The sequence below is a fragment of the Lucilia sericata genome, unplaced genomic scaffold (genome assembly GCF_015586225.1).
Source record: "Lucilia sericata isolate MDLA Ls3-8-SP2 unplaced genomic scaffold, ASM1558622v1 Contig001253F_arrow, whole genome shotgun sequence".
Lineage (NCBI taxonomy): Eukaryota > Metazoa > Arthropoda > Insecta > Diptera > Calliphoridae > Lucilia > Lucilia sericata.
Window position 1 is genome coordinate 5,258 of NW_023995207.1, and position 144,179 is coordinate 149,436.

Here is a 144,179-nt window from a genome sequence, read left to right on the forward strand (position 1 = left end):
CAAAAACGAACGTAAAAGAACTTAGTCGCGTCCCTGTTGATTATAAAAAAAAGTTTCAAGCGATTTTGCGTGCATGATGGGTTTGAATAAACATAAAAAATTAAAAAAAAAAATAAAAATAATGTTAAAATGCAACCACGCGATACTGCCCACCACCAATATTATTAAAATAAAAGCAGCAACAAACAACAACAACAAAAACCTTATAACGCTTATAAAACACGCAAGAAATATCAACCAAAAAATATCGTAAAAACAAAGATACGTCAAAAAAAAACCTACACAAAAATCAATGAGTTAATTGCAGTAGCTGTTCGAGTTGTTACAATTACAGGGTTTGAGCTTAAAGGGAGTTATTTTTAGGCAGTAACAAAAAGTGGGTGCAAATTTTAAGTGTCAGACGACGAAAGTGATGGATGGATGTTGAAATTATCATTAAACAAAGTTAATTTTACACATACATAAGTATAGCAATACGACTTCGGTTATAGACTAAGTTACAAATTGAGTTTCGGAATTTGGAAACTTTTTAAGAATTTTAATCATAATTCAATAGAATATAGTCGAGACAAGACTTTAGTCGAAACTACAGACGAGCCTAAAATCAAGAAATGACTATATACCAGATTTATAAGAAATTATAGACAAGAATATCGTCAAGACAGTACATAAGACTAACCGAGACTATAGGATAGTTTCGACTAAATTGAAGACTAATGTCTAGGCTATAAAACATACTATAGACTATACTATAGACGAGACTGTAGAAAAGACAATATACGAGACCATACTTCTGAAACCATACTACTACCATACTACTTCTGACCATACTACTGAAAATAAAGGCTATAGATCATACTATTGTCGAGAGTATAGTCCAGACTATATTCGAGAGAATATTCCAGACTATAGTTGAGACTATAGACCAGACAATAGACAAGACAAGATAGTCGAGACAATAGACAAGACTATAGTCGTGGCAACAGACAAGACAATAGCTGAAACTATAGACTATAGTCAAGATTACTAATCAGACTATAATCGAAAGCAAATACTAAATAGATCATACTACAATCGAGAGTATAGTCTAGACTATATTCGAGATTATAGTTGAGAGTATAGAAGAGACTATAGACGATAGTATAGACAATAGTATAGTCGAGAGTATAGGCGATAGTATATACGTTAGTATAGTCGAGAGTACAGACGAGAGTATAGACGATACTATAGACGAGAGTATAGACGATACTATAGACGATAATATAGTCGAGAGTAGAGACGAGACTATAGTCGAGAGTATAGACGAGACTATAGTCGAGAGTATAGACGAAACTATAGTCTAGAATATAGACGAAACTATAATCGAGAGTATAGACGAGACTATAGTCGAGAGTATAGACGAGACTATAGTCGAGAGTTTAGACGAGACTATAGTCGAGAGAATAGACCAGACTATAGTTGAGAGTATAGACGAGACTATAGTCGAGAGTATAGACGAGACTATAGTCGAGAGAATGGACGAGACTATAGTCGAGAATATAGACGAGACTATAGTCGATAGTATAGTCGAGAGTATATACGAGACTAGACTATAGACCGGAAAAATGTCAAGGCTATAGACCAGAATACAGTCAAGATTACTAATCAGACTATAATCGAAAGCGAATACTATATAGATCATACTATACTATAGTCGAGAGTGTAGTCCAGATTATATTCGAGATTATAGTTGTCGAGAGTATAGACGAAAGTATAGTCGAGAGTATAGACGAGATAATAGTCGAGACTATAGTCGAGAGTATAGACGAGATAATAGTCGAGACTATAGTCGAGAGTATAGACGAGACTATAGTCGAGAGTATAGACGAGACTATAGTCGAGAGTATAGTCGAGATTATAGTCGAGACTATAGTCGGCAATATAGTCGAGAATATTGACCATACTATAGACCGGACTGTAGATAAGGTTATAGACTGTAGACAAGGTTATAGATCAAACTGTAGACAAGGTTATAGATCAAACTATAGTCAAGACTGCAGACAAGGCTAGATATCAAACTATAGTCGAAAGCAAAGACTGTAGTCAAGAATGTAGACCAGACTATATTCGTAACTATAGACGATACTATAAGCAGGACTGTCTGACAATTGGTTACAGTAGAGGCTATAGACCAGACTATAAACCAGATTATGTCGAGACTATAGACCAGACTGTAGTCAAAACTATAGGCCAGAAGATAGTAGATTTTTATACAGACTATAAACATGATCATAGACGATACTATAAATTGTCTGGCAATTGTTAAGACTATAGTCGAAACCAAAGACCATACCAAAAAATATTACATTTATAAACCAGACCATAATCGTGACTATAGACGAAACTGTAGACCAGATATTAGTCTGACTATTGAGTAGACTATAGTCGAGACTGTAAACCAGATCCATAAAATGGTCTATAGGCCGGACGAAAATCAAGGCGATACGTTTTTTTTTTTTTTTTGTAAAAATCTTAAATATTTATTTTTTTTGTAAAAAAACTCACCTTATGTTCATCGAATTTTAAAACAAATTCTAAAATCTCAGACTATAGTCGAAACCAAAGACCATACCAAAAAATATTCTATTTATAGAACAGACCATAATCGTGACTATAGACGAAACTGTAGACCAGATATTAGTCTGACTATTGAGTAGACTATAGTCGAGACTGTAAACCAGATCCATGGTCCAGACTATAGCCCAGACGAAAGTCAAGGCGATAAGTTTTTTTTTGTAAAAATCTTAAATATTAAATTTTTTTGTCAAAAACTCACCTTATGTTCATCGAATTTTAAAACAAATTCTAAAATCTCGGCCAACTGTTTAACCAGAGCCTGTTGTGTTTCTAAATGTTGTGTAGGATTTAATTTACCGCCCACCAACTGACCCAGCAGTTTTGGTACAATTTTCTCTAATTCCAGTGAATGTTCATAACAACGTTTTAATTTTATAACTAAAGGCAGGACGGCAGACCAGGCTTTTTCCTGTAGCGAGGGATCTGCAATGGCTTCGCGAATTTCTTTACCAGCACCCTGTAATTAAAGGAAGGAAAAAAGTACAATTTAATAAAAAGAGTTTAATTACAAAAAATATGTATACAGAGAAAAGCAATTTGATTTCATATATTTATGCTATAAAAAGGTATGTAACAGTTATTATTGCCCCACCAGCCGGTCGGCTGGTTTTATAAATTGTGGCATTAACTTGTGTTAAACTGTTACAGAAACTTTTTTGGCTGAAAGGGGGAAAAAATGTAATGTTTTTGAACTCATGCAAAGAATCAAACGGTGTTTTCCAAAAATATTATAACTATAAAAGAAATAAACAATAAAGGTACGAGTGATTTTAATAAATACCACCATCATAAATTTCATATGCATGAGCTCATATATGGACATTCAGTCAGGTTTTAGCTTCAATTGCAATACCATGCAACTGGTTAAAAAAAAAAAAAAACAGAAAAGAATAACGTGTGCAAGTTGCATGTCTATATGAGTGCCTACATAAAACATGTCTATATGTACGAGTACTAGAACAGTTGGCTAAAATTCAACAAAAAACAAAAAAAAATAAAAAAAGGCAATAAAAAACTGTTAACTCCAACTTACACATATTGGCCAACATGTAACAACTACCACATAATCTTACTACTCTTACCCACAAACTACAATAAAAGGCCATTGACCATTAGAACCAAATGAAAGAATAAATTAATGAATGTCCATGCAAGTGAAGTGCATGGACGCAAGTAACATTTGTTGTTGATTTGTTATGGTGATTGTAAAAAAAAAAAATTAAATTAAGTATAAAAACCATAGATTTTTTTCTATTATAAAAATTGCTGTTATTTATACACACACATAATAATAATAAAAATAACTAAAAGTTGTTGCAATAATTGTAAAACATTTTGGTGAACAACTAAAAATACAGCTAACATAATTAATGTTTTTTACGCCTAATTTTTTATTACCCTACAGCATGAGTAGTAAGTATATTAGGGGCTTTTGTTATAAATAATTTTTTCTTACTTTTTAGACATAACATTTTTGCATTACAAAACCTCACTAAAGATCAGATTGAACCTGAATATTCATATTTCAAGCATAACATTTGGACATTTTATACTTAATCTATTCTACAAAAGAGATACCGGGATCTGTACTCAAAACATTAGTAGGCTTTTAAGCATTCATCCCTGAAGTAGGCTACAATCAATTCGTCACCGCCAAATAACCTGTTTATTTATTATATTTTTAGCAAATGGCATGAAGAAAACTGCCTTTAAAAGGTGTTAAGATAAAATATTATTAAATAAAAATATGGAGGTTGGTTATCTGCAGATGCATTTAACAGTTAAAGCTGTGGCAACTGAATTTTTTTGGCGTTCACATACTCCATCAAGTAAGTAAATTGATTAAAATTAATAATTTGCAATAATTCATGAAAAAACTTTAAAAAATTTATTTTTGCAATCAAGACTAATGATCAGAAGAGACTATAAATAAGACTATATTTAAGACTGTTGATCAGACTATAGCAAAGGCTATACTTAAGATAAGAGGCCATAAACAAGACTGTTGTCAATATTATAGACTACATACCACATTATAGTGCAGGCTATAATAGTCGAGATTATAGACCAAACAATAGTCCAGATTATAGACTAAGCTGAGAGTATAGACTAGACTTAAGTCGAGACTATAGACCAAACAATAGTTAGTCAAAAGTATAGAAGAGCCGAGACTATAGAACTGACTATAGTCAAGACTATAGACCAGAATATAGTCCAGACTATAGACAAAACTAGAGATCAGACTATAGACTAGGCTAGACTATAGACTACACTAAGACTAGACTATAGACTAGGCTAGACTATAGACTACACTAAGACTAGACTATAGACTAGACTATAGACTAGACTACAGACTAGACTACAGACTAGACTATAGACTAGACTATAGACCAGACTATAGACTAGACTATAGACTAGACTATAGACTACACTATAGACTACACTATAGAATAGACTAGACTATAGAATAGACTATAGACTACACTACAGACTACACTACAGACTACACTATAGACTACACTATAGACTACACTGTAGACTAGACTATAGACGAGACTATAGACTAGACTATAGACGAGACTATAGACTAGACTATAGACGAGGCTATAGACTAGACTATAGACGATACTATAGACTAGACTATAGACAAGACTATAGACTAGACTATAGACGAGACTATAGACTAGACTATAGACGAGACTATAGACGAGACTATAGACTAGACTAGACTATAGACGATACTATAGACTAGACTACAGACTAGACTATAGACTAGACTATAGACTAGACTATAGACCAGGCTATAGACTAGACTATAGACTAGACTATAGACTAGACTATAGACTACACTATAGACTACACTATAGACTACACTATAGACTACACTATAGACTACACTATAGAATAGACTAGAGACTACACTATAGACTACACTATAGACTACACTATAGAATAGACTAGACTATATACTAGACTATAGACTAGACTATGGACTAGACTATAGACTACACTACAGACTACACTATAGACTAGACTGTAGACTAGACTATAGACTAGACTATAGTCGAGACTATAGACTAGACTATAGACGAGACTATAGACTAGACTATAGACGAGACTATAGACTAGACTATAGACGATACTATAGACTAGACTATAGACGAGACTATAGACTAGACTATAGACGAGACTATAGACGATACTATAGACTAGACTACAGACTAGACTACAGACTAGACTACAGACTAGACTATAGACTAGACTATAGACTGGACTATAGACTAGACTATAGACTAGACTATAGACTACACTATAGACTACACTATAGACTACACTATAGACTGCACTATAGACTACACTATAGACTACACTATAGACTACACTATAGACTACACTATAGACTACACTATAGACTACACTATAGACTAGACTATAGAATAGACTAGACTATAGACTAGACTATAGACTACACTATAGACTACACTACAGACTACACTACAGACTACACTACAGACTACATTATACACTACAGACTACATATAGACTATACTATAGACTCCACTATAGACTAGACTATAGACGAGACTATAGACGAGACTATAGACGAGACTATAGACGAGACTATAGACGAGACTATAGACGAGACTATAGACGAGACTATAGACTAGACTATAGACTACACTATAGACTAGACTATAGATTAGACTATAGACTAGACTATAGGCTAGACTATAGGCTAGACTATTGACTAGACAATAGACAAACTGTCGACAAAATTATGGACGAGACTAGGGACCAGTTTATAGATGAGATTTTGGACTAAACTATAGTCGAGACCATAGACGAGGCTATAGACGAGAATTTAGACAAGAATATAGAAGAGTTTATGAACCAGTCAATGTACGGGATTTTAGACCAGACTTACTATAGATCAAACTATAACCACGACTAGACCAAACTGTAGACAAGAATATAGACGAGACTAGGGACCGAGTCTACAGACTATTGTCGAGTGTTGATTGAACTTTAGGCAAACCTGAAGTCCAGACTATAGTATAGACCAGATTATTGGCAAAATTATAGTCATGACTACAGACCAGACTATAGTGAAGAATATAGACCAAACTATAGTCGAGGCTATAACTTAGAGTATAGCCAAGACTATAGATCAGATTGACCAGACTATAGGCAAGACTAAAGACCGGAATATAGTCTAGAATAAATAATAGTCAAGTTTACGGACCAGTCGAATTTATCATCGATTATCTATAGATAAGATTGCCGAGGCCACAGACAAGAGTTATAATTTGACTATAGAGCAGTCTAAATATAATTGATACATTCGTCAATACTAGACCAAACTGTTGTCGAAACTATAGGCCAGAGTATAACATATTTTTCAGTCCATATTATAGTTGATTATATACCCAAAACTGTTGTTTGAGACTATATTTTATTACCCATATATTTTCAAACTTTTCCAATCACTTTATTTTATTGTAGTTCATTCCTTTTATTTTGCATTTTAAATTTACATTTTAATTAAATTCTCATATTCTCAACAATACAACAACATTTTTTCAACAAATTATTACAAAACTTTGTCAATCATTTACAGCTACGTTTTCATATACATATTGTAACAATGTGTACAATTTTTATCAACAAGTTCATTCTTACAGTTTCAAGCCTTTTAGTAATTACAACAAGAATTAAAAGAACTTTTTTTTTCGAAATGTATGACCTTGTTCTAAAACTTATACCAGCTATATAGTACATGAGTGTGTATGTGAGACTAAAGTTCAAAGATATTAACTTTGACGAAATGTTTAAGGAGAAATCCTTGAGACAGGTTATAAACCCTCAGGGTAGTAAGTAACAATACTCTAGTTTGCAAATAGCAAAAGAGTATAAATACAACCAAAGGAGTAGAAAAGTAAAACATATGGATGCATAAATTATTCAAAAACAAAATCACCTGTCTGATGGGGAAAAACTTTGTAAATAATGTCGAAAAAGAAAAATAAAAACACATCTTGGAAAGAAAAACATTGTTGTAGAGTAAAAATAAATAAAATAAAAAAGCAAACTCTACCACTTGTTTATGCTGGTTAGGTTATTGTGTGCTGTTTTGTGTTGGTGACACTATCAGGATACTTGTATTCTGAAGCAGCGGCTGGAGCAGCATCAGCATCCGTTAGGACATAAACAAAAACTGTAGGACCACACATGTGTGTGTACGTGTCTTGTTTTATTTTTATTATATTCACTCTATACAATTCACTTGATACTGTAAACAGCATAATGGTGCATTACAGGACTTCTATGGTGGCAGAGTCTTGGTGTCATTGTGTTTATTGTCTCGTTATTTGTTTTTTATTATTTTTTGTTTGGATTACAAACACCATAAAATTGTTTAATTTACAACAAATATTATGCATCATTGCATTTGCTACATGATGCACAATATAAATTTCATATAAGCAGAGTTGTAAAATATTTACACAATTCTTCATGCCACATATGTTACACAAAAAGAAAAAAAATTACTCAAATTGAAAATAGCACAACTAATTTAACGAATGAATAATTGAAAATCAAATTAAACGTTTAATCGCTAAAAATAATATAAAAATAAATTGTAATTGAATTTATTGGGGAGAAACAAATCATTAGAAATTCAATGATTCATCAGAAATCTAGATTACTGCGGCGACAATAAGCAAGACCATAGACCATAATATAGTCGCTACAATAGACCAGACTATAGTTGAGACTAAAGACCAGGCTATAGAAGAGACTGTAGATGAAATTATAGTCGAGACAGTAGACGAGACTAAATATCAGACCAAAATCGCAAATTTAGACCAAACTATAAGTGACAGGAGACTATATAGTCAGTAATATAGATCAAACTACAGAGCTTAAGACTATAGACATAAAACATATCAGACTATAGTCGAGACAATAGGTCAGACTAGTCTACAGACCGGACTATAGTCGATACTATGGACCAGACCATAGTTCAGTCTGCACACGAGTCTAAAGACCAGTTAAGACTATAGATCAGACTACAGTCGAGACTATAGACCAGACTATAGTCGAGACTATAGATCAGACCAGTCTTTACCGATACTGTAGACGAGACTAGAGACCAGACCATAGTCAAAACTTTAGACCAAACTATAAACGACAGGAGACTATATTTGATGATATAGAGCTTAAGACTATATATCAGACTATAGTCGATATTATAGACCAGACCATAGTCGAAACTTTAGACCAAACTATAAACGACTGTAGACTATATTTGATGATATAGAGCTTAAGACTATAGATCAGACTATAGCTAAGACTATAGTCGATATTATAGATCAGAATATAGTGGAGACTATAAATCAGACTATAGTCGAGACTATAGATCAGACTATAGTCGATACTATAGATCAGACTATAGGCGATACTATAGATCAGACTATAGTCGATACTATAGATCTGTCGATAGTCGAGACTATAGACCAGACTATAGTCGATGGTATAGACCAAACTAGAGCTTAAGACTATAGAAAATACTACAGCTAAGACTATAGATCAGACTATAGTCCAGATTATAGTCTAGTCTTTAGACCGGACTATAGTCGATAGACTATAGACCAGACCATAGTTCAGACTGTACACGAGTCTAAAGACCAGTTAAGACTATAGATCAGTCTACAGTCGAGACTATAGGGCAGACTATAGTCGATATTTTAGACCAGACAATTGTCGAGACTATAGATCAACCGATAGGCGAGACTTTTTACCTGACTGTAGTCGAGACTGTAGATGAGACTAAAGGCCAGTCTATAACCGAGACTTTAGTCGAAACTGTAGACCAAACTATAGTTGAGACTATTAAAGAAACTTTAGATCAAGCTACAGTCAAATTTATAGACCACACTAGAGTTGAAACTATTGACTAGACGGGCTAGAGTATAGCCTCTGGTATAGACTAACTACAGGCTATAGTTTCTACTATAGACCTTACCAGATTATGTTCGAGATTAGATATTTCTTGTGTGCCAAAGATTGTTCCTAACCGCCTGCACAGGATAGAATGTGTTTATTAGTTTTAGTTTTAAAATGCTTCTATGCATCTAACAACAGGACAAAGGAGATGGGTGGAGATGGAAAGTTTAAAACCACAACTGAATGCACATGATTAAATGCAACGTTTTTTTTTTTTTGTTCTAAGACGTTTACTTTATTTTTCCCTTTTATTTACATTTTCCTTGATGTTGTGGCATTTAAAAAGGTGTTAATTATTTCAGATTTCTAAGAGGTTGCTACTTGCAAGTGTTGCAAATGTTTTAACTAATGGTGTGATTTATCTTGTATGTTTTGTTTTTTTTTTCTTGTAAAGTTTATTGAACTTTTAAGTAGTCTTCATAAAAGGCTTTAAAATGTCTAATAGAAAGAAAACAAGAATCAAGTAAGTACTTACATTGTAATACATGCGATGAAAATAATATTATTAATCACTGATAGTTCATTGAAAGTTATAGTTTTTTTAATGAATTAATGTTTTATACCGTTAAACAAGAAAATATTTATATAAGTGATTTCATATTTATATTTTTCATTTATTTTCTTTTTGTTCATTAACTAGAAATTAAGTTATTTTTATTTTATGGTTTAAAAACCACCGTGATCTCTTAATAAGACTTGATTGTGGCTTTTTTGCTAAAGAAAATTATTATAACAATATAATTAATTTTAACCTTCAAATGTTTTACTCAGAACAAAAAGATGGATTACTAAAGAGTGTCATGCAAGACATAATTACAAAGTGACAAAAACACCCAGTTATTAAAAATTATCCATCCTTTTTTAAATGAATGGGAAAAAATTAAGAAATTATTACAGAAATAACTAAACACGCAAGTTAAACAATGTCTAAATACATATATGAAAGGAAATACAAATTTTGAAGAGAAGCGCCTCATTAGAATAAAGTACATAATTAGCTAATCACACAAATATGTTAATTTTACTAATTCTTTAAATTATGGCAAAAAAAAAGACAGTAGAAGAACAGATTATATTCGAGACAATAGATCCATAATATAGTGTAAACCAAAGATCAGACTACAGTCGAAAATATTGCGGAGATTATGGACCAAATTTCTATAGACAAGACTATAAAGGGAAGTATACACCAGACTGAAGACCTTACTATAGACCAGACAATAGTCGAGACTAAAGGCCAGACTATAGAACAGACTACAGATCAGACCCGAATACAGTCGAGACTTTAATCGATGCTATAGATTCGACTATAGTCGACTTTATCATCACTTTAGGCCAAGATACAGTACTGACTATCCATATTATAATCGAGACTATAGATCAGTTCACAGTCGAGACTATAATCGACACTTTGCCACCACTATAAACCAATCTATAATATCGACTTTGATCCAGATTAAAAACTTTTTTAGTTTAGCTATAGTCCAGACTAAAGTCCAGGCTTTAGTACGGACTATAGTACAGACTATATACCAGACTAAAGTCCAGGCTTTAGTACGGACTATAGTACAGACTATAGTACAGAATATAGTACAGACTATAGTACAGGCTATAGTACAGACTACAGTACAGACTATAGGACAGACTATAGTAAAAAAGTACAGACTATAGGACAGACTATGGTACAAAAGTACATACTATAGTCCAGACTATAGTACAGACTATAGTACAGACAATAGTACAGACTATAGTACAGACTTTAGCCCAGAATATAGTCCAGACTATAGTACAGACTATAGTACAGACTATAGTCCATACTATAGTCAAGACTATAGGACATACTATGGTACAAAAGTACAGACTATAGTACAGACTATAGTCCAGACTATAGTACAGACTATAGTCCAGACTATAGTACAGACTATAGTCCAGACTATAGTACAGACTATAGTCCAGACTATAGTACAGACTATAGTCCAGACTATAGTACAGACTATAGTCCAGACCATAGTACAAACTATAGTACGGACAATAGTCCAGACTATAGTACAAACTATAGTCCAGACTATAGTCCAGACTATAGTACAGACCATAGTCCAGACTATAGTACAGACTATAGTCCAGACTATAGAACAGACTATAGTCCAAACTATAGTACAGACTATAGTCTAGACTATAGTACAGACTATAGTACAGACTATAGTCCAGACTATAGTACAGACTATAGTCCAGACTATAGAACAGACTATAGCCCAGACTATAGTACAGACTATAGTGCAGACTATAGTCCAGACTATAGTGCAGACTATAGTCCAGACTATAGTACAGACTATAGTCCAGACCATAATACAAACTATAGTACAGACTATAGTCCAGACTATAGTACAGACTATAGTCCAGACTATAGTACAGACTATAGTCCAGACTATAGTACAGACTATAGTCCAGACCATAGAACAGACAATAGTCCAAACTATAGTACATACTATAGAACAGACTATAGTCCAAACTATAGTACAGACTATAGTCCAGACTATAGAACAGACTATAGTCCAGACTATAGAACAGACTATAGTCCAAACTATAGTACAGACTATAGTCCAGACTATAGTACAGACTATAGTACAGACTATAGTCCAGACTATAATACAGACTATAGTCCAGACTATAGAACAGACTATAGTCCAAACTATAGTACAGACTATAGTCCAGACTATAGTCCAAACTATAGTCCAGACTATAGTCCAGACTATAGTACAGACTATAGTACAGACTATAGTACAGACTATAGTCCAGACTATAGTACAGACTATAGTCCAGACTATAGTAAAGACTATAGTCCAGACTATAGTACAGACTATAGTCCAGACTATAGTACAGACTATAGTCAAATTGAAAATAGCACAACTAATTTAACGAATGAATAATTGAAAATCAAATTAAACGTTTAATCGCTAAAAATAATATAAAAATAAATTGTAATTGAATTTATTGGGGAGAAACAAATCATTAGAAATTCAATGATTCATCAGAAATCTAGATTACTGCGGCGACAATAAGCAAGACCATAGACCATTATATAGTCGATACAATAGACCAGACTATAGTTGAGACTAAAGACCAGGCTATAGAAGAGACTGTAGATGAAATTATAGTCGAGACAGTAGACGAGACTAAATACCAGACCAAAATCGCAAATTTAGACCAAACTATAAGTGACAGGAGACTATATATAGTCGATTGGACTATCTCATAGACGAAACTATAGTCAGTACTATAGATCATATTATATTCGAGACTGTAGACTAAAATATTAGCCGAGGCTATAGACAGTATGATGGTATAAACCAAACTATAGAGCTTAAGACTATAGACATAAAACATATCAGACTATAGTCGAGACAATAGGTCAGACTAGTCTACATACCGGACTATAGTCGATACTATAGACCAGACCATAGTTCAGTCTGCACACGAGTCTAAAGACCAGTTAAGACAGTCGAGACCATAGACCAGACTATAGTTGAGTCCAGACTATAGGACAGACTATGATACAAAAGTACAGACTATAGTATAGACTATAGTACAGACTATAGTACAGACTATAGTCCAGACTATAGTACAGACTATAGTGCAGACTATAGTCCAGACTATAGTACAGACTATAGTACAGACTATAGTACAGACAATAGTCCAGACTATAGACTATAGTACAGACTATAGTCCAGACTATAGTACAGACTATAGTCCAGACTATAGTACAGACTATAGTCCAGACTATAGTACAGACTATAGTCCAGACTATAGTACAGACTATAGTCCAGACTATAGTACAGACTATAGTCCAGACTATAGTACAGACTATAGTCCAGACTATAGTACAGACTATAGTCCAGACTATAGTACAGACTATAGTCCAGACTATAGTACAGACTATAGTCCAGACTATAGTACAGACTATAGTCCAGACTATAGTACAGACTATAGTCCAGACTATAGTACAGACTATAGTCCAGACTATAGTACAGACTATAGTCCAGACTATAGTACAGACTATAGTCCAGACTATAGTACAGACTATAGTCCAGACTATAGTACAGACTATAGTCCAGACTATAGTACAGACTATAGTCCAGACTATAGTACAGACTATAGTCCAGACTATAGTACAGACTATAGTCCAGACTATAGTACAGACTATAGTCCAGACTATAGTACAGACTATAGTCCAGACTATAGTACAGACTATAGTCCAGACTATAGTACAGACTATATAGTCCAGACTATAGTACAGACTATAGTCCAGACTATAGTACAGACTATAGTCCAGACTATAGTACAGACTATAGTCCAGACTATAGTACAGACTATAGTCCAGACTATAGTACAGACTATAGTCCAGACTATAGTACAGACTATAGTCCAGACTATAGTACTGACTATAGTACAGACTATAGTACAGACTATAGTCCAGGCTATAGTACAGACTATAGTCCAGGCTATAGTACAGACTATAGTCCAGGCTATAGTACAGACTATAGTCCAGGCTATAGTACAGACTATAGTCCAGACCATAGTACAAACTATAGTACAGACAATAATCCAGATTATAGACCAGTCTATAAGCCAGACAATAGGTCAGACTATAGGTCAGATTGACACAATAGATGAGATTATAGACTAGACTATAGTCAATACTATAAACCAGAATATAGTCTATACAATAGTTTGGACTAAAGAAAAGACTCTAAATAAGTCTAAACTAATATCGATAGCATTATATAAGTTTGTAAATCGTAGCTAAACCTATAGGTTGAAAATTTCTTAAAATATAATATTCAAAACTATATTGAATACTTAAAAAAAACGAAACATGATATGCCCATCTAAATAAACATTATTTACTTATCAATTATTAATTCTACTACTGACCTGGTTTGTGCTAACAACACTTAAGAATTAAAAACAAAACTACAACAATAAAAAAATTGTTATAGACAATTTATTGCATTTCCGTTAAGAAAATAAATTACGACATTTAGAAATGCAAGGGGGGAATATATGAGGGAGCAAAACAATATGTTATTTGCATAAATACACTGAAAAAAAAAACTACAAACAAATATTTGCCTGTGTTGGATTATGTGATTTTATAACATGCTTAACTATTACAAGTCACGTTTTTGTTTTAATAATTTTTTGTATTCCTTCACTCTTCTAAACCAATTCGCTATTTCGAAAGATGAATAAACTTTAGTAACTGTATGAACAATAATCAAAAGTTAAGAAATGAACATATAAACAAAATGATTGAATGAATGAATGCATAATAATGTCATCATTTATATATACATACAAGCAATTCACAGATTTGTGGCAATATTGTCATAAGTCAAAAAACTAGATTTAAGTAAAAAATTTATTTTAAAGGACACAATAGGGAATTTCACTACTTATACATATTAAATTATTTTAGAAAGTGGTTATGAGGGTTATGCAATTTGCGACTCGAATAATTTTAAATTTCAGAATTTTATGCTATGACTTTTAAGTTTGCAAATGGACGATTGCACAACTTTCCAGTTTGATTCAATGATGACGTTCCTTTTTCCAAAATAATAAGCATTTAACAAAATGAAATGTCAAGACAAGAAATTAAAATAACAAATTATTGGAAGAAATCTATGAATGAATAGTAAAGGGTTAAATTATAGCAAATACTACTTATATAGACTATTTAGAACATACGCCAGATATATAGTCGAGACTAGAGACTGGACTATAGGTAAGAGACTATAGACTAGAATATAGTCGAGACTATAGACCAGAATATTGTCTAGACTATAGACCAGACTTTAGTCGAGACTATAGACCAGACTATAGTCGAGATTACAGACCAGACTATTGTCGAGACTATAGACCAAACTATAGTTGGCACTATAGACTAGGCTGTAGTCGATAATGTAATCCATATCAGAACATAGTCTAAATTACATTCGAGAGTACAGACTATAGTCGTCGGGTTTACAGTGGAGATTATAATAGCAGACTATAAACAAGACTATTATTTATACTATAGGCAAGACTATAAACTAGACTATAGTCGAGACTATTTACAAGCCTATAGCATATACTATAGACTAGACTGTAGATGAGATTACAGAACAGACTATAGTCTAGATTACAATCGAGAATATAGACCAGAATTATAGTCGTGCCTGTAAACAAATCTATAGTGGAGGTTATAGATCATACTATAGCCGAGATAATAGACCAAACTATAATATAGATTACAATCAAGTTTATAAACATATTTACAGCTTGGACTGATGATAAATCTATAGTCGATTGTAGATCAATCTACAGTCGAAACTATGTATGTATTCGACTATAAACCAGACGATATATTAGACTGTAGTCGAGACTAGATTAAAATCCAGCCTATAAAGCAGATTATAGCTTTAAAATCCTAAAAAAAACTGCTATTTTTTTAAACAATTCTATATGCATACAATAAACTATTAACACTACATAAGGTTTTTCTTAGAACAAAACGGAAGGGTGTTAAAATCAAAACAATAAAAATAATTATATGCAGTTGGTGCGTGGAGAGGAACGTTTTCGAAAAACTCACTTATTATTGTCATTCTTTTGTTTTGTGTTAATACAAAAATTTTTGAATAATAAAACAATGCATTATTTATAGTTCATTTACAGACATTTTGACGCCTCATATAATTCATATAAACGACTTTTAAAGAAAAGGTTAAAAAAACCCTAACCTTCAACAAGGTTTTTTATAAAAAAATTTGTCTGTGCTTTGTAAAATGAAATAAAAACAATTGTTCAGTGTAATATATAAGTTCTTATAAGCTTTAGTAATTTTAACAGAGAGAGTTACTATACACATTTCAAAAAATAAAATTCTTAGAAATAGTAATATAAATCCATAGATTTCGTATATGTCTGGTAATTATTGGAAATTTCGCAAAAATTCCAACGTTAAAGAACTACTAAGTTTGTATAAACAACTTAATATGATTAATTTAATAATTTTATTACATTAATAATACAAAATTAATGACGTCATATGACATGTTATAATATTAAACAGTCGTCCCTTTTATAACGTTACGAATGTATTCGTTAAGGGGATATTAAAAATACGAAATTGTGATCGTTTTCTGATATCTATGGTAAATTGATTTATAGTGAAGAGTATAGACTATTCTATAATCTAAAGTCCAGACTATAGACTGATCTATAGTCCAGACTATAGACTGATCTATAGTCCAGACTATAGACTGATTTATAGTCCAGACCATAGACTAATCTATAGTCCAGACTATAGACTGATCTATAGTCCAGACTATAGACTGATCTATAGTCCAGACTATAGACTGATCTATAGTCCAGACTATAGACTGATCTATAGTCCAGACTATAGACTAATCTATAAACCAGACTATAGACAGATCTATAGTCCAGACTATAGGCTTTTCTACAGTCCAAACTATAGACTAATCTAAAATCTATACTACAGACTAATCTATAGCACAGTCTATAGATTAATAAATAGTCTGCTCTATAGTCCAGAGTATAGACTGATTTATAGTCCAGACTATAGACTGATCTAAAGTCCAGACTATAGACTGATCTATAGTCCAGACTATAGACTGATCTATAGTCCAGACTATAGACTGCTCTATAGTTCAGACTATAGACAGATCTATAGACCAGACTATAGTCAGATCCATAGTCCAGACTACAGACTGATCTATAGTCCAGACTATAGACTGATCTATAGTCCAGACTATAGACTGATTCATAATCCAGACTATATACTGATCTATAGTCTAGACTACAGACTGATCCATAATCCAGACTATAGACTGATTTTTAGTCCAGACTATATACTGATCTATAGTCCAGACTATTGAATGATTTTTAATCCAGACTATATACTGATCTATAGTCCAGGCTATATACTGATCTATAGTCCAGACTATACACTGATCTATAGTCCAGACTATAGACAGATCTATACTCCAGACTATAGACAGATCTATAGTCCAGACTATAGACAGATCTATAGTCCAGACTATAGACAGATCTATAGTCCAGACTATAGACAGATCTATAGTCCAGACTATAGACAGATCTATAGTCCAGACTATAGACAGATCTATAGTCCAGACTATAGACAGATCTATAGTCCAGACTATAGACAGATCTATAGTCCAGTATAGACTGATCTATAGTCCAGACTATAGACTGATCTAAAGTCCAGACTATAGACTGATTTATAGTCCAGAGTATAGACTGATCTATAGTCCAGACTATAGACTGATCTATAGTCCAGACTATAGACTGATCTATAGTCCAGACTATAGACTGATCTATAGTCCAGACTATAGAATGGTCCAAACTGATCTGTCGTTTGCTTCATTTCCTCCCACATTATTAAAGAGTCTACTGTATATCTAATGAAATCTCAAATTATCTCTAAGAGAGCAAGATAATGAATGAGAGAACACTCGTTTAACAACAACAAAATTAATATTTTATAAATGTATGAATCATTAAACCAATGAGAAAATGTATTTCGCTAATATTGAGCAATTTTGTAAACAATTTTTTTTAAGGGGCAGCAATTTAAACAACTAAATCCAACATTAGCAAATTTATATTGTTTAATAACAATTAAAGCTTGTGTTTTTATATTTCTTAAACAAATATTACTGTGTGTTGTTTAATTTTTCTGCAATGACAATAAAAAGCTTTTACTAAATACCGTTTAGACATATGTTTTGTTTGCAAATAAAAAATATATCAGATTGTATTCATTTATTGATGATAAGATTTCCAGAGAAATATAGGAAATTTTGTGTGTGTGTCTATGCTTGTATCAGGGGTATTGGTTTTAATGTGTATTTAAATACTTATACAGACATAAGTACAAAAAATCGATTATAATGCCTGGTAGATACATTTTATTTTCTTTTTTCCTTTTTTTCACATAAATTTAGATTAAATTACCCAGAAAATGGGAAATACAAATTGTAATCACATGCAGTGGAAAATTGTCACGTTTGTGTTTAACACCTTTTTGAAGATTTTGGCATGAGACTGTGAAAAAAGTCTGCAATTAATGACAAATCATGCATGACTTTTAAGAAAACACTCACATATGTCAAAATAATAAAGTTGTGAAATATGGTTTGTATATTTATTTATAGATTGGAAATAATTTACTACATTAATTAAATGAATTATTAACAATTTGCCTTTAAATATTTAGCATGTAATTTATATGTACTTCTTTGTGACGCAGTAAAACTTAAATGTTTAAAATATTAAAAAAAAAAACTATTATTTTGTGGTTAATATTAAGTTTTATTGAAAATATATTTCTTATATTTCAAAGTAACCACAGATTAGACAAAACGATTATAGAATTACTTGTTTCTAAACAAATCGGCTGGTATTTTATATAAATTGCTTTTATATATCCGTTGCAACGTTAGAGAAAAAACCCCAATACATATACAAACCACAAATAAGAATTACATATCTTATCATCATTGATTACACAACTCAAAAGATACACATTTTCTTAAATTATTATAGTATCGACTATATATTAGTCTATAATCTCGACTATATGTATATCAGTCTGGATCAGTCTACAGTTGGGACTAATGATCAGTTTAAAATATAAAATATAGCTTCGTTTACAGTCTTAACTTTCGTTCGCTCTATAGTCTTTACAATAGATCAGTCAGGATCAATATGGACTATAGATGAGTCTATACTCCGGAGTATTTGTCAATTTTTAGTCTGGCCTATAGATCAGCCTATAGTCTGGCCTATAGATCAGCCTATAGTCTGGCCTATAGATCAGCCTACAGTCTGGCCTTTAGATCAGCCTATAGTCTGGACTATAGATCAGCCTATAGTCTGGACTATAGATCAGTCTATAGTCTGGACTATAGATCATTCTATAGTCTGGACTATAGATCATTCTATAGTCTGGACTATAGATCATTCTATAATCTGGACTATAGATCATTCTATAATCTGGACTATAGATCATTCTAAAGTCTGAACCATAGATCATTCTATAACCTGGACTATAGATCATACTATAGTCTGGACTATAGATTATTCTGTAGTCAGGACTAAAGATCATTCTATATTCTGGACTATAGATCATTCTATAGTCTGGACTATAGATCATTCTATATTCTGGACTGTGGAACATTCTATAGTCTGGACTATAGATCATTCTATAGTCTGGACTATAGATCATTCTATAGTCTGGGATATAGATCATTCTATAGTCTGGCCTATAGATCATTCTATAGTCTGGCCTATAGATCATTCTAAAATCTGGACTATAGATCATTCTATAGTCTGGACTACAGATCATTCTATAGTCTGGACTATAGATCATTCTATAGTCTGGGATATACATCATTCTATAGTCTGGACTATAGATCATTCTATAGTCTGGGCTATATATCATTCTATAGTCTGGACTATAGATCATTCTACAGTCTGGACTATAGATCAGTCTATAGTCAGGACTAAAGATCAGTCTATATCATTCTATAGTCTGGACTACAGATCATTCTATAGTCTAGACTATAGATCATTCTATAGTCTGGACTATAGATCATTCTATAGTCTGGACTATAGATCATTCTATAGTCTGGACTATAGATTACTCTATAGTCTGGACTAGAGATCATTAAATAGTCTGGACTATAGATCATTCTATAGTCTGGACTATAAATCATTCTATAGCCTGGACTATAGATCATTTTATAGTCTGGACTATAGATCATTCTATAGTCTGGACTATAGATCATTCTATAGTCTGGACTATAGATCATTCTATAGTCTGGACTATAGATCATTCTATAGTCTGGACTATAGATCATTCTATAGTCTGGACTATAGATTACTCTATAGTCTGGACTATAGATGATTCAATAGTCTGGACTATAGATCATTCTATAGTATGGACTATAGATCAGTCTATACTCTGGATCAGTCTATAGTCTGGACTATAGATCAGTTTATAATCTGGACTATAGGCCAGTTTCTTAAGCAAAAAGTTGTAATCTATGTGTTAAAGACATTTTAAAATAACATTTTTGTATAAATTATAAACTTCCCCCCTCAAATCGTTATTATGTGATAAGAAGTTTCAATTTACAAATCATTGTCAATTTCATATAAAACCATCTTGACCTTATATATTACTTTATTTCAAAAACTTTTCTATAAATTTTCATTATTTCTAATAAAATCATATTTACTGATAACAACTAAGTATTCTTATAAAAAGTTTTAATAAAGAAAAACTTATTTTATTTCAAATAAATATTATTGTATTTTATTAGCTAGAAAAAGAAAAATATGTAAAAAAGAATTCGAAAAGAAACTTGAGATTGAGCAGACGCTTAAAGTTGTTTTCTTTTACTTTTTCAAATGTTAAAATAAATATTATTATATTAAAAGAAAACAAAATTGGTTTAAAATAAGAAAACCAAGCAAACATATTTAATGTAAATAATAAGTTTTTTAACTTATATTTTCAATCCTTGGAAGTCATTTGTATGCTTAATAAGGTTAAAATCTAAAAAGACAACTTGGTTCAAAATATATTTCTAAGAAATTCCGGAGAGAATCATACTTTTTAAGATGGGGGTTGTGTTGGTTAATGCTAAAAGAACTTGCTGAGAAATTATATGGAAAATATGCACAGTGGGCTTGAATGAATAATATAAATGAGCAAATTCAAATTTATAAAAGGGAAAAATTAAAACTGCAAAGTTTTCAAAATATTGTTTTCGGAGACATCCTGATTATAAGTACTTTTATTAATATTAGACAAAATCTTCCAAACGACCTTTTAACCCCACTGTTCAAAACGTATTTATGAGCAAAAACAAAAAAAAAATAAATAGAAATATGTATGTAAATAAATAAAATAATGTAAACAAATATAATCAGTTTTTTTTTTTGTTATTGTTACAATTGTTTATTTATTTATTTTTTTGTAAATGTTTATATTATTTGTTGTATTCAGTGTCATATTAATTGTGATAAAAACAACAATAATAGCACAACTGCTCACAAAAACAGACACTTTCAAAAGAATACCCCTAGTCGTTTGTACCGATTTTGTTTGTTTATTTTAATTTGTTGCTTTTTTCGGGGGAATGCACAATTTCATTTGTTGATCTTTCTTTGTGTGATAAAAAAAAAGTACAAGGTGAAATTAATCTAAAGTACGAGTATGTCATACTCGTTTATTATTGTTATATTTTCTTTTAGTGTAAAAAAAATTGTTGAAGTTGGGGAGAAAAAAATCACACGCAAAAAAGGCTTTTCAAAAAATCTGCTTTAGAATTTTTAAATAAAAGAACTGAACTTTTTGTTGTCTTTGTTTTCAGAAATTTTAGGTTCAAGAACGTTTCAATCATGACACATTGAAATTAGTTTAACTTTTTTTATATCCTTTCTGATCTATAGTCCATACTATAGACTGATCTATAGTCCAGACTATAGACTGATCTATAGTCCAAACTATAGACTGATCTATAGTCCAGACTATAGAGTGATCTATAGTCCAGACTACAGAGTGATCTATAGTCCAGACTATAGACTGATCTATAGTCCAGACTATAGACTGATCTATAGTCCAGACTATAGACTGATATATAGTCCAGACTATAGACTGATCTATAGTCCAGACTATAGACTCATCTATAGTCCGCACTATAGGCTCATCTATAGTCCGCACTATAGGCTCATCTATAGTCCAGATTATAGACTTATCTCTAGTCCAGACTATCGACTGAACTATAGTCCAGACTATAGACTAAACTATAGTCCAGACTATAGACTAAACTATAGTCCAGACTATAGACTAAACTATAGTCCAGACTATAGACTAAACTATAGTCCAGACTATAGACTAAACTATAGTCCAGACTATAGACTAAACTATAGTCCAGACTATAGACTGATCTATAGTCCAGACTATAGACTGATCTATAGTCCAGACTATAGACTCATCTATAGTCCGCACTATAGGCTCATCTATAGTCCGCACTATAGGCTCATCTATAGTCCAGATTATAGACTTATCTCTAGTCCAGACTATCGACTGAACTATAGTCCAGACTATAGACTAAACTATAGTCCAGACTATAGACTAAACTATAGTCCAGACTATAGACTAAACTATAGTCCAGACTATAGACTAAACTATAGTTCAGACTATAGACTAAACTATAGTCCAGACTATAGACTGATCTATAGTCCAGACTATAGACTGATCTATAGTCCAGACTATAGACTGATCTATAGTCCAGACTATAGACTGATCTATAGTCCAGACGATAGACTGATCTATAGTCCAGACTATAGACTGATCTATAGCCCAGACTATAGACTGGTCTATAGTCCAGACTATAGACTGATCTATAGTCCAGACTATAAACTGATCTACAGTCCAGACTATAGACTGATCTATAGTCCAGACTATAGACTGATCTATAGTCCAGACTATAGACTGATCTATAGTCCAGACTATAGACTGATCTATAGTCAAGACTATAGACTGATCTATAGTCCAGACTATAGACTGATCTATAGTCCAGACTATAGACTGATCTATAGTCCAGACTATAGACTGATCTATAGTCCAGACTATAGACTGATCTATAGTCCAGACTATAGACTGATCTATAGTCCAGACTATAGACTGATCTATAGTCCAGACTATAGACTGATCTATAGTCCAGACTATAGACTGATCTATAGTCCAGACTATAGACTGATCTATAGTCCAGACTACAGAGTGATCTATAGTCCAGACTATAGACTGATCTATAGTCCAGACTATAGACTGATCTATAGTCCAGACTATAGACTGATCTATAGTCCAGACTATAGACTGATCTCTATCTATCAGATCAGTCTATAGTCTGAACTGTAGACTGATCTATAGTCCAGACAGTAGACTGATCAATAGTCCAGACCATAGACTGATCTATAGTCCAGACTATAGACTGATCTATAGTCCAGACTATAGACTGATCTATAGACTGATCTACAGTCCAGACTATAGACTGATCTACAGTCCAGACTATAGACTGATCTACAGTCCAGACTATAGACTGATCTATAGTCCACTGTAGACTGATCTATAGTCCACTGTAGACTGATCTTTTATTAAACTTATAGACTGACACAGATCAATAGCCTATACTTTAGATTGATCTGATTATAGACCAATCTACTGTGAAGATTGATCTATAGTCCAGGCTATAGACTGATCTAAAGGGTAAAATATAGACTGATATATAGTCCAAACTAATATATATAGAAGACTATATACTCAACTATACTCAAAAGAAAAAGCTAACATAACTTCTGCTCCACCTTTTACACTTGACAGTCTATTAAAAAAAAACCGAGAAAATTTACAAAGATCTTAAATAAATGTGTGTTCTAATTTTGTTTACCACATTTTTAGCTTTATTTTTTTCACTTATTTATTAATTTGTTTGAAGAATTTCTTTACAGACAAAAATACTTGTGCATGACATGGTATTTAACTGTCAAGTTAATTGCTTACACACGTGACAAGTTTTGTCAGATCCGAAGTAGAAAAAAGCTTCTACGAAAACCTAAAGAAAAACACGCATTTTGTAAAAAGACAAAGTTTAGCAGCGTTCTTCTGTACAACAACATAATCATCATAGTCACCATCGTCATCATCATCACCATATTCATGCGTTCACACATAATGGATATTTGTGCAACTCGTTTATAAAAAAAAACTTGAAAATTTTGTAATGTAAAAAAAACATTTACTCTAAAATTGGGTTAAGCATATTTTCTTTAAGTTTTCTGTAAAAAAGAAAACATTTATTTTCGTCTCTGTCAAGAATCAAAAGGAAATAAAAATGTTTTCTTTAAGAACAAAAAAGCACAATTACAATTGGCACAAAATTCTTTTAACGATTTTTAAAGATAGAAAATAATGTATTGGTAACAATTACCACATACTTATATATTGGACATATGTATGAATGTTTATTCACTTAAAAATACTTAATTATTTACACATTATTAATACTAAAGAAAAGATGTGAAAAAAAACAGTATTTAATGACTACGACGGACATCATTCTGTTGGACAACAACACTTTCTTGTACATGTCTGCCACTAATTGTTAAGTGACATTAATGAAAGTGCTGTTAAATACTTGTAGTCTACTATATAAGATGAAATAAAAAATCATTGGGGCCACAACCACACGACACAACAGATACCTAATGTAAAGCAAATTAGATCAATTTTAAATGCGTTTGTCTTTACACAAATTGGCAGAGAAAAACTGTGCCACAAATTAAAAATAAATTTCTTCATACATTTTTGTGTAAAATTGAACCAATCATTTTCGAATATATCAACAGTTAACAAATTTATAGACTATAAGCTAGTCTATTAGTCTATTGTCCCGTCTCTAGTCCTAGTCTATAGATCCCCCCCCCCCCCCCAGTCTATAGTTCGTCTATCGTCTAGTCTATAGTCTAGTTCTATAGTCTAGTCCTATAGTCTAGTCTATAGTCTAGTCTATAGTCTAGTCTATAGTTCTTTAGTCTATAGTCTAGTCTATAGTCTAGTCTATAGTCTAGTCTATCGTTCTTAGTCTATAGTCTAGTCTATAGTCTAGTCTATAGTCTAGTCTATAGTCTAGTCTATAGTCTAGTCTATAGTCTAGTCTATAGTCTAGTCTATAGTCTAGTCTATAGTCTAGTCTATAGTCTAGTCTATAGTCTAGTCTATAGTCTAGTCTATAGTCTAGTCTATAGTCTAGTCTATAGTCTAGTCTATAGTCTAGTCTATAGTCTAGTCTATAGTCTAGTCTATAGTCTAGTCTATAGTCTAGTCTAGTCTAGTCTATAGTCTAGTCTATAGTCTAGTCTATAGTCTAGTCTATAGTCTAGTCTATAGTCTAGTCTATAGTCTAGTCTATAGTCTAGTCTATAGTCTAGTCTATAGTCTAGTCTATAGTCTAGTCTATAGTCTAGTCTATAGTCTAGTCTATAGTCTAGTCTATAGTCTAGTCTATAGTCTAGTCTATAGTCTAGTCTATAGTCTAGTCTATAGTCTAGTCTATAGTCTAGTCTATAGTCTAGTCTATAGTCTAGTCTATAGTCTAGTCTATGGAAGAGAAAGGAGGTGTTTTTAGTCGGTAGAAATCCGACATAACCCAACCAACACCTGGGTATCTAATGCAAGATTTTCACCTACCTATCGAAAAAAAAAAAAAAAAGTCTAGTCTATAGTCTAGTCTATAGTCTAGTCTATAGTCTAGTCTATAGTTAGTCTATAGTCTAGTCTAAGTCTAGTCTATAGTCTAGTCTATAGTCTAGTCTATCGTCTAGTCTATAGTTAGTCTATAGTCGTCTCTAGTCTAGTCTATTAGTCTAGTCTATAGTCTAGTCTATAGTCTAGTCTATAGTCTAGTCTATAGTCTAGTCTATAGTCTCAGTCTATAGTCTAGTCTATAGTCTAGTCTATAGTCTAGTCTATAGTCTAGTCTATAGTCTAGTCTATAGTCTAGTCTATAGTCTAGTCTATAGTCTAGTCTATAGTCTGTCTATAGTCTAGTCTATAGTCTAGTCTATAGTCTAGTCTATAGTCTAGTCTATAGTCTAGTCTATAGTTAGTCTATAGTCTAGTCTATAGTCTAGTCTATAGTCTAGTCTATAGTCTAGTCTATAGTCTAGTCTAGTCTATGTCTAGTCTATTAGTCTAGTCTATAGTCTCGTCTATAGTCTAGTCTATAGTTATAGTCTATAGTCTAGTCTATAGTCTAGTCTATCGTCTAGGTCTATAGTCTAGTCTAGTTTCTTAGTCTAGTCTATAGTCTAGTCTATTAGTCTAGTCTATATAGTCTAGTCTATAGTCTAGTCTATAGTCTAGTCTATAGTCTAGTCTATAGTCTAGTCTATAGTCTAGTCTATAGTCTAGTCTATAGTCTAGTCTATAGTCTAGTCTATAGTCTAGTCTATAGTCTAGTCTATAGTCTAGTCTATAGTCTAGTCTATAGTCTAGTCTATAGTCTAGTCTATAGTCTAGTCTATAGTCTAGTCTATAGTCTAGTCTATATTCTAGTCTATAGTCTAGTCTTATAGTCTAGTCTATAGTCTAGTCTATAGTCTAGTCTATAGTCTAGTCTTATAGTCTAGTCTATAGTCTAGTCTATAGTCTAGTCTATAGTCTAGTCTATAGTCTAGTCTATAGTCTAGTCTATAGTCTAGTCTATAGTCTAGTCTTAGTCTAGTCTATAGTCTAGTCTATAGTCTAGCTATAGTCTAGTCTATAGTCTAGTCTATAGTCTAGTCTATAGTCTAGTCTATAGTCTAGTCTATAGTCTAGTCTATAGTCTAGTCTATAGTCTAGTCTATAGTCTAGTCTAGTCTAGTCTATAGTCTAGTCTAGTCTAGTCTATAGTCTATAGTCTATAGTCTAGTCTAGTCTAGTCTAGTCTAGTCTATAGTCTAGTCTATTCTATAGTCTAGTCTAGTCTAGTCTAGTCTATAGTCTAGTCTAGTCTATAGTCTAGTCTAGTCTATAGTCTATAGTCTATAGTCTAGTCTATAGTCTAGTCTAGTCTATAGTCTAGTCTAGTCTATAGTCTATAGTCTATAGTCTAGTCTAGTCTATAGTCTAGTCTAGTCTATAGTCTAGTCTAGTCTATAGTCTAGTCTAGTCTAGTCTATAGTCTAGTCTAGTCTATAGTCTAGTCTATAGTCTAGTCTATAGTCTAGTCTATAGTCTAGTCTATAGTCTAGTCTATAGTCTAGTCTATAGTCTAGTCTATAGTCTAGTCTATAGTCTAGTCTATAGTCTAGTCTATAGTCTAGTCTATAGTCTAGTCTATAGTCTAGTCTATAGTCTAGTCTATAGTCTAGTCTATAGTCTAGTCTATAGTCTAGTCTATAGTCTAGTCTATAGTCTAGTCTATAGTCTAGTCTATAGTCTAGTCTATAGTCTAGTCTATAGTCTAGTCTATAGTCTAGTCTATAGTCTAGTCTATAGTCTAGTCTATAGTCTAGTCTATAGTCTAGTCTATAGTCTAGTCTATAGTCTAGTCTATAGTCTAGTCTATAGTCTAGTCTATAGTCTAGTCTATAGTCTAGTCTATAGTCTAGTCTATAGTCTAGTCTATAGTCTAGTCTATAGTCTAGTCTATAGTCTAGTCTATAGTCTAGTCTATAGTCTAGTCTATAGTCTAGTCTATAGTCTAGTCTATAGTCTAGTCTATCTAGTCTAGTCTATAGTCTAGTCTATAGTCTAGTCTATAGTCTAGTCTATAGTCTAGTCTATAGTCTAGTCTATAGTCTAGTCTATATTCTAGTCATAGTCTAGTCTATAGTCTAGTCTATAGTCTAGTCTATAGTCTAGTCTATAGTCCTAGTCCCTAGTCCTAGTCCCTATGTCTAGTCTATAGTCTAGTCCCCTATAGTCTAGTCTATAGTCAGTCCTATAGTCAGTCTATAGTCTAGTCTATAGTCCTAGTCTATAGTCTATCTATAGTCTATCTTAAATAGTCTAGTCTATAGTCTAGTCTATAGTCTAGTCTATAGTCTAGTTCTGAAGTCCTAGTCTATAGTCTAGTCTATGTCTAGTCCTATAGTCTAGTCTCATAGTCCTAGGTCTATAGTCTAGTCTATGAGTGCTGGCGGAGGTCGGTAGTGTGGAGAGGGGGGGTGCTATGGTCGGAGTCTGGATAGGGTCAGTCTATAGTCTAGTCTAAGTCTAAGTCTATAATCTTGTCTAGACTTTAGACTAGTCGATGGACTAATCGATTGATTTGACCATTGACCAGTCGATGGACTAGTCGATTGATTAGAATAGTGACCCATCTATGGACTAATCTAGTGACATGTCTATGGCCTCGTATATTGGATAGTCTATGGACTAGTCAGTTAACTTAATTATAGACCTATGTCCTAGTATATTGATCAGTTTATGGACTAGTCTATTGACATGTATGTAGTCGAAATAATTTAACCCTGACATTATTTTAAAGAATGCAAAAGAAAATGTCTTTTTTAGGGCCTTTTTTATAAGTATTTACCGACGTTTAACATTCAAATTGGTTAAATTACAACATCGATTAATATCCGTTAATAAGACAAATATAATTGCTTAAAATCGTTGTAAAATAATTACACATAAACTATAAATGTCTCATTTAAAACATATTAAGAAAAATATAATAATGTTTTTGTTATAATTTTGAAACGTTTAAATTTCTTCAAATGGTGTTTAAGCGCAATTAAAACCATAAAAATAATAAATTAATAAAACTTAATAGATTAAAATAATGTAATAAAAGCATTAGCAACTCTATTTATGTATAAAAATATTTCTAAACTAACGGAAATAATTAAATTAATTTGTTTATTAATTTGTTAGCCTTTTGCAGTTTTTACAATGTAATATTGCAATATTAAGTAATTTACACAAAATATTTACAACAACAAAAATTTTGTAAAACTATTTTAAATAAATAACACAAAAAAGGGTTATAAATTACATAAATGGAAAATGGAAACAAATCAGCATATATGTAGATAAGTTTGTTTAAGCATTTGATGACACATATGGCTTGTAGAGGGTTTGGTATTTTGTCGTTATTTTTGGTCAAACATATAAAATAATAAAAATACATATTATTCAATTAGCATTTTTAAAAATAAATATTGCACATATTTATGATGAACATACATATATATGTACATATATTCATAATTCATATTCTAATGTCTGTCTAACTGTGTCTCGTTTGTCTACTACTGTGGCATGATTTAAGCCAATGACCATTTTTTTATGCCGGTTATACCATCATAGACTTGTGTTAAATAATTTTTAACACTTCTTCTTCTTCTATTTTCATATTTAATATTCGCTATATGTACATGACAGACACGATTCGTAGAGTTTAATAACCGGAAGTTGTACAAATACATACAAATTGAAAAAAACATAAATAAAATATTCGCACCATATTGGTAGTTTTTCCCTAGAACCAAAATAATAACAATTTAATTTCAATATGAAAAAATTTAATTTATTTCGAATAAGAAATACCAGGCGAATGCACAAAATTTTATAAAATTTGTTTTATTCATTTTTTTTTCAAATTTCAATTATAACATTTTGTTGAAAATTACTCAATTTAAAATGTATTTATTTGTTGACCTTACTGGTCATTTTAGTCTGCTTAAACAAATTTTTTAAAAGTTTTTTTTATGTTCAAGACCAACGGTTCCCAAATGGGGGTCCGCGGACCCCTAGTGGTCCGTAGTAAAATCCTAGGGGGTCCGCGAAGACGAACGAAAAAAACCATGAATAAACAATATTCTGCTTTTATATGTATGTATAAATATCTCCAATTTTTGTGCAATAATCCCAAATTTTTTGGTGACTTTTTGAATTTTATTTTTTCGGTTGTTTATCAGGAAGAAGCTAGGCCCTACAAATTTATTGTATAACTTTTATAAAGTACTGCGTGATTTGTAATTTTTATTTCCTGTATATGTATGTACTGAAATAATGGTTTTTATTTCAGACAAATAATACTCTGCCTTACAATTAAATTAGGGATACAGGTATTCCGGAGTATGGAGTTCAATTCAAAGACAAGCTTATTACAGATTTAAGTTTATCAAATTGTAAGCAAAAGTGTTCTCGTTTGAATGGACTAAATTATATATTTCCAAAACAGAGGTGACTCTTTATGCATCTCTTTATAAATATTCCAATCCGACGTGATACACAGATTTTAACTTGATTTTGTCGACCAATACATATTATTAAATTAACATCAGAAAATCCATAGCGTTTCGCGTAAATATGTAGCCAAAAACCATGAAGTAAAATAATTCGTTGGTATTTTAAAATTCAAATTTAAGTTCCAAATTCACAGTACTTTAACAAAGAGTTCAAATCATATATTATGCGGATAACGCATTCCGCAACAACATAGAAGAAGTGAAAACTTTCTTATATTATTTTCCCGAAAACTTAGCTCACTTACTCAGTTCACCCTTTGCAATCGCAACAAATTTTTGAAACGTGACTCCTTAAGCACATGTGACAATATTTGATAAAGAAACCTTTTCGCTACCTTGAAGAAAAATGAACATGAAAGATCTCACGATCATAAAATTAAACATCATGTTAACATATCAACAAAGAAGTCATTCTATCTTCAAAACATGCAATTGAAAACCTATCTGAAATATTATATATTCTCAACGTACGGGAATATTTTATAGATATGACATCTCTACATTTATTAGACCTAGGGATTAATGAACTAGGTCAATTTTCGGATGGACAATTATTTAGAACAATAAGATATCAAAATATGTATGGGGGTGCGCGAAATTAAATAAGTTCTTCAAGGGGTCCGCGAAGTAAAAATCTGTGGGAACCGCTGTTCAAGACGACAAATTATTTAATTAATCCATTAGTGAAACATTTATTTAATATTTTTGCTGATGCCCTATAATAAGAGTTATTATTGAAATTTTTTTGCGAGAAAGATGGAAAAAAAATTAATGAGTTTTTAATGGGCTGTTACACAGTGATTTTATCTTCAACATTTATTTTGTGTAAACACAGACAGTGTTTGCTAAAAGTAAGTACATGCATCTTAATTAATGACATTGCAATTGTAGTGTTTGTGACTTGAATGAGATTTAAAACAAGTAAAAATTAAAGTCGGTCGTGGCCGACCATTTAATACCCTATAACAATTATGAGAATAAAATGTGATTTACTTTTCATAATAAGGCATTTAAGTTGAATTTTATCTTGACTCCGATATTTTTGAGCAATGGTTGAAAAACTAATTTTCTGAAAAGGAGACTTGGGGGAATATAGACCGATCTTCATACAAAATTCATCATGCTCATCAAAGAGTATATTAAACGTAATTATTAGCACAAAAGCCATATTCTGGCGATTCAGTGGTATCGGGACTAGGTGAAATAATAGACCATGCCACAATACATGTATTAAATTTCTTTGAATTATCTTAAAAATTGTCGTTTGATTACAAGGTTTACATGGACAGACGGTCAGACGGACGTTCAAAGCTAAATCGACTATCCGCCTTTCACTTCGAAATCGAAATAATCTCCGTTTTGCAACTTTGGTATTGTGCATTTCAGTTCGAAGCTCCGTAATTAAAATAACAACTTACAAAAACGTAGTTACGATCGTAATCCAGAATACACACAATCGTAAAGCATTGAAATAAAATGAAAATGCTTCTTTTTTTTCTTACGATTCCGTTTTCTGTTGCAATACCTACTTTCGATCGTAGCATAACTGAATGCGGAAACGTAATCGAAATGCAGAATAGGGGTGATTATTCTATACCGATTATTATATATAAGACCAACATTATTGTGCCTTTCAAACATCAGCACAAACCCAATATACCCTCCTTATTAAAAAGATGTCGGGTATAAAAAGATTTAAAATCTTCATCAACTCTTAAAGGTCTAACCTAATGATCGATCGTTGATCAATGCAAAAGTTTTATAGAACTTGAGTTCTTCGTCCTAACCTGAAGCCATTGACCAACAGTTAATGTTTAACTGTTGATTCTTGACTTGATCAGTTTTCCTTTAACCTTTCCATGAAATCCATTTAAACTTGTGAATATTTCAGACTTTGCGAAAAGAAAAAGGAATTTTCACTATAAAACCTTTAAGCTCTAATTCGAGTTTTCTATAGAATATTTTTTGTTGGGAAGAGTTTTCTATAGAAAATTATTCGATGGGAAGAGTTTTCTATAGAAAATTATTCGATGGGAAAAGTTTTCTATAAAAAATTATTCGATGGGAAGAATTTTCTATAGATAATTATTCGATGGGAAGAGTTTTTTATAGAAAATTATTCGATGGGAAGAGTTTTTTATAGAAAATTATTCGATGGGATGAGTTTTCTATAGAAAATTATTCGATAGGAAGAGTTTTCTAAAAAAAAATTATTTAATGGAAAGAGTTTTCTATAGATAAATGTGCGATGGGAAGCGTTTTCTATAGAAAAATGTTCGATGGGAAGAGTTTTCTATAGAAAAATGTTCGATGGAAGAAAAAAATATAGAAAATTATTCGATGCGATGAGTTTTCTATAGAAAATTATTCGATAGGAAGAGTTTTCTAAAAAAATTATTTAATGGAAAGAGTTTTCTATAGAAAAATGTTCGATGGAAGAATTTTCTATAGAAAAATGTTCGATGGAAGAGTTTTCTATAGAAAAATGTTCGATGGAAGAGTTTTCTATAGAAAAATGTTCGATGGGAAGAGTTTTCTATAGAAAAATGTTCGATGGGAAGAGTTTTCTATAGAAAAATGTTCGACGGGAAGAGTTTTCTATAGAAAAATGTTCGATGGGAAGAGTTTTCTATAGAAAAATGTTCGATGGGAAGAGTTTTCTATAGAAAAATGTTCGATGGGAAGAGTTTTCTATAGAAAAATGTTCGATGGAAGAGTTTTCTATAGAAAAATGTTCGATGGAATAGTTTTCTATATAAAAATGTTCGATGGAATAGTTTTCTATAGAAAAATTTTCGATGGAATAGTTTTCTATAGAAACATTTTCGATGGAAGAGTTTTCAATAGAAACATTTTCGATAGGAAGAGTTTTCTATAGAAAATTTTTGATAAAAAGAGTTTTCTATGGAACATTTTTTGATGGGAAAAGTTTTCTATAGGCAATTTTTCGATGGGAAAAGTTTTCTATAGAAAATTTTTCAACAGGAAGAGCTTTCTATGCAAAATTTTTCAATTGGAAGAGTTTTCTATAGGAAAAAGTTTTCTACAGAAAAATTTTCGATGGGAAGAGTTTTCTATAGAAAAATTTTCGATGAAAATAGTTTTCAATAGAAATTTTTTTTCTTTGGAAAGAAAAGAAAAATAAAAGTTTTCGGTGGAGAAAAATTTTCTATCGAAAATTGTTTAGTAGAGAAAATGTTTCTATAGAAGAGTCTTCTATACAAAAAATGTGAAAAGTTGTATATCGACAATTTCTAGATGTTTTACATAAAAAATATTTTTCAAAAATTAATTTTGTAAATAAATGTTTTTTAGAGAAAAATGAAACAGGCAGAGAAATGAAGAAACTCTATCAAACTATCAGCTATTAATCAATCGATCTTATTCTCTTTGAGTCCTTTACAAAGAACTAGGTGTAACGATATCGGCGAAATTGGGTGGATATAAGATCCAACAGATATTTTTAGTAAATATGATTGGATCACATCTTAGAGAAGAAACTTCTAAAGAAATAACTTATTCAAAAACTTCCCACAAACTGAAGATGATCTGTTATTAATCATTCGACAAATTTCTTTATTGCAACCGATAAAGCAATGATCGGAAGACCTTTTTTACAAATTCTTACTCTAACTATTTAAATTAAATCCATTTGAGACCAATTTTAATTATCATATCTAGGCTTGACCTATGTGTCTTAGTCAAAGATTTTGATCAAACTAATTACGATTGGCTGCTGATCTATCGACATGTTTATCTTTTTCTTGACATCCATTGAAATATAAACGTTATATGATCAAACAGATCAGTTAGTAATACATCTTAAAGATCAGATTATGAAACAAACTTGTGCAAAGATATCTTATTAAAAAAAAAAGTTTCCCTTTTCTCAACTGATCAATATAACGACTAAAATCGGAAGCCCTTAGGACCATTACTAAAATTGTTTTGCGAAACCAATTTCTAACTAGTTGAATTAGATATGTTTATGATACTACACCTTTAAGGTCATGTATATGATTTCTGCAAACTAATGAAGATCAATTGCTGATCATTCGAATCACAGAATAAGGGAGAATAGGTGATAAACGTAAGTAAATGTTGATCGTTAAAGTCTCGAAATTTAATTAAAATTTCTGCTTAGCAATCCTTTTAGTTATTGTATAGTCATTGGGGACTAAGACAAAACATTAGACATATTCTCAAAGGTGATCGTCGAAACTGTATTCTGACTACAATTCAATGGCATAAGTTATTGACAGAAAACAATTCCAAAGGCATTTAAAAAATCGTTGCCCATTTCTCTTATTGACAAATCTATGACCATGTGACACCGAAACTTTACATTTCAATTGTATTTATTATAATTTACATAGATGCAGCAATTTTAAGACCTTTAAAAACTCTTATACATATCCTTCAAATATTAAGACATTCCCTTTAACATGTTATTGCCTTTTTAACTGCTTAACCTTTTACAAATATTTTTCATAAATGCAAATTCTTTTTCATAAATATATCATTCCTTTGCAAATCATTTTAAAAACAATAGACAAAATTCTTAGAATTAAAATTTCTCAGATTCTGTTATATATTGCTTTTAGTTTGTGTTTTGTTTTTAAAAAACATTAGAAAGACTTTTTAAGAATTTCCATATAAATGAAACATTTTATGAAGAAATGCGAATAAAAAAAATGTGAATGCCAAAATTTTCATATTAAGTACACTACATCAAATAATTAAAGGTACATCGGAAAAACAATAAGCCAAGGTATAGAAATAAACTGAAACTAAACTCTTTAATTCTAGGAAAATTTCATAAAAAAGAAATTATAAAAAATTTTCTTATGGAAAAATTTCTTTAAAATTTATCTTTTTTATAGAAAATTTTTAAAACTTCTTTATACAAAATTTTCGATGTTTCTATTTTTTATAGAAACACTTGCTATACCCAGTGTGCTTTGCTACCTTAAAGTTGTTCATGCAAAATTTGAGGATTTTAGCTTTAATAGTTTTACAAATATACAAATTTTTCTATTTAATTCATATGGGGGGGTTCCAAGTCCCCGTGATAAAAGTCCGCCCTTTTTCTCCAAAATGTTCAGATGAATATTAAAGTTCTTCGTGCAAAATTTTAAGAAGCTAGCTCTATAGTTTCCAGATAAACGAATTTTTTTATATTTTATTCATATGGGAGGAGCAACGCCCGCTCCCCATTGGTAGTCCGCCAATTTATTACACAAAATATTAACATGTATGCTAAAATTCTTCGTACAAAATTTGAAGGTTCTAACTCTAATAGTTTCCCAGATAAACGAATTTTTGTATTTAATTCATATGGGGGTGCCACGGCCTCTACTGCTAGTACGCCCCCTTTTTACTTAATTAATCATATTGACACTAAAGTGGTTCTGACAAAATTTCAGGACTTTGTTATATTTTCTCAGATATACTGATTTAAGATTTTCTTCATATGGAAGGTGCCACGCCCACTATAGCCATTCCGACCGTTTTATCCAAAAATATTCTTATGAATGTCAAAGATGTCTTTTCTACTTTTATACATTTTTGAAAAATTCTCTTTTTACAGTAATTTTTTTTTTTTAAAATTCTCCTTTTAGAAAATTGTTTAAAAATTCCCTTTTTTATAGAAAACTTTTAAAAATTATATTTTTAAAGAAAATTTTTTAAAAATTCTCTTCTTATAGAATTTTTTTTTTAAAACTCTGTTGTTATAGTAAATTTTTTTAAAAATTCTCTTTTCATAGAAAAAGTTTTTAAAAATTTTCTTTTTATAAAATAATATTTTAAAAATTCTCTTTTTTATAGATCATTTTTAAAAATTCAATTTTTATATCAATTTTTTTGAAAACTCTCTTTTTATAGAAAGTTTTTTAAAAATTATATTTTTAAAGAACATTTTGAAAAATTATATTTTTAAAGAAAATTTTGAAAAATTATATTTTTAAAGAAAATTTTTGAAAAATTCTCTTCTTACAGAAAATTTTTTAAAAACTCTGTTGTTATAGTAAATTTTTTTAAAAATTCTCTTTTCATAGAAAAATTTTTTAAAAATTCTCCTTTTATAAAATAATTTTTTAAAAATTCTCTTTTTTATAGAATATTTTTAAAAATTCTCTTTTTTATAGAAAATTTTTTAAAGAAATATAGAAAATTTTTAAATTTTTTAAAAATTCTCCTTTTATAAAATAATTTTTTAAAAATTCTCTTTTTATAAAACAATTTTTTAAAAATTCTCTTTTTATAAAACAATTTTTTAAAAATTCTCTTTTTATAAAACAATTTTTTAAAAATTCTCTTTTTATAGTAAATTTTTTAAAATATCTCTCTTTTTATAGGAAATATTTGAAAATGTCTCTCTCTTTATAGAAAACAATGTCTATTTTTATAGAAAAATTTCTAAAATGTTTATCTTTTTATCGGAAATTTTTTTAAAATTCTTTTTTTATGGAAAATTTTAAAAATTCCCTTTTTATAAAACAATTTTTTAAAAATTCTCTTTTTATAAAACAATTTTTTAAAAATTCTCTTTTTATAAAACATTTTTTTAAAAATTCTCTTTTTTATAGAAGCTTTTTTAAAAATTCTCTTTTTTATAGAAAATTTTATAAAAATTCTTTTTTTATAGAAAATTTTATAAAAATTATCTTTTTTTTATAGAAAATTTTATAAAAATTCTCTTTTTACAGAAAATTTTATGAAAATTCTCTTTTTATAGTAAATTTTTTAAAATATCTCTTTCTTTATAGAAAAAAATGTCTATTTTTAAAGAAAATTTTTTAAAATTATCTTTTTATCGAAAATTTTTTAAAAATTATTTTTTTATGGAAAATTTTTTAAAAATTCTCTTGTTTAAAAATTCCTTTTTTATAGAAAAGTTTTAAAAATTGTCTTTTTATAGTAAATTTTTTAAAATATCTCTTTTTATAGAAAATTTTTTAAAATATATTTCTTTTTATAGGAAATATTTGAAAATGTCTCTATTTTTATAGAAAAAAAATGCCTATTTTTATAGAAAAATTTCTAAAATGTTTTCTTTTTACAGAAAATTTACCTTTTTTATAGAAAATTTATCTTTTTTACAGAAAATTTTCGAAATTTTCTCTTATTTTTATACAAAATTTTTAAATTTTTCTCTTTTTTTATAGAAAATTTTCGAAATTTTCTCTTATTTTTATAGAAAATTTTCAAAATTTTCTCTTTTTTATAGAAATTTTTCGAAATTATCTCTTTTACTTAAAGCAAAAAAATCAGTTAAAAAGAAATTTTTTGAAAATTCTCTTTTTTTGTTGAAATTAAAAAATCTTATTTTTAAATAAAAAAGAGTTTAGTATGAGTTTCCTTTTATAGTTTATTTTCTATTCAAGTGTATTTTTAATTATTACCTTTACTATTCCAAATATAAATCCAAAAAAAAGGGAAAAATACACTCAAGTACTATCTACACTAATAAAAAATGAAAAAATATATAATAATAGAAAAAGTAAACAAATTCATTCAACAAACATGACCTCGGATAACCCTCGAAAGACAACCCCAATTGCAAACAAATTCAAAATACAAAAAACCAAAAATAATAATGAAACCAAATAAAAAAAACCTAAAAGAATTCTATAAAAAAATCAATGTTTAAGACCAAATATAAATAAAAATGTTTAAAAAAAGGGCGCCACTCACTACCTCAAAGTAAAACGTTTTAGACGTTTGTTAGTGGGTTGAAAAATATGGTTTCATTCAACATTTTAAGTTGGTTTGGTTTTTTTTTATATTTTCCTTGAGTGATGGCATTAAATGAAATGTTGCAAGTTAAAAGAAGTTGTAAAAAAAATATTGGTTAAATTTATATTTTATTCATTTCGTTTTGATTATAAGAATTTTCCTTTTTTTTAAATATGTTATATAAATATTTATGATTGTTTATTACAAAGTATCATATTTATTTTTGGCTGGCACATGCCACCACATCTACCGACAACCAACTATAGAGAGTTGAGTAAATGAATCAGAAAATGACTTCACACTGGTTTTTGTTTTTGACCTAAAAAACCAAATAATCGTATATATAACAAACGAAATGAAAAAAATGAAAACCTCTCCAGTAGCAACAAGAACAAACAATACGCTTGGTTGGTTTGTGGTTAAAAAATTTATAGTTGTACAACAAACCAACAAAAAAAAATATAAAAATAATATAAACCCTTTAAAAAAAATATGACGCACCCTTAAGTAAGTTGTCGACAGAAATAGTGTGATGCAGTCAGAGAAAATCGTCTTAAGTAATTTACATATAGAAAATTCTAAGAAATTTCAATTCTAGGAAATTGGTCTAATGTTTTGAAAGTATATGTCCAGGGTTTTAAAAAATTGTTTTTGTTTATGACAAAAATTTGGAAACATTTTATTTTTATAGAAATTTTTGGAAAAAAATCTCTTCTTAATGGAAAAACATTTGGAAAAATTCACTTTTTTATAGAACAATTTTGAAAGAAATCTCTTTTTTATACAATATTATTAAACATTTCTCTTATTATAAAAATTTTCGAAAATTTCCTATTTTTATAAAAAGTTTTAGTAAAAGTTCCTTTTATTAAAAAAAGAACTCTATTTAAGAGAGAATGTTCAAAAAATTCTCTTTTTAATAGAAAATGTTGAAAAAATATTATTTTTAGTAGAAAAATTTCTCTTGTTATAGAAAACTTCTGAAAAATTTCTCTCTTTTAGAAAATTTTGCAAAAACTCTCTTTTTGTAGGAAATTTTTCAAGATATTCTCGTTTTATAAAAAATTTGTGAAAAAAAAATTCTGAAGAAATTGTATTTTTTAAAGAAATGTTGAAGAAATTCTATTTTTTATAGAAAATTTTTGAAAAAATTCTTCTTTTTATAGAAAACTAGCGTGCTTTGCTACACTAAAAGCAATCTAAATAAAAAAACACTTTACGATTTTGAAGATTCCAACTATAATAGTTTTCCAGATATAAATTTTTTACATATTGGGGATGCTACGCAAATTATTGCAAGTTCTTCAATTTTTCCAAACGTTAATATAGATTTTAATGTAGCCTATGAAAAATTTAAATAATATAATAGTCTCCCATATATACGAAATTTTGTTTTTAATTCATATGGGAGATGCCTAGGTCCTATTGAAAGTCCGCCCATTTTTCTCTAAATGTTCACATGAATGTCAAAGTTTTTCAAAATTGTTGCATTTAATTCATATAGGAGGTTCCAATTTGCTAATCCGCCAATTTATTACCAAAATGTTCACATTGATGTCAAAGTATTTTTGCTCTACATAATAGTTTCCCAGACATTTAATTCTATTTAGTTCATATGGGAATTTCCAAACCACCCTCCCCCCTAATAAAAGTCCGTCCATTTTCCTCAAAATGTTCAAATAAATGTTAAATTTCTTCGTGCAAAATTTGAAGATTTTAGGTCTATTAGTTTCCCAGACAAACGACAACGCCAAATTATTACCCAAATGTTCACATGGATGTCAAAGTTGTTATTGCAAAATTTAAGGATTTTAGCTCTAATAGTTTCTTAGATATACGTTCCAAGCCCCCCTGAGGAAAGTCCGCCCTTTTTCCCCAAAATATTCATATGAATATTAAAGTTCTTTGTGCACAATTTTAAGAAGCTAGCTCTATTAGTTTCCCAGATAAACGAATTTTTGTATATTTTATTCATATGGGAGGAGCACTGTCCCCCATTTGTTGTCCGCCAATTTATTACCCAAAATGTTTACATGGATGTTAGAGTTCTTCATGCAAAATTTGAAGAATCTAACTCTAATAGTTTCCCAGATAAGCGATTTTTTGTATTTAATTCATATGGGAGGTGCCACGCCCCCTAATGCTAGTCCGCCCCTTTTTCCTTAAATAATAATATTGACACTATACTGGTTCCGACAAAATTTGAGGACTATATCTGTTATATTTTCTCAGGTATACTGATTTAATAATTTCTTCATATGGAAGGTGCCACGCCTACTATAGGCATTCCGCCCATTTTGTCCAAAAATATTCTTATGGATATGAAAGTTGCCCATACAAAATTTGAGGACTCCAACTATTGCAGTTTCTGAGATATGCGACTTTTAATACTAATTTTTAATGTGGGCGTAGCACGTCGCCCACTAGAAAGCTTGCAGCAAAAAGTAGCCTATAATTCCTTCCAGATATACAGAAAGACACTGTGAAAATTTCAGAAAAATTGGCCCAGTCTATAAAGTCAAAACAAACAAACACAGATTCATTTTTATATAAATAGATGGGGGTGACACGCCCCCTATTTCTAGTCCTCAAATTTTTCCATCAAATAATCATATGGATGTCAAAATTGTCCATAAAAAATTTTAGGACTCTAGTTGTGGGCGTGACACCCCTCCCACTTGCAATTTCATAATAAAAAGTAGTATATAGTTCCTTCCAGATATAGGGGAACATACACTGAAAATTTCAAGAAGATCGCTTCAGTGGTTTAGCCTCCTATAAGGTACAAACAAACAAATAAACAAACATACATTGATTTTTATATACATAGATTTAAAAAAATTTATGTTTTTTATAAAATTTTTTTACAAAAAATTCATTATAGAAATTTTTTTTAAAAATTCTCTTTATTACAGAACATTTTTGAAAAATTCTCTTTTTTATAGCAAACTTTTGAAAAAATTCTCTTTATTATAGAACATCTTTTTTATAGAAAACTTTTGAAAAAATCTCTTTTATAGAAAATTTTTGAAAAAATTCTCTTTATTAAAGAACATTTTTGAAAAAAATCTCATTATTATAGAACATTTTTAAAAAATAATTTTTTTATAGAAAACTTTTGAAAAAAATTCTTTTTTTTTATAGAAAATTTTTGAAAAAATCTTTTTATTATGGAAGATTTTTGACAAAATTAATTTTTTATAGAAAATTTTTTAAAAAATTATCTTTTTTATATAAAATATTTTAAAAAATTCTATTTTTTATAGAAAACTTTTGAAAAAATCTCTTTTTTTTATAGAAAATTTTAAAAAATACTATTTTTCATAAAAACCTTTTGTAAATTACCTTTTTTCGAAAAATTTTAAATTTTTTGTAGAAAATTTTCGAAAATTTCTCCTTCTTATAGAAAATTTTCGAGAAATTTCTCCTTCTTATAGAAAATTTTCGAGAAATTTCTCTTTTTTATAGAAAATTTTCGAGAAATTTCTCTTTCTTATAGAAAATTTTCGAGATATTATCTTTGTTAGTTCTTTGAAAAATTCGACTTATTTTATAAAAAATTTTCGACAAATGATATTTTGAAAAATTTAATTTTATAAGTGTAAATATTAATTCGAAAATGATTTGAATAATTTAAAAATAACCATACCACATAAATAAAACCAAAGCCAACCACAAAATGCTTACACCCTTTAAAGGTTTTTGTTCGCTCTTCAATACTTTTTTTTTCTGTAGAACATTTGTAAATGACTGATTGAAAAGGTTGTTTTTTCCAGCATGTTGTTGACTTTATGTAATCAGACTCTCAGTACTGGTGACATAGTTTTTACTTAAAATAAAACAACAACAACAACAGTTTATGAACACCTAAATAGGTTCTGTATATAAATATAAAACTCTAAAAAAATAAATCTTTAGTAGTTTTAGTTTAGTTTACAATTTATTTAATGCCAAACTAGAAGCTAGTACAAGAATAGTATTCATTAGTCAGTAAAGACTTTTTAAATCAAAGTTAATTTTCATTTCATTCATTACGTTTTTGGAGAAAAAAAACTTTATTTTCATTATAGACGATAGCAATTTAAGTCAACCAGCAGTGTGTAAGAGAGGAAGAGGGTAAAAAAGTCATTAAACAGAAAACATAGACACAGACAGACAGACAAATTCTTTTATTCATCATTAAAATGTTTTTCCCCTGCTGTACAACATGAGTTAGCCTGCTATTCAGTGAGCAATGAAGTTTGTTTAAAGCTGTTAGTTGCAGTGTAAAAACCTGGTTACTAGCTTGCAGACATGATACAAAGTTTATGTTTTTTTACAGATTTCCTTTTTTCCATTTATCCTGCATTTTATTTTCACTTGAATTGGAAGTGCGCCAAAAAATCAAATAACCGGGACAACAACAAACAGCAAGTAACTGAAATGTAACACAAAACTATAATTCCTCTATATAAATTGCAACATCAATTTCAGTCTTAAATTTTTTTTTTCTTTATACTTTTTGCATTTTGTTGAAAAAAAATATCATTCTGTTTAAATAAATGTTGGTTTAATTTAATGGCTTAAGGGGGTGACATATAAATTTGTAGAAATAAATAGCATCATATAATAAAGTTATACTGAATTTTTAACTAAGTATACTCATATTTTAGGAAATCACAAGAAAAGGGGACATGAAACATTTTGAATATAAAGTTACTTTGTAATATTGAAGGTAACATTGAGTTCCGATCTCTGAGAATTTGGCTTTTCACAACAGATCAGTATATGATACTTTTGAGCTTTATTTCTGAACTTTTTTACTTAACGTTGCTGAACAGTTTTGTGCTATTAAAATCCCAGGATATAAAGTTAGCAAACTGGTTAAATCATTTGACCTAAGGTCTAACCAAAGATCACAACCACGAGATTCATTGGCCCGCAGGTCATAGTTTCGGATTCTGTATTGTTGATACAACTGTCGCTGGGCCGAGTTTGATGGAAACAAATCCTGTGTATCGTAGTTTATACTAGTGTACTATTTGTGTACACTTATATGAACTATCTGCAGGAATTGCACACACGAGAGGTCAGCGTTCAGTTTTCGGATGCACTTAGGAATTGAACAGAACATCGGGACATTTCTGCCAATCAGAACTTTGAGATTTACTGCGATGTTGTAAAAACCGCATTTATCGGAACGGCCGAAGACGAAACAGGATATGCTAGAAAAACTCATAAACCCTGGATATCCGCCAAAACATGGCACATGATAGAATCCAGAAGGCAATGCAAGGTGCTGACACTAGACGGTCTAAACGCAGCATGAATATCAGACGATAAATCGAGAGATTAAGAAAAGTGCAAGGGTGGACAGGAGGATGTGGGCTAACAATTTCGCCAAAGAAGCCAGTGAAACAGGTCGATCCAAAGACATCTCCGATAGCCGGCCGTAACTACCATAACATAAAACCGCTGAGGAACGAGCAGGCCGAGTTGATATCTGCCAAAGATCAACAAACGAAGTTTTGGGGAGGACTATTAGATGAAAATGTTGTCTGTAAGTCCAACGGCAAATGCCAAAGTATGTGATTGTGATCCAATGCATCATATGGACAACGTTAATCAGGATATAAACACATCAATACCGACATCTGAGGAGATAATTGATGGAATTCCACCCGAAATTCTGAAAACGGGTGTAACTCTAACAACGAGATTACTAAAAACCGCTAATTCTGAACTTTTTGATGAACGAAAAATTGCCCGATGAGCTCAGAAAAGGCCTAATTATAAAACTTCCGAAATGGCGGAACTTGCAGGATTGCTCAGACTGGAGGGGAGCAATCCTGAACATGGTGAACAAGATAATTGCTCATATACTGCATAAGCGCATCGCGATCATTATTGAACCCCAGCTAAGACGTGAGCAAGAGGTTTTACACCGAACAGGTCATGTATTGATCACATCTACAGCTTAAGGGTTATTGTAGAACAGTCGGTGGAATGACATTCACCCATTTGCCTAGTGTTCATAGATTTAAAACGTGCTTTTGATACACTGTTTCACAATTCTATATGAGAGGCCCTAATATATAAAGGTACAAAAACTCATTTTGTCGCATTCTTCACAAAGGCTCACAGAGCAGACCCTTAAATATTAACGTAGGGGTCCGTCAAGGCTGTGTCCTCTTTTATTCAATATTATTCTGGATGTTGTACTGAGCAACTCTATGTCTGGGTAACATGGTATTTCATGGGGTCTCCATGATAGACTGGATGACATCGATTATGCTGACGACATATGTCTTCTATCACACCGTTTCTCAAGCATGCACTCCAAAATTCAAGCCTTCTCCTCCCGTGCAGCTAAAGCTGACTTACAAATTAACATCAAGAAGGCCAAGTCAATGCTAAGAAATTCCACGAACAACGCAGAATTCCAGCTCGCGAGACAGACTATCGTCGAGATTGATAACTTGTGCTACCTGGGGAGTTAAATATCAAGAGCATCAAGGAGAACATACAGAATAGATTGAGCCAAACAAAGTTTGGTAAATAATAAATTCTGGGAGATCACAGAACATCCAATGAAGATCAAACTTAAAGTTTTTAACTCTAATGTAAAGGCTGTATTTCTATATGGTTGCGAAACATGAACCATATCCCATCGAGAGATGAGCAGTTTACAAACTTTTGTCAACCGGTACCTCAGATGTATTCCCAGAATTGTCTGGCCAGTCTCTGTCTCAAATCTAGATCTTTGGAAACGCACTGATCAAGCTCCGATTCATATGTACATACGATCTAGTAATTTGTTTGGATAGGTCACACTATGAGAAATCCAAGTACTGATCTCTCCCAACAAGCCGCCGAATTCATCTCCCAAGACTCTAAGTAGAAGGCCTGGCAGATCTACAAATACTTGGAGACGACAGATATAAAACGAGTTGCAGGAGTTTGGAGTTTCATGGAGCGAAATGAAGATGATGTGTTGTGATAAAACGAACTGGAAAACATTTGTTGCGGCCCTATGTTCCACTGGGAATTAAAGGACTAATTATATATACTACTTGTGTCCCCGCTGTATAAGGACTTAAGTTTTGGTTTATTTATAAAGATCGTACTACGTTCTACTGAATAAGTCTCTAGGGGTTGCCGGATATTTCACAATGGGGCTGTCAAGGTCGGAGTTTAGAAAAAAAGTTTAATCCATTGAACCTCAGAGTTAGTTTAATTAATCTCATCTGAAGTTTACAAATAAAGTCATAAAATTAATGAAACATTCTTCATTAATACAATGAAAGGCAAAGTTAGCTCGTAAACAATGAAAAATGTCATTGATCGAATGATAAAATACATGCCTGGAATGCAGATATTCCTCTTAGTGCAAATATATTGTGGGTCGTGTTCGAAAAGAAAGAAAACATCCTGTCGCAGCCATAAAAGTCTCACTATCTAGACAATTTAGTGTAAAAATAATAAAAGAAACCGTAGAGAAGGAAGGCAACAATAACTGACATGTTAATAAAAAGGGTTCTCAAGTCTGAAACTAAGAGCCGATGATAAGCCGAATTCGATTCAATAAATATTAATTTATTGGGCTTCAGAGTTAGTTAAAGTAATCCCTGTTGACATAAGAATGTATGACTGGTTCTAACATTTTAGAAAATTCTAAACTACTACTAGAAATGGTGTAAATTAAATTATCGCCTGATAAAGAATATTTCTTAAAAATCTATAGAAAATTATATAAAAAAAAACAAAAGTCAATACACTTTTTATTATGATTTCTAATAAAAATTCCTATAAATATTATTGTTATTCATTCCTTAAAAAGCTTGCCAAAAAATGTTTATAAAAAGCTTATTATATTACAAAAGAAAAAAATCAAATCAAAAATGGTATTAAAACAACTGAATTAACAATATTAACAATTCAAAAAGAATAAAATATTCAAATTATTATTAAACCCAAACAATTATAGACAAATATTTATGTTTAAAACCACCAACTACAACTTTTTTCTGTATAGAAAAAAACATCAAATAATAAATGTTAAACATTTGATTTTCATTCCTAAGAGGGATTCACCCATTTAGAGTGCTGACAATAATAATAATGATGATGACGAAGATTAAATTAATATAAAATAACAACAGCAAAACATTAAAAAAATGCCATTAACTCATCATTATTATCAAATACTAGTGTTAAAATTAATAAATATTAAACCAAATACTACGAATTTAACCTCAAATGTCAATGAATGTGTGACAAATGCGCGAGTGAGAGAGAGTTAAAGTTTAAAAGAGATAAATTTATGCGTTTGTAGTTGTAATTGTGTATATAAAAACTAATGTTTTTGTTTTTTTTTAATGAAATTGATATAATGACGTATGATAGCGGTGGCAACAACTATAGAGAATTTTTAATTGTCAATTAGTATTGACAAGAAGTTTTGAATAGTTTTGAACGACTATGAGGGGACTGTATTGAAAAAGAGAACTCTATGAGAAGATCAGGCAGATTAAAGATCTTATTAAATAATGAAATTTATAGAATCCCTTAGATTGCAATGGTAATCTCTATAAGGATGACTCATACAAACTTTATATAGATCGAATTACAATCCATTACATTACCACACTGCCTATAGTAAAAAAACAATAGATCTAGAATCAAAAGTAAAAGATTTACTAAAACATTGATTTATTAGACCCCCTAGATCGTTAAAAATCCCTTGTGGGAATTCAAAAGATGTTTCGTTTCACTTCTGAGTCATGTTTATATGTACGATCCATTAGAGCATAGATCGCTGATCGACATTAACAATGTCGTACTAAGAACTCAACTACCGACTTCAGATAGGCTTAAAAAGTAAATTATTTCTGAAAAAATGGATTAATAAGAACAATTTATTAAAAAAAAGTATGAACATACTTAAAACTGATCATAAGCCTATTTCTAGGACACGATCAAAAATAAAAATTTCATATTTTTTTAAATTTATGAAAAATTTTCATTGAATCAATAACCAGTTTCATTTAATCTATGAAATACAGTCACAATGGCGTCTAAAAACAAATTCATTAAACTAATGAAACATTCTTCATTTATACAATGAAAGGTTACGTTAGCTCGTACACAATGAAAAAATTTCATTGATCAAATGATAAAATTCATGCCTGGAATGCAGCTTCTGCTCTTATTGCAATGATATGCAATGACGTAATAGAAAAGAGTCTATACAGAATATTTTCCATCTATGAAATAGTTTCACAATGGAGTCATATAATAAAATTAATTAAACTTTCTTCATTTATACAATGAAGGGTTACATTAGTTCGTAAACAATGAAACCATACATCATATCAAAACTCTTAGAAATCGGGGTTAATCGTGCAATCCATGTAAGTACTGAATCGAAAGATTTGTTGATTTCAATTTAAGGAAATTAAATTGTTTTTCAATGTAATTGCTTCATGGCATTTATGAAATATTTTCATTGAATCAATAATCAGTTTCATTTAATCTATGAAATAAATTCATAAAACTAATGAAACATTTTTCATTAATACAATGAAGACTAACATTAGTTCTTAAAGAACGAAAAAAATTCATTGATGAAAAGTTCAAATTCATGCCTGGAATGTAATTTTTCTCTTCTCTAGTTATACTATATTGAATTATAGAAGAATCTATACAAAATCTTTTCCATCAATGAAATAGTTTCAGAGTGGAGTCCAAAAAATAAAATTAATGAAACTTTCTTCATTTATATAATGAAGGGTAACGTTAGCTCGTAAATAATGAAAAATTTCATTGATCAAAAGATAGATACATGCCTAGAATGCAGAAAGATTCTCAAGTCTAATTTGTTCCGAATTCAAAACACTACGCCTATTTTAGATTAAACTTCTTAATCTTATCTCCAAAAAATTATCTTCTAGGGAAGCAACTGTAGATGTTAGGTCAACGGGTTATCGCATGTTTCGAATTCTGGAAACAGTTTTTCGAGTGTGATTGTTAACTAAGATTCAATATAGAATGACCACTATTGACCTGTCCATTCAAAAGATCTGCCCATCGATACTGTGAAAAATTTTCACTTTCCAAATTGTTGAGCAAAGTAAAGGACATTGTAAAGATCAAATAAAATTGTTATTATAACAGTTGGAAACTCGTTCCTGGTGAGAAAAACTTCTGGTTGATACAGTGGTTACTGGGTTGACAGCCATTAAACGATTGGGAATCACATCGTTCAAGAGCAGAGATCTAATTATCGTGGAAACGATAAATTACTGTTAAAGCATTATTTTGTTAACTTGAGAGCTCATCTATAGACATTTCAAGTTCGTTAAGGATCTTACTTTGTTGGAGAGGTATGATTGCTATATAGGCTGCAATTTGGCTTCCTTTTTTAAATGTGGGTATGGTTGAAATTGTCTTATTAAAGTCTACTATAACAGTCTATAGGGTGTCACAAAACCAAACTAGTAAGCTGTAAAGCACGTGAGTCACACTATGAAAATGAAGAAATAACGTCACCATAAATACTCGCAAAAAAAAAACACGAAAAAAATAATCATAAAAACGTATAAATTTAAAAAAAAAAAACAAGAAATGTTTTATTAAAATATTCACATATGAATAATTATAAGAGATAAATTTGTTAAAAATAAATTAACTAGAAACAAGGTGGAACGCAAGACAGAAACAATTAAAAATAAAACATATATTTTAAGAAAAAAATATATAAAAATTAAATTTAAAACAAAATTAATTCATTCATAAGTTGGTCATTAATTAACAACATTTTTATAAAAACATTTTTATATTTAAAATGAATGACTTACCTTATATACTTGTATCTCTTCTAATACAGCTTCTGATTCTTTGAGTACTCGCTCTACCTCTTCATATATTTCACGTTCTGTTTCCGTGGGTGCTGCATTTTCAAAATCCAAAAAGACATCGTAGGACTTGGCTGTGCAACAGTTTGAGTCATCACGTGCCAATAAACTCAGTAATTTGCCCATTTCTTTATTTTTTGTCTGTTTTTCTTTTATTTATTATTAATTTATTTTTAAGTATGAAGAGTGTATGTAGCTGATTGTATGTTGTTGTTGTTTTTTTGTATCAATTCACTGTGATTTTTTTGTACTTTAAACACTTTTTTGATTTGTTAATTATTTTTTGCTTTATTTCCTTAATCAATGAGTAAATATTTAGTTAATTTTTTTGTGGATTTTAAACAGCAAATTTATAATTGATTTCTAAAAAAAGAAGGGAAATTTAATTAATTAATAAATAGTTTTTAAAGAAATGAAGGAGTAATAATATGAAAACAAAAACTAGACTATATACAAGACTATAGACCAGAATATAGACTAGACTATATACTAGACTATAGACCAGACTATAGACTAGAATATAGACTAGACTATAGACTAGACTATAGACTAGACTATAGACTAGACTATAGACTAGACTATAGACTAGACTATAGACTAGACTATAGACTAGACTATAGACTAGACTATAGACTAGACTATAGACTAGACTATAGACTAGACTATAGACTAGTCTATAGTCTAGACTATAGACTAGACTATAGACTAGACTATTGACTAGACTATTGACTAGACTATAGACTAGACTATAGACTAGACTATAGACTAGACTATAGCTAGACTAAAGACTAGACTAAAGACTAGACTAAAGACTAGACTAAAGACTAGACTATAGACTAGACTAAAGACTAGACTAAAGACTAGACTATAGACTAGACTATAGACTAGACTATAGACTAGACTATAAGACTAGACTATAGACTAGACTATAGACTAGGACTATAGACTAGACTATAGACTAGACTATAGACTAGACTATAGACTAGACTATAGACTAGACTATAGACTAGACTATAGACTAGACTATAGACTAGACTATAGACTAGACTATAGCGACTAGACTATACTAGGACTAGACAAGACTAGACTATAGACTAGACTATAGACTAGACTATAGACTAGACTATAGACTAGACTATAGACTAGACTATAGACTAGACTATAGACTAGACTATAGACTAGACTATAGACTAGACTATAGACTAGACTATAGACTAGACTATAGACTAGACTATAGACTAGACTATAGACTAGACTATAGACTAGACTATAGACTAGACTATAGACTAGACTATAGACTAGACTATAGGACTAGACTATAGACTAGACTATAGACTAGACTATAGACTAGACTATAGACTAGACTATAGACTAGACTATAGACTAGACTATAGACTAGACTATAGACTAGACTATAGACTAGACTATAGACTAGACTATAGACTAGACTATAGACTAGACTATAGACTAGACTATAGACTAGACTATAGACTAGACTATAGACTAGACTATAGACTAGACTATAGACTAGACAATAGACTAGACTATAGACTAGACTATAGACTAGACTATAGACTAGACTATAGACTAGACTATAGACTAGACTATAGACTAGACTATAGACTAGACTATAGACTAGACTATAGACTAGACTATAGACTAGACTATAGACTAGACTATAGACTAGACTATAGACTAGACTATAGACTAGTCTATAGTCTAGACTATAGACTAGACTATAGACTAGACTATAGACTAGACTATAGACTAGACTATAGACTAGTCTATAGACTAGACTATAGACTAGTCTATAGACTAGACTATAGACTAGACTATAGACTAGACTATAGACTAGACTATAGACTAGACTATAGACTAGACTATAGACTAGACTATAGTAGACTAGACTATAGACTAGACTATAGACTAGACTATAGACTAGACTATAGACTAGACTATAGACTAGACTATAGACTAGACTATAGACTAGACTATAGACTAGACTATAGACTAGACTATAGACTAGACTATAGACTAGACTATAGACTAGACTATAGACTAGACTATAGACTAGACTATAGACTAGACTATAGACTAGACTATAGACTAGACTATAGACTAGACTATAGACTAGACTATAGACTAGACTATAGACTAGACTATAGACTAGACTATAGACTAGACTATAGACTAGACTATAGACTAGACTATAGACTAGACTATAGACTAGACTAGACTAGACTATAGACTAGACTATAGACTAGACTATAGACTAGACTATAGACTAGACTATAGACTAGACTATAGACTAGACTCTAGACTAGACTATAGACTAGACTATAGATCATTTTAGAAAATCTTCTAAAATGACGCAAATTCTTATGGATTTTTTACATAATTTTACAAAAATTCTATAGACAAAACTAACTTCCTTTGTTCTCCTTAAAAAAAACAAATGCAAATAGTAAATTAACCTTAAGTTTAAATTATATTTTAAAATTCTATAGAACAAGTTAAGAAACAATAGTTTAATTTACATGCTTTAATTTTCTTTGTTCGAAATTTTTGTGTAAAAATTTTGCTAGCGAAAAAATAATCTATTTTTATAAATAAATATTTATGTAAATAAGCAACTCTATTGAAAATTTTAAAAATATATACAACAATAACTATATTTCTCATACATCTGATAATGTATGAATAGACTTTCTTTCTTTCATTCTCAATATGTGTAACGCATCTACTTATGGGTCAAGTAGAAAGGTGACACACATCATTTATGGACCATTTAAACAAAAAAAAAAAAAATAATAATAATATGTAATAAAACGAGCCAGAGTTTAAATTTATAGTTTGTGAACAGTAGTGTCTGATTAAGTAGCAGAATTTGTCAAGCTAAAAAACAACACCAAACAAAAGAAATTTTTAAAGTAACTTCAAACCAAATTGACACAAATTTAGTTCCCTTTAGAAATAATATACAAATAACAAGGACTTAAAAATCTTGTACAAAATTATTGTTTATCACAAAATCAACGAACCGACATCGATGCTCTATTAAACCAATTATGATAACAGAAACGAGAGAAAAAGGAAATCTTGAAACAAATGCACACATATGTTGGTTATATGTTTATATAAGGAAAAACCCATAAGTCAATAATCGATAATTGCCAATAACATACACGTTTCGATACATTTTACAGTCAAACTACAACATATTCGAAATACACACAGAAGTAAAAATAAATGTATGAATATTGCTCTTGTATATATGAGATTTTATAAACAACGAAAGAGCTGAAATAAAAGAGATTTCAAAAGTAAGGAACAAGAGTAACGAAAATATTGTATAATTGTGATAAAAATTTAACACATTTGAAGTGCAGTAGCACAATAGAAACAGAAAATTAACATTAAAGTAAGGATGGGTGAAAGCGATAAAATGATAGCCTACACTTGCTACAATGATGTTTACGATTTTAAGAGATTTTTTTTAAAGATTTTAACCCAGATTTTAACTAGTTCAGTTCTAGTTCTAGTTCAATTCTAGTTCAGTTCTAGTTCAGTTCTAGTTCAGTTCTAGTTCAGTTCTAGTTCAGTTCCAGTTCAGTTCTAGTTCAGTTCTAGTTCAGTTCAGTTCAGTTCAGTTCTAGTTCAGTTCTAGTTCAGTTCTAGTTCAGTTCTAGTTCAGTTCTAGTTCAGTTCTAGTTCAGTTCTAGTTCAGTTCTAGTTCAGTTCTAGTTCAGTTCTAGTTCAGTTCTAGTTCAGTTCTAGTTCAGTTCTAGTTCAGTTCTAGTTCAGTTCTAGTTCAGTTCGAGTTCAGTTCTAGTTCTGTTCTAGTTCAGTTCTAGTTCAGTTCTAGTTCAGTTCTAGTTCAGTTCTAGTTCAGTTCTAGTTCAGTTCTAGTTCAGTTCTAGTTAGTTCTAGTTCAGTTCTAGTTCAGTTCTAGTTCAGTTCTAGTTCAGTTCTAGTTCAGTTCTAGTTCAGTTCTAGTTCAGTTCTAGTTCAGTTCTAGTTCAGTTCTAGTTCAGTTCTAGTTCAGTTCTAGTTCAGTTCTAGTTCAGTTCTAGTTCAGTTCTAGTTCAGTTCTAGTTCAGTTCTAGTTCAGTTCTAGTTCAGTTCTAGTTCAGTTCTAGTTCAGTTCTAGTTCAGTTCTAGTTCAGTTCTAGTTCAGTTCTAGTTCAGTTCTAGTTCAGTTCTAGTTCAGTTCTAGTTCAGTTCTAGTTCAGTTCTAGTTCAGTTCTAGTTCAGTTCTAGTTCAGTTCTAGTTCAGTTCTAGTTCAGTTCTAGTTCAGTTCTAGTTCAGTTCTAGTTCAGTTCTAGTTCAGTTCTAGTTCAGTTCTAGTTCAGTTCTAGTTCTAGTTCAGTTCTAGTTCAGTTCTAGTTCAGTTTCAGTTCTAGTTCAGTTCTAGTTCAGTTCTAGTTCAGTTCTAGTTCAGTTCTAGTTCAGTTCTAGTTCAGTTCTAGTCCAGTTCTAGTTCAGTTTTAGTTCAGTTTTAGTTCAGTTCTAGTTCTATAAGTCGTTTTATAAAGTACCCAAAAGGTATTATGTTCTGATTAACTTGAATTACCTAAATAATAACCATAAAATACTAAATGTCCTTAATTCTAGAATATTTATTATTCCATGGCCAAATAACTTTACAAGATATTTACTTTGAAGCTGGTTCTTAGACGAACGATCTTTATGGGTCTTTTACTTATGAACGTTACTTATGATTTTCACTTCAGTAGTGTAGGGTATTAAAATCTATTGCAATTGCTACAATAAAAACACGTTTTTCAAATGAAAACAAAGCAACACAACACAAATGGGTGTTGTTTAAATAGCAACAAAAAATAAAAGAAAACAAGTAGGAAAATACGGAAAATACTTGAAAATATGAAAATAAACAGGAATAAACAAAACAGGCTGGTTATTGAAGGACAAAGGATGGAAAAAAGAAAATTCAAAAAACACATATATAAAAAGTTTTTGGTACAATAACCAGATTTTCCAAAAAAAAAAAAAACAAAATGCAATGTTTACAAACATTATTCCCCCCAGCAATGCAGACAAACGCTCCTCATACTATTACATATTTATTGCAAGTATTGTTGGTTAAATGGTACAGATTTTTTCTAAATTCATGTACTGCCGCTGATTGATACACGATTAGAGGCATTCTACAAACTACTTAGTGGGGGGTGTTTGTGTAATTTTTGGAAGATGAATAACAAAGCAAAAAAAGTAAAAATCATATAATAAGTGTATATTGTATGAACAATTTATAAACATTAAGTGGATTCGAAAGAAATTTTTGAAAACTATAATAAAAAAGAAAATTTTTTCTAAAAATTTCAAGTTTATGGTTTTTAATTTTTGCGTAGTTTTGTATAATTTATTTGGGGTTTTTTTTATTTATTTCCATACAACAACATGTGTTGTAAATTACTTGTTAGAGGAGAGGAGTAGAATAAAAAAATATCGTAAAAGAAATAAAAACTTTTAGCAGCGTTTTATCATGAAATTTAATCATTTTCTTATCTTTTGTTATTTTTGTTTGTGTGTTCATTGCAAAATTCTGTTATCGGGTATCCGCCATGAAAAATACACTAACAACAAGATTAGCAAGTAAGAGAGATTAGTCGGCTATGGCCGAATATGTGATAAACTACACCAGGCATGGAAAATTTGGAATAGTGAATAGATCCATAGTCTAGTCAATAGACTAATCAATAAACCACTCTAATAGACTTGTCCATAGACTAGTTTAAAGACTAATCAATAGACTAGTCAACAGACTAATCAGTAGTCAAGTCCACAGACTAGTCAGTAGTCAAGTCCAAAGTCTAGTCTATATAGACTCTGTAGTCTAATCCATAGTCTAGTCTATAGACTAATCAATAAACCAATAGACTATTCTATAGATTGGTCCATACTATAGTCTGTAGAGTAGTCATAGACCAGTCAATAGACTAGTATACTAAATAATCGATCGACTATTCAATAGACTTGTCCATAGACTAGTTTAAAGACTAATCAATAGACTAGTCCACAGACTAATCAGTAGTCAAGTCCATAGTCTAGTCTATATAGACTCTATAATCTAATCCATAGTCTAGTCAATAGACTAATCAATAAACCACTCTATAGACTATTCTATAGATTGGTCCATACCTTAGTCTGTAGAGTAGTCATATACCAGTCAATAGACCAGTACACTAAATAATCGATAGACTATTTAATAGACTTGTCCATAGACTAGTTTAAAGACTAATCAATAGACTAGTACACAGACTAATCAGTAGTCAAGTCCATAGTCTAGTCTATATAGACTCTATAGTCTAATCCATAGTCTAGTCAATAGACTAATCAATAAACCACTCTATAGACTATTCTATACATTGGTCTATACCTTAGTCTGTAGAGTAGTCATATACCAGTCAATAGACCAGTACACTAAATAATCGATAGACTATTTAATAGACTTGTCCATAGACTAGTTTAAAGACTAATCAATAGACTAGTACACAGACTAATCAGTAGTCAAGTCCATAGTCTAGTCTATAGAATAGTCTAGCCAAAAAGCTAGTCATAGCTATGTCAATAGATCAGTCCACAGACAGAGTCAATGAACTAATCAATAGACTACTTTAAAGACTAATCAATAGCTAAGTCCATAGAATAGTCAATTGGTTAGTCGAAAGATTATAACTAATCAATAGACTACTTTAAAGACTAATCAATAGCTAAGTCCATAGAATAGTCAATTGGTTAGTCGAAAGATTATAGACTAGTCATAAGTCTATTTAATATACTAGTCCGTAGTCTAGACTACAGACTAATCAATAAACTACTCTACAGACTAATGAATATACTTCTCTATAGACTAGTCTCCCGACTAGGCAATAGGTTAGTGCAAAGACTAATCAATAGATAAGTCCATAGACTAATCAAAAGAGTGGTCCATAAAGCAAATTCAACTGATACCTGAACTAGGAAATGATATTCTGGTAGAATATTTGTATGGGGAATCAGAGGAACTATAGACCAATTTCAAATACGTTCATTTCGTTTTTTCCTAAAAATGTTCCATTTTCCTCAAATCTTATTGCCTTGTATTAAAAACTGTAGGCTGTACTTTAAACACAAGGATTAGACTGGCATAAAATTGCCCTGAGTCCATAGTTAAACGTTTCCACCAAACATCTAATACATGCAACACTATAAAGCTGTAGGGTATAATAACAAGCTTAAGCTTTTATTTCAGTTTTTTTTTTACAAATACGGGAATATGTTTTTTCCATATTTGTTTTGGTTCCCTGCCTGCCTGGCCGCCTGACTGCTGTTAGCTTCTACAGCATTAATTCTAGGCACGTTTTCCTGTGTCTCCATAACGTTGAAATAAAAATACAATAAAAGAAGGTAAAATTACAAAATCATAAGAACTCTAAGCAGGGGAGGAGTTGTTTTTCCTATTTTTACCAATTTCAATTCTATCTATTCAAAACACAAAACAACAAGCAACATTTCTTTTTCCTCTGCAGAGGGGTTGTTTGCAACAACAACAACAACAACAACACTTTTCCTTACAAAAATATTTCGGTATAATTTGTTTTTGCCTTTTCATTTACAAACTTAAAAACATTTCTTTATTTTAATTATTTATTCTTATTTTTTATCAAAATATTGGAATTTTGCAATGATTGCCCTTTGTATGGAAAAAGTGTAAACAACTTTTTCAAGTTTTATCACTTTGTTTTATTAATACATTTGCTGCTTTTTTATTTTATTTTGTAATTTCTTATCACCTTTTTTTAGTAATTTCACTGGTTTCTTTTATTATTTTGTTTAATTCTTGCTTCCTTTTTTCTATTTAATTATTTTTTTTTTTGTTTCTATATAAGATTTGTAAAAAATTTATTACTTTTTTATAAGTTTTAATGAAAAGATTTGTTAAAAAACACCGTATATAAAAAAAATACCGCAAAAACACACGACGTACGTTCTCTTAAGACGGCTGCTAAAATCGAACTAAGAAAATGAGGACTGCGCCGACAAATATTAACGGCGGCGGCGACTGACACTAAATATGTCGGCGGCGGCTTAAAATCGACTGTAAGCCGGCAAAGTTTTCAACTACGTTTAGTTTTTCATTTTTCAACGATTTTAAATAAAAACGGAATCCGAGAGATCAGAAAGTAGGATTTTGGAAGCAAATATATTGTTTATAACAACAAAACAGAGCAAACTCAAAAGTTGTATGAGAAATTATGCAGGGATGAATAAAAAATTCTTAAAAATTAAAAACAAATCCTTTCTCCAAGTTCTCCATATAAAACATCTTGCAGAAAATCAGTTTCTAAAAAATTTTGCGTTAAGAAAATGATCAATAATGTAAAAACAAAGATATTTTATTTGTTTATTTACTAGCTATACCCAGTGTGCTGTGCTACCCTAAAAGCAATATAAATAAGAAACCTACTTAACAATTTTGATGATTCTAACTACAATGGTTTTCCAGATATACAATTTGTTACATATGGGAGATTCCACGTTTAATTTAATCTATGAAAAATTTGAATAATCTAATAGTTTCCAGATATACAAAATTTTGTATTTAATTCATATGGGAAGTGCCAAGCCCCCCATTGAAAGACCGCCCGTTATTCTCTAAATGTTCTTCAGTAAAATTTGAAGATTCTAGCTCTAATAGTTTCTCAGATATACGAATTTGTCTATTTAATTCATATGGGAGCCCCAGATGAAAGTCCGCCCTTTTTTCTCCAAAATGTTCAGATAAATATTAAAGTTGTTCGTGCAAAATTTGAAGAATTTAGTTATATTAGTTTCCCAGATAAACGAATTTTTGTATTTAATTCATATGGGAGGTTCCGCTCCCCTCATTGGTAGTCCCCCAATTTATTACCCAAAATGTTTACATGGATGTTAAAGTTCTTCCAGAACAACATCATTTAAAGGGATCACAAAGAGATTGAAAAATATTCCAAAAGTTTCACTTTGAAAACATTATTAGAATGTATGAAAACTCGCAACTCTAAAGGCAGACTAATCCTATTTTAGCGGTAATTTATGATTAAAATAAGTAAGAAGTAAGAGTTATATTCGGCAAATCATATGTCGTAAAAAAGCAAATTTCGGAAGTGGTCCGATCATTAGATTAATAAGAACGTCACCGTGTTTTTCGGATTAGGGACTTAAATGTGGATTTGGATCAATAATATATATAATTTAAAGTATTTTTTTTAATTCTACTATAATTCTATCATAATGATAACTTTTGGAATGATGTATTAGCTATAAACTGATTTTCTGTAAGAGGGTTATATTGGCGGACTATTATGGCCTATAGAGATTTCGATTGATATCGAGCCCTTTATGCAAAATGGACGTAAGCGAGATAAATTTTCGTTCAATAAGGATACTGCGTGTTTAATTTCATGTTTATATATTCAATATTTTAGAAAATTCAAAAAGTACCAGTTAAAGAACGAAAAATTACCAGAAATACTCCAGTTTAAATTTTCATTCACTCAAGTCCCTAATTGCTTAGTTTTATGTTTCTAGGTTCATTATAATAGAAAATTCAAATAGAACCAGTTGAAGAACGAAAAAGTTCCAAAAAGTCCCCTTTTATATGTTATCACTTAATCCGGGCTGTACATTCCTAATTTCATGTTTCTACGTTCAATATTATAAAAAATTCAAAAAGTACCAGTCGAAGAACGAAAAAGTACCAAAAAGTCCCCTTTTAAATGTTATCACTTAATCCGGGCTGTACATTCTTAATTTCATTTTTCTAGGTTCAATATTATAAAAAATTAAAAAAAAAATTTATAGATTATAATTTACTCCGGGCTCTACATATTTATTTTCATGTTTCTAGGTTTAATTTTATGGAAAACTCAAAAAGTACCAGTCGAAGTACGATAAAGTTCCCATTTTATAGATTCTCATTTACTCCAGGCTCTAAGTGCTTAATTTCATGTTTCGAGGTTCAAATTTTGTAGCAAGCTCAAAAAGTACCAGTCAAAGAACGAAAAAGTACCAAAAAGTGCCATTTTATAGATTCTCATTTACTCCAGGCTCTACGTGCATAATTTCATGTTTCTATGTTCAATTTAATAGAAAACTCAAAAAGTACCTTTTGAAGAATGAAAAAGTACCAAAAAGTCCACTTTTATAGATTCTCAAGTGCTTAATTACATGTTTCTAAGTTCTAAGTCAAAAAAGTACCAGTTGCAACATCGTATTGGGAGCTCGTTATTTTGTATTCATATGTATAAGTTAATAAACCAAAAACAATGTTTTATAAAAAAGTACCAAAAATAGGTACAGTTTTCATCCCTTAAACGTCCGAATATCCAAAAAGTACTAAATTCATATTTTTATTTGTTCGTCAAGTTATGAAGGATTCAAAAATATTTTTTGAATGTTCTCTGGTTTAAAAGATACATGGGGTGCAAAAGAAGTACCAAATTACAGTTTCTACCCGTTTATTCCCCAAAGGGGTCGAATTTGAAAAAAGTACCAGACACCTGTCCGCTTATTTTTTAAATGAATAACGATATGCTTTAAACTGTTTTTGTATCTTTTATAGTTTAGGAAATTTGAGGCTAACTAATTTACGTTTTTACCCTTTATTAACCCATAAAAAATTTAAATTTCCAAAAATCCCGTCTTATTATACATTTGGTGGGAAACCAACCTCCTGCCAAAATTTAAGCTATTTAGCTTCAACCGTTTAGGCTCTACGATGATGAATCAGTCAGTCAGTCAGTCAGTAACGATAGAATTTTATATACGTATGTATGTATATAGATTTCGTGCATTGAATTATACTGTAAAAACATTGTAATGTTCGACTTGAATTCAAGTTTCGTTTTCACTGGAGAATGCTATTGAATTAAAGTGTAATGAAAGTGTATTTCAACACTTGAAATTGGAATGTTTGACTGGAATTAAACTTGTTTTAAACTTTAATTCCAGCAAGAATGCTTATTGGGTATAGTGTGACAACTATAAGTCTAAAGCCCACAATGGTTAGTACCAATATTTTGCCCAAACAACATCTACATACCTAGCCAGGTTCTATCCTCTAGGTCCTTGAAGACATTCTCTACAAAGCTATAAATTTGTATAAAACCATAGTGTTTGGAGACAACAAGAGCTTCACTGAAAGGCACACCTGACAGACATCGCGCTCTATTATGGGTGTATGGTATTGATTCTGCTAAGATCAATGGTATAATAATAAGTATGTATCTCAAGGATACCCCCTGAATACGGCAATCAGCTTCCTTCCATTGCCTCTATGTGATAATATACCATGTCACCACTAGCCGACCGACCACCACCTGCCTAGGCTACTAGGGAGGTATACAATTGCCCCTCTCTTGTGGGCATTCTTCCAGGAGACCATTATGATGCCTCCTCTTTCTTGAAAAGAAAGACGTTCTTTATAGACAAATAAATAATTAATTAACACCATTACCTACGTTTTTTAATCTTCTAGATCTCACAAATATGCCAAATATAGATTTCGATAAACACTTTTGGGTATTAAACGAAAACAAACCCATATAATTATTAACAATTTAACTAAATTCAACCCAACACTTGCTGTTTCTTTGTACAATGACCCTCGGTATAGTAGTATAGCATACAATCTTACTAATTTTAATTTTTAGTAAAAAATTAATTTTTTATTTAAAGAATATCATTTCTGTCATTTTAGATTTTCGCACAGACACAACAACAGATTTTTTTTTTTTTTGGCAAATAAAAAATGCAGAAAACGGTTTGGCGCGAAAAATTCTAGCAGAATTTCTTTTCGCAGTCGGCAGAATTGACATCAACTGCACTTCCCATTTGAAATACACATGTTCGATACCCTAGCCCTTACGGTATGACATACCAGCAATGTAAAAAGGTGTAGCTCCGTTGACGTCAACGAAGCTGGTTTGAAGTCAAAGCAGCGACTCGAATTAGGCGCGAAAACACGAAAATATCTGAGGCGAAGCATATACATCGAACGTTGAGCAAAGTTCTACACCGGCCAAATTTCAATGAGCGGCTTATTATTAGATAAAAGAAAACTTGCTTAAATGAAAACAAATTAATTTTATATTGTAAAATTCCACAAATTTAGCGAAAGTATTCTGTAAATTGTACAAAATATGGCGAAATTTTCAAGCCGTATTAAGCTGAAAAATTTTCGGCGGCGGCGGCTTTGACATTTTGTTCGGCGGCTAGGCTTAGTCGGCTTAAGCCGAATCGGCGCAAGTCTCTTAAGACGGCTGCTAAAATCGAACTAAGAAAATGAGGGAATAAAGGAAAATAGAAAATGTTAAAACAAAGTACTAAAATTATGCAACTATGTGTAAAGTAGGCTGCCAGATGAAACGTTTCAAAGGTAATTTTATTTTTTTTTTGTGAAAAGCGGGTTAATTATATATTAGTGAAAGGATATCTTTTTTGATTTTTAGAAAAATGGTTTTACAAAATTATTGTAATTTTTGTTTAAATATATATCATACATATTTTAAGTAAGAATATGTTTCTGAATATGAATTTTAAACCACATATTATAATTAAACAATCAAAATTTAAAAAAAGGAATTTCAATAAGAAATCAGTATTTCATTTAAAAAAATCTAAATTTTAATGGAAATTAAGAATTATAAAATAACGTGGCCTTCGGTAGGTTAATAGTTAGTGTTCTAGTCTGGTAGACCTGAGGTGATGGATTCGATTCCCATCTGAGGCACTGGTTAAGGAGCGCACAACAGGCCCGATAGCGGCCTCCTTTCAAACTAACTACTCAAATAACGCATTTTTTAGAAAAAGTGTAAATATATAAAAATTATTATTTTTTTTTTTTTTTTTTTTGCGAAAAATCATTTTATTAGTAAGAATTGTTTTTTAGTGAAAATTTTTAATTGTAATAAAATGATTTAAATTTTAGTTAAATATTAGGATTTTATAAAAATATCTGAGCTATAGCAAGAAATTAACATATTTATCAAAGAAGGTTGTAAAAAAACTATTACTTTTTAATATATTTTTTTATTTTGTTTTAAGAACTCGGGATTTTAGTAAAAGTCTTATTTTTTATGCAAAATTCGATTTTTTGTTTGTGAAAAATCATATTTTTACATAAAACGTTTGTGGAAAATATACTTTTAGGAAAAATTACGCTTTTAATAAAAAGTTTTTATGAATTTTTGTGGAAAATAAACTTTAGATTTTTTTTAGTGAAAAATACGTTTTATTATGAAAACTCAGGATTTTAGTAAAAATCGGGTATTTTATGAAAAATTGTATTTTTTATAAAAAATATTTTTTTTAGTAAAAATTTATTTCTTTTTAAAATATTAAAATTTAGTCATAAATCAGGACTTTAAGAAAAATAGCAGAAATTATTATTTTAGAAAACAACGTGATTTTTATGAATTTTTCTGGAAAATAAACTTTAGATTTTTAAGTGAAAAATAAATTTTATTATGAAAACCTAGGATTTTAGTAAAAATCGGGTATTTTATGAAAAATTTAATTTTTTTATAAAAAATATTTTTTTAAAAAACAACATGATTTAAGTAATAATTGTAATTTTATATGAAAATATTGTGTTTTTTATGAAAAATACGATTCTATGTGACAAATCAGAATTTTAGTAAAAATCATAATTTTGGTAAAATTAGAATTTTAAGAAAAATTAAAAAAAAATATATAGCTTTAAGTGAACTTTTTTTTAGTAAAATTGAGTTTTATTGTGATAAATCATTAAAAATTTTATCAATACCAAAATTTTCCATATAAATTCAAAAATTCTATAAAAAATAATTTTTTCCCTATTAATTCTTATATAAAAATCATATCAATAAAATCATTTTTCTGTTAAAAATTTTCAATACAAAAAATGTTTAATAAAATATTTCTATATGTAAAATATTCAATAAGAATTTTTTTTTATAAAAAAATTTAATATGAAAATTTTTCCTAAAATAAATTTTCTATACAAAAAAAAAATATAAACAAAACTTAAAACGCAAATTTTTCATTAATGAGTCTTAATAACGAAATAAAATAAGGAAATTAAAATTTTTCCAAATGACCATAGAATTTTTTTAAAAACAATTTCATTTTATTTAATAAATAGTTTGGAAACATAATAAAACATGGCTGTAATAGAAATTAAGAAAAAAATTTAAATTGCTTTAAAAGATTTAGCCCCATTTTCTCAATGTCTGGTTATATTTTATCGAAACGGTAGATTGACAGTTTTCCGGTTAAACGATAACCGGAGGTTAAGATAACGGGCCATTGAATGTGAAAATTTTAATAAAACATTTCAATATCAACGTTTAACCATAAAAGACTGTTATCTGTTACTTTCGTTTCCTCCAACCATCTGGTAGCTCTCCATCAATACTAAACGCGTTGCCAACTACATTATGCATCGCAAAAAAATAATATTTGTAGATAAAATAGAGAACTGCGTCGATTTACCTTGAAGCCGGCGGCGAAAATTTATCGGCTTCAAAATTTTCATTATACGATCGTCATGAATATATTCGAGGAGAATATTAATTAAAACAAAACTGATAAAACAGACAACTATAATAGTTGAAAATATTTGCGGGGCTATAGAGGTGATGTGATGATTTCTTGACCCGTTGTATAGCGTTTTCAATAAATATCGCAATATCTTTTTTAAATCAAAAAATGTGATACCCAAGGTGGACAACTTCGAAGGCCTACACACTCCATTCCTCCAACAATTAACAACTACAACTCATTAATCAACTCGGAAATATCTCACCTCGAATCATGTGAAATATTTTAACAATTTCTCTAACAGTTTTCGGGATAACGAATTATTTCCACAAAAGAAATCAATTACATTGAAAAATTTTTAAAACAAAGCTGAAAACTTTGGCAGCCGGCTTACAGTCGATTATAAACAGCCGCCGATAATTTCAAAGTCAGCCGCCGCTGCTGTTAATTTTTGTCATCGCAGGTCTCTGGACACATACTTGAGGAAGTTCTCTTTTTCATAGGCGATTTTTTTTTGTGAGAATTTTGCCAGAAAATAAATAAATAGTATAAAGAATATAAACAAATTGTAACAAATAAATATGGCCGAAGAAAATAAATCACAATTAGATGATATAAATAAGCAGATATTTGATAAACTTGCGGCCAATGACAAGGATGGTTTCAAGCAGCTGATTGCACAAGTCAAAGGAGGTGTGAATTTCGTAGACGAAAATGGTATGACACCACTGCAACATGCCTGTTGCAAGGGCAACAAGGAGGCGGTACAAATTTTATTGGATATGGTGAGTTAATAGAATAAAAGGAAAAAACGTATATTGTTTAGCTTTATTGAAAGTAAACAATTTAATGTTAAAAACATGGCCACGTGCTCACAGATGTAAATAAAACCTACAATATTTATTTGCTTTCCAGGGAGCCTCTGTAGATTTCAGTCAACATGGCGCCAACTATACACCTTTACACTTTGCAGCCTTATCTGGCAATACGGAAATCTGCACTATGCTTTTGGATGCTGGCATCAACCCCAATACCTTGAACAGTGTCAATCGTACTGCTTCACAAATGGCGGCATTTGTGGGTAATCATGCCTGCGTGGAAACCATAAACAATTATGTGTCCACATCACAACTTGAGTATTATACACAACCCCAAGGTCTGCAAAAAGAACCGCATATTCCGGCAGCATTATTAAATGCCTTCCATAAGTTTGTGGTAGAAACAAATTTGCATCCCGTACGTATAGTTCTAAACTTGCAAAACCTCGGACTGCTTAAACATCTGCCCGGTTTACGTAAGGCCTTGGAGTTGATGTGTGAAAAGGAAATGAAAAAGTCCAGTGATGTCAATGAATTAATGGCTTTCAAATATCATTACCTACGCTGGATCATATCGGAGTTGATGCGTTGTGAGGAGCAGTGCAAGGCCCAGCGTAAAGAGAAACCTGCCACAAATGCCGAAGAACCCAACAAACATGATTTCGTTGAGATGTTTATCAAACGTGTTTTAAAAGAAAACAAACTGGGTCAATTGGATTATGTGGAATTCACAATACGCGATTGTGTACGTGAATTCCCCTTCAGAGAGTGCACCATATTCCGTCAGGTAGTGACTCAGCTGGCCGCCAAAGATGCTCCCTCCGCATTGAGCATTCTACGTTCGGCCATCAATGGTCAGCGCGCCTTTGTCGATGAACTTTCCTATTGCAGTTCCTGTGGCAATGAAAAACCCGACAAGAAATGTTCCAAATGTAAAGCAGTGCAATATTGCGATCGTGAGTGCCAACGTTTACACTGGTTTATGCATAAGAAAACCTGTAATCGGCCGACTTCGAATGCAACTAATACAACGGTGGCCGCTAAGGGTCCCATCGATGCCCAAGAATTGCGCGAAGAGTTGGCTCGTATGACAGCCAGTTAAATTTTAAGTCAGTGTGTGTGTGTGGTCGCCAATGTACGTTGAATATATGAATGAGAAGAAGAAATGAAGTTTTTACTTTTTTTTTTACAAACATTTTTGCATTTGTTTAATGTACTTTATATTATAATCATTATTTAACCGTTTTGACATACTTCTTCCATTTACTGAAAGAAACATTTTTGGGTTTTTCTCAACTTTTCTTTAGTTGTTAGTCTTGATTCCAATTTTATTTTATACTATAAATATTCGCCTCCATAACGTTTTGTATATTATATTAAGACCATCAGTTTCTTTTTTCCCCCCATACAAAAAATAATAAAACAAACATTTTGACCATATGTTTAAAAGTTGTTATTTTTGTCTATTGGTTTAATAGAGTTTTTCTGGTAAGTTTAGTGCAACAAATTTTTCCATTGCAAATCTGATTTTGTCTAGCATTATCAAAAATCTGACTTTTTGCGAAATAGAAAATTTTTCAATATTGACATTTTTTTTAAAGAAATTGAAATTTTTCTGTAGAAAATTTAACGATATTGAATTTTTTCTATAGAAAATTTTCCAATATCGAAATTTTTCTATGGAATATGTTTTAATATTGAAAAGTCTTAATAGAAAATTTGTCATTAAAAATTTTTTATAGAAAAATTATCAATATTGAAATTTTTCTATAGAAATTTTAAAAATATTGAATTTTTTCTATAGAAAATATATCAATATTGAAATTTTTCTATAGAAATTAAAATTTTTCAGTAGAAAATTTAACAATATTAAAAGTTTTCTATAGAAAAAGTTGTTAATATTGAAAATTTTGTATAGAAAATTTGTCAGTATTGAAATTTTCCTATAGAAAAGGTGTTAATATTGAAATTTTTCTATAGAATAGTTGTTAATATTGAAATTTTTAAATAGAAAATTTAACAATATTGAAATTTTTCTATTGAAAAGTTAACAATGTTGAAATTTTTCTATGGAAAAGTTAACAATATTGATGTTGTTCTATAGAAAATTTGCCAATATTGAAATTTTTATATGAAAAATTTATCAATATTGAATATTTTCTATAAAAAATTTAACAATATTAAGATTTTTCCATAGAAAATTTGTCAACATTGAAAGTTTTCTATAGAAAATTTGACAATTTTGAAATTTTTCTAAAGAAAATTTGTCAATATTGAAATTTTTTAATAGAAAATTTAACAATATTGAAATTTTTCTATAGAAAAGTTAACAATATTGATGTTGTTCTATAGAAAATTTATCAATATTTAAATTTTTTATGGAAAAGGCGTTTTGTCAATATTGAAATTTTTCTATAGAAATTTAAATTTGCCAATATTGAATTTTTTCTATAGAAAATTTGCCAACATTGAAATTTTTCTATGAAAAATTTATCAATATTGAAATTTTTTATAAAAAAATTAACAATATTAAAATTTTTCCATAGAAAATTTGTCAACACTGAAAGTTTTCTATAGAAAATTTAACAATATCGAAATTTTTCTATAGAAAATTTAACAATATCGAAATTTTTCTATAGAATATTTGTCAATATCGAAATTTTTCTATAGAATATTTGTCAATATCGAAATTTTTCTATAGAAAATTTGTCAATATCGAAATTTTTCTATAGAAAATTTGTCAATATCGAAATTTTTCTATAGAAAATTTGTCAATATCGAAATTTTTCTATAGAAAATTTGTCAATATCGAAATTTTTCTATAGAAAATTTGTTAATACTGAAAATTTTCTATAAAAAATTCGACAATTTTGAAATTTTTCTATGGAAAATTTTTCTATAGAAAATTTGGCAATACATATTAAAAATTTATCAATATTAAAATTTTTCTATAGAAAATTTATTAATATTGAAATTTTTTATAGAAAAGGTGTTAATGTTGAAAAGTTTCTGAAGAACATTTGTCACTGTTGGAATTTTTCTATAGAAAATTTATCAATATTGACGTTTTTCTATGGAAAAATTTTTAATATTGAAAATCTTCTATAGAAAAGTTGACAATATTGACATTTTTCTGTAGAAAATTCTATCAGTATTGAAATTTTTCTATAGAAAATCTTCAATATTGAAATTTTTCTGTAGAAAATTTAACATTATAGAAATTTTTCTATAGAAAAAGTGTGAATATTGAAATTTTTTAATAGAAAATTTAACAATATTGAAATTTTTCATTAGAAAAGTTAATAAAAAAAAAAAGAAAATTTTCTATAGAAAATTTGTCAATATTGAAATTTTTATATAAAAAATATATCAATATTGAAATATTTCTATAGAAAGTTTGTCAATATCGAAATTTTTCTATAGAAATTGAAATTTGTCTAAAAAAATTTATCAATATTGAATATTTTCTATAGAAAAATTAAAAATATTGAAGTTATTCTATAAAAAATTTATCAATATTGAAATTATTCTATAGAAAATTTGTCAACATTGAAATTTTTCTATAGAAATAGAAACTTTTCTGTTGTAAAGGATGCTTATTTGTTTTTTATTTATGTTCCTTTCTGATTAGAATGGCTTACAATAATAATTCTTAAAACGGAAATGCAAAAAAGGCCAGGTTGCATTCCATCTGACAAAGGCTTAATGAGTTTTTAGAGTTGCCACATAACACATTACTACAATCTTTTGTAGAGTTGCCATATTACAGATCATTACAATCTCGGCCAACCTGACTAGGCAATCGACCTCGATTGCGTTAAGTCTTGTAAAAATTCATCTTCTAGAAACTCATAGTCTTCGTATTCACTCGTGTTGCCTTCAGTTTCAGATAATTTGTTTTTTACCGAGTCCTTTACTTCCAACCATTTTTTCAATCGAGTCGAATCTACTACACCTTTATAGGGTAATTGTGTCACCTGGCAATTTTCTACATCAGATATTTCGTAACGATCATTTCCTAATTGCTTCTGAACGATGTATGGGCCGCGGTACTTCGGTATTAATTTCTTATTGACTCCTGGGGTTGTATTAACATTCTTTAAAACAACTAAATCTCCAGGTTTGAACGATTTTGGCGGTTTGTGATGAACATGGAAATACTTTAAGTTATTCTCCTGAGACTTTTTTATGTTTTCTGATGCATCCTCCCTCATTACCTTTAGATCCCTATTACTATCCTCGTATCTGTCCTGTAAGTATTCTGTCAGTTCGTCTACTATCTCTCCTCGTTGTTCTACTCCAAATAGTAAGATAGCCGGCGATTGTTTCGTAGCACTGTGCAGCGAATTGTTGATGGCAAACTCCACTTGCGACAGTTTATCTGTCCAATCACAATGTTCCGTTGGCTCAGATAGTTTCGATAGCATAGCCCTCAAATCTCTATTTATCCTTTCTACTTGGCCGTTCGACTGTGGGGAAGCTACTGAAGTTTTCACATGAATAATATTTCTTTCGGTTACAAATCTATTGAATTCATCGGAAGTAAAACACGTACCGCGGTCACTAATGATTCGCCTAGGTCGACTATAGTCCCTAAAATACTTTCGTAAGGCACAACATGCTTCCTTTGTCCCTGGCGAGTTTACAGCGTAAAGCCTAGTAAATTTTGTAAATGCATCTACTACTGCTAGTATGTGTCTACGCTTGGATCTAATTGCTGGTAAAGGACCAAAATGGTCGATATGCAAGGTGTCGAAAGGGATAGCCTTCTTCTCGATGTTGTATAGGTTTCGTTCATTTTTTTTATGTGGGCCCGAATAGTAAATACATTTAAGGCAATTTCTTATGAATTTATTTAATTTGTCCTTCATATTAGGGAACCAATAATATTTGCTTATCCTGTCCATACATTTCCCAATACCAACATGACTATACTTCTCATGTACTAACCTCATTATGTTTTCTTCTAATTCCTCCGGCACGTATAATTGTCTTTGTCCCTGATTACCTATTCTAAACACTAAACTATTGTCCAACAAAAACCCCTCTTTTTCACCATGCTCAAGTGCTATCTTAATGTCCTGTATCTTCGGATCCCTAGATTGCGTAATCTGAATATTTACGTCGACTTCATTCTCATCGATAACCCCGATAACTGGTTCGCGGCTGAGTGCATCGACGTGAGTCATCAATTCTCCTCTTCTATGCCTAATGCTATAATTATAATTTTCCAATTCTAAAGCCCATCTGGCGATTCTAGGGTTTATTAATTTCTTACTCAATGTTAGTGCAAGGGAGTTACAGTCGGTCACAATGGTGAAAGGGATTCCTTCTAAGTATATACGGAACCTTCTTAACGCATATATTATGGCCATGGTTTCTAATTCAAAACTATGGTACCTAGATTCTGCCGGAGATGTGCACTTAGAGTAGTAAGCTATAGGGTGAAATTTACCATCTCCTAGTTTCTGTAGGAGCACAGAACCATAGCCCTTAGTACTAGCATCTGTGTGTAATTCTGTTTCACGTTGCTGATCATATACTGCCAGCACAGGAGCATTCGTCAATCGATCCTTCAGAGTCAAGAAAGCGTCTCTACATTCGTCAGTCCAGTTAAAATTTCCATTTTTCTTCAACATATTCAAAGGCCTTGCTATTCTCGAAAAGTCCTGTACAAATCTTCGGAAATAGGAAAACAGTCCTAAACAACGCTCTACCCCTTCACAGTCAGTAGGCATAGGATACTCTTTTATGGACTTGATGTGATCCTCATTAGGCCTAATGCCCATCTCGTTCACACGATAACCTAAATAATCTATTTCCCGATATGCGAATTTACACTTATTCATATTAAGTCTCAAACCTACTTCACTTAAAGCACCTAACACGTCCGACAATAATCCTACATGTTCCTCCAAAGTTTCAGTGGCGATGATTATATCATCTAAGTAAACTACAATCTTACCTGATTCTATAAAATCTCTTAAAACTTTATTAATAAACCGCTGGAATACAGCACCAGCATTTTTTAGCCCGAAAGGCATATAACAATATTCGTATTGACCCAAAGGGGTGACGAAAGCCGTATATTTTATCGAATCCTCATGCATCGGTACCTGATGAAAACTATTTTCTAAATCAAGGGTCGAAAAAATTTTTTTATTACCTAAATAGTCCAGACAATCCTCGATTATGGGTAAGGGATAATTATCCTTTAGTGTAATCTTGTTCAGGGCCCTGTAGTCTACGCACATTCTCAATTGCCCGCTTTTCCGTCTCACTAACACAATCGGCGAGGCATATGCCGAATCACTAGGGCGTATAATACCCTTCTCTAAGAGTTCATTTAATTTCAATTTAACCTCAGACTTTTCCCGGTATGAAAGCCGTCTTGGACCACTATAAATCGGTACATCATTGGTTAACCTAATTTCCATACAATAATCTACCATCTTTGTAGGAGATCCCAATCTATCAAAATACTGCGTTTCTAACATTGACCTTAATGTACACGCACTCGCTGTATCTAGTCCCTCATCAATGTCTATATTCGTATTATCCTCAACGTTGCAAATTATTTCCATGTTTTCCTCACAATACTCATCTTCGTTAATAATTTCTAAATCTTCAACGTTTTCAACTATACTACACTCATTTTCAGAAGCAATTTTACCACGACTCGCTAGATGTTTTACTTCAGGTGAAATAATTCTCCTAATGTTAGTCGGTTCAATAAAATCATTCTTATTACACGTTGCAAATGGAAGTTCATCGAATAAATTCTCTACCGCAGGTGGAAGTTCAGGACTACTACATAATTTAAACAACACAAGCGCACGATGTATTTTTTTGTCAATGTATCCATTTTTCAAATTCAATTTTAACAATTCATTTTTATTATAAGAAATTTTCTTGCTGCATAAGTGAATATTAAGTTTATTAAGTACATCACGCCCGATTAAAAGTGGCACTATGGCTTCGGAATCCGGCAGAACAAATAAATCACCCGCTACTGTTTTATTTTGAAAAAATATGTCACATCCAACACGACCGATTATATTTATGATTTTGTTTCCAACGCCGCGAAATGTAGGTACAGTTTTATTAATAGGGATTGCAAACGGTACTAGTGATTCACTTATACAACTAATTGGGCTACCCGTATCAAACAAAGAAAAAAATTTAATAACATCAGTGCGCTTATTTTGTTGTCTGAAGGCAACACTTACCGATTGGAATGCATCAATACCCTTAATATTTATGGCTCCAACTGCAGTCTTCTTCTTCGGACAGTCTTTGTGGAAATGTCCCATCTCTGCACACACGAAACATGAATTCGGGGGACGTCTGGGCTTCTGACACTGACTTTGGTAGTGTCCAAATTGCGAGCAGTTGTAGCAGCGGACCTCAGCGTCAGTCGATTTATTACCAGTGGTTTCAGAAGGCATCGGTTTAGCTGCGGTAACAGTCTTTAACGGAACGCGGCGTTGTTGACGGCGGCACTCATACCTATCCAGACGACGTAGTAAGTCGTCCATACTACTGGCGCCGTAGAGCATATTGACTGCGTTGTCATTCTTAGGGACACCATCAATTATTATGTCCACTAGCTCTTGCTCCTCTATATCAGCTTTAGCAGCGATTGACTGCATAGCCACCACGTAGCTGAGGCACGACTCGTCAGGCTTTAAATTTCTTTGCTGTAGTTGCCTGTATACCTCTTGCCGGGAAACTGTACGTTTGAACATTCTTGTTAGGCGAGCTTTTAAGTCATCAAATTGTAACAGGCCTAAGTTTGTAACGTACTGTTTGGCCGTCCCTTCCAAACGTCGGCGTATGGCTGCACATTTTTCCTTTTCGGAAAACATCCCCGCATAATCTTCAAAGACTACGAACCAGCGGTTTATGTCTTGGTTGTCGTCACCGCTAAATATAGGAACAGCAGCGTCCAATTCCATCCAGTCCATTCTGCGTACAGGAGATTGGTATGATAAGCCCTCTTCTAGGGCCTGTATTTGTTGCTGTAGTTGTAACATCTGTAAACGAAGTTGTAATTTTTTTATTTCGTCGGACCCTGTAGCAGATGCGGTATCTGGAAGAAAATCATAAGTTTTTCCAGTGTGCATTCTGGCAGCGGCAGCAATTACAGCGGGCTTCGGGACAGCAGTTGCATTGTCTTCAGTTTCAGCGGCATCATGCACGTGGACTTCAGTGTTGACTTCTACGGCGTACTGATCTAGAGCACGTGTTTGCTGTTGTGCAGCAGGATTTGCGACAACGTGTGTCTTAATAGTATTTTCAGCGGCATCAGTATTTGCTTGGACAGCGCACTGGTTCATGTCTTCCACTGTATCCTCTTCGCTTGCTGGTTTTAAAGCGTGGTTGCTTTGTTGTGTCATTAGCGCTTCATATAAGCCTCGTAGTTGGCTCAGCGTCGCAGAAGAAGGGAACTCGATGCCGGCTGCATTTAATGCATCAGTCATTGTCTGGCGACTAGGTCTTAGATCCATCATTGAGCTGCTTCGATATTTTCGTTGGTTTACTAAGATGCACCCCACACCTGATGTTGTAAAGGATGCTTATTTGTTTTTTATTTATGTTCCTTTCTGATTAGAATGGCTTACAATAATAATTCTTAAAACGGAAATGCAAAAAAGGCCAGGTTGCATTCCATCTGACAAAGGCTTAATGAGTTTTTAGAGTTGCCACATAACACATTACTACAATCTTTTGTAGAGTTGCCATATTACAGATCATTACACTGTAGAAATTGAAATTTTTCTGTAGAAAATTTAACAATATTGAAAGTTTTCTTTAGAAAAAATAATAATATTAATAAAGTCTTTCTATAAAAGATTTTTCAAATGTTTTTTACTCTAGACTTAGAAAAGTAAACTTAACAAAAACACAAACCTTTTGGATATAAAATTGTAAATCATTATTACAATATTATTTCATGAAATAAAAAAAAAATAGCGCCTCTGGTTGTCAAATTTCACACTAAATGTTATTGAGAATTAAATTTAGTAAAGTCACAAACCTTTGTTGAAGAAATTATTAAACTAATATCTATTGTGAATGAAAGAAAATGAGACATTTTTATAACAGAATACATAATATAAAATATCACAGTTGTTTGGAGGTAAAAAATAATACATAATAGAGAATCGAGGAATATTATAGTTTTTTAAATAGTTATTTAATACTTTTGCCCACTTTTTGTCCTATTTTTCTTTTACTCTATTTTTCTCTAAGTGAACTGGTGAACGTAAAAAGTAGCTTAAACTGAAATTTGCCAAAATCTCTAAAGTTTTATTTGTGGATATATTTTTATTTTTTTTAATATTTCTTAAATTTAAAATTGCGACCTCTAGTTCAATTTTATTTATCATAAATATCCGACACACGAGTTTCTGCGAATAGAAAAAAATGTTAACACATACAAATGTTATTTTAATTAAGTAATTAACATAATATTGCAATTTTAAACACCGACACATAAACATTAATTAACTATGGTTAACGTTTTATCTTCTTTCTACGATAAAAATCTTCTCTTTTGATGGCAGATCGAATCGAATTTAATGCTTGTTGATTATCAATTTTTTATCACTTTAAGACAACAACTTCTGTTTGATGTTGTTAATGTCACATTTGATTAAAAAATATTTTTGTTTTTTATTTTTTGACAATCGTAGAAAAAATCCATAAAAATAAGTCGTAAAAAATTTCGAAAACAAGTAATAATATTTCGTGAAAAAAAATAAATTTATATGATCGTTATATGGAATTTTGTTTGGTATACATATTGCTAAATGTTTAACAAATTTTAGGATTTTTTTGGTGGTTTATTTTTTTTGTATAATTAAGAAGTTATAATGTTTTTTAAAAAAAATTTATAGCTCATTTGAAATTCATTTGATTTTTTTCTGTTCAACTTTTATGGAGTTTTGTTCTAATTTAAAGTAATAAAAATATTGAATATTTTAATTTGAAAGGAAAAGCATCGTAAAAATTTTAATAAATACAAAATTTATATTTAGCCGATATTTAATTTTACACAATTTTAAATTTTCTATTTTTTTATGAAAAATTTAATAATATTGAAACTTTTCTATAAAAATTTGTTTAAAAGTTATTCAATATTGAAATTTTTCGATAGAAAATTTGTTAATATTGAAATTTTTCTATAGAAAATTAGTTAATATTGGCATTTTTCTATAGAAAATTAGTCAATATTTACATTTTTTCTATAGAAAATTAGTCAATATTGAAATTTTTCTATAGAAAATTAGTCAATATTGAAATTTTTCTATAGAAAATTAGTCAATATTGAAATTTTTCTATAGAAAATTGTCAATATTGAAATTTTTCTATAGAAAATTGTCAATATTGAAATTTTTCTATAGAAAATTTGTCAATATTGACATTTTTCCATAGACATTCTTCTATAGAAAAATGTCATTATTGACTAATTTTTTAAAGAAAAATGTCATTATTGACTAATTTTCTATAGAAAATGTCAATATTGACATTTTTCTTTAAAAAATTAGTCAATTTTGAAATTTTTCTATAGAAAATTTGTCAATATTTACATTTTTCTATAGAAAATTAGTCAATATTTACATTTTATATATAAAATTTGTCCATATTGACATTTTTCTATAGAAAATTTGTAGAAAATTTGTCAACATTGACATTTTTCTATAGAAAATTCGTCAGTATTTACATTTTTCTATAGAAAATTAGTCAATATTTACATTTTCTATATAAAATTTGTCCATATTGACATTTTTCTATAGAAAATTTGTGAATATTTACATTTTTACATAGAAAATTTGTCAGTATTGGCATTTTTTCTATAGAAAATTTGAAAAATTTCTATAGAAATACATTTTTTTTTATCGAAAATTTTAAATATTGATATTTTTCTATAGAACATTTTTCAATATTGAACTTCTTCTATAGAATGTTAGTCAATATTGTCATTTTTCTATAGAAAATTGGTCAATATTGTCATTTTTCTATAAAAAATTTGTCAATATTGACATTTTTCTATAGAAATTTTTTTAATATTGATATTTTTCTATAGAAAATTATTCAATATTGAAATTTTTCTATAGAAAATTGGTCAATATTTGCTTTTTCTCTAGAAAATTAGTCAATATTGACATTTTCTATAGAAAATTGGTTAATATTGAAATTTTTTATAGAAAATTAGTCATTTTTCTATAGAAAAATTTTCAGTGTTGACATTTTTCTATAAAAAATTCTATCAATATTGAAATTTTTTTAAAGAAATAAATTTTTTTTATCGAAAATTTTAAATATTGATATTTTTCTATAGAAAATTTTTCAATATTGAACTTCTTCTATAGAAAATTTGTCATTATTGACTTTTTTCTATAGAAAATTTGTCAATATTGACTTTTTTCTATAGAAAATTTGTCAATATTGACATTTTTCTATAGAAAATTTTTCAATATTGACATTTTTCTATAGAAAATTTTTCAATATTGACAATTTTCTATAAAAAATTTTTCAATATTGACAATTTTCTAAAGAAAATTTTTTAATATTGACAATTTTCTAAAGAAAATTTTTCAATATTGACAATTTTCTAAAGAAAATTTTTCAATATTGACAATTTTCTAAAGAAAATTTTTCAATATTGACATTTTTCTATAGAAAATTAGTCAATATTGAAATTTTTCTATAGAATATTAGTCAATATTGAAATTTTTCTATAGAATATTAGTCAATATTGAAATTTTTCTATAGAAAGTTAGTCAACATTGAAATTTTTCTGTAGAAAATTAGTCAATATTGACATTTTTCTATAGAAAATTCGTCAGTATTAACATTTTTCTATACAAAATTTGTCAATATTTACATTCTTCTATAGAAAATGTTTTAATATTGACATTTTCCTATAGAAAATTAGTATTAACATTTTTCTGTAAAAAAAAATTTGTAAATATTTACATTCTTCTATAGAAAATTTTTAAAATTGACATTTTCCTATAGAAAATTAGTCAATATTTGCATTCTAACATAGAAAATTTGTCAGTATTGACATTTTTCTATAGAAAATTCTATCAATATTGAAATTTTTCTATAGAAATACATATTTTTATCGAAATTTTTCTATAGAAAATTTGTCAATATATAGAAAATTTATTAATTTTAAAAATTTTCTTTAAAAAATTAATTAAGATTGAAAATTTTCTATACAAATCCTTCAATATTGCAACTTTTCAAAAGAAAAATTATTTAAAACTTTTCATTTAAAGATTAGATTTTAAGAAAATCTATAGAAAAAGTTTTAAAATTGATATTTTTCTTTAAAATTTATTAATTTTTCAACAACCAAGCACGACATCTTTATCATTTTCTACTCATTTTATTTCTCCTACACTAAATGATTCCTTTATTTGCTAAATTTAGCAAAGACACAAACCTTTGTCTGACAAATAACAATAACAATTGACAAAGCTTTTCTGAAGATGGCGAACTGTCTCTTTTATTGTATTTTTTTTTATTCAGCTGTCAATTATCTTCAGTTTGTTGTCATTTGCCGTGGGAGTTAATTGCGCAAGTAGTTTAGAGTGTTAAAAAATTAATTATTAATGGAAATAACAAATAAATTAATAATATTTTTGTGTTAAAATAAAGTTAAAGTGCTAAAGATTACAATAAATATGTTTTAAAGTTATAAATTATGTTATTTCAAGTGAAAAATAAGTTGGAAAAAAGTTGTATAAAGTAGTTTTTCCAAAAGAAAAAATTCAATGTTTGCCATTTTATTTTTGTGCGTAGAAAGTGGGAGGCAGCAAAAATGTAAATAAACACATGCAAGTAAATGTCTGTGATGAGTTGGTGTTTTGATAGGTACTATTATTGGTACTAAAAGTGCATTTAGTAAAAAAGGCTTAAAAAGTAAATATAAATATGTATGTAAATTGCATTGTGATAGAAAGGAGCGAAATAGTGAATTTAATAATTAGATAAAAATAATATCTATAAATATTAGAAAAATAAAAAAAATGTAAATGAAAAATAAGAAAAATTAAAATAAAAGGAAGTGGAAAAAGGAAAAAATTTACTGAAATGAAGAAGAATGGAATGCAACATATTAAAGGAGTTTTGGTAAGTTTTTATATATTGTTTTGATTTTTATTATAAAAATGTATATATTGGCGATTTTCTAAGCTAGATTAATTAGCTAAAGATAAATTTAAGTTTTTCTGATTAGGATAGCATTTACGTAAATGGTATTAACATATTTTGTTAGAGAAAAGAAAGTTACCTATATATAGAAAAACCGGTAAGAAATTATATTGGGCATTACAGAGCATATAATACCCTACACCAGTTAAGAGAATAGAATGTGTTTTTTTGTTTCATAATAAAACATATACATAAGTTAAATGCCTCCGAAATATGAAAGCAATTCATTGATGAAAAACTAAATTTCTGCAAGAGGTTTGGGATCCGGTGCAAAATGTGGACCGATTCCTACAAAGTTTGGTTGATCTACATTTCCATAAAATGTATTTATTCTGAATTTCGCGACATTAGCCTTTTTAAGGATATTGTGGACATTATTTAACTTATTTTCTGAAGGAGTCTTTGTATGAGGACTAGGGTTTAAGTGATGCCCGGTCATTTTTATTTGTAATAGGCCTATGACAATAGAAGTGTATATATCATATTTCATAGAGTTTTCATCAAAGTTAGTTAGTTAGTAAGTTAATTAGTTAGTGAGTTTGTTAGTTAGTTAGTTAGTTAGTTAGTTAGTAGTTAGTTAGTTAGTTAGTTAGTTAGTTAGCTAGTTAGTTAGTTAGTTAGTTAGTTAGTTCAGTTAGTTAGTTAGTTAGTTAGTTAGTTAGTTAGTTAGTTAGTTAGTTAGTTAGTTAGTTAGTTAGTTAGTTAGTTAGTTAGTTAGTTAGTTAGTTAGTTAGTTAGTTAGTTAGTTAGTTAGTTAGTTAGTTAGTTAGTTAGTTAGTTAGTTAGTTAGTTAGTTAGTTAGTTAGTTAGTTAGTTAGTTAGTTAGTTAGTTAGTTAGTTAGTTAGTTAGTTAGTTAGTTAGTTAGTTAGTTAGTTAGTTAGTTAGTTAGTTAGTAGTTAGTTAGTTAGTTAGTTAGTAGTTAGTTAGTTAGTTAGTAGTAGTTAGTTAGTTAGTTAGTTAGTTAGTAGTTAGTTAGTTAGTTAGTTAGTTAGTTAGTTAGTTAGTTAGTTAGTTAGTAGTTAGTTAGTTAGTTAGTTAGTTAGTTAGTTAGTTAGTTAGTTAGTTAGTTAGTTAGTTAGTTAGTTAGTTAGTTAGTTAGTTAGTTAGTTAGTTAGTTAGTTAGTAGTTAGTTAGTTAGTTAGTTAGTTAGTTAGTTAGTTAGTTAGTTAGTTAGTTAGTTAGTTAGTTAGTTAGTTAGTTAGTTAGTTAGTTAGTTAGTTAGTTAGTTAGTTAGTTAGTTAGTTAGTTAGTTAGTTAGTTAGTTAGTTAGTTAGTTAGTAGTTAGTTAGTTAGTTAGTTAGTTAGTTAGTTAGTTAGTTAGTAGTTAGTTAGTTAGTTAGTTCGTTAGTTAGTTAGTTAGTTAGTTAGTTAGTTAGTTAGTTAGTTAGTTAGTTAGTTAGTTAGTTAGTTAGTTAGTTAGTTAGTTAGTTAGTTAGTTAGTTAGTTAGTTAGTTAGTTAGTTAGTTAGTTAGTTAGTTAGTTAGTAGTTAGTTAGTTAGTTAGTTAGTAGTTAGTTAGTTAGTTAGTTAGTTAGTTAGTTAGTTAGTTAGTTAGTTAGTTAGTTAGTTAGTTAGTTAGTTAGTTAGTTAGTAGTTAGTTAGTTAGTTAGTTAGTTAGTTAGTTAGTTAGTTAGTTAGTTAGTTAGTTAGTTAGTTAGTTAGTTAGTTAGTTAGTTAGTTAGTTAGTTAGTTAGTTAGTTAGTTAGTTAGTTAGTTAGTTAGTTAGTTAGTTAGTTAGTTAGTTAGTTACAGTGGACGTCCACTAGTACGAATTATATAGTGTCAGGCCCTTTCGTAATACCGAAAAATTCGTATTATTGAACAACACATTTTGTATGTTTAAATTCAAATAATACACATAAAATATTGGATTTTATTTATTTTTGTTTTATTTTTCATGAAAAATTACATAACGGAACAAAATATAATAAATGTGTATTATTTTAAATAAATTTCTTGTACATAAACAGGCATAAAAGGGACATATTTACGTATATGAATTGTTAGTTTTGAAAGTATCGTGAGTCCAATGGTTGAAATGAGACATATGTAGAAGGTTTTAAATTTTAATGTTTTTAAAAAGATGTGTGCCAAAGACAATTTGCAATTTACATATGTGTTCTAAAATGTATTAAAATGTTCAGATTACATAAAACTTTTATTAGAAACTTGAATGGAATATACCACAATTCTCTAATTTATAATTTTCTCTTAAAAATTAGAATAGTTATCCTTAAACCCATTGTTTGGAATGTGGAGTCACACTACTTTCAAAATTAACAGTTCATACATACATATGTATATAAATATCATTTTACTTATTAAAAAATCCATCATTTAACATCGATGTTTATTACATTGTAAAATGATTTTTACGGCTTTTTCAATAACAGCGCTTTTGAGGCTTCAATATTGTTCTCAGCAGAGTTATTGTCGGGAACTAATAAAATACTTTCCTCATTGGCGTTATCATCCAATTTAATTTCTTCTCTTGGGTCATCAAAATTCCAATAAAATAAATTAATAACACTAAATAATTGTTGATTTGTAAATATACATGCAGTAAATTGTATGTATAGGATTTTTAAAAATACAAAACACTTGTAATAAATACAAAAAAAACTTCAAAATTACTGAGCTTAAGGTGAATGATACCGAAATAATAAAATAAAAACATAATAAAAACTTCATTCATACGTAAATAAAACCAAAATTCCCATAAAAAATGCGTTATTCGTACTATCGAACAGAAAAATCTTGATTTTTTTTTCGTACTATAGAGTAGACAATGCAACAATTTTGCCATTCGTATTATTGGATATTCGTAATAAAGAGTATACGTACTATTGGACGTCCACTGTAGTTAGTTAGTTAGTTAGTTAGTAGTTAGTTAGTTAGTTAGTTAGTTAGTAGTAGTTAGTTAGTTAGTTAGTTAGTTAGTTAGTTAGTTAGTTAGTAGTTAGTTAGTTAGTTAGTTAGTTAGTTAGTTAGTTAGTTAGTTAGTTAGTTAGTTAGTTAGTTAGTTAGTTAGTTAGTTAGTTAGTTAGTTAGTTAGTTAGTTAGTTAGTTAGTTAGTTAGTAGTTAGTTAGTTAGTTAGTTAGTTAGTTAGTTAGTTAGTTAGTTAGTTAGTTAGTAGTTAGTTAGTTAGTTAGTTAGTTAGTTAGTTAGTTAGTTAGTTAGTTAGTTAGTAGTTAGTTAGTTAGTTAGTTAGTTAGTAGTTAGTTAGTTAGTTAGTTAGTTAGTTAGTTAGTTAGTAGTTAGTTAGTTAGTTAGTTAGTTAGTTAGTTAGTTAGTTAGTTAGTTAGTTAGTTAGTAGTTAGTTAGTTAGTTAGTTAGTTAGTTAGTTAGTTAGTTAGTTAGTTAGTTAGTTAGTTAGTAGTTAGTTAGTTAGTTAGTTAGTTAGTTAGTTAGTTAGTTAGTTAGTTAGTTAGTTAGTTAGTTAGTAGTTAGTTAGTTAGTTAGTTAGTTAGTTAGTTAGTTAGTTAGTTAGTTAGTTAGTTAGTTAGTTAGTTAGTTAGTTAGTTAGTTAGTTAGTTAGTTAGTTAGTTAGTAGTTAGTTAGTTAGTAGTTAGTTAGTTAGTTAGTTAGTTAGTTAGTTAGTTAGTTAGTTAGTTAGTTAGTTAGTTAGTTAGTTAGTTAGTTAGTTAGTTAGTTAGTTAGTTAGTTAGTTAGTTAGTTAGTTAGTTAGTTAGTTAGTTAGTTAGTTAGTTAGTTAGTTAGTTAGTTAGTTAGTTAGTTAGTTAGTTAGTTAGTTAGTTAGTTAGTTAGTTAGTTAGTTAGTTAGTTAGTTAGTTAGTTAGTTAGTTAGTAGTTAGTAGTTAGTAGTTAGTTAGTTAGTAGTTAGTTAGTTAGTTAGTTAGTTAGTTAGTTAGTTAGTTAGTTAGTAGTTAGTTAGTTAGTTAGTTAGTTAGTTAGTTAGTTAGTTAGTTAGTTAGTTAGTTAGTTAGTTAGTTAGTTAGTTAGTTGTAGTTAGTTAGTTAGTTAGTTAGTTAGTTAGTTAGTTAGTTAGTTAGTTAGTTAGTTAGTTAGTTAGTTAGTTAGTTAGTTAGTTAGTTAGTTAGTTAGTTAGTTAGTAGTTAGTAGTTAGTTCTTTTGGTAATTCGAAAGAGCAGTTACGTGAGGCCTAACTAAAACCTTAAGAAGATCGTTTTATTTAAAGGTCGTTTATTCCCGTGGTCAAGGGTTATTTTTTTTAAAAGCCCAAATTATGCAAATTGTTACAAAACTCTTAAAAAATTGTTACATTTGCGAGAAACAAATCTCAATCATTAAAACCATTCCCTTTGTTGTGGGGTATCATAAAAAATAAACATATAGTTTTAAATTAAATATTAATAAACATATGAATATGGATTGATATTTATTTTAATAGTAGCTGTTTTTAGTTTTTGTTTGTTGCCCATCTAATTTAGTCAATCGTATTGTTTTAACCAAGGTTGGCAACCGTTATCGCTAAGCTATCGTTACCGCTAAAATACCTTTTCAGCACAACTACCGTTACCGCTAAAATACCGATACCGAAATAAGCCAAAATACCGATAACGCTAAAATATCAATACCGAAATAAGTTAAAATACCGATAACGCTAAAATACCAATACCGAAATATGCCAAAATACCGATAACGCTAAAATATCAATACCGATATTTTATTAAAATAAACTAAAATTTCCAAAAAGTACAAAACTCTTCACTTTATTAATATTGTTAACATCACTGGCGTTTTTTATTTCTTTCTCAAACATTGGCAACCTTATTTTTCGTTTTGTTTTCTTGTTCACTTTTCTTCTTTACCAAAATTGTCATTATATTGAGACAATAATGGTCATGTAAAAAATGAATGCAAGACAGATGATCATTTCGTTTTCAAAATATGAGTTTTTTAGTATACAGTAAATGTCAAACTCCATACAAACACACTGACAGAAAAATATAAAACTGTTACCATATTAATTCGCTTAAGAATGAGAGCAAACAATATAAATAACTGTTTTTTGTGTCAAAAAAACATATATTTTTTATTTGCAATTTAAAATTTGAAAGAAACGAAACAGCAACATAAATAAATTAGAAATAAAAGAAACTTGTCAGATTTGCGTTCAAATAATTATAAAAAGTGTAAAATGCCTCGTCAAAAAAGTTTTTTATACAGAAAATTTTTTAGAGTTGAAGCCAACACCAATTACAACAAGTGCACAATAATAGAAAATGAACGTGTTTGTGGGAAAATCTTAAGGGTAATTATTTAAGACATTGGACAAAATTCTGTTCGGTATAAGAACACTTGAGGGGTGAGGAAACAAAGGTAGCAATCGCCACCATGGTATTTTTCAAATTGAATAAGCGAAAACAGTATTTTTAAAGATAGTTTTTAATTTATATTTCAGTTTTTCTGCATATTTAGCATAATGGAATTAGAAGAAGATCTAAACAAGTTTGAAACTAATTCACATAGAAGTTTGTTGGCAAATAGGATCCAAAGTTTTTAGGAAAGGTCTTAAATGAAATAGATATTGCTGCCTTAGTTTCTACAACCCTCACTGAATGTTTTGATATCGACACAGGTTAAATTTTAAACTATAATATAGATTATATATACATATATGTATATACATATTTATACTATAGACTAGACTACAGACTAGACTAGACTATAAACTAGACTATAGAGTAGACTATAGACTAGACTATAGACTAAACTATAGACTAGACTATAGACTAGACTATAGACTAGACTATAGACTATACTATAGACTAGACTATAGACTATACTATAGACTAGACTATAGACTAGACTATAGACTAGACTATAGACTAGACTATATACTAGACTATAGACTATAGACTAGACTAAACTATAGACTAGACTATAGACTAGACTATAGACTAGACTATAGACTAGACTATAGACTAGACTATAGACTAGACTATAGACTAGACTATAGACTAGACTATAGACTAGACTATAGACTATACTATAGACTAGACTATAGACTAGACTATAGACTATAGACTAGACTATAGACTAGACTATATACTAGACTATAGACTAGACTATCGACCAGACTATATCCTATATTATAGATTAGACTATATACTAGACTATCGACCAGAATATAGACTAGACTAGACTATAGACTATGTTATAGATTACACTATATACTAGACTATCGACCAGACAATAGACTGATATAGACTGGAATATAAAATAAGCCTTAGGCTAGACTATAACTAAAGTCTTGTCTATAGACTAGATGATAGACTAGACTAGGCTCTTAACTAGACTACAAACTAGAATATATTCTAGGGGAATAGAGTATATGCCTTTATTCTAGGCTATAGTCTAATCTATAATCTGGCCTATTTTATAGTCCAGTCTATACATCGTTAGTCTTTATCTGTTTATTACGAGTGTCGACAATTAAATTTCTAGTAAAGAATTTTAATTAACCTTTGTATAAAATTATCGTTTATTTATTGTATTATATTTTTTATAGAGTGACCACGGATCGAACTTAGCGAGTCATATAAAATCCGTCCACAAAAGTACTTGGGCCAAAATAGAAAAAAATTCTATAACAGAACCAGAGAATCAACCCTCAACTTCGAACAGATCTGTTGCAAACATGCTCCAGACTAAAATAGCCATTAATATTAACAAAGAAGTTTTACTTAAATCCTGTGTAGAGCTCTGTTCTGTGAATGGAAGACCATTTTCTATTGTGGAGGACTCAGGATTTCGTAGCATTGTAGACCCAATTATACAAAAATTAGATATGACTTTGAATCGTCGGGTCGTTAAAGATCAAGTACTTCGGAAATTCGATGGTATTGTAAATACAATTTCTAATGAGATTAGTGGCAAATTACTATCTCTTAAAATTGATGGCCTCACACATTTGAATAGAGCATTTCTCGGTTAGTATTTCTAAATTATATATACTAAGACTCTGATTTGCGTCGTTTTTAACTTTTTTCGATTCTATTTTGACTGTTAAAATTTCGATTTGCACTGTAATAATTTTATTATCGTCGTAGCACGAAATTTACTTTTGTTTTGAAATAAACATTTATTTATTAATTTTTGTTATTTTGAGCACAATTTAGTCCAAATTTATTAAATATGTTCGAATTGCGTTCCTATCTATGACATATATCGGGGTCTTAGAAAACATTTTAAAACTCATGTACACAAAGCTGAATTGTTTGTTATGTTAAGGTATCAATGTGCAGTATATTAAGAATAAAAAAATTGTTCTTCGGACTTTAGCTGTGGCAGAATTATTCGAACGCCACACAGCTGAATATCTCAAAGACGTTATTTTAACCACCCTCAAGAAATACAAGATATCAGCAGACCAAATTTATACATGCACCACCGACAACGGTCGGAATATGCTTAAATGTGTTTCGCTAATAAACGAAAATGTAACCGAATTAGAAGACGAGGTGATAAATGAAGAATTTGATGACACTTTGAATGATTTTAAATTAAATACAAGATGTATAGGTAAGTTTTTTTGTTCATGAAATCTATTGTTGAAGCTATGAATTATTTTTTATCTACAAAACATTTTTTATTTGAAAATAAAACTTTAACCACTCTACTTTCAATCGAACCCGAACTTCGGCAAATTTAAAAGTTCGGCCAAACTATTTTCGGTTTTTGAAGTTCAGTGAACCCGAACTTTATGTTATTTAATGAAAAATATGCATTTATGATTAAAAAGTAACAAATATGTAACATTCAAAAACAAGTTGCCATCAAAATATTAACATAGGAGAGATTTTTTGAAATCGGTCTTTAATTGGGTTTGAATAAATTAGGGATTGAAATTTTCAGAACGTTCAAATGTGGACCGATTTTCACAATTTTCAATACCAATAAAATATTTAAACATAAATTTTCTTTAATTTTTTGTAAAATAAAATTCCCTTTTTTTTAAACATCGTTTTATAATAAAAAAAACTAGGATTAAATGCTTAATTTTAAAGTTAAAACTCAAATTAAATATAGCTAATTTTTATTAAAGATTGGGCTTTCATAAAATAATTATTTTGTTTCAGTATAAGAAAACAAATTTTGTATGAAAATTTTGTTTTATAAACCTTTTATAAAATAAAAGTTTGATTATGAATTGGGGGTTATAATCGAAACTACATACATAATTCTATATTTTTTTTAGTTAAATGAAATTTTTAGTATCTTAAAAGATATTGAAGTATTTAAAATGTTTGACTTTTCTTAGCTTTTAATAGTATCTTAGCTAAAAATGTTATTTATGTTTTGGAATACTCGTTAACAGTTTTTCAAAATAGCAGAAAATTTAAACAAGTTAAAAGGGCACTATTTTTACCAACACCATTTTAAATTTTAGAATTTACATTTCAGAAATGTGTATATACATACATATCGTCACCTAAAACGCAAACGGCCCTATTTAACATTTTTAAAATTTTACAGGAGAAGCAAAAAACTATTTAAATTGGAAAGTTTGTTTCTATCAGCGCGATTTATTTTTATAAAATAAACAAATTGTTTAATAGTTAAACCTATTATTTGTTATGATAATTGACATTGGCGTACATAAAAATGGATAAATTGGACTTTTTACCTTTAATATTTAAATGTTTTTGTAGATAGGGCCTTTTGCTAATTTTGGCCGGAGGAGTCTAATTTCTTTTGTGGACATTTGTTTTGATGCAGTACATTAGAATCTGCAATAAAATCGATTTTGGATTTTTGGTTAGTTAGGGCCGTTTGCGTTTCAAGTGACGATATATACTGTCTTATTCATAACAATTCATCAATGGTTTATGGAGCAAATTATGTTTTGAAAATTTGTCTTTTTTTTAATTTATACTTATGTAAACTCTACAATTTGAATATCATTGAGATATTTTCGCTCGTTTTAGGAGTTCGATGTGCTGCACATACTCTGCAATTAGCTGTTAATTGCGTTTTAAAAGAAAAACTAATGGAGAAGGTAACGTCGACCGTAAGAACCGTGGTTAAAAAACTTAGAACTCCTAATGTTGGCATTCTGTTGAAAAATGAGGGATTAAACAAACCGACAATTGATTGCGTAACACGTTGGTCTTCTACTTATGAAATGCTGGAATCAATTAACGGAAATAAAATAAAACAATTTTGCCAGGAAATGTCTCAAAAAAGTGATGACTTTTTTATTTCACAAGAAATGTGGAAGAGCATCTCAGATGCCGTTGATACGTTGCGACCCGCCAATATTGCCACTAAAACGTTGCAAATGGAGCAACTTACATTTGGCGATGCGTATGCCGCTTGGTGCAATTGCAAATTGCAATTGCAAAAAATTAAAACAAATTTTTCCAATAATTTAATAGAACATATGAAAAATAAGGAAAATATTTTATTTGAAAATGACGCGTTCATTGGTGCAATATTTATGGATCCACGCTGGAACGTGGTACTTAAAAACTCTTTAAAGGAACGTGCCATAGAACACGTTATTTCTGTAATAGATAAAATGAATAGTCTTACTCAGACCGATTGCATACTTGTAACCGATGGTGAAATGAATAATAGTTCATCGTCTATAGACAGTTTGGAAGCAATATTACAAAATATAGAAAAGGAAAATTATGGCAAAAATGCATCAATAAGAGAATTATTAAACGAATTTTCAAAAGAAAAAAGACTCTGTCTTCATGACAACGTTATTCAATGGTGGGAAGACAGAAGAGAAATAAAATCACAGCTGTACAATATTGCAATGGTTCTACTTGCCGTTCCAGCAACGCAAGTCAGTGTGGAACGTCTTTTTTCTGGTGTTAAATTTTTAATGAATCCAAGCCGAAATCGTCTGGATGAAGATAGTTTAAATGCAATAGTGGTGATACGCTCCAACAAGGACTTATTTTAACATGATAACTTTATATGTATTTCTTTATTTTAAATTAACACAAATATTTTACAGCATTCATAGCTCTATTAAACAACTTTATATTTAGACATTCCAATTTAAATTATATTTCTGAAATCCAATTGAATTTTTTTATAAATAAATTAGAATATGTATATGTATTTATAAATAAATACAAATTCGATAATTTGGTATTTGTTTTTGAAAATAATATTTTTGTTCTTTACTTTTCTAGGAAAAAATTCAATAAAATCGAAACTGAAAATGCCTTTAAAAAATACTTCTTCTTTCTCAATCTGTAGAGAAACTTAAAATCGGTTGAGAATCAACTAAGTTTCTGACTTATATGTGCTTAAAGGTACGAAACCCCGGTTTTATACGTATCTTAAGATTTTGCATGTGTTTGGCAAATTAAAAAAAAACAGATTCGTGTTCTACTCGGATCCACCTTTCAGAAAAATAGTATAGATATTTGTTTTGGTCGCATATTGTAATAATTGTTAAAAACGAAATCCATACAATTTTGAATTTAATTTATTTATTTCTGAACATTATTTTTTACTTTTAATTTATTAATTAATGAATTAAGGTTGTTATTTAATGTTTCTATATAAAAATTTAATTCCTCGTAAAACTGTTAAAATTATGAGCGCATTAGTAAATGCAGTTGCAAGAGTATTTTGTAATGCTACGAAATGTTGTGTAAATTTGCTCGACACTGTTTTTAAGTTAAACTTAAAAAAAATACGTAAAACAATAATACCAATGTTATTTTTGTTGTATTTAAAAGTTTGCTTATGCAGTGGATTTATGAACATATTTTTAATTATTTAAATCATATCGAAATTGCCGTCAAAATATCTTTTATGTACACTACCGATAACGCTAAAATATCAATACCGAAATAAGGCAAAATACCGATAACGCTAAAATACCAATACCGAAATAAGTCAAAATACCGATAACGCTAAAATAGCAATACCGAAATAAGCCACAATACCGATAACGCTAAAATACCAATACCGAAATAAGTCAAAATACCGATACCGCTACCTCATCACCGTTTCGAAACGGTAGCCAACCTTGGTTTTAACACACAAAAATATATTTAAAAAAAATCTAAACAAAAACATGCGCGTTAAACTAATAAGCATAAAACACGCATTAATTATTTAAATTTATGCACCCTACACAGGGCAAAGTCGTAAAAATTTTACAAATTTACAAAAAAAAACATTGAAAATTTTACAAATTTACAAAAAAAAACATGAAAAGTATTAAGCAAAGTAACCGTTACCAGTTTGTCGAGTAAGACAAATGAATATTTGTAATAAAATTAAGTTATTAATTAAATTAAAAAAAATTCAACATATTTTTAAAAAAATTACAATTAAATATTTTGGAAATTAAATCTAAGGAATCAAATGGGATAAAAATAAAAATACAGGAAAACTATTAAAATTTTAACAAAAAAACTATTAAAATTTTAACAAAAATTTTAATTGTTTTAAAACTTTTCCCATTTTTTTTTTTGGCAAAATTCCCATTTTGGCAAACATTTTAAACTTTTTATGTAATTTTAATTCAATATTATTATAAAATTTATCTAAAAATTTCAAAGTAGCTCACTTCTTTTGTCGTTATTGTTTATTCATTTACTTTACACTTCTTTTCCCAAAAAAGGTGTTTTTCGATTGTTGTTTTACTCTTTCTCTATATTTAGATATTTATGGCTTTTTTATTAAATTCAATCTGATAAGAAATTACTATAATATTTAAAAAAAATATATTTAAGATTAGTTTGTTATCAATTATTAACAGGTTTTTATGGACACAATTTAATGACTTTAATGGATGGCCAACGTTTGTGGATTTTAAATTTTAATAACGAAAATTTGCATTTAATTTCCTTAATAGCAAAACATTTTAAAAATAGTATCAGACTAACTGACTATGTTGGATTTGACTATATTTGAACTAAAATAAAAAAATAATGTTTGATGAAATTTAATCAACATTCCACAAAATTAATCAACATTGTTTACTGTTACAAGGATTTTGTAACATTAACTTCAATAGAAACTCAAATTAGGAAATTTCTTATTTCGTCAGGATATTAGACATTTTAAAACCTTAAGATATGTTTATAGGAAGAGTTAGAAAGATGTACTTGTGGATGTGAGTGTTGATGTCGGTGGTAGGAGATCGTCTCACATAAATTTGCTTCGTCCGGCAGAAGTATGTTTTTTATAATGCGATGTTCCTTTGGTACACCAGTCAATGATGAATGAATGTGATCGACGTGAAAGGTTTGTGTTGTGACTAAAAGTGCGCGATAAAACCTTAATATTACCTACATATATATGTGTCTTTCTTGAACCACATTCATGGTAGATCTGTATCGGTCGATGTTTCAGATGATCTGAACAATCAGTGAACATTTTTTCACTTATAAGATTCACCGCCAGACTCGTTCAAGTAATTGAAGACAACATTTTCAGGTTCCAGGAATGATATTCCATTTTGGGTCGAAAGTAGATAGCGTTTATACAAAGTAGATCGGATGCTTTGAAGAATGCTTTACAACGTCTCAAAAACCCTGAATAGGACGTTGTAGTGTATTGTTGTGCCCAAAATCGATAAGATTTCAGATCCATCAAATACAAAAATGTGCGAAGGATTTGATTCCACTAATCTTATCGTTAGGTCCGCTAGAACCATATAATGTTTACTTTTACAAGAGGCGTACAGTATTAAGTTAGGATTTGATACCTCTGATCTGACCGTAAGATCCGTAAGAAACACAATAAGAATGCTAAGGAATTTTTCCTCTTGTTTTCCTACCGGTATCCTTTAGTTTTTGGAGGAATTTGTGGTAGCGAAGCTCTTATCCTTATCTCCTACCTTTCTCCTGCCGTCTGTAGTTTTACTTTGGAAGTATTGGATGTGACCAGTTTTAGTGTTGGACTCGCTAAGGCAGTCGGCATCTACTGTTGAACGTAGATATAAAAAAAATCCATTGAATGCCGCCAACGCAACATCCAGCGCTTAAAGGAATACAAGAATCAAAAGCAATCAAGTCCACAAAAAATACTGGAAATAATGAGAATCCTAAGATCTATGATTATAATCGTGATCTAACAGATTAAAGTTTTAATTTTTTTAGTTATCGTTACTCTCATGTCATGGATAACTGGCTCAGTTTTCGTTCGTGATTAAGGTCCTTTTGTTCAGGACAATAGCCATCAAATAATAGAGGATTGTTTAGAGTAGATCTGGTTTTCAAGTTATAGGACCTTCATTCTTAAGTTTCTAAAGATATAAAAGGAAGAAGGCAAAATATGACAGTTTTGAAACAATGTCAAATCTTTTCAATAATTTACGAAACCTCTCCGCAGTCTATATTCTGTATCATGCTTCCTTACTTCACAATCGAGTACGCAGAACATTTTGACAATATATCCGCTTAACTCGCTCAAATCTCAGTAAAACATAAAGTTATAATAATGAATAATCGAAAACGGCAGAGAGCGTGTCGTACAATCACGAAGGCAAGAGAACTTGCAAGAGAGCAGTTTGCCGTTGTGTGTCCTAGAGACTAACAGATGCAGAGAAAGCTTTACTCAAACGGTTACTTACTTCATTTCGGGTATTTCTCTTCTCTATCGTAAGTCGGAGAACGAGAACTTAACCCTATAAATCCAGGAATTACACAGAACAAACGAGAATAAATGATAAATTACAGGAGTGTAATTTTAGTTCAAGACTTTGAAGACCCTGTTTAATCCAAAGGTGATGATGATGAAAGACTCTTGCAACTAAGTAGTTTTCCTTTTCGATCTTTTAGCGGATATATGAATTGTACATCATTTTAAATTCTTAAAAGCGTTTCAAAAAATGTGGTGAATTCGGAGTTTTAAGTCAAAGTATTTCAACGATCTGACTACAAATATGAGGAATCAATCTTAGATGTTGTATAAAAGGGGAGTTTCATTCACTATTTCTATTTAAAGAAGAAGGTTTTTATCCGACTGAAGCATCACATTTTGGACAAAGTCCGAAGTCTATAACTTCTCTCTTTTCCAGTGGAATTCAGAAAAAGAATGCTTTGGGTTATGTAACGAGGGCGTATATTATAGGCCCATAAAATGACCCTTTATATGGCAAAAGTTCTTGGAAAACTTTTATATAGTGATCTTTAAAAGGCATTATCGTCCAATGTTTAGAAACTCGGGTTTCTGCGCAAAATTCCTTACAATTTTCTAATCAGTGTTTTGGAATCTAAGATATTTGGATATAATTTCCACGAAAGCCTGGTAATGACAGAGAAAGCGTTCCAGCATACCACTGTCTCCTCTGTGTGGCCCACTTTCGTTGGAATCCAATAAAAACAATAAAAGAGAAAGTGCTCCAACGTTTCACTATATGATCCGCATGCTTTGCATTCATCTGAATCCATTCATCTGATTTTGTACATAAAATTATACTATTCCCGGACTTATTCGTTGAGGTCTCACCAAACCATCATTTCATGTGTCCATGGGAGATTCTCCCGCCCTTGTTTTTAATTCAGCCATCATTAAATTGAACAAAGTTCCTCTATAGAAAGATTATTCTCTCTTCCATTGCTACACATATGATGGAATAGAATTCGGTTATGGTTCTCTTTAAGTCCTATACGATTTTAGATTTACCAGCTGATATAACACTAATTGCCTTCAGGCTGTAGAAAAATATCCTAACCTCTGTTGGTGTCATATTCCGGCCAACTTCAGTTACACACTTCCGTCTGTAAACTAAAGTTGCTATTAGGGAGACGGTAGTATATTTCAAATTCTGGGTTTTCATTCAGTTTAGGGTCATCTATGTAACACCAAATTTCAGTAATTGTTGTTTTAAAGATGAGCTTGATCGCGATCACCCATCTGTGATTAATTTCTCATAGTTCCTCACAATTTATGTTTCCGATAAGCGATCGGGCATGTCTGGTGTTTGAGAATGCTTTAAACAAAATATGTGTCTTGATTAATATTTGACCAGATATAAATAGAAATTCAACAATTTCAAACAATTTCGTTAATCCTTGTGTTTTGCTATAAATTGTACACACTTTTTGAAATTTTCGAAAAAAAAAACCTATAAAATTTGAAAACTACAAGTTTAATAACCCCTTAAAATATAATTTGTTTATTTGTGGTTTTAAAACATAATGCTAAAACGCATAAATTTTTAACTTTGCCGACCAAAAACAAAACAAAAAAACACAACATATTTTCAAATTTTAACCATAAATATTAATAATATTTTATTGTATCATTTAATATTTAGAAGAAATACAAGCTGTAAATTCGTATTAATTTTAATAAAAATTTCAAATTAATGCTTTCATATGCAAATGTTTTTGAGGTTTTGACATTTCATTAGACACTATACAGCTACCGCCAAATGTTTTAAATTAGCCCTTTCTTTTTATTTTATGCCGGCCAATCGATCGATCGATATATTTTATGCTAAACCAGCTAACCACCAACTAGATACAACGTCATTAACTCTAGCGATCATGATCATATTCACGTAATGAATGATCATTTTCGTAATGATCATCATTTTGTTTAACAGAAAGTTTATGCATAAATAGTATGAAACAGAAAAAAACATAGAGATCAACAGTGGCAAATAAGACTTGTTATAAGACAACACCATAAATTCTCTAACATGTTTATACGATTTCATACATATTTACAATACACGGACATTGTAAATAGTACCGACAAACGTTTTGATCAAGCAAATAGAGAAGAAGTTGACGGTAGATGAGAATTGTACAAAAAGGGTGTTAGGAGAAGAGGTGAATTTTGTTGTGAATATCTCCATTAGAGAGGGGAGCAGTCGCTAGGTTAAAGGGGAGAGGGCAGAGACCCCGAGAGTCCGAAGCAAAAGGAGGACGGCGAGGGAGCGAGCGAGCGAGCGAGCGAGAGAGCGAGCGAGCGAGCGAGCGAGCGAGCAGCGAGCGAGCAGCGAGCGAGCGAGCGAGCGAGAGAGCGAGCGAGCGAGCGAGCGAGCGAGCGAGCGAGCGAGCGAGCGAGCGAGAGAGCGAGCGAGCGAGCGAGCGAGCGAGCGAGCGAGCGAGCGAGCGAGGGAGCGAGGAGCGAGCGAGCGAGCGAGCGAGCGAGCGAGCGAGCGAGCGAGCGAGAGAGCGAGCGAGCGAGCGAGCGAGCGAGCGAGCTAGCGAGCGAGCGAGCGAGCGAGCGATCTAGCGATCTATAGATCTAGCGATATCTAGCGATCGATCGATCTATCTATCTATCTATCTATCTATCGATCTACTATCTAATCTATCTATCTATCTATCTATCGATCATCTATCTATCTATCTATCTATCTATCTATCTATCTATCTATCTATCTATCTATCTATCTATCTATCTGTCTATTGATCTCACAAGATCAGTAGATAGAAGTATCACATGATAAAGAGACTCTGGCTAAAGCAATCTATATAAACAAGGGAAATACTACCAAAGGTTCTCAGCGATCAAGATATCCCTATATTGGATAAAAATCGAGTTTGATCGGAAATGAAAGCTGCACTTTTACTTTATAAAGAACACATGAAAACTTCATGATTAGGAAGAAGCTGTGTTACGTTTCTTTAATATAAAAACTATATCTTTTTCCATAAACCCTTTCCATTCTTTGTACCTCCTATATGTATATAACCAAACCAAAAAGGAAACCCCGACAAAACTATGCCATTTGCGCAGAATTTTTATAGAGTTGAAAAACTACTATGAATGGCAATCATAAACATTTGTCAAAGTTATTGCTGTATAGTGATCGTGATGATGATCGTGTTGCTTAGCTAAGGTGATGGTGACTCTTGTTTTATTTTGTTTTCTTTACTGTTTAATATATTATTTGGCTTAAAACACCTTTTGACAAAAGGTATTTATGGTTAAAAAGGGGGAGTCGGACGTCGAAGGAAAGCAGCATTAAGAGAGCGATCGATAGATTTAAGCAAAATGTGCGGTATTTTGGCTTTTAACTGCTCTTAACAAAGTCCAGTAGTTAAAACAATTTCTGGTGATAAGACATCCATTATGAACAGCAGTTTGACGGCTTTTAAGATTGTTTTAAGTTTGCCGACCACGTTAAGAGCGTATTTCGGATGATTGCCACAGCCACACCAACCGTGGCTTTTAAACAAATACAAATAAAAACAGAAAAAGACTATATATATTTTTTTTAGTTACACACATCACCAGAAAAGAGAGAGAGAATCGAACATTTTGAATTGAAATTATTGAAGTAGTCAGTAGATTTTGTGTGTGCATGTGTTATTTAAGGTGATGTGCTGGTTACGGGGGAGACAGATTTGTCGCTTTTTAAGTGATAATAACGCATTTCGTTGAGGTGATTCGTTTCGTTGCGTTCTGGTTTTTTTTTATTTTTATTTTTCGTTTCTTTAAAGTTTCCATTATAGAGTTCTACGTTGGAAGTCTGGTTAGAAGTTGCCAGGTTTAGTTTTGATCATGGTTTTCTTGCGTTCTCTTTACATTTTTATTGATCTCTGAAATATTGAAATAATTTATTGTACTAGATCTAGCGTTTAAACCATATTTGGGATCAGTGATCTACATAATCTCTTTGTAGATCAGTATAACTGAGATTTAAAGATCAAAGAATCCTAAAATTTTTAGTTTTCAAGTCGTCAATTAGAGTCTCTCTTTAGTTTAATGATAAAGGTTCATAGGATCGCTATAAAAGTGTGATTTAAGAAAAAGATTCATTACAAATAAGTCAAGTTGACATTTATTAGAAGTTTCAACAACTTAATTGTGTTCGTGATCACTGATCTATAAAATATCTTTAAAGATAAGTACGAATAAGATTTAACGATCACAGAATTGCAAGATTTTAAGTTTTGAAATTGTCAATTAGATTCGCTCTGTAAGTATGATCAGTCTTTTTAAGCAAAAGATCCATTACAAATTACTCAAGTGAAAATTGATTAGAAGTTTAAACAACTGTGATTGTAATCGTGATCACTGATCTACAAAATTTCTTTTCATTATAAAATTGGTTATATAACTCCGGATATTCATTTGGCGATCAAAGAATGGCTAGATTTGAAGTTGACAATTACAGCTTCTCTTAAGTCCAATGATAAGAATTCATAGGATCGCTATCAAAATAAGATCAATCTTTTAGCCAAATAATAAGCAGTTTGAATATTTTCTGAGATATGATTTGGTTTATTGTGATCGTGATTCATTAATATATAACTTTAGCTCTAAAACACTCTGATTATTCATAAATCTGAATCTGATAAAGATCACCATATATAATAAATCATTTCTATTTATTAACAATTATAAGTAATTTATAGTGATCGTGATTCTTTTCTTGCTTTTTAGTTATGGAAGAGAAACTCTAAGACAATTGACAGCAAATTTACAAGATCAGTTAATGATCAGATGTTTTTAAAATGTGTGAATCTCTGATTTAACTGCAGCATTTCATATCAAATGAATTTATCCATAGATCTTTTTATTGTGATTCTTGATCTTTTCTCTAGAGATAGACGATCTTGAAAGGGTAAGGATTGCTCGATCACCTTAACAATAAGATTACGATTAAATCTCTCAGTATTGAAAGCAAAAGGGAATAACACGTTGTGGTATTTTGGTGAAAATAGATGGAAAGGAGACGGACTAGTTCAATTAATATCAGAAAAGTAGATTCAAATTCCTTATGGATTGATAATGATCCAACAGATTTCTATTCAGCATCCATCTAAGTTTCCTTCACCTAAATATACACTTAACTTGACCATAAATCAATCTCATCGTTTATATGATACCAATATCCGTAGAGAAATCTCGATCATATGGCGTTCCCGAAAATTTCATTTCAACGATCTATCTCGATTGATCAATAAAGTAATTGAATGCAATGACATTCTTAAATTTAGCGAGGAAGTCTTGAAAACTACTACTTGGCAACCCCATTGACTCCAATGAAATCCATTGATTCATTCAACCAGAAAAACCGTAAATCAAGGTGGTGAAATAACATGTACAAACATTAGCTGCCACAACACTTTTCACTTCAAGCGACTAGTGGCTTTATTTTCCACAGCATATAGTGCAACAGCCACAATACACACTCAAAAATTCCCCCACTTGACTTTAATCTTAAAACACTGTTGCAGTCTAATTCCACTTCTTCTCCAACAACAGCACTACTGTTGCTGCTACCTTTTACTTTTGATAACGCAGTGTTAGTGTGTGTGTGTAAAAAAATCTTACGCTTTAGTGTCCACTGTGTGCGGTCGTTCGTTCAATCGCTTCTGTCGGTCGTGCGGCCGTTTGGTCAGTCAGCTATTAAAAACCGTGGCATTGAGCGTGGAATTTCTGGCGCCATCAATTTGATCATTTCAGATATGATGCGTTTGCTTTTTTAAGCTATACAAAAAATTTTAATTAAAAATACTTCTTTTGAAAAGTTCAAAAATCATCAATGATTAGCATAACGGAAAGGGAAATGTGTAGGATTTGAATGTTCGATATCCAACAAAAAAAGTCAATATTGCATTGCCTTAAAGAAAGAGCTTCTTTTTGTGTTTTAGTGTTAACTAAATACTAATTTAATTAAATATTAATAAAGTTTAAAATTAATGATCAACGGATATTAAGCAAATTAAAAAGTTGGGTAAATATTGATAATAAAATATTTGGTTGAATTATTTATTTTAATTGAGTTTCACCAACGTCTTCCTTTTGTTTATAAATTAATAAAAAATTAGTTACTTAATTTGCAATAAAACTTTTTAGTTTTATTTATTCAGTGATATTTTTAGCTTTCAAATATCTTGATCAATTTGAGGTTATGTGATTCAAAAAGATAGATTTCTACTAGAGTCAAGCTCAACATCATACATTTTGTTTACCTATAATTAGATCGGTTTCTTGATTCTTAGACATCAATCTTCACATCTATTGGAATTTTTTCTGAAAACTAGTTGGAGAGAATGGTTCAAATGCTCACAGGAAAATCTCGATCAGACTACGATCACGTAAGCCTTTTTTTAAATGGATGAATAGAGAACTAGATCGATGGAGTACCTCAAGCCAGAGTTGAAATTTCGGTTAGATCACAAGCTCAACAGCTTCTATATAATGGATCAATAGATTACTTGAGTCGTCGAAATATCATGATAGAAATCCAGTTAATGTATGACGATTTTCTAAAGAGTTTCTTCAAAATCCTTAGGGAAGATTGTTACTGATTGATTGAACTTTTTCTATTGAACTATTAATGTGGTAAAGACGTAACTTCCTCGAGTTCCACTAAACTTTACAATAAGTAAGACTGGTGGGGATAATGAAACAAGTAATGTTTGTAAGAAAATCTAGAATAGTTTGCAATACCGAAAGCTTCCCTTCAATTGATTCAAAGAGCAAATAGATGCAATAGTATTCTTATTTGTATAGGGAAGCCGAATGCCTTCAAAAATGAGATTGACTCTACAACGATTATCAGAAAAAGAGGCTGACAGAAAAAACGTAGTAATGATAGAATTGTTCCCATAAATATGTACTGAAGGCTAATCCACCGATTTCGAATTCATTGACAATTGAATAACCAAACTATATCACAATCGCATAAGCTTTTTTTTAAATTAATTTGTAGATGAACTGTGTAGTGAAGATTTTAATAATAACCCAATAATTCGTCGTTCTATGCTCGTGATTGAACTTGGACTGAAAGTAGGAAAGGTATAAAAAAAACTTACTTCTAAATCTTACTATGGTTAAATAAGTATGATAGACGCTACCTTATAATATTTCCTCACTAATTGGTTCTACATTCCACAACACTTTCCTAATCAGAAACATTGGAAAAATAATTCTCCAAAACAGTGGACCTATTTCTGTTATAATCCAACTATCGACACATGTGAAAAGCGCACCAGTTATTAAAGTACTGTAATATCTTTTCAATACAACTTAAGTAAGATCAAATAGCCGATTTTCCGGGCTTCAAGTAGATATGTATATTAGACCCCGAAATCCTATTCGACAGGGTCGGTTTTCATAACAGTTTGTCGTATGTTATGATCTAGCAGGGATCTTACAAAATACATCAAGTTCCATTAAACGTTGTAATATTGGAAAAAAGTTCAGAAAAGTGATGATATATAAGTAATGGGGTAAATGAAGGTTTAGCGTCGCTATCCGTGAATAAAAACAGAGCAGATATAGCAACGGCTGAGTTATTAAATTTCTGCCACGAACATAAGGTAGAGATCAATTGCATTTATCTTATTTGCGTCTTAGTCTTCCAATTTTCACTAACTTCTTCTACAAAACTAAGTACAATGTTAGTGACAAACTACGTTTGGAAGTCCTATGTGTGGACTTCAGAATGTCCGAAGTAATAAGAATTAGATATCGTCTTATTTAACACTCGTATAATCTAAATTTTGAAAACAAGTTTTAGGATCTTCCTAATAGCCAATGTTAATGGCAAACTACATTTCGACTTCCCAACGTCCGAAGTAAAAGTGTGCATTTTCCACGGAAAATTGAGAAACTCCAAAAATGTGAATAGTTAGGTAGTGCTTTTGAGGATGCTGAAATAGACACGCGACTGGAAGTCCTATATATGACAAAGTATTAAACAATCACAATTTTTTTCACCGGAATGGTAAAACTTTAAGAAACTCGTTAACATCTAGGGATTATTTAGAACTACTTTTATTTTACTTATTTTTACTACTTAGAACTGTAGAGCGCTAACGATCAATCACATCTATCTTAGGTGGGTCAGAGACTTCCGATTTTCTTCGGCTTTTCGTGCAAAATTAAACGAAAGCACTTGAATCATCAGTTACTTCTCGTATGAGCCTGCGAATTAGATATAGTCTTATCATACAAACTAAATTTTGACGAAAACAAGTTTTTTAGATCGTCCTAGTAGTAGGTCGTTCAAATGTAGTTTGGAAAAGTTTGGATGTCCGAAGTAAAAGTCAATATTTTCCACGAAAAGATACAAATCTGGATAACCTGTATATGACAAAGTATTAAACAATCAACAATTTTTCCCCGAAATGGTTGGGGAAGTATTTACATATATTTGGGGAATATTAACATATAACTACTTAGATACTATAATAAGTGCCAACGATCAATCAGATCTATCTTACTTAAGTAAGAGTCTTCCAATTTCCTTCGGCTTCTCGTACAAAATGAAACGAAAACATTTTGAAGCTCCAGTAGCGGCTCAATAACTTCTCGTATCAACATGCAAATTTGATGACGTCTTATTTAACACTCGTATGCTAATGCAAATAGAATTACTGGAAATTTCCGTTCCGTTAAACCGAAAGTTTTTCCCCTGGAAAGTATTATCGGTAACAGTCGCACTGCTACAAAAACAACTGGGAGTCTTGAATAAGTCTTGAAACCCACTTGAAAAAGAATTCGTTTTGGTTCTTGCGAACTATCAGTTTTTTCTTGAAATGGTAAAATCTTTCCATATATATTAACTCAACTAATGAATAATGAATGCGAACAACCTAATATCGCTCATGATGGTTTCTATTTGTGTCCTCAAGCATACAAAAACCAAGATAAATTTCGGACATTTAAGGGTTAATAGTTTGGTAATATTGAATAAATGCTAATACAAGTGCAAGTATTGACAGGCTAAAGCAATCACGAGATATTTTTTCGAATAACAAAGTCGAAAGAATCACGAAGAACCCAAAATGTAAAGTCGGAAGAAAAGATTATTATGACAAGATCACAAAAAGTTGAAAAGTTAAATCAACAGAAATTGTTTGCTTCAAATATCAACTTCTGGCATAATTATTTGAAAGCACTAATTCTTGGCATTAGAATCTATAAAGCACAAATACTCGACAACCTTTCCCTTAACTCTCAGTGTTATTTTGTAGCGATTCTAAAGCTGCTTACTCATTGTTGGAAATATAAGCATAAACACCAGTAAAACGCCCTTCAAATTATTGTTGTTTCATAAAGATTTTATTATAAAATTTTCCAAAATTAAAACTTACTAAACTAATTTACAATGTTTAACTTACTAACTAAATTTAAATGTAAATAAAAATAATTTAACAATTTTTTTTTAACAATAATAAATCATAACTTAAAAATATATATAAATCAAAATAACGATGCACAGCATACATAAAACATCACAATCATAATTAAAAAATTAACATAAATCATGCTCGTTAGCACAACGACGTCCTGCTCTCTTTCTCTCTCTCGCCCTCTCTTCGTCACCTTTTAAATGATCTTAATAAGCCAAAATAGCGGAAATACTAAAATTATTTCTCTTTTGGGAGGCGGGCTGAGCTGGTGCTGTAGAGGTTTCAGCTGAGGAGGATGAAGCAGCAGATGAGGTAGAGGGTGTGGGAGAAGGTGCTGAAGAAGAGGCTAAGGATTTGGTTTCTTCATGATTTGGGGAAGGTTGATATGTAGGAGCTGGCATTTGTAGAGCATGAGAAGTTAGGTTGTATCTCAAAGGATCCATGATTAAAGATTGTAAATGTTGCTGCATAAATTGTGAAGAAGCCAATTGCTGTTGATGAGGATGATAAAATGAAGAAGTGGGAGAATTCATATATTGAGCTTGTAGCTGTTGTTGTTGTTGCTTATGTTGAGCCATTAAATACTGCTCATAACGTAATGCTTGAGGCGAACATTCTTCATCTGAAGATTCTAAAGATCTCAAACGTTTCTGCTGGGGTGGTGAGTCAAAACTTGAAACACTTGAACGATCATCTTCTGATTTAGACAAACAATCATCACTTTCCTCATGCTGACTTGAAGAAGAGGAGGAGGAGGAAGAGGATGATGAAGACATCATTTTTCTTTTACATTTTGATTGACCAGTTTCACGAAAACCTTTAGCAAAGGGATTATTGTCAATTTTCAATTTTGTTATACGATCATTCTAAAAATAGAAAAAAAGAGAAGCAAAGAGAGAACATGTATTATTAATATGTTTTTTTCTTAAGTGAAAGTAATATGAAGTCATATTTATTTAAAAATACTTGAAAGTGTCAAAATTGACGTCAGTAATTAGCAAATTCTATGGCTGTTATAGTAAAAAGTGTAACTTGGCGCGCCTTTAAGTAAAACTGGCGCGACATTTTTAAGTGTCTTCATGAATGGATTGTCTAGAGGCGTGAAATTTTTATTTAAACATTGTTTTCGTTTTGTTAACGTATGTTAAAAAATAGTAACAAGTTTAAGATCTACATATGTGGACCTGCGGGGGGTTAGGATTTGTTAGAGTCTAGACATTTCAAGTGGTTTTTTTGTTTTCGGTAATAGGAGTTTATTTTGTTAAAAGGGACTAAGTACTAACCTGATAGGCGGTCACAGCTATGAATTCGGTTTCAGGAAATACATAATTTTGCTGAGGAGCCCAGGGTAATTGAGACAAATCGGATGTCTTAATTATATGCAAACGGGGCTGGTATTTATGCATGCTGGCCAAAACGATCTAAAAGAGAGAAAGGAAAAGAAAATTTTTATTAATATTTTGGTTTAAGAGTTAGAAGATTTAAGAGAGAGAGTGAAAGAGGGAATAGAGAGATACTTACATGACCACTATTATCCATGGTATTGTTAGTCAATTTGACTTTATTGAATAATATAGTTTGAGATTGCCAATGTGAACCGGTCGAAGGGCTATCGGGATGTAAAAACATTCTTTGAGGCGATTGAGGTTCAGCACCTCCAGCCGGCACCCATTGAGAACCCGAAAACTTATAACGACAATCACCAATAGGAACCATTTCCAATAAAACACAATATTGGGATTCTTCTTCTAAACCCTTAACCGAAACACGCATCGAAGGAAACATACGTCTAAAAGAGAAAAAATAAGAAAAAAAAGTTAGTTTTCAAACATCATAAATCATTATTGTGAAGAAAAATCCAAATGAAATGAAAATTATATATATATTCCCTAAACAAATGGGTGTAAACTTTGGCTGATTTGTGGTTTTGATATGATAAACAACAAAACCTTAAAACTAAATAAACTCCAGCCTTAACAAGTGTTTTAACAGAGCCCTCTGATACTCATATATAATTATCAAACGTCAAGAATAAACCAAAATAACAAAAGAGTAAAAAAAAACCAAGACAGTGATCATTATAACAGCAGGCGATCATAAACCGATTGGCGCCATTTACACAATTTAAATTAAGGCACAAACAAATAAAATCACAAAGAAAAGGTCAATATCTTTAAGCCACAACAAAATTAAACATAAATTTCAATACCCCATAATGATTAATTATCAGAATTTAAATTTTGAAAAAAAAACTAAACAAGATCAGCAATTTGAGAGAGAGAGTGAAAAAAATATGTGATAAAGAGTGTCAAATTAATTGCTAGTTTTGTTAGGTTTTTTTTTTTCTTTAGAAAGTAAACAAAACAGAAGTGTTATAATATGAATAATTTTATAATAAATGTTAAGTTCGGCAGCACGTGTGTTTGGCAAATTTGTGGGAGCTTTTGTTTAAGGCAAAAAGCTAATTTTTTTAAAGAAATTTTTGAGTTTTCAGCAACTGTTTGGTTAGATTTTAAAAGAAATTTGATTTTGAAACTTAAGTTTGACAATTGTCTTAAGATTCCGGGTTAACAAAAGCTTTATATTAAGATTTGTTTTATGTCAAGTCTTAGCTGGATCAATGAAAGTGAAGAATATCTGCTTCTTATTAAAAAAAGCTTTTCTAAGGCTTGGCTTTTAAAGTTTCATTTATAATTTTGTTTAATTTTTAGATTTCTCACAAAAACTTTAAAGCTTTCACCTTAAATTATGATGCACTTGAAAAGCTTTACAAAACTATTAAATGTTTTAGTCTATTTTATAAAGTTTCTCAAGCTGTTTAGCGATTTAAGATGCTAATAAGTTTTTATGTATTATTTTATGAACAGAAAAGCTTTAAAGCTTTATTATTAAAATACTATAGGTTTGTTAAAAGCAGCTTTACCGAAGACGAAGATTTACGTTTATCTTAAAGCTTTTGTTAGACTTTTTCAAAAGAAAACGAAAATAAAAGCTTTGACAAACCCAAAGCTTTGGTTTATTTTATATTAAGACATATTTCTTGACATTTTTTGTTAACAAAAGTTTTATTTAATTTACAGACTTGAACTTATAGACTTTTTTGTTTTAAATTAAAAGTTTTCTGTTCCTTTTTCATTAAAAATCTTAAGACATTTTTATGTTAACATGACATTTTTGTCATAACATTAACATAAACTCTTTAATTGTTGAAATTTATTAAGATATATATGTTAATGTCTGTGTTAAATTTGTCTTTTATTAACATTTATTTCCCTTTAAAATGTTAAGTGAAATTTTATGTCTTGAGATATGTTGAACAGTTGTCATGACATAATTTTTTTAGAAAACTTTTATTTAAAGAGTTTTGTAAAAATTTTGAAACTTTATCATGTAACAAAAGCCGTTTTTAGTCAAAAATTTTACTTTCATTGACATAAATTGTTATAACATAAAAATGTCTTGACATATTTATGTTAACATAACATTTATATTATGTAATTAACCAAAACTCTTTAATTTTTGTATTTTTTCTTAAAAATAAAACATTAAATGTCAAGACATTTTTGTGTTTACTAAAAAGATTTATGTCTTGACATTAATGTTAACTATTGAAATTATATTTTTAATTTTATTTGAATTGTCATACAATTTTCCTTAAAAATAAAACATTAAATGTCATGACATTTCTAATTTTACTAAAGATTTATGTCATGACATTTATGTTAACTTTTGAAATTATGTTTTTTTTTTCTTAAAATTTAAATATTATTTAAATTGTTACACGATTTTAAGACTTTTCGGAATAAGCAATTGTTTAAGACAATTTTAATTACTAAATGTCATGACATATTTATGTTAACATAACATTTATGTTTTGCCGTTAATAATAATTCTTGAAACTTTATATTTTTCTTTAATATAAAACTTCAATGTCATGACATATTTGTGTTAAAATGAGATTTATGTCCAGACATTATTAATTAACATTAATGTCATGACATAAATATCAAGTTAAGTTAAAAAATTTTATTAAAATTGTTATTTTTGTTAAGGGTGAGTTTAATATTTGAATTAAATACCTAAAGTTAGTTTAAACTAAAAATATCATGACATTTATATCAAGACATTAAGAAAAGCTAAGAAAAATTTTTATTTTATTTATATAAAATATAAAAATTTTATAGATAAATGTTTATAGGAATGTGTCAAGTTTTAAACTTCTTGCTTTTCTTTGTTTATTCAATTTCAATGAAGTTTCCTTTTAGAAAAATTCTCAAAATTTTATTAAATAACTATTGTTTTGTCTCTTCACTCTTGTCTTCCCCTTAAACGTTTCTTTTGTCTGCACAATCTTTTTTAATTTATTTTAAATTATATTCCCTACAATCATTTGTATATTTCTTATGAATATTATAATGAGAACTTAATGAGCAGCGGCAACAGCTCCCTTAAAATGTCTCAAAACAATGACAGGTCGGTTGGTCGGACCGAACAAAACATAAGCAAACACTCTATAGACAACAACAAAAATTTACATAAAAATCTTAAAACATAATTATGTTAATTTTCAAATATTAAATAAATAACTGAAATAAAAGAAAAAAAGATTTTTACAAGTTATAGATCCCGACTTGTAACGGCTACCTAAAACCTGTCTACTAAATTATAAGAAAACAATGAACTTAATGAATTATTAAGAGATGCCGCCGCCTTCATTATATTGTTTTTAGTTTTTATTTCAACTAAAACAAAAACAACAACAACAACAAGTTAAACTTATCATTATCACACAGAAAAAAAGTGTGAAATCTCAGGTAGTTGGTAGTAGTTATTGGGTGACCCTTTTCATTCTTTGTCTGCTTCATATTTGTCAATAATCATAAATTTTGGTTGTGACGTTGTCGTTTTATATATGTTGTTGTTATTTTTGGAAAAAATATAGAAATTCTAAAACAATAAACTAAAAATGTTTTGTAGTTATTGTCAACACTTGTTAAAAACAATGAAACAAGTGTCTGCTGTGGACTATGGTCTCACTGATCTCTCCTGTAATGAAATGAAATGACCGACCTTATGCTGTTTTTATGATTTAACTGGCGCCAGCGGTAAAATTTTTTTAATGTTACTTTTATTACTTGCTTCGTTTTTCTTTTTTTTCGAACAAAATTCCTTTTAAATTGAACATTTTCAAAGTGTTTGATGTGTGTTAGAAGGTTTTCGTAATAATTTTTAATGTAAACCAGAGTTTTGTGATAAATAATTCCAAATATTATTGTCATAAATTTAAAGAACAATTAATTGATTTTGATTTCTAAGATTATTGAAATATTAAGTTTAAACTAAGGGGCTTGATTTTGTAAAGTTGCAGAAGCTTTAAAGCTTGAACCATAAAACCTTAGAAAGTTAGTTTTGTTTTTGCTAAATTGCTTTAAAACTTTAAAAGCTTTTACTGTTATATAAAAGTTTAATATTCTCTTACTTGTTTTACTTTATCTTTTTCTAACAAAAGCTTTAAAGCTTTAATAATAGACTAGGATACAGTTTTAAAAGCTTTACAAAACTGTTAATAGTTTTCTTAAAAAGTTAATCAAGAAAGTAAAAAAATGTTATTGATATTTGTAAAGTTTTTAAGAAGACAAAAGCTTTAAAGCTTTATTAATCCAATGTTGTGAATTTTGTTACAAGTTTCTTTACCATTTTACTACTTCATCACTTTAAGAAGAAAAAAGCAGCGAAAAGCTTTTCTAAGTAATTTTTAAATGAATTTTAGATAATAAAGCTTTATTTAATGTTGTGAATTTGTTACAAGTTTCTTTACTATTATAGTACTTTTTTACTATTTTTTTAAGCTTTTCTCAAGCTTTTTAAAGTGAAAAAGTAGTGAAAAGCTTTTCTAAGTTATTTAAAGCTTTTTTAAGTACATTTTGTTTCAAAAGTTATCACATAAAAGAAAATTCTTAAACTTTAATGAGAAATTTCAAAGTCACTCTCTTGTTTATGTTAAATAATCTTATAAAGCAACAAACTAAAGCCTACTTTAAGGCTGGTTTCTTTTATTTGCTTATTGCCTGCCTGAAAACTATTTGTGTAGTTAATCAAAGGCGCCTTTTAATATTTGTTTTTTACTCTCCCTCTTGATCCTATCTAAATACTTCCACTATTTATTTGGGTTCTTTTCACAAACATTTTAACAAAGTAAATGTTTAATGACAGTTTTTTTAGAGAAATTTATAGCTGGCGCCCTACATCACTTGCCCTTTCTAAGAGCTGCACAAATATTTGTTTAGGATACCAAAATTTTTTTGTTCAACAAACTTACCTTCCACTTTTGGTGATAATCATTTCAGTGCCGATCTTATGAAATTGCTGCCATAAATCATTATTTTCCAATTTGGCCTCAACATTGCCGGGCAGAGTGGGACGAGGTGCTGGCACCATCATATGGTGTGGTGGCATGCCCAAGGGCAACATTTGGGGAAAGGGATCTAAAAGTGGAAAAATTGAATAGAAATTAGGAAAAAGGAAAGAAAATTTTAAAAATAAAAAAAAGCTTTTAAGATTTTTGTATAAAAAGCGTTTAGCAAGCTTTTTAATAAAAAGCTTTTATCAAGCTTTTTTAATAAAAAGCTATTATTTAGCTTTTTCAGAGCCATTTATGTTTGAGAAAAAGTTTTTAAGTCGTTTTTTGCAGGAACAGCTTTAGAAGAATAAAAGCTTTTAAAAGTGGAAAATTGTATATAAATTAGGAAAAAGGGAAGAATATGTAAAAATAATAAAGCTATTCAGATTTTTTAATAAAAAACGTTTAGCAAGCTTTCTAATAAAAAAACTTCCAGCAATCTTTTTTTAATAAAAAGCTATTATTTAGCTTTTTCAGAACAATTAATATTTAAGAAAAAGTGTTTAAGTCTTTTTTAGAGGAACAAAAGCTTTTTAAGGCTTCTAAAAGTGGAAAATTGAATAGAAATTAGCAAAAAGAGAAGAAAATGTAAAAATAAAAAAGCTTTAAAGCTTTTATTTAGATTTTTAAATAAAAAGCGTTTAGCAAGCTTTTTAATAAAAAGCTTTCAGCAAGCTTCTTTAATAAAAAGCTATTATTTAGCTTTTTAGAACAATTAATTTTTGAGAAAAAGTTTTTAAGTCTTTTCAGAGGAAAAGCTTTTTAAAGCTTTAGATAAAAAAGATCTTTAAAGCTTTAGAGGAATAAAAGCTTTAGAGAAATAAAATGTTTTAAAAGCTTTAAAAGAAAAAAAGCTTTTTAAAGCTTTAGAGGACAAAAGCTTTTAAAAGCTTTAGATGGGAAAAAGCTTTTTCAAGCTTTTTTTGGAGAAATAACTTTTTTATTTTATTTAGTTATTTATAATTATAATTTTTTGAATTTTTAAAAGTTTTTCAAAATTTAATTTTTTCCTAATTTTTCAAAAATTGAAAAAATTCTTTTAAAATTTTTAATTTTATTAAAAAATTCTAAAAGAATTTTTAAAAAAATTCTTTGAAACAAAAATTCAAACATTTCAAATTTTCTTAAAAAAGCCGACGGCAATAAAAATTTTTTCAACAATTTTTTATTAAAATTTAAGAAAAAAAAAAAACCCACCTGGTATACGTTGCATAATTTGTTGACGATAAATTTCTTGAGCAATTTGTTGCTGCATACGATATTCCATTAATTCTTGTACATTAAACATTTTGTTTAAGATTTTATTTAAAAATTATTTTTTTAAAAAATTTATTAATATTTTTTTTAATTGTTTTATTAATTAACACCACACACTTTGCTGTTGTTTTTGTTATTAATTTGTTCAGTCACTGTTTATTATTATTTTTTTTGGTTTTCTAATTTGTTGTTAAACTAGTTTATTTATTAATAATTACTAATTAGTAACAAAATTCTTTTAACACTTCTTTTTTCTTAAGAATCTAAACATAAATATTCTTTTCTTTTTATTTTTTCTCAACGATCTTAACCACTCAACGTTACAAAAACTACTGATCTTTTATTAAACAACTGTTTAGTTAACTAGTAGTTAAACAAATCTCTCCCACTCAAATATAGAAAACATGCTCATTTTTTACGCTCTTTTTAAGTTAAAACACTCTCTTAGTTTTGAAACCAGTTTTCAAATACCTGTTTTTAGTAATTGTTGTATTGGGCTTGTGATTGGTTCATTCATTAAACTGTTCCTTGGGAGAGAGAGAGAGAAAGGGAGAGAGTGTGTGAGTGTTTGCTTGTGTGTTTTGGTTGAAAGCAAGTCAGTGTAAGAGAGAAAGAAACAAAAAACGGTTGCGTGCGTATGAAAAGCAAACTCCATTTTTAAAGCATTCACTTACACTTAGAAAAACCATCTTTATCATTTAGTTGTGTTCATATTGTTAAGTGCTATTGTTAACGCTTGTTTTTAATGATTTTTCTCACTCTTTTTCTCTCTTCTTTAACAGTATAACTCCTCCCTGTTATTATCACTTCTAGAACTTTGCTTTCTAATTGAAAAGTGCTAGTTTTTTCAATATTTGTAGCATGTTCCAGCTATTTCTGTTGTGGTTGAAAAGTAATTAGGATTTTTTTTCATCTTCTTTTTCCTGTTCCATAAACAGTCCTTGTATTTTGTTATAAAACTTTGTTTTGTTCTTATATTACAGACCTTTTTTGGTCTTATCTCTTGAGGCAATTGTAAAATATTACAAATAAATTTCAGCATCTGTTTTTATATTTATTGTAAATTCCTGTCCTCTAAGAACGTAATACAATTGGCGGCTGCTAGCTGACTCTTAGGTTTCCTTTTTTTATCTAGAGTAATTTCAATGTAATTCCCTTAAAAAATCTTTAATTGTTTTCTTTTGGGCAGGTGCTATATTTTCTTACTTGTTATTTAATTTATCTATTATTTCTTTACACAAAATTCTCGTTTTATATTACAAAATATTCATGAAATTCAAAATTGATCATTTTCATACTTTTTTCTATCAACGTCAGTCACAGTTAACAAGAAATTTTGTTTTCAAATATGTTAAAAATTATGGAAATTTTTTTCATTTCAATAGATTTAATTTATTCCAAAAAAATAAATGTGTAAAAATATGCAGTGTTAAAAAATTGAAATTTGAAATTGATTTTCAGTTAGAAACAGTTGGTTTACTATAATAGTTTTCAAATTATTTGAAAATATTTACCTTATTATGCTAAGTTGAATAAAATTAAAAAAAAAAAAAATATTTGCTAAAAATATTTTTGAATAGGAAATTTTTAGAAATTTGGAAGTACATGCGTCATTAACTAAAATTTTCATGTTTATTCATTGACGTCAATTATTTAAAAACCCAAATTAATAATAATAATAAAATTAATATAAAAGCTGAAGGTCAATTAAATATTTAATCAGAATGTCATTAATGAAATTTATAAATATAAAACTAAAATATTATAATAACATAAACAAATTCAATAATTTTAAGGTTAAGTCGAAGTGCTTTACGTGATAGGTTCACGGTGTTAGTTTTACAAGTATAGGGTGAGTTAGAAATGACTCACCAACGCTCTTTTGTGTAATTTGCATGTAGCTTCACTTCGGAAATGCAATATTATCACTTCGGTTAACCATCAAACAGATGGGATGGTCTCTGCTGATTCGGCAACAGCACCTAGAGACGTAATCGATAGACCGTAATACGAATCCATCAAATAAGATAAAGACAGTCTGGTATAAACAGAGTAAAAACTGAAAATCCATCACCATTAAACCCTGAATACGCGTCTATGTTATCCGACAAATTCGCTCTAGGTGTATGGGTGGAAAAGGCCCGCATACCCCTTTCCGTAACCTATATACTGGCCACCAACACAACGCTTAGCCGCTGAGAGGTATCTGCAGTTCTTATCGGCAACAGCACCGAACTTTTGCCGAAATATAACTTTCACAGTGTATCGGGCTTTTAAAAAACATTCTCTTCCCTAGATTTTATATTTAAATCACAGCCACCACGTCCAACTAGGGACAAGAGATGCAAAAACATCACTACCGTTTACCACCACGAACATGGGATGGTCTCTGTGGAGACCTAGAGGCGTAATCTGTAGACCGAAAATAAGAATCCATCAAATAAGACAAAGACGGTCTAGTAAACACTGAACCTACCCTGACAAAGGAATGAAAATTCAATCACTTTAATATTCACTATTCAACCCAGAATACGCTTCTCAGTTATCCGGCACCTTCACTCTAGGTATATGGGTGAAGAGAACCCCCATATCCCTTTACGTAACCTATACACTTGACTCTTTCCCAACACTTAGCCTCATAGCCATCCGTTAAGATGTATCTTTTGATATTTTCGGCAACAGCACCGAACTTATTCCGAAATATAAATTTTACTGTAAATCAGGCTTTTAAACAATATTCTCTTCCCGCGATTTTGTATTTAAATCTCAGCCACCACTTCCACCCCGGGGCAAGACAAAATCCGAAACTCTGACCCGTGTGTTACCGTTTCCCGTGGTGTCAGATAAGGTAGATACTCTATTTCGACCACAGGTAAAATCATTGCAAGGAAAGACCTAGGATACATTTGACACCATAAGTTTATAGATCCGATCGACTACTAGTAGCACCTCTTTTCACCCGGAATGCAATCACATTAAGAAGAAGGTAACATGCCCCGGTGAAGAGTTGAAGGGACAGACGGTTGGACTTTTTTAAAGTTCAAATTGCTATTAAAATTTAGAGACATGAACCACTTTGTTTGAACAAAAAATAAAAAGACTTTCGATTTAAAACTAAATCTTTTATTTTAAGTAAATCAGGATCATTTTTAGGAAACTAAAGTTCCATACAGATATATTTTATAGATTTCAAAAAGAAGTCAGGTACTAGTCGAAAGTTATTAATATATAACAATGAAACTTTTTGTCTTTACTCTCTTCTGTTCTACTATAAATCTAAAGAAGTAATAGAGTTATGTTGGGCTGTGACGAATCTCATATACAAACCATCCAAGGATAGGTGGGTATATGGAATGCTCCCTATAAACATCGGGGTGATGTTTGGAATATGACTTCAGTAAATTATGGGCCGAGCTATAATTGACTGAGGCCAATTATGTACTGATCCTCATTAAATTTGGCAGAGTCATTTTCTAAACGGAACTTTCAGTCAAATTTCATCGCTCATTTTTAGCCAGTAATGAGAGTGAAAGTAATTTTCTGAGGGGGGTCTTATATTGGGGTGGTGTCATTTATATGCCGATTCTCAAACTTATTTATGTCGATTTTCATCGCTGTACTCGTACTTTTAAAACAGTTATGCCCGTGGCCTCCGGTAGGTTAGTGGTTAGTGTTCTAGTCTGGTAGACCGGAGGTGGTGGGTTCGATTCCCACCTGAGGCACTGGTTAAGGAGCGCACAACAGGCCTAGAGGCCTAGGTGTATTTCTTCGGATTTGATGTATATACATCCTCCTTTCAAACTAACTAACTATGCTCGTTAAAGCGTCCTCGGGCGTCCACTTGTATTCAAAAACCCAGACCGATATTAACAAACATAATCTTATAATGATCGTCTTAGAATTGAATAAGGACCCAGAATATATGTATATACTTTTGTGGGTCTATGACCAATATTTCGATGTATTAGAAACGGAATGACATAATCAATATACCCCCATCGTTTGTCAAATGTCATTAACTCAAGTTATTCTTTAAATTGCCCCCAGCCTTTATGAGAGTGTTAAAGAAGATCGCGTAAAGTTTTTCTGAAGGTACGAATTCTTTATCTTATACACTTATGGCGATCTCAGACAGATGTTTACAAAAAATGAGAAAGCTTACCGAGAAAGTGATTACTCCAGTAAGAAACATTTAACAAAAATATCAAGTTCAAAAAAGTGTTATAGAAATCTTCATTTTAATTATATTTCTATTGCAAATTATATGGAATACCCAAAATATGGCCTCTGATTTGGGTTTTATCTGGATATAGCGGAAAAAATTTCTTGAATTTTTTTAGAATAAACTAAATATTTTAGCGAACATGCTGCTTGGTTATAAGTGGTGACATGAGTACTACGTCAACCATGGCTCTGGAAACGTTGCTGACTATTCCACCCATTGAAATATATTTAAGATATGAGGCGGCACTTACAGCCGTACTGGACACATTGGAAGGCTATACATAAATTATCGGACGTGTCCGATCGCATACCAGACACAGAATATTTCGGAGACTTTGTAACACTGATCCTAGATTGAATGTCTTGGTCCAGCGGTACATTAGAGCAAATACTTGTAGGAATCCGTTGCTACGAGGACGGCTCTAAAGTGGGGGACAAAGAGAGTCTAGGGTTCTATATTGAAGACCCATAAACAGAAATACACCACCACTAATCACAACACAAGCTTCCAGTTAGAAGTCCGAGCAATAATTCTAATTCTAATATACTTATATGGCGACCACAGAGCTTAACATATTTACCGACAGCCAGAAGGCAATATATCAGGTATCAGGATAAAGCTATATCTAAGACAGTATTCGATTGTAAGAGTCGATTGTATAGGGCACTCGGGAGTAGTCGGCCACGAAAGGGCGAATGTATTTATTAGCTTTTAAGGGAAGGGAGCTAGAGGTTTAACTACCTGACGAACGCAAAATAAAAATTTGGTTGAGAGAATCCCATAAGGCCTCTTGAATAATGGGTAGAATCACAAAGATCCTATGGGGTGGCCCTAATCAGAGGAAGACTAGAAGTCTTCTCAAAATGAGCAAGTTTGAGGTTATTATGTTAGTACGTATTCTGAGCGGACACACATGATTACGGGCACAGCTATACAAAGTGGGGCGGTTTCCAACGAATGCAGAGCACATGTTAGGCATTCATCGAAGTTAGATCCAAATATCTTGGAAGTGATGTTATTCCGGATATAACATTCCTCATGAACACTGATTGAAAAACGTCCAGGAAACTGAACATTGGAAGATAATACAACAAACATTTTTCTTCCATGAATAGGAGCCCATAACAGTTCCGATAGTGGACTAGGTGTATTTCTACGGATTTGATATAATATACATCCTGCTTTTAGGTGAATTGAAATGGAATTATAATAAAATATCATAAGCAATCTAAGGTTGCCAATCTTATAATGACTTAACTCGTCCTGAGAAGATGTTGAAAATATAATATCTTCTTAGGACGAAGAAACCCTCTAATATTTTTACGACATTTTTTTTGTACAAATTCAACAGAAAACCTATAAAAATTTTTAATTACCAGCAATTTCTATTGTTATTAACAAATATGCAATAAAACATCATAATTCTCTCATTTACGGTCACCTCTTTTCTTAACAGAAGTGTCATTTGGTTTGTAATAGTTTTTTTTTGTGTAAAATGTGGCAATAAAATTAAGTATAAAGGAATGTATGTATGTATGTGTATCCTTTAACATTTGTATACTACAAGTAAGTGTAACAACAAGGACAATATATCCTTTAGTTACAAAAACATTTTGTATTGTAGTTGTTGTAGTCTGAGTTTGTATAGGCGCCACCACAAACTGTGTTGTCAAAGGATGTCCTTAAAATTTAGTTTTGTTTAATGTTGTTGTTGTTTTTGTTGCTATTAGCTAGAGTGTAATGTAAGATCTTATAATGTGGTATGTAGGTTGTAAGTGATCGTATTTTGTAACCCAGTTTGTTGTTGTTTTCTTATTTTCTTTGATTTTTCTTATCTCGTTATTTCCATTGTTTCATCACTGTGTGCTGCTGTAGCTACTGTTGGTTGGCAATTACTTTTTTCTTTCCAAAATTTCTTATCTCCTTTAGCGGATCTTATTGTCACCGATCTTTTTGGTATAATTTTTTTTTTACTCTTTAGTTTTTTTTGGAGTTTGCTTCCAAAAAAAGACATGTGTTTGGTTTGTAGGTTTTTTTTTGCTTCCTACACGATAAGCATAAATTGTTTGAGGTTTTTTTCTGTCTGTCTGTCTTTCTTAATTTAATTTACGATTTAAAAATTTGTCGTAATCTCTTTTTTGTCGAAAATCTTGTAGTAATTTGTTTAACAGCTTCCGTTTTCTTTGCTTGTTTATTTAACTAATACTTTTTTCTAGGTTTTTTTTTTTAATTTCTGTACATAAAAGGGTTTTTCTTCTTACATTGTAGTAAATTTATACAATTACTTTTGTTTAATTGTGGTTTCTTTATTTAAACAAACGAAATGCTGGTAAAATGTTTAATGTCGCAATTTGTATTTGTTCCTCTATCTAAGCAGATGGTTTAGATGTGATCGTAATTTATCAGTAAAACCGAAAATAATAGCTTTTTAGGATAATTAAACAAACTAACAGACACAATCACTTTAACTATTGTAAATTACAAAAGTTTCGCTTGAAATCTGCTTGCAAAATACTTAAATAATTTAAAAGATCTATAACAGATCTCCTTCATACAACATCAACTTTTTTACTTAAATATGTTAAACATTAACAACTCTTAAAAACCTCCTTCTCGACTCAAACACTTAGACAATGTCGTTTTGATTTTAAGTGTCATTACAAGAATTGGCGACAAAACTCATCATCATCACTGATGATCGTTAAGTGACAGGTACTTCAAAAAAAATTTAGTTAATAAACTGGCAAACGGTCATATACAAAACAAAAATTAAATTAGTTTTAAGAACATTTTAAATAAAACCGCCTTCCAAGTTTTGACACGATAAAAACAATACCGCAACAACAAATAAAATAGACAAAAACCACTTGATCGTATGCCTAGACAAGACAGACAGACACACTACACTAATATGTTGTCCACTAACTACATTAGACATTTGTAAGAGACATAAAAATTTTTGAAATGTAAATGTTTGTCGCCTGCCGTATGTCCTTAGAAAACTGAAATTAGTAACACAACAAATTGAGTTTTGTTTGCCAATGGGTGGTGACTGAGACAACACAAAAATATCCTCCTTAGTCTAGTCATTCATGCTGTTGTTATAATCTTGCAATAAATTGTTGTAAATTGTATCTTGATATGAAGTATTAAAACATATTTGTAACAAATTTAAAAGGCTACCAGTACTTGTTGTCACACAGACCATATCATGTCATAGTGATGCAATTACATGGCTACTGCTAGTTGCCTGCACCTGATGCTTTAAGAATATTTGTTACATGATTTTTACTTGTAGTAAATTTGTTGCCTTTTTTGTGTTGGGTGTAACCTAGACATGTATTAAATTAAAATAAATCTTTTAAAATTTTATTTATTTTTTATTATTATTATTTTTTTTTTTGTAGAATTTGTTCAGCTCAAGTTCAAGGTTGTAAAAACATTTTAATTATAGTTTTTTATATGGCAGACAATTTTCACGCAGGCGTTTAGCGTTACAAATTTTTGGCAGACGTTCATATTTTCTGTGATAACCTTTATGTGTTTGGTGAGGGTATAAAGGAGCCTGCAATACCGTATGCTAATAGTCCAAATTCTATTTGGGAGTTCTATAACTAACTAACTAACTAACTAACTAACTAACTAACTAACTAACTAACTAACTAACTAACTAACTAACTAACTAACTAACTAACTAACTAACTAACTAACTAACTAACTAACTAACTAACTAACTAACTAACTAACTAACTAACTAACTAACTAACTAACTACTAACTAACTAACTAACTAACTACTAACTAACTAACTAACACTAACTAACTAACTAACTAACTAACTAACTAACTAACTAACTACTAACTAACTAACTAACTAACTAACTAACTAACTAACTAACTAACTAACTAACTAACTAACTAACTAACTAACTAACTAACTAACTAACTAACTAACTACTAACTAACTAACTAACTAACTAACTAACTACTACTAACTAACTAACTAACTAACTAACTAACTAACTAACTAACTACTAACTAACTAACTAACTAACTAACTAACTACTAACTAACTAACTAACTAACTAACTAACTAACTACTAACTAACTAACTAACTAACTAACTAACTAACTAACTAACTAACTAACTAACTAACTAACTAACTAACTAACTAACTAACTAACTAACTAACTAACTAACTAACTACTAACTAACTAACTAACTAACTAACTAACTAACTAACTAACTAACTAACTAACTAACTAACTAACTAACTACTAACTAACTAACTAACTAACTAACTAACTACTAACTAACTAACTAACTAACTAACTAACTAACTAACTAACTAACTAACTAACTAACTACTAACTAACTACTAACTAACTAACTAACTAACTAACTACTAACTAACTAACTACTAACTAACTAACTAACTAACTAACTAACTAACTAACTAACTAACTAACTAACTAACTAACTAACTACTACTAACTAACTAACTAACTAACTACTAACTAACTAACTAACTACTAACTAACTAACTAACTAACTAACTAACTAACTACTAACTAACTAACTAACTAACTAACTACTAACTAACTAACTAACTAACTAACTAACTAACTAACTAACTAACTAACTAACTAACTAACTAACTAACTAACTAACTAACTACTAACTAACTAACTAACTAACTAACTAACTAACTAACTAACTAACTAACTAACTAACTAACTAACTAACTAACTAACTAACTAACTAACTAACTAACTAACTAACTAACTAACTAACTAACTAACTAACTAACTAACTAACTAACTACTAACTAACTAACTAACTAACTAACTAACTAACTAACTAACTAACTAACTAACTAACTAACTAACTAACTAACTAACTAACTAACTAACTAACTAACTAACTAACTACTAACTAACTAACTAACTAACTAACTAACTACTAACTAACTAACTAACTAACTAACTAACTAACTACTAACTAACTAACTAACTAACTAACTAACTAACTAACTAACTAACTAACTAACTAACTAACTAACTAACTAACTAACTAACTAACTAACTAACTAACTAACTAACTAACTAACTAACTAACTACTAACTAACTAACTAACTAACTAACTAACTAACTAACTAACTAACTAACTAACTAACTAACTAACTAACTAACTAACTAACTAACTAACTAACTAACTAACTAACTACTAACAAACTAACTAACTAACTACTAACTAACTAACTAACTAACAAACTAACTAACTAACTAACTAACTAACTACTACTAACTAACTAACTAACTAACTAACTAACTAACTAACTAACTAACTAACTAACTAACTAACTAACTAACTAACTACTAACTAACTAACTAACTAACTAACTAACTAACTAACTAACTACTAACTAACTATAACTAACTAACTAACTACTAACTAACTAACTAACTAACTAACTAACTAACTAACTAACTAACTAACTAACTAACTAACTAACTAACTAACTAACTACTAACTAACTAACTAACTAACTAACTAACTAACTAACTAACTAACTAACTAACTAACTAACTAACGAACTAACGAACTAACTAACTAACTAACTAACTAACCAACTAACTAACTAACTAACTAACTAACTAACTAACTAACTAACTTACTTACTTACTAATTAACTAACTAACTAATTAACTAACTTACTAATTAACTAACTAATCTTAGAGCTTTTTATAGTCTACGTTATCGTAGAATCAGAAACGTTAATACTTTGAAACTTATTTTGAAACTTTAAGTCCATTCAACAAGTGGAGCTTTAAGCGCAGATCGTTTCATAGTCAATTTGAAGCTTTAATTGTAGTAACTTTTTATTGAAGGATAATCTATTTAAATGAAGATCATCTTTTAAAAACTCTGCCTTAATAACATCTCATACATTATATGTATATACCAGCCGAATTCGCCGCAATGCCTAATAGTATGCGAAGCGGAATTTGGCCATCACAGACAACCTGAACTGATTCAATTGAAGCTACAGTTGGCCAAAATCCGTGGAGAATATTCGACCTCATCATAAAATTTCTAAAATAAGTGGTTGGAAAGATCAACCGGCTTTGCTCCATCCAACTAATATTTGTTTCGATGGGTGGGTGCAGAACGCATGACCATAGAGCAGGGTAAACCACCCAGCTGTAATAGAAGAACTATTCTTAAAAACTTTTATATAAAGCTCCTCATAATGTTAAGTTGTTATTGTTTTTATAACTCTTCCGAAAGTTCTGAAGCTGTAGGATAATAGTAGAAAATCTTGGCTCAAGTATCAATTGTGTCTCTTTAGTTCGAATATGCAATTGTAAAGGGTATATTTAATATTAATATAGAGTTTATAATAGTCGGTATAGTCGGTTAACAGTTTAAGCCCCCTTCCTTTTGTATTCCAGAATATTTTTGACACCGCCATGCCTGTTTAATGGTTGCTGCTGCTTCTGGTGGTGGCTTTTTGCTAATGGTGTGGAAAAATTGTCGGCCATTCATGTTGCAAAAATTTATTTATGTAAATTATTTGTTTTTTCTTTTATGCTGGCGTTTCTTCATTTTAAGCACGTTTCCATTGGTTTGTTTGGTGTTGTATAAGTCTGCCTAAGATTAAAGAAAAAAAAAATTGCAAAATATTACGCTTCATGAGCATGAGAAGTGTTGCCTTAAATTGAATGGAAGTCAAGTGGAATTAAAAGAAAAGAAGTTATAGTGTAATCAAATTGGAAAATTTTAAAATTAAAAATAATTAATTGCAAGGGATTGGTGAGAGCTTTTAAGAACTTTAATAGTTAAGCAATGGGTTTTTAAGGTAAAAAGTGATAATTGTTATGAAGCTTCTAAACTATAGGCTGGACTTAAAAATAAGGTTTGAAAAAGTTAGGGAGGTGATCTCAAGGATTCAGAAAATCAAACATAACAATTCTCTTATGAAAGACACAATGTACCAACGAGTGTCTAAGTCGCACAATGGGTTTATAAAGGAAATGTTTGTAAGAATAAAGTTCTAAAACCTAAGCTTTCATAAAATCAATCTATTAAACTCACTGTTGGAATTCCTCTTAAACAGCTGAGTATCAAAATTGGCTAACTTAATATTATACAAAAATATCATTCAAAAATTCATAATGTTCACACACTTTAAGTTACTATTTCACCATTTCGCCCCAAAAATTTCCTACATCTGTTTTCTCAAAAAAAAAAAATGTTCCTAAGAAAAATAAAATTAGCAAGATCCCCCTCAAAAAAGCCATATGGCATATTTTTCTCGCCATTTGTCAAAAAAAAACTTAACAAAACAAAATACAATAATTAAATTTGAATAGAATAATTGCGCAAAAATATTTAAATATTTTAAAATGTTTACGAAAAAATTATCCAAAAAAAAAAATTATCACTAAATTAACGCTTCAACGAGACAGTTAAAAATATGTACATTTCTATTATTTACATAGTTGTTGCTGTTAATCAAAATATATATGTATTTTGATTGATCTGTTTATTGTGTATATAGGGTAATTTTACGAAATTTCCATTGCAAATTGCGTCAAAATAAAAATATACGTATTATTTTCGAATAACAAAATATTGTAGGTGGTATAATAATAAATTTATTTATATTAACAGTTTATAAATATATATTTGCTAGACTTTAATAATAATAAATAAAGGAAGTTATTTGGTTGGTTGAAGGTTAAATGTAATTCCAAAAAAAAAGGTACGCTACAGTCAGTCATGTTTTACTAGCAATAGTTTTGATTAGGACAACAAAAGAGTTTATTTTTCCGTGACTGTGATTGTGAATGAAAATTCACAATTTTCTGTTAGTGCTGGATTTAGGGACAAAACAAAACATGTTATCGTCGTGCACAGTGGCTTAGAAATAAAAGCGTGTCAATCAGTTTGTAATTTCTCTTATATAATTATCCTATAAAGTCCTTATAGATAACATTGTGGTCTTAGCCATGTCCGTCTGTCTGTGTATATTAATGTCGAGAGCTTTACGTCAACACCTGCCGCGTTGGTCTATTTCACGGAGGTCTTTTTCAATCACTGGGCGAGCTTCTGTGACGAATCATCGCCGCCCCATTGTGCTTCTTATACGCCGGTGGTAATTTACGTATATGGAATTTCCGGTCCAGTATACGTGCACTTTGCTCAAGTACTTGAGCTATCTAATCTCTGACCATTGCTGCCCCTATGCTTAACATCCAAGAAGCAAAAACATCACTTTCGTTTAAAACCACGCAGATGGGATGGCCTCTGTTGAGTCAGCAACAGCACCTAGAGACGTAACCGGTAGACTGAAGTACGAATCCATCAAATAAGACTCTGTTCTTACTCACAGAGGACACACTGTAGTAAATCTGGTATGAACAGAGTTTACTCTGAACATGCCTGGACAAGGAAGGAAAATTCCATGGTATCACTTGTATAAGATACCTTTCATCCATCACCATTCAACTCTACACACTTCTCATTTATCCGACACACTCATAAGAGAACAACATACAACAGACTCACTCTAGGTATACGGGCAGATAAGTTCCGTATACCCCTACATTCCACCAGTATCATATACAATTAATATCAACTAATTTCCAAGACTTAGTCCCACAGTCACTCCTTTGTGGGGTATCTGTTGTTATTCTCATTTATCCGACACACTCATAAGAGAACAACATACAACAGACTCACTCTAGGTATACGGGCGGATGAGTTCCGTATACCCCTACCTCTACGCCTGTATCATATACAATTAATATCAACTAATTTCCAACGCTTAATCCCACAGTCACTACTCTGTGGGGTATCTGTTGTTATTCGGCAACAGCACCAAACTTATCCCGAAATATATAGATTTCAACTTGCATCGGTCTTTTAACCGCTACTTACTCTTCCCGCGAATTTGGGTTTAAATCACAGGCACTACGTGGATCCCGAAGGAACCTCAACCAACTGAAAAGCTAGGACAAGTCTTGCGAGCAACTGGCCACTTGTCGTAACAGATTATGTGGTTTTCTGGTTCGACCCCATGTCAAATCGTGCCAGGGAAAGTCCGAGGAGTGAATTGACATCACCAGTTTATAGTCCCGGCAGACTAGAGATACTGGTAGCTCCTTATACCCTGGGATAGGAAAAAGTACTTTTTTGATTTGTTTCTAATATTGAATAAAAATCTGTTTTTAGTACCTTTTCGTTATTTAACTGGTACTTTTTGAATCTCTTATAATATTGAACCTTGAAAAACAATATTAAACATCTAGCATACTGATACGATCGGGTCGCTTTCTGGTACTTTTTCGTCATTCAATTGGTACTTTTTTGATTATCTGAATTATTAAAACTAGAAACATAAAATCAAACATATAGGATCCTGATGGAATGAAAATCTTTAGAAGTGATTTTTTTTTGGTACTTTTTCGTTCTTCAACTAACACTTTTTAAATCTCTGGGTATTGAACCTAAAAGCGCTAAATTAAACACGGACCATACGATTGAATAAAAATCTATAAAAAGGTACCTTTTGGTACATTTTCGTCATTTAAATGGTACGTTTTTAACCTAGAAACATAAAATCAGAAGGTACTTTTATTAATTTTTTAAAATATTGAACCTAGAAACATAAAATCACACATTCAGAGTCTTGAGTGAATGAAAATCTGTAGAGAAGTATTTTTAGTACTTTTTCGTTCTTCAAGTAGTACTTTTTGAATGTATGTTGTTGTTGTTTCTAATATATTTTTATTTGAAAATGTTCAGGAAAACTTCTCGATAGAATTATTAATGATTTAGATGTCATATACTTTTGGGGCATCCCGAAAATTGATTTTAACAAAGCAGTCGGGTGCACAGTGGTTTAAAATCAGTTTCATTTGAAAATAATGTGGTCAAGCGTTGTCATCATTCATTCCAGGCCGCATATTTTAGGCATTTTTTGAACAATGCTCCCTGTAAAGGAATCAATTGCATTCCGTACAGATTCTTCACATACGATCGCTTACGTTTCGGATTATGGCAATGAATTAATTTTTCAACGCCTTTGCAAGTTTTTGGTTGAGGGATTCTTGCAGTAATCCCTCCAAATCTTGGTCATCAAAAGTATTTAAAGATCTCTCGGCTTCAATTTGTATGGTAGCTAATTTCCCTGCTTTTAGATAAATCATGTTACTCGAAAGCGGTTTAAAATTGATACTTGAGTAGCACCCAATGAGTTTCTTCACAATTTTCTTGTTCTTTTCTGGCTGGTCTGGATGTTCTTATTCTTCAATGCTCTTTTGATGAGTCTAAAATGCCACTTAGGAAGACGAATAGCTGGAAATCAACTCAAAAATATGTTCTTTACCATATCTCCATTAATAGTTTTTAAACCACTGTCTGTAAAACAGGTCCGTCTTCAATAAAAGTTTAATATGTACCAGCAAACTAACTGTAACCCCTCAAAAAGATCGTAATTTGTACTCGTGACAAATAGTAATTTTTGTAAAAATAATTAAATTAAACAACTAAACGAACAAACAAATCTAAAATACTAGTGAGGAGTAGGTATCTGTATCTATAAGAGAGCAAACATTTAAATAATAATAATATTCAAACTGATATTTACATACATTGTACTACAAACTACATTATATTCACAACCAAAACCTATAGACAGACGGACAGTCAACTTAACGATTATTGTTATTATTATCATCATCATTATTTTCATTATTATTGTTATTATTGTTGTTTGTTGAATCATTATGCTAATGCATTTTAACACCTTCAAATAAAAAATGACAACTCATCGAATATAAACTATATGATGACAAGTACAACAAAAAAAAAAAAAAAAAACAAATAATACAAAAAACGACGTAAATCGTCTGATGTTAATGTATTTTATTGTAGTTGTTGTTATTATTAGTAGAGTTTAGTTTTATTATGACAAATTTTTATTTTCTTTCGTTTTTTTTTGCTGTTTATTTATGAATAATATTAAAAAAAAGAACAAAAAGTGGTAGAAAATATACACGATACACTCGATATATATTCCGGCGTTTGAAGAGAGAGGTTTTGAATTAAAAACGAAGTGTATTTAACACCTTTTCTTATTACGAGTTCTACAACTTTTCAGATACCTATACTAAGTGTACTACTATTATATATTACTTGTATACCAATACCTATTATTACTGATTATAATGAGTAGTGACTGACTGGTTAAGTGATCGTAGTGTGTAGATCATAGTGAAAATATGTTGTGTGTGTATAAGGGATTGTGTATGAAAAAAAAAAATTTACTATGAATTTGAAGGGGGCCTTAAATTGTTTATGCATGAATTCTACTACTGTTTGGTAACAATTGGAAGAAAAGAAAAAATGAATATATTAAATAATTGGGAATAGTACGAGGTGTTACTAAGGCAGAGTTTTGAAAGAAGATCTTCCTTCAAATAGATATCTTTAGTATAAAATTTACTACAAGTAAAGCTTCAAAGTGACTGTGAAATGATCTGCCATTAAAGCTCTACATGGTTTAGGAAAAGTTGAATGACCCAGTGTTATCTTAAAGTGTGAAACTATTAATTTTTCTGACTCAACTAAGACTATCGAAAGATTTACGATTGCAGCTCACTTAGGTTAAAAATATAGAGCCGATGAATTCTCAATCTTAATCAGAAACAGACCTTAATTATACCCTTCATCTTCGTGAGAATGGTAGATATAAGTTTGTCATTCTGTTTGTAGTTTCCACGATATAATTTTCCGACCCTATAAAGTATACGTATATCCTGGATCCTTAAAGATAGCGGAATGGACTAAGCCATGTCCGTCTGTCTGTCTATCTATCTGTTGAATTCATTTTTCTGAAGACCCCAGATATTTTTGGGATCTAAATCTTCAATAATTCTATGACATGTTTTCGAGAAGTTTCCTAATGAAAGCAACAACAACGTTCTGTTTAATTAGTTACTCAGTCAGTTAGTTAGTTAGTTAGTTAGGTAGTTAGTTGTTAGTTAGTTAGTTAGTTGTTAGTTAGTTTAGTTAGTTAGTTCGTTAGTTAGTTAGTTAGTTAGTTAGTTCGTTAGTTTTCGTTTTGTTCGTTAGTTTTAGTTAGTTTAGTTCGTTCGTTAGTTCGTTAGTTCGTTCGTTCGTTCGTTCGTTCGTTAGTTCGTTCGTTAGTTTTCGTTCGTTCGTTCGTTCTTCTTGTTCGTTCGTTCGTTCGTTCGTTCGTTCGTTCGTTCGTTCGTTCGTTCGTTCGTTAGTTCGTTCGTTCGTTCGTTCGTTCGTTCGTTCGTTCGTTCGTTCGTTCGTTCGTTCGTTCGTTCGTTAGTTCGTTCGTTCGTTCGTTCGTTCGTTCGTTCGTTCGTTCTTCGTTCGTTCGTTCGTTCGTTCGTTCTTCGTTAGTTCGTTCGTTCGTTCGTTCGTTCGTTCGTTCGTTTTTCGTTCGTTTCGTTCGTTCGTTCGTTCGTTCGTTCGTTCGTTCGTTCTTTCGTTCGTTCGTTCGTTCGTTTTTCGTTCGTTCGTTCGTTCTTTCTCGTTCGTTCGTTCGTTCGTTCGTTCGTTCGTTCGTTCGTTCGTTCGTTCGTTTCGTTCGTTCGTTCGTTCGTTCGTTCGTTCGTTCGTTCGTTCGTTCGTTCGTTCGTTCGTTCGTTCGTTCTTGTTCGTTCGTTCGTTTCGTTCGTTCGTTCGTTCGTTCGTTCGTTCGTTCGTTCGTTCGTTCGTTCGTTCGTTCGTTCGTTCGTTCGTTTCGTTCGTTCGTTCGTTTTCGTTCGTTCGTTCGTTTCGTTCGTTCGTTCGTTCGTTCGTTCGTTCGTTCGTTCGTTCGTTCTTCGTTCGTTCGTTCGTTCGTTCGTTCGTTCGTTCGTTCGTTCGTTCGTTCGTTCGTTCGTTCGTCGTTCGTTCGTTCGTTCGTTCGTTTCTTTCGTTCGTTCGTTCGTTCGTTCGTTCGTTCGTTCGTTCGTTCGTTCGTTCTTCGTTCGTTTCGTTCGTTCGTTCGTTCGTTCGTTCGTTCGTTCGTTCGTTCGTTCGTTCGTTCGTTTCGTTCTTCGTTCGTTCGTTCGTTTTCGTTCGTTCTTGTTCGTTCGTTCGTTCGTTCGTTCGTTCGTTCGTTCGTTCGTTCGTTCGTTCGTTCGTTCGTTCGTTCGTTCGTTCGTTCGTTCGTTCCTTCGTTGTTGCGCCCCGCCCGTTTCGCCTTCCCGCCTTTCCTTTCTTCTTTGCTCCCCCTTGCCTTCCCTCTTTTCCCCTCCTGTTGCTGTTTCTTTCTCCTGTCCCTCCTCGCTCGTCCTAACTCGTCCTAGACAAGATGAGAAGAAAGAACGATCATAGGAACTAAGAAACACCACCAACAGTAAACACTACAAAGTAATTCGTGAGGCGTAAATTAATTCAATTCAATTGAAACGTTGATAAAATTCCAAGAAATTTACGTTTTTTGTTGTTGTTGTTTTCACATTCACTTACTGCAGCGAACAGCAGAAGTATAAATATTTAATTTAAACGCCAGTGGAAAAAAATGAAGAATTTTGAACTGTTAATATTAACTTGCAGCAGTAAAAGCAATAATAAATACAACAAACAAAATAAAAAAATTAAATGACAATGGATAATAATGAATGCCATGCAATGGAAATGCAATGGAATCGTTTGGCATGACACACTGGCTAGCTGGCTGGATGGATGGACGGTTGGATGAATGTACTGTAATGTGTTTGGTTGATCGCTACGGTGTATTAGTAACTCATTATACAATTGCGTTAAGCTGTGAAATTTGTTGTTTATTTATTTGGCTTTTCGAAAGAGCAAGATGAGATCAAGTTAATTTTCTTTTAACCAAGTTTTTTTTCCACTATTATTTACTTTTTTCACACACTTACACACAAAACATATTGTTTGTATGAGCGGGGGTCTGTTGTAGCTAGAAATTTATGATCATTTCATTTTAATGTCCGTTTGTTTGTTTTAGACGCAAAAAAAACCTTGATGATCATGAAGTTGTTGTTGGCGATTATAAGCTTAATAATGATGATGATCATGTTTCATGATGACAATGTTTACTTGTTTAAATGCATAATAATTTCGTTTATTTAAAAAGTTTTCACAGTCTAGGCAAACAATTAATTCCAGTAGTTGGCAGAAAATATTTAGAATTTATAATTTTTTTTTTGTTCCATTTGGTTGAAAGTTGGCACAGGGTTTATGGTAGATGAAAGACAAATAAACAATATCATAAACAATTCACAAGAAGTTTACTAAAAAAATCTTAATAATATGTTCTGTGCGAGTTTGTTTTTAAATCATAAATTTATGAATTAAATATACAGTGAGTGACAAAGGAAAAAGACCGATTGTAAGATCTGAAAGATCTTCAATTGCGGCTTAACTTGGGTTGTGGTAAGATTTGAGCTCAAATTATGATTAATATACGATGAAGAGATATCATTTTAAAGCTACATGTGTATTAAAAAGATCAATGATTGCAATAATAGTGTGATCACCTTTCAAATTGCGCTATAAAACGATCATCGTTTGTATCTCAAGTAAAGCAATGGAATGTTGTACGTTTTGAGCTAATTAAAGCTGTGGATAGATCTTCTTCGGAGCTGATTGTAAAATGATTTGCAATTAGAGATCAATATGATGAAAAGTAATATTTACGTTTGAGCTTAATTGAAAAGAACTACGATTGAAGCTCAAATTATGTTTAATATGCTATGAAAAGCTATCTCTTTAAAGCTCAATATGTGCATTGAAATGATCAATGATTGTAAGCAATGGAATGATCTACAATCTGGTCTCTATTTAGACAATGGAATGATCACTTTTTAAAGCTCAAATTGTGCTATGAAACGATCAACTATTGTAGCTAAACTTGATCAATGGAATAATCCCTAATTTGAGTTCAATTCCGGCTTTATATTGGAGCTGAACTCCTGCTTAGGTTATGGTATTATCCACAATATGAAATATGATAAGATCAAAGAATGAAGCTTTAAATTGTGGATCAGATTAGGGTTATGAAAGACCAACAAGTGTAGTTCAACCAGGTATATGAAAAGACCTGAGTTTCAGCTTATTGTGAGAAAAGCTCTACGATAGGTATGCTAATTGGTTATAGAAAGATTATCAATTGGTGCTTAACTTATGCCATAAAAAGATCTACGATCGGAGCACAATTTAGGCTGTTAAATGAAGTGAAATTGGAGCTCACCATATGCTATAAATTAGAGCTCTAGCTTAGCTAAGACTACAGAATGATCTACAATTGGAGCTTAACTAAGGCTATACAACGATCAACTTAGACTATGAAAAGATCTTCAATTCATGCTAAATTTAGACTATAGAATAATATAAAAGTTATGGTATTATTAAGCTATAGAAAGGTCTAGAAAGGATTGTAGCCCAACTTAGGCTATGAATCGATTTACTACATAGTTAGAGTTATACTATGATTATGAAACGATCTTCAATTGAAGCTCAAATTATTGGAAAACTTTACAATTGTTGATCAGCTTTGGCTGATATTCAATTTAGGCTATAACACATCTACAATTAGAACTTCACTTACACTATTAACACATCAACGATTGGAGAACAACTGAGGTTATGAGAAGATCTAAAATTGGAGTATGATAAAAGCTCGGATTAGGCTAAGAAAATCAACAGCCGTTGCCTAACTTTAGCTATGGAAAGATCTACAATTGGAGTTCATCTTTGACTATAATGATTAAACTCAATAAGAGCTATGGCAGGATCTTTGATGAAGCTCAACTTAATCCATATAAATATCTATAATTAAATCCTGACTATAGATCTTCTACTGATGCATGGAGAGATTTTCGATAGGATCCCAACTTAACCTAAGAAAGATCTAAGAATGTAGTTGAACTTAGGCTATGGAAAGATCTTCAATTGGTGTTCAACTTTGGATTTAGGATGATCTACTTGGGCTATAGAAAGTTCTACGATTCTAGTCCATATTCTACGATATTAGTTTATCTTAGGCTATGGAAAGGTCTTAAATTGTAGAGTAGCTTTGAAATACGATCTACGTTTGGGGCTTAGCGTAGGCTAAGGAAGTTCCACATTTGTAACACAACTTTAGCAATGGAAAGATTATCAATTGGAGTTCCGGTTTAACTAAAAAAGACCTACGATTAAACCCAACTTGGGCTATGAAAAGATCTTAGATTGAAGCTGAATTTTAACTATAATTGAATCTAAACTATAGATCTTCTCTTGGTGTATGGAGAAATCATCGATTATATACCAAATTAAATCCATGCTTAGAGCTAAACTTTGATAACAGAATTGTCTGTGTTTGTAGATCAACTTAGATTATAGAAGGAACTATTAATAAGTGAATGAAAATACCCAAGTGATCCAAGTTCAACTAAGATTATGGAATGATTTAATATTGAGTCTGAATATGAGATCGGATGGAACGATTCAAACACAAACTATGAATCAAGTTCCAGACTAATAAACAAATATTTATGATTGATCATAAGAACAGTTTGTCAGCTCTATTTAGAACGATTAAGAAGATCTAAGTTAAAGCAACTTCAACTATTGAAAGATCTGCGATTAAAGTTCACTTATATTATTGAAAGATCTACAATTGACGATCATTTAAATTTGTAAAGATCAGGGAATGATTCAATATTGAGTCTGAACATGATATCAAATTGAAAGATTCAATCACAGACTATGAAAGAAGCTCCATTTAGATCATAATCCCTAATCAAGTTTCAAACAAATATATATGATTAGAGATCATCCGGGATTAAGGCATGGAACATGATCATAAGAAAAATATGTCAGCTCTACTTAGATTAAAGTGAACGACTAAGAAGATCTAAGTTAAAGCAACTTCAACTATTGAATGATCTGCGATTAAAGTTCAGTTTAAACTAAACATTTAAGGTTCCTCTTATAACTATTATTGAAAGATCTACAATTGACGATCAATTAAGAGTTTAAATAACAAATAGAAATTTTCTATTTAGTGGATTAAATGGTTTCAAACTTCCAGCAAACAATTAAACAAAAAACACTCTCTAATTGTTATAAGAAGGTCGTTTAAGTATATTCTTCTTCTTTTTCTATTACCTTGTTTAAAATTTTATTTATTTGTTTACCAAAACAATAATTAATAATAAACAATTGTTAATGTAACTCCCAAACCAACAATGAAAAAACATTACTTATCTACAGGAACTAACACAACAAAAACAATAAACCAAAAAAAGAAGTCAGGTCTCTGTCTACTGCTCAAACCCCATGATGATGTTGAAGCAAAAGGGGGGGAGAATTGTGTAAAAATGTGCCATGGGAGCTTTAAAGAATGAATCAACCTGTCAAAAGGCTCGTTAACGCCAACAGCATTTTTACGGTTGCAACCTTAAAAATCGAAAATGATCGCCCCTCGACATATTTAACGTTTTAAGACACAAACAACAACAATAACAATTTAAACGAAAAAACATTAAACTAAACAAACATACATATAACAAAAACTGTCTGTCAGCCAAAAAAAATAACATACATACTTACAACTACGAGACTGAAACAAACCAACAAATGTATCTTTAAAATTTTTATACATATAGGAATGCCAGAGGGCCACCAAAAAGTATTCTTTTTAAACAATATTTAGTTGGGTTAAAAAACTCAAAATTCATGCTAAAACAAAACCTTAACAAATGAATTTTTTATTTAAGTCCAAAAACAAAAAAACATGTTAACAAATTTAAACGTATGAAATTTTCATTAAATATTATTATACTCGTGTGTACTCCAAAACTCTTTAACTGAAGTTTATTGTTGTTGCTGCTGCTGACCTGGCGCCAACAAATTCAAATTGTTTTTTTTTTTCTTTCTTTCCTGATCTGTTCCTTTAACCACCAAAGTTAGCTGATGTAGTACATACGTTGCCAATGCACAGAGCCAAAAACTCATTGAGTTTTATTTTGCCACTACGTAAGACCACGAGGGGATTGGAAATAAACTACTGTCGGTTTACTGATGCTGCTTTCCTACAACTTCTTCAACTTGCTGCTGCTGCTGATTTTTTTCAGTTTTATTCTTGAGCATTGCCAGTTTTTAGTGTGGAGTTGTTTTATCTTTGGTTTGATTCTTGGTTGGGGTTTTTTTCGACGTCTTGTGCACATTTTTGTGAATGGTATGTGAGTGCCACACACGCCACATATGATAAGAAACCGTCGTTTTAAATGTTATAATACCTAAGCATTAGTCAACTTTACAAACAGTGGGGTTGATGGGACATCACAATGATGAGAAATTGAAGTTCGAAGGACCACAATGTAGGATTTAGGATTTAATCGAAGTTAAGCTTAAGAAAAAGATCCACAATTAGAGATTTACTATGACTAAACAAACAACTATGATTGAAGCTTAGCTTGGTGAGTGATCTTGTACAATTTAAAGCTTTACAATTAAACCATAAATGGTCTACAGAAATATCTTTAATTAAAGCTCAACTTGTGTTTTACGACGACGAACTTTCATCATTTAAAGCTCAACATACATATGTTTTAAAACTTTATAATTGATCTGTAAAGTTCAACTTTGATCATTGAAAGTTTTTAATTTAAATTCAATTCAATTCAAGCTCAATATTGGAGCAATTGGATCTTAATTTGGACTATTAAGAGTTTTCGACAAAAATTCATAAATATAATGAATTTTTCTTCAAAATAAACTAAACTGAAAAGAAAGCGTAGTGTATGGAAAGCTTTACGACTTAAGCTTAACTAGTCTTCGATTTTGCTTAATTTGAAGCAAAAGATGATCTTTGATTACAGCTCAAACTTTGACTATTGAAATTCAAGTGAAGATATAGAAAGCTTTACAATTGAAGCTCATTTAATCGCCATTATACTATTTTCAACTCTAAGTGATCTTTATTTTGTCCCACTGTTTTTTGAAATAAATATTTTCAACAGTTCTATAACAACCAGCCCACAAAAAGAACAAAAAAAAAAATATCAAACTTAAACAAACAACAATTCCACAAGAAAACGCCAAATGATTATGTATGAACAAATCTGTACCACACCGAAATTCAGAGGTGCAAATATGTACGAACTTGTACTATAATTTTATGCTTTAAATGTGATCATTCACACACAAAATTAAAACGAACTTAAGTTAAAACAAATAAAGAAATCGCTGCCAGAAGAGACGACTTTATAAGCCCTACAAGGATATAAGAATAAAAAAAAATCAAAAAGAAATTAAAAATATTATATTGAAATGAGAACAAAGACAAATCTATAGTCTAGTCTATAGTCTAGACTATAGACTAGACTACAGACTAGACTAAAGACTAGACTATAGACTAGACTATAGACTAGACTATAGACTAGACTATAGACTAGACTATAAACTAGACTATAGACTAGACTATAGACTAGACCATAGACTAGACTATAGACTAGACAATAGACTAGACTATAGACTAGACTATAGACTAGACTATAGACTAGACTATAGACTAGACTATAGACTAGACTATAGACTAGACTATAGACTAGACTATAGACTAGACTATAGACTAGACTATAGACTAGACTATAGACTAGACTATAGACTAGACTATAGACTAGACTATAGACTAGACTATAGACTAGACTATAGACTAGACTATAGACTAGACTATACTAGACTAGTACTATAGACTAGACTATAGACTAGACTATAGACTAGACTATAGACTAGACTATAGACTAGACTATAGACTAGACTATAGACTAGACATAGACTAGACTATAGACTAGACTATAGACTAGACTATAGACTAGACTATAGACTAGACTAATAGACTAGACTATAGACTAGACTATAGACTAGACTATAGACTAGACTATAGACTAGACTATAGACTAGACTATAGACTAGACTATAGACTAGACTAGACTATAGACTAGACTATAGACTAGACTATAGACTAGACTATAGACTAGACTATAGACTAGACTATAGATATAACTAGACTATAGACTAAACTATAGACTAGACTATAGACTAGACTATAGACTAGACTATAGACTAGACTATAGACTAGACTATAGACTAGACTATAGACTAGACTATAGACTAGACTATAGACTAGACTATAGACTAGACTATAGACTAGACTATAGACTAGACTATAGACTAGACATAGTAGACTATATACACTCTATAGACTAGACTATAGACTAGACTATAGACTAGACTATAGACTAGACTATAGACTAGACTATAGACTAGACTATAGACTAGACTATAGACTAGACTATAAACTAGACTATAGACTAGACTATAGACTAGACTATAGACTAGACTATAGACTAGACTATAGACTAGACTATAGACTAGACTATAGACTAGACTATAGACTAGACTATAGACTAGACTATAGACTAGGCTATAGACTAGACTATAGACTAGACTATAGACTAGACTATAGACTAGACTATAGACTAGACTATAGACTAGACTATAGACTAGACTATAGACTAGACTATAGACTAGACTATAGACTAGACTATAGACTAGACTATAGACTAGACTATAGACTAGACTATAGACTAGACTATAGACTAGACTATAGACTAGACTATAGACTAGACTATAGACTAGACTATAGACTAGACTATAGACTAGACTATAGACTAGACTATAGACTAGACTATAGACTAGACTAGACTATATACTAGACTATAGACTAGACTATAGACTAGACTATAGACTAGACTATAGACTAGACTATAGACTAGACTATAGACTAGACTTTTTTTTTTTTTTGGACGTAGTGATAGTAAACTATCATCTAGTGGCCCCACGACATCTCCAATCCACCCCGGTACTGCGTCAGCATTTCATCAGGGTGGGTGGTTTATTTTGTATTTATCTTCATTTCGTTTTCTTCCTACGTCCTCCTATCGTGGGAGGTTCGGGGGTATTGAGCATCTTCTTTTATAACTGTGTTAATATAGTTCTCACAACGATTCCAATCATTTTCAGATTTAAGCATAATCTTTATTATGTTTTCAGCAGCAATTGTTTCACCTAGGTCGGAGTTTAGCGCTCTCCTGGCATTTATCCACTTAGGGCATTCGAAGATTATATGATCTGCTGTTTCTTCTAACGCTCCACATGACTCACAGATAGCATTACTTCTTAAATTAAACCTGCATAGGTACTGATTAAAGCTTCCATGGTTTGTTAAGAATTGGGTCATGTAATAGCCAACATTTCCATGTGATCTTTCGATCCATTCTCTGATATTTGGTATCAAGTTATGGGTAGATCTGCCCGTTGTTTCATGTGTCCACCTTTCTTGCCACATATTTATCGTCCTTGTTCTAGCATTCTTTTTTATATCAATTTCGTGTTTTCTCTGTTCTGTAGGACTCATGCCACTGTGCCTAATACTTTTCATCTCGTTATATATATAATTTTTCTCCATTATTTGGAGGTCTACAGGTGGGAGTCCAGCGAGTACCAGGGCTGCTGATGTTGGTACTGTGCGGTACGCAGAAATAATTCTTAGAGCGCTAATTCTCAATGGTTTTTGTAGCTCTCTTACTATACATTTATTGTTCATTGCCGAGGCAAATGTTGGGGCTGCGTAAAGTACCTGCGAATGAACGACACTATTTATAAGTTTTCTGGTATAAGGCTTTGGGCCACCACGATTGGGCATTATTCTGGCTAATGCAGCTGCTGTTTGTAAGGCCTTGTTTCGTATGTTAGAGATGTGCTGTTTGAAGCTTAACTTATCGTCTAACTGTACTCCTAGGTAACATAAATCTCGCTTGAAGGCAATGTCATTGCCCTGCAGTTTGATACTTGGTGTGGAATATACTCTCCTAGATGTAACAAGTATAGATTCTGTTTTTGCTGCAGCTAGTTGCAGTCCGGATTTTTTTAGCCATGAATTACACCTATTAAGGCTGTCATTTGTGACTATTTCTAAAAGTTCAGATGTAGGCTGAGAAACTACCAGCGCAATATCATCTGCATATCCTATTATTTTAGCGCCATTTTGGAATTTCATGTTTAGAAGACCGTCGTACATGACGTTCCATAAGAATGGTCCTAGTACTGATCCTTGTGGGACTCCTGCTGTTATTTGGTACGTTTTTAGTCCATCGTCAGTTTCATACAATAGTACTCGGTTATGCAAGTAGTCCGCGACTATTTTATACATATAGTCCTGAACGCCTTTGCATTTTAATGCTTCCAATATGACTCTCCATTTGGCTGTGTTAAAAGCATTTCTTACGTCTAACGTTATTATTGCGCAAAATCCTTTTGAAGTTTTGGACTCCATCGCCGTTTTTAATACTTCGTTGATGGCGTCAACAGTGCATCTTCCTTTGCGGAAGCCATACTGGTTACACGATAAGCTACCAAATTCATCAATTTTTTTAGAGAGCCTGTTCAGAATTAGGGACTCAAGAAGTTTTCCAAGCGAATCAAGCATACATAATGGTCTGTACGAGTTTGCTACGTTTAACGGTTTGTCGCCTTTCCGTAAGAGCACTAGTTTTGTATTTTCCACTTCGAGGGAAATTCTCCTTTTTCTAGGCATATGTTAAACGTGTGTATTAACAATTCAGGCCATGTTTCGCTTACTAGTTTTAATACAGTATTTGGTATACCATCGGGACCAGGGCATTTGCCAGTTTTTAGATTATTCGTTGCTATTTTCAATTCATCTATACTCAAAGGATAGAATCCGTTTCTTTGCTGTAGTGCTTCAGTGTGATAGCCATCATTGTCAAAGGGGAACAATGTTTCTACTATTTGCTTCGCCCACGTTGGCTCTTTTATGCCAGGTATGGGTTTTATTGCAGCTAGTTTTTTCCTGACAATCTGGTATGGTTTACCCCAGGGGTCGGAATCGATTTCATTGCAGAGCTCAAGCCAACATCTTTTTTTGCTCTTTTTGATTGCACTTTTCAATATTTTTCGGGATCTTTTGTATTCCAGCTTAAGGGAAAGATCTCTATAGTTCCTCGTAGTTGCTCTGCGGGCTAATAGACATTTTTTCCTTAACTCACGCACCTCGTCATTCCACCAGTAAACGGATGGTTTGTTTCTATATGGTTGCACTCTCGTCATTCCTACGTTACACGCCTTAGTTAATATGTCGGTCAGTGATTTTACGACTGACTCAACATTGTTGTCTTCGTTCGGAATTCTTGTTCTTCGCTCTTTACATCTACATATATATTCCACAAGCTTCTCTTTCTTTAGTTTTCTGATATTCCACTTGGGAAGGCTTATCTCGGTTTGTAACGGTGCTGAGTTGTCGTCAATGGAAAATGTAATGTACTGATGATCACTAAGTGTAAAATCCTCAAGTACCATCCAGTTCATATTATCATTGTAGAGATTCGTTGTCCCGAATGTGATGTCAATTATGCTACCACCTGGGGGCCTTCTAAAAGTTAAATTTTCGCCTTCGTTAAAAATAGTAAGACCAAGACTGCCGATCATCTCGCTCACTATTTCACCCCTGTTGTCTAATAAGTGAGAGTTCCACTCCGGAGATTTACTGTTGAAGTCTCCACCTATGAGAACTTTGCCTCTTGCTGTTCGAATAGATTCTTCTAGATTGTTTATAGCAATTACGAAATCGTCATGGCTTATATTAGGTGAAAAATAACAACTGTAAATCCTAACGTCATCAATTGTTGCATATACGAAGCCTGTATTATTCTCGTCGATTTCTCTAACATTTGCATGCTTATTTCTCACGAGTATAGCTGCGCGGTGGCTAATATCTTCATACCAGTTTAGATACGATGGCTTACCATATGGTTCACTAACTAACACTATATCTATATCGTCTTCTGCTGCTTTCTGGATCATAAGATCCTGTGCTTCTCTACCTCGACCAAGGTTTACTTGAAGAAACTTCTTAGTCATTTTTTCGGGATTCTTTTCTATTGTTTATACAGAACATACTGCCTATGTAATGTTCTATATTCTTTAGACCTGCTTCTTGGCATAATATGCATCTAAGTTCTTCTCTACAATCTTTGAGTTTGTGGCCCGGTTTGCAGCATTTTCTACACACATTTGTTCTATCGGCACCATTGCAAGAGTTAGCCATGTGACCTTGATCTAGGCATCTAAAGCATTGTATGGCTTTTGCCTTCATTTTCACTCTGCACAGCACCCACCCAATTCTAATTTTGGAATTCTTTAGAAGAACTGCGGCTGTATTCTCCGGGATTTGTACCAGAGCTTGTTTGGTTTTCCCGAAGGATTCTCTAACATTGAGAACTTTAGCATCAACGAGATCCATGTCTGTCGCTATTTTTATTGCACTTACAATATCTTCTTCTTCTGTTGATTCGTCCATATCTCTTATATCGACTATACAGTTCTTATTAACAGTTTTAATTGTGACATCGTTTCCAAGCGTGTTTCCGATGGCACGTGTCATTTTTTCCGCTTGTCCCTCTCCTCTATTGAATTTTATTAGGATATCGCCATTTCTTGTCCTTCTCATTGTCTTTATATCAACTCCGATTTCACTGGGGTCAATATTCTTCTTCATTTCTTTCAGTACGTCCGCATAAGTGACATTAGAAATTGCCTTTATAGTAAGTGCTTCTCCTTGGTCAAACTTTATTCTTTTTTTTGACTTTACTTTCTTCCTTTTCTCTTTTCGGTGTTTCACTATTTCCCATCCACTTTCTTCACTACTTCTATGGGCTTTTTCTTTCTCGACAGGCTGAGATGCTGTCGTTCTAGAATGCTCCATAGTCGATTTAGGAGTCTCCGTAGTCGATCTAGAGGTCTCCATGGTGACCTTTTTAGCATTTTTAACTTTTTTAGGTAGCTTTTCGCTATCAGGTGATTTTGACATCGATGCCCTGCTCCTTTTCCCTTCTCGACGCGTAAGTGAGAGGCCATCCATATTCACCTGTATCGCTTTTGTTTGTGATGGAAGTTTTATTTGACTAATGGCCTTTATTACAGGTATCATATCGTTTATATTCTTCTTCGCTTCTATTAACTGCTCATATAGAGCTACTGCACATATAATGTCATCTCGTACTGACTTGTGAATATTATTGGCTTTAAGCACCACTGTATATGCAGAGATTATTTTGTTACCTAGTTTTTCGAAGGTTTCAACAAAAATGTTCTCCTCTTCTTGGCATTGTGCATTTCGCAAACTTTCTTCGGTGTTTTTGCTTACGGGTGGATTATTTTTCAGCTCATCGTTTCTCTAATCCTTTTCATGCACTGTTTCATTGGTTCTATTCGTATTTTCGTTGTTGGTTTTATCGGTACTCATGTTTTGTTTCCTTGGGTCCCAACTTAAGGCCGCTATCATCAAAACGTTGTGTAGTCACGTGGGTGATCCCATGGTTATCTATGTAAAAAACAGGGAGGCCATGCATGGGTTGACATAAGATCCTCATGAAACCTTATGCCAGAGCCAGATCCGTGTGAGTCGGGAATTTGCATCCGAGCCTACACCGCCAACTTAATGGTGACGTTTGTTGAGCGCTCCTTAAGATTTGCTAGATTTTAGTGGGACGGAGGCACATGTGGCATTAGCCCAGACGCCATTTCTGTGCAATTTCACTTTCACATACTGAGGGTCCAGAATGTCACATATGTCAGCCCGGTTGTGTCGTCATATCCTATCCATTTTCCAGAAATGCCATAATTAAGACCGTACTGGACTTGGTCTTAATGCCTTTCGGCGGTGTCCTTGTTTTGACTGGGGAGGAACCACGGAGTCGTCACTCTCCAGAATTTTCCTCTAGTGAGGGTACCCCTATGGTTGGATACTTATATGGGAGCGGCATCCACTCGCTCCGTAGCAGGGTTTCACAAAGCACGTGTACATTTTCCGTACGCTTTCCACGCCTACCACAAACTAGGGTCCGCGGGGTCGTTAATCCCGTTATCCTCTTCTGAAGATACCCTTGCGGGTATATAGACTATAGACTAGACTATAGACTAGACTATAGACTAGACTATAGACTAGACTATAGACTAGACTATAGACTAGACTATAGACTAGACTATAGACTAGACTATAGACTAGACTATAGACTAGACTATAGACTAGACTATAGACTAGACTATAGACTAGACTATAGACTAGACTATAGACTAGACTATAGACTAGACTATAGACTAGACTATAGACTAGACTATAGACTAGACTATAGACTAGACTATAGACTAGACTATAGACTAGACTATAGACTAGACTATAGACTAGACTATAGACTAGACTATAGACTAGACTATAGACTAGACTATAGACTAGACTATAGACTAGACTATAGACTAGACTGTAGACTAGACTATAGACTAGACTATAGACTAGACTATAGACTAGACTATAGACTAGACTATAGACTAGACTATAGACTAGACTATAGACTAGACTATAGACTAGACTATAGACTAGACTGTATACTAGACTATATACTAGACTATATACTAGACTATATACTAGACTATAGACTAGTCTATAGACTAGACTATAAACTTGGACCTAATGTGACTCGGTTTGTCCAGATCAAGATCCAATTGTCGTTATTACGGATTGATCTTTTAATATTGGTTTGTTACTAACCTTTTAGAAGATTTTATATACCTAAACATTACTTTTCTCTGATATAGAATTTAAAAATGCATTTTACTTTAAGACCAAGCAAAGATCATAATGATTGTATTTTTTTTAATGATCTTGAGTCCAAGAATAAACTTAATAATGAAGTTAAACTTAAATATATCAGCTTTTTCCCAACCATATAAAGAATATTAAGTTTTTTTTTAATTTTTAAAAATTAAAATGAAAGGAAATGAAATATTTGTCTGGCTGGCATGATCACACAAAGTTATCATTTTATTTGAAACAACACAGCAGAAGACGAAGCTTTTTAAGTAGAAGACAAGAAAAAAAAAAAAAAAACGAATCAAATAAAGGCAATCAACGCATTCATGTATGAAAATATCAAAAAATTTAATAAAAAACCAAAGATGTTGCAGATGTAGTAAATGAATGAGTTGTTTAAAGAAATTTATGTACAAATATAGCGGTTGCTTAAAGATCCATATCTTAAAGTTCCGAAAAATATATTTTTTTAAAATGTGTGTTTGAGTAGGAGACGTTATTAAAATCATTGGATTTAAAACAAGCTAAAGGTTGCCACTGATTAAGTTCTATATATTGAGGCTTGTTTAACTTACGAGAGGTGATCAATGGTTTTTGTTTCTTTTGAGATTTGTTTTAAAAATTAAAACTGAAAAAAAATCAACAAATTTTTTTTTAACAAAAACAAAAAAACGACGTGTGCCTTTGCCACAAAATGCATTTGTAAGTACATGTAGTAAGTCTACAACTAGAGAGATGCGTTGAATATTTCACTAACTAACGGAGACAGGGGCGTATTTGATGATTTAACAACGTCGCGCCAGACGTCTGCAACAAAACGCTCTTGAAAAATAACGCTTGTAGGTAAAGCGTTTCGTTAACTATTTAAGATTTTATGGGATAACGAAAAAGAAAAACAACAGCTACAACATATTCACACACTAATTTAATAGATTTTCCTAATAGTTTAGTTTTTGAAGATGTTTAAAACACTAAATAATCCATATAGATCATTAATTGTTTTTTTATTTTTCTTAGGCTGCCCCTAAGAAAAAGTTACCTTTCCAACTGAAATTACAATAAATTATGTTAGATTTGTTGTTGTTGTTGTTTTTTTGGTTAAATATCCAAAATTTTAGTCACATCTTTAGAGACTAATTAAAATAAATGCCTTTTGTAGCACTGTGACTGGCTCTTAAATATATATGTCTTCGTCTTATTCTTTGGGGATGTTTAAAAATATGTACAACAAAAATAATAAAATTAAAAAAAACAGTTGAAGAAAAAAACGCTCAAATGTTTATAAATGCGAGAAAAATGTCAATAAATACAACAGTTTCCATGACAAAGTCACAGTATTTAAACAAAAAACAGACCCACCAAATTCTGTCAATATTTTTGTGTTGACAGCAGTGTGTGTGTTTTTGTCATCGATTGGTCATTGGGAAGACCAGCAGTTGAAAGAAAACAAAAATCTACTTCTTCAGAGAAAATATAAAAATTAATGTTCCAAAGCTTTGGCATTAAAGCTCAACAGATATTATGGAATGATCTTCAAATCATCTTCAATAAAGTTAAACATAGATCGTGGAATGACCTTCAGAACAGAAGCTTAGCTTGAAAGCTCAACTTAGACTATATAGGTAAAGCTTTAGGTTTAAAGATCAACTTGGACCTGGTAATGATCTTTAATTGAAGATTAACTTGTTCTACAACAACATCTCCAATAAAGCTATAAAATATTCTCAGTTTAGTTCATGCAAAAGATCTGTAATAAAACTTTGTATGAACTATACAAAGCTTCGCGTTTAAAGCTCAAAATGAAGTTTTTTTGTTCATGCAAAAGATCTGTAATAGAAACTTCCCTTAGACTATATGAAGCTTTAGGATTACAGCTCAACATGAACTTTTAAGACATCTCAAAATAAACCTATATTATAGAAAGTTTTATAGTTAAAGCTATACTTTACATGAACTTTTAAAACTTCTTCAAAAAAGCTCATCCAGGACTATACAATGCAATTAAAGCTCAAGATATACTCAACTTAGTTCATGAAAAAATATCTTCCACTCAAATGATATAATAGGAAGCTTTACAATAAAAGCTATACTTGGAAGATCTATAAAGATCAAAAATAGATCTGTAATTAAAGCTTATTTAAGATTAAGCAAAGATCCCTAACAAAAGATAACAAATGATCTATGACTTGAAATCAAACAAGTTTAAGCCCAATTTAGACTATAACAAATAAAGCTTAAATTGGACTTCAATACACAATGGAAAGATCATCAGTTAAAGCTTAACATAAAATAGAAAAAGTTCTACAATTTAAGTTCAACTTAGACTATGTATGGAATGATATACCATGGCAAAGTGTTTAGGGCTATGTAAAGCTTTTAAATTTATATTCAAAATAGACTATTGAAAGATCTTTAAATAAAGCTTAACCTAGACAAATGAAATAACTTCAATTAAAGCTTAATACTGGCCATGAAATGGTCTGGAATGAAAACACAACTTAGACTATAAAATGCTTTACAAATAAAGCTTAATATATAGAAGGCTTTGCAACCAAAGCTTTATCGAGGCTATGGAGAGTCGATGAGAGATCTTCAAACAAAGCTTAACCTAGACAAATGAAATTAATCCAATTAAAGCTCAATACTGATCATGAAATGATCTGGAATAAAAACACAACTTAGAATGTTTTATAAATAAATAAAGCTTAATCTATAGAATGCTTTACAATAAAAGCTTTATTGAGTCTATGGAAAGATCTTAAATTGAAGTTCAATTTAGACTTAAAAAAATCTACAATTGAAGCTTAAACAAGACTACAAAAAGATCCCCAACAAAAGCTCAATTTGTATTATAAAACTATCTTCAATGTAGACTATAGAAAGCTTTACAATTAAAACTACAACTAGTCTATGGAAAGATCTTCGTTTGATAATTAAATAACACTATAAAAAGATCTGTTATTGAAGCTCAACTAAGACTTGGGAAAAGCTTCCATCTGTTTGGATTATAAAAAGATCTACCACTGAAGCTTAACGTGAACTAAATAAAGCTCAACAAATAAATCCCAAAATGGGCTATTGAAAGATATCAAATGGGAAATCAAATAAAACTAAATAAAGCTTTACAATTAAAGCAGAAAGAACTCCAATTTAAGCTCAGTTTAATCCGAAAAACGAAATGTGATTGAAGCTCAACTGAAACTATGAACTGATCTTTAATTTGTACTTAATTTTGACAAAAAACTGATCTATGTTTGATGATCAACTTAGAATATGGAATTAACATCAATGGAAGCTCAACTTGGATTATATAAAGCTTTAGATTTATATATTAAAATGGACTATTTGTCTATTTAAATTTGTGTAATTAAATTAAATCATAGAAAGCTTTACAACTAAAGCCAAAAATTTGTACAATTGAAGAACAGTTTAGACGGTAAAAAGATCTGTTATTGAAATTTCAATGAGGTACTGACTAGGAACTCCAATTTAAGCTTAACTTGTTGTATAAAATAAATAATAAAAATATATAAAAATTTATCTCAATTTAGATTATATAAAACTTTAAGAATAAAACTCAATATGAATGATGATCTTCAATAGAAGATTAAATTGAAAGCTCAACTTGTGAAGAGATCTACAACTTATACTAATGAAAACTCTACTTATACTAAAGCTTTACGTTTGGAATTCAAAGTTAACTATTATAGCATCTCAAAATGGATCTTGGAAGGATCTTCAACATGTTCTTTAAAAAGATCTCCAATAAAAGCACAATTTGGACCATAAATTCATCTATAATCATAGCTTAATTTTAGATATATGTAAATATTAGCAAATTATTTCCTTTAGAGCTTTCAACTCGATCAATGACTGAAGTTTATGCTAGACTGTTGAAATTAATTAAATTGAAGCCAAACTTAGAATCAATCTAGTCGAGTTTCAGACAGGAATATGAAAGTAAATTTCCTTTGAAAATGAATAAGTGCGATCGTCATAGACTGAAAAGATCTTCAGTGGAAGTTTAATTCCGTTTTTCTAAGAAACTAAAGAGGATAAAAAACTACAATCATAACTGGTCACCTTTATTTCAATTCATCACTCTACAGCACAGACGCAAACCTTTCATTCTCTTGCTAAAGCTTAAAACTTGCATTTCAAATGTCAACAACTGTGAGAGAGTGTTTTAAGTTCTGTTTGTTTGTTTTTTTGGAATTTTCAATTTTGTTCACAATTAAAAATGTACATTATTAATTAGTTGTTATAATTACATTTAGAAAAATTCATTAATATTTATAGAATTCATAATAAATAATGAGACGCCGCGGATTTTTTGTTCAATCACTGACTTCTTTGCTAAAATGCCACATTAAACATCAATCATCAATATTTCTTCAAAAAAAAAAAAAAACAACAGCAACAACAATGTTCCTTTCAGATTTTTGTGATATAGTAATGTTTTTGTTGTTGTTATAATGAAAATTTCATGCTCATTGGTAACCACCCGGTTAACTGTCTGTTAAGTTTTTTGTTTTAGCTGCCAAGTTTTAACATTATTATTCAGTAAATCATACCAAGATCGTTACGTCCCTGTTACCATGATCACTGAGTCACCGATATTTGAGTGAGTATATGTATATGTGTGTGTTGTTATTTTTGTTGCCATATTCAGAGCGTGTGTGTGGCATATTTGAAATGCCAATAATGGAGTACATATTGAGTTTGTTTGACAAATTCTTTAAATTTGTGAATTTGTTAAAATTCAGTCAGGCTTTTTATAT

At 30.7% G+C, this 144,179-nt stretch overlaps 4 protein-coding genes across 4 annotated transcripts; 2 read left to right on the forward strand and 2 right to left on the reverse strand.

The window, feature by feature from the left end:
* Positions 1-2,783: 2,783 nt before the first annotated feature.
* Positions 2,784-57,182, reverse strand: LOC119610627 (CYFIP-related Rac1 interactor B-like). The gene is made up of 3 exons (XM_037965923.1): positions 56,958-57,182; positions 49,104-49,523; positions 2,784-3,073 (listed from the first exon to the last, which is right to left on the reverse strand). The coding sequence occupies exons 2-3, from the start codon at positions 49,284-49,286 to the stop codon at positions 2,804-2,806; spliced, it is 453 nt and encodes a 150-aa protein (XP_037821851.1). The 5' UTR covers positions 49,287-49,523; positions 56,958-57,182; the 3' UTR covers positions 2,784-2,803.
* Positions 57,183-64,158: 6,976 nt separating this feature from the next.
* On the forward strand, positions 64,159-65,984 carry LOC119610626 (ankyrin repeat and MYND domain-containing protein 2). The gene is made up of 2 exons (XM_037965921.1): positions 64,159-64,511; positions 64,642-65,984. The coding sequence occupies exons 1-2, from the start codon at positions 64,308-64,310 to the stop codon at positions 65,644-65,646; spliced, it is 1,209 nt and encodes a 402-aa protein (XP_037821849.1). The 5' UTR covers positions 64,159-64,307; the 3' UTR covers positions 65,647-65,984.
* Positions 65,985-82,587: 16,603 nt separating this feature from the next.
* On the forward strand, positions 82,588-87,725 carry LOC119610625. The gene is made up of 4 exons (XM_037965920.1): positions 82,588-83,011; positions 84,272-84,692; positions 84,994-85,284; positions 86,691-87,725. The coding sequence occupies exons 1-4, from the start codon at positions 82,898-82,900 to the stop codon at positions 87,677-87,679; spliced, it is 1,815 nt and encodes a 604-aa protein (XP_037821848.1). The 5' UTR covers positions 82,588-82,897; the 3' UTR covers positions 87,680-87,725.
* Positions 87,726-100,888: 13,163 nt separating this feature from the next.
* LOC119610624 (T-box transcription factor TBX3-like) lies at positions 100,889-108,770 on the reverse strand. Its single transcript, XM_037965919.1, has 5 exons — positions 108,400-108,770; positions 107,122-107,287; positions 102,324-102,591; positions 102,086-102,223; positions 100,889-101,668 (listed from the first exon to the last, which is right to left on the reverse strand). The coding sequence occupies exons 1-5, from the start codon at positions 108,488-108,490 to the stop codon at positions 101,009-101,011; spliced, it is 1,323 nt and encodes a 440-aa protein (XP_037821847.1). The 5' UTR covers positions 108,491-108,770; the 3' UTR covers positions 100,889-101,008.
* Between the last annotated feature and the right edge of the window lie 35,409 nt (positions 108,771-144,179).

Excerpts from the sequence above, each read along its gene's own strand:
- LOC119610624 (XM_037965919.1), bottom strand. The coding sequence starts at position 108,490 with ATGTTTAATGTACAAGAATTAATGGAATATCGTATGCAGCAACAAATT. Across the intron at positions 102,592-107,121 it reads ATTATCACCAAAAGTGGAAG|ACGTATGTTTCCTTCGATGC; the intron begins GTAAGTTTGTTG and ends TTTCTCTTTTAG. Across the intron at positions 102,224-102,323 it reads CCATGGATAATAGTGGTCAT|ATCGTTTTGGCCAGCATGCA; the intron begins GTAAGTATCTCT and ends TCTCTCTTTTAG.
- LOC119610625 (XM_037965920.1), top strand. The coding sequence starts at position 82,898 with ATGCCTCGTCAAAAAAGTTTTTTATACAGAAAATTTTTTAGAGTTGAA. Across the intron at positions 83,012-84,271 it reads TTTGTGGGAAAATCTTAAGG|AGTGACCACGGATCGAACTT; the intron begins GTAATTATTTAA and ends TATTTTTTATAG. Across the intron at positions 85,285-86,690 it reads ATTAAATACAAGATGTATAG|GAGTTCGATGTGCTGCACAT; the intron begins GTAAGTTTTTTT and ends CGCTCGTTTTAG.
- LOC119610626 (XM_037965921.1), top strand. The coding sequence starts at position 64,308 with ATGGCCGAAGAAAATAAATCACAATTAGATGATATAAATAAGCAGATA. Across the intron at positions 64,512-64,641 it reads TACAAATTTTATTGGATATG|GGAGCCTCTGTAGATTTCAG; the intron begins GTGAGTTAATAG and ends TTTGCTTTCCAG.
- LOC119610627 (XM_037965923.1), bottom strand. The coding sequence starts at position 49,286 with ATGGGCAAATTACTGAGTTTATTGGCACGTGATGACTCAAACTGTTGC. Across the intron at positions 3,074-49,103 it reads AAGAGATACAAGTATATAAG|GGTGCTGGTAAAGAAATTCG; the intron begins GTAAGTCATTCA and ends CTTTAATTACAG.